The 124,581-nt window shown below is 34.3% G+C and overlaps 5 protein-coding genes and 1 non-coding gene across 6 annotated transcripts; 4 read left to right on the top strand and 2 right to left on the bottom strand.

Moving 5' to 3' along the window:
* Positions 1-22,351: 22,351 nt before the first annotated feature.
* Positions 22,352-42,652, bottom strand: LOC102809396 (glucose-6-phosphate exchanger SLC37A2-like). Its single transcript, XM_085496787.1, has 13 exons — positions 42,444-42,652; positions 38,829-38,944; positions 35,221-35,313; positions 32,292-32,372; positions 31,341-31,409; positions 30,007-30,132; positions 28,904-28,963; positions 26,585-26,654; positions 26,135-26,198; positions 24,897-24,987; positions 24,707-24,801; positions 23,842-24,071; positions 22,352-23,172 (listed from the first exon to the last, which is right to left on the bottom strand). The coding sequence occupies exons 2-13, from the start codon at positions 38,934-38,936 to the stop codon at positions 22,982-22,984; spliced, it is 1,278 nt and encodes a 425-aa protein (XP_085352913.1). The 5' UTR covers positions 38,937-38,944; positions 42,444-42,652; the 3' UTR covers positions 22,352-22,981.
* A 1,825-nt stretch (positions 42,653-44,477) lies between these two features.
* LOC100372700 (ankyrin repeat and SOCS box protein 11-like) lies at positions 44,478-59,822 on the top strand. The gene is made up of 5 exons (XM_002741566.4): positions 44,478-44,773; positions 57,013-57,248; positions 57,842-58,035; positions 58,871-58,999; positions 59,501-59,822. Exons 2-5 carry the CDS (start codon positions 57,077-57,079, stop codon positions 59,717-59,719), a joined length of 714 nt encoding a protein of 237 aa, XP_002741612.1. The 5' UTR covers positions 44,478-44,773; positions 57,013-57,076; the 3' UTR covers positions 59,720-59,822.
* A 2,876-nt stretch (positions 59,823-62,698) lies between these two features.
* LOC100372852 (pseudouridylate synthase 7 homolog) lies at positions 62,699-92,905 on the bottom strand. Its single transcript, XM_078005862.2, has 18 exons — positions 92,819-92,905; positions 91,205-91,646; positions 90,455-90,545; positions 88,479-88,580; positions 87,387-87,522; positions 86,175-86,295; positions 85,155-85,232; positions 74,164-74,229; positions 73,864-73,926; positions 73,001-73,126; positions 71,135-71,196; positions 69,540-69,703; positions 68,674-68,806; positions 68,044-68,145; positions 67,369-67,438; positions 67,206-67,265; positions 64,860-64,957; positions 62,699-64,472 (listed from the first exon to the last, which is right to left on the bottom strand). Exons 1-18 carry the CDS (start codon positions 92,838-92,840, stop codon positions 64,345-64,347), a joined length of 2,064 nt encoding a protein of 687 aa, XP_077861988.1. The 5' UTR covers positions 92,841-92,905; the 3' UTR covers positions 62,699-64,344.
* Positions 75,748-81,127, top strand: LOC144343146 (uncharacterized). The gene is made up of 2 exons (XM_085496617.1): positions 75,748-75,761; positions 77,060-81,127. The coding sequence occupies exons 1-2, from the start codon at positions 75,748-75,750 to the stop codon at positions 79,944-79,946; spliced, it is 2,901 nt and encodes a 966-aa protein (XP_085352743.1). The 3' UTR covers positions 79,947-81,127.
* Positions 92,906-93,272: 367 nt separating the features above from the next.
* TRNAL-CAA (transfer RNA leucine (anticodon CAA)) lies at positions 93,273-93,397 on the top strand. The gene is made up of 2 exons: positions 93,273-93,310; positions 93,352-93,397. It is a non-coding gene; the product is annotated as a tRNA-Leu (tRNA).
* A 1,337-nt stretch (positions 93,398-94,734) lies between these two features.
* Positions 94,735-124,232, top strand: LOC100373002 (SRSF protein kinase 3-like). Its single transcript, XM_002741568.4, has 15 exons — positions 94,735-94,813; positions 94,900-94,987; positions 99,510-99,649; positions 108,102-108,210; positions 110,931-111,018; positions 111,888-111,975; positions 112,904-113,010; positions 113,436-113,598; positions 114,137-114,931; positions 116,791-117,162; positions 117,974-118,047; positions 120,883-120,990; positions 122,234-122,303; positions 122,475-122,567; positions 122,714-124,232. The coding sequence occupies exons 1-15, from the start codon at positions 94,741-94,743 to the stop codon at positions 122,905-122,907; spliced, it is 2,562 nt and encodes an 853-aa protein (XP_002741614.2). The 5' UTR covers positions 94,735-94,740; the 3' UTR covers positions 122,908-124,232.
* Positions 124,233-124,581: the final 349 nt, after the last annotated feature.

Below are 124,581 nucleotides of genomic sequence, written 5' to 3'. Positions count from 1 at the left end.
CAATACCACAGCCATATTATGTGTAATAATTGGTCAATACCACAGTCATATTATGTGTAATATTAGTCAATACCACAGCCATATTATGTGTAATAATTGGTCAATACCACAGTCATATTATGTGTAATATTAGTCAATACCACAGTCATATTATGTGTAATAATACGTCTATAACACTGTCAAATAATGTGTAATTATTGGTGTATATCACAGTCATATTATGTGTAATAATTGATCAACACCACAGTCATATCATGTGTAATGATTGGTTAATACGTGTTGACGTCGGAGTAAATTGTCATTGTCATGGGTCATAGACAAATTTAAAAGATTTTTAATAAACTATCCTCAATTTGGTGTTCTCACTTCTTTGACACTTCTTCAGAGCTATGAAGAAAATGATACCACGGAAAGTTATATCACCCGGACGAGGATATACTATGAAATATCTAAAACACCAGTCGTCATGTAGCGCGCATTTGAATTTCGTGCACACGGTATATTATATAAAATCAATTAAGTCGCCCTCAAGAGACCATAAAATTCAACTTGTTACAGGATATTCATAATTTAATCACATTCAACAATTTGCATTTGCATTTGCTTATTTCAGTAAATTTCACTGACTATTGGTAATAGAACTAAAACAGCTTTTAAGGAACCAGTTTGAAATCTGATAAAAAAAATATGTTACATTCACTTTTCCCCGTGTAAACCCCAGGTAATTGCGATTCATATTTCAAAATCTAATTCATCATACGAAACTTATCTTCTAAACATCCCTCCTCTATCCGGAATCGATATTTGTTATCATTATGTGATGCTAATGTCAAAATTGCAGTGGCTACTAAACAGTGTTCTTCCTTTGAACGTTTGGATGCCAGACTGTTGATAAGTGATGGCAGTACGCCCTTATTCACTAATTTAACCTAAAGATAATACAGAGGATTGTGTGAACCTTATTCGTACTCCAAAGATCACATATACCTTCTTGGGCATTACACTCCTAATAACAGCAATAATTTCAAAAATAAAACCCAAAACTTTTAATGGGTGCTATATGCTAGTTTATCTCAATGCTTGGGTTTACATAAGCCGTAAGGGCCCAAACTGTGATAAAGAATTCATCTCAAAATATTACGTTATTATCATTTTCTACGAAACAAATGGGTGGAGTATCTCCTTGTTGGTATCATTTGCTACGAGGTAGATCAATCCATCAATCCATCCATCCATCCATCCACGAGTGGAATATCTCTTTACCTTGTTGGTATCATTTTCTACAAGGTAGATCAATCCATCCATCCATCCACGAGTGGAATATCTCCTTACCTTGTTATGATCGTTTGCTACGAGGTAGATCAACCCATCCACGAGTGGAATATCTCCTTACCTTGTATCTCTTCACTTTTCAGCATTAATTGGACTGGAATTTTCAGTTCCTGTCAATTGATTTGATGCGCATTCAGGTCGTTTGAGCTGGGATGAAAGTTCTTTTATAATTTTATAATTTCCGATTTCCCGACACATTCTCAGAGGCACTCAGCTGCGTACCAAAGTATCAACTTAGCGTGTTCAAAACTGTTCCCTGCAAGGATATGAGTAAAGTGATTTTTGTTTCTGGTAAATGTGACGCATTCAGTACCAGGTGGTTATTACGCAACATTTTAAAAAATAATTGCGGATAATATAGTTTAATTAGATAGTTAGTCATTTTGATGGCAGCCTCTTGGTCCTGTTCTTCTATTTCCCTCTTCATATCCTCTAAAATGTCGCCGGCCTTGTGGTCGGTACTACTACTTCCTGTTTATTGGTGACCCGTTTAGCTCATGACTGGTTGATTAATGTATGACGTAGTTTGAGCGACAAGTCTCAGCAGGAACTTCACCGGGCAATTTCCACGTAATGCCACATTAGGGCGTTTACATGCTATAACAGTCCCTCAGGCCTCGACATTCTAAATTATGGCTAAAATTTTTGTTTTGATGGGTGGAAGATGTGTTTATTGTTTGTTGAGTCATTGTTTAGACACCCTGCAGCTTGAAGTGATATGGTCCAAATCAAAATTTGATATGTCGTTGTCTTCTAAAAACATAGCATCAAAATGATTTCTGTTTATTTATTTACTGAAAATTAGCCACTGAATATGATGTCGGGAATAAATGGTATTCTGAATTATTCTAATTATTGCTGGCAATATTCCAATATGAATTGGGAACAAACTGTGACACCAACACTCGTCGTTATATTGTTATGCTTCTATAATAAAATTTATAGATTGTAAAATATTAAGATGAAAAAATATCCAACAAATTAATTTGTATATGGTAATTTATTTTAAACAATTCAGTGAAAATATTATAAAATAAAATAAATTAAATAGAAATATTATGTGTATTTTTGTATGTGGAAACTTGGCTGGCCCACTCAAAAATATAAAGATGTGGGGTCTGCAGTTCTTTGTTTTTTTTTGTTTTTTATTTGTGAAAAAGGTGATATTTTAAAGACTGCAAACAATAAAACATTCACAGTGCAAGGCTCGTTCACCAACATGTCTCTTCTCTTGCTTTAGTGTGAAAGTACATGGTTCAGTGACTCTTATTTGTTTAAATATTAGAATTTCTTTTATTTGGGAAGGTTTTCAATAAAAATAGAACAGATATATATATATATATATATATATATATATATATATATATATATATATATATATATATATATAATTCTTTTAAAAGATTCTTTTCATTAGTAAATACGCCCTCACGCAACAATAATTAGAATGAGTGGTGGTAAACTGTTTGATCTATTGGAATGAGTATAGAAACCATTAATGCTGTAGGGTGTAATTGTCCGTTCTATATTTCGCTTGAACATATCACACAATGAGCGAAAAGCTTAACATTTGCAGGGTTAAAATTTTGTTTTCTAATTGATAGACCTTGAAGCTTAAATAACTAACATCTGGTTCTTATCAGCAGTTAAATGTAGACTATTTGAAGTATTGATGTTATGTGTGCTATGGATTGTTGGAGAAGACACAGAAGAAAAAGAAAGAGAGCAATGAAGAGGACAGTGGAAGGCACCTACATTAGCAGAAAAAGAAAACGCTGCTTTAATTCCCCAAGTAGTACACCTCGTAGATTAAAAAATATCAAAAGATTTCAAAGAACATAAAATGAAAAAGAGTGCTAAGGTTAGTATTCCTTTTAAATATATTATTATATTTGTTAAATATAGGGACAATAGTATGAACATTTTAAATTATAAATATTCCTCTATTATATTCAACAGAAAACAACTTTTGTCAAGAAAGCTCTGATGGCAATTCAAAAACATGACTATGAGTCAACAGTAAATATTCTTTTTTGTAGTAGTGTTAGAGCCAGGAGACAAGTGCTGAATAGTGTATGCAACAGGGTAAACTCATTTATGACAAGCATAAGGATGTTTCAATGAGATGGCAGTTTCCGAAAGACTAAACTTAGGAATAAACTACAAATAGGAAAAAATGTTTGTTTTAAATATTTTTTTTAAATTTTAGATAGAAACGGAAGTAGGAAATTATGTGAAAAATAGTAAAGCCAAACTTCTGACAAAAGAAACGTGTGAAACTTTTCAGTGGGACTTTGTAATTGGTGAGATAAATGCAAATCTACTTGTGTGAAGTGTGATTATACGTTCAGCTTTAACAACACAGAGAAATTATGACATAGTAGTGTCAGTTATTCTATACACTTCAGTAAATATACTACCGGTATATTACGTATGCCATTTTTGTAATAGTGGTATACTTATTATAAGTTATTTTTATTCTTTTCAGCCAAGAAGATGGTACATGCGGAAAATTAACCCCTGCATATGGTACATTGATGTATAGGATACTTCATTTAAAAAGAAGAAAAATTAAATATCATACAAGGATTCAATTCCATTTAGATGTACAAAAGTGGCTATAGCCAGAATGGGAGAATGAATGATTCTATTGTATTGGAATTGTTGTAGCTGATGCAAATATAGTTATTCGTCCGTATGTCCGTGGTCATATTTCAGAACCATCTGGATATATGCACATGTCGTTTACTGATTCAATCCAAGATGGCTGACTCGCAGCCATTTAGTTTTTTGAAAATATAATATCCTATGCATGCATGTCTGAAAATTCGTTTCGCGATTGGATCGAAGATGGCCGACTGGCAGTCATCTTGTTTATTTGGAATTATTGTATCGTGAACATGGTTTATCATTTTTATTCAAATTTGTTATATATATTGTACATTTAGCTTACCTGTTTGTGTCACAATCAAATCAAAGATTGCCGACTGGCATCCATATGTTCTTCTAATTTTCAAGAACAAGTTGTCGATGCTGTTGGCACGTAGTGGGTTTTAAGCTATTAACACACAGTGCAAAGTTGTTCAAAGTGATTGCAAAGTTGTATTTGTATATATGATCTAAGTTGTTCGCATATAGAAACGCGCAGTTGTACAGTCGCCAAATTTAATAAAAGCCAGTTGAAAGCAGCTTATAGATGTTCACATGAGCTGACTGTAAATTGTTAGAAAACAGCGTGCAAAGTGGGAAAAAGCGAAGGAAATTTTGGCGGAGTTGCTTGTATATTTAACCTAAGTCATTGCCATGACAACCCCGCAGTTAAATTTCGAAAACATTACATAAATGTATCGAGAATGCATCATATATAAGCAGATTATCACAACAGCCAGCCGCAAAATCGACAGAAAACTGCTTACAAAGTTGTGAAAAGCGATTGCAAAGTTCGTAGTTTCATTCGGGATTGTTATCTGTGATATCATATTAACAAGTCCCATAGTTAAAAGTTCGAAAATTTGAATAAATATTTCGTAAATTGCTGTTAAATTACCGTAGTGATACTCCTTGTATGTAGAGGTCATAGGTCTATTCTAGAAGGTACTTGTGCAAGCGATATCGATTTTAAAACATCCAAAAACATGAAAAATGCCGCTAATTTGGCTTAATTTCAAACAATCCTGCAGCTGTGTGGTTAGGTGACCGACAAATGTTTTAAGTAAAGCACAATCAGGCGTGGTTAGTACTTGCATGGGAGTAAACGTGCTGTTGAATTACCCTGAGTAAACGTGCTGTTGAATTTGTTTTTGTTTAGTTTCATCACACCCATGGAAAAGATATAAGGCAACGTTCCTGCATTCTTTCTTACTGTGATGTCAATCATTTATAGTGCAAAATCGTGAAATTTTTGTAACTTTTTTAATTAATGGAAAATTTTCAAATTCCTTCTAATTTTCAAGAACAAGTTGTCGATACTGTCGGCACGTAGTGGGTTTTAAGCTGTTAACACACCGTGCAAAGTTGTTCAAAGTGATTGAAAAGTTGTGCAAAGTTATTGCAAAGCTGGTAGATGTATTTGTATATATGATCTAAGTTGTTCGCATGTAGAAACGCGCAGTTGCGAAGTCGCTAAATTCAATAAAAGCCAGTTGAAAGCAGCCTATAGATGTTCACATGAACCGACTGTAAATTGTTAGAAAACAGCGTGCAAAGTTGGAAAAGGCGAAGAAAATGTTGGCGGAGTTGCTTGTGTATTTAACCTAGGTCATTGCCATGACAACCCCGCAGTTAAATTTCGAAAACATTACATAAATGTATCGAGAATGCATCATATATAAGCAGATTATCACAACAGCCAACCGCAAAATCGACAGCAAACTGCTTACAAAGTTGTGAAAAACGATTGCAAAGTTGGTAGTTTCATTCGGGATTGTTACCTGTGATATTGTATTAACAAGTTCCATATAGTTAAAAGTTCGAAAATGTGAATACATATTTCGTAAATTGCTGTTGAATTACCGTAGTGTTACTCCAGCATGTAGAGGTCACAGGTCAGTTCTAGAAGGTACTTGTGCAAGCGATATCGATTTTAAAACATCCAAAAACATGAAATAACGGCCAACTCCGTTTAAATTCAAATAATCCATGCAGCTGTGTGGTTAGGTGACCGACAAATGTTTAAAGTAAAGCACGATCGGGCGTAGTTAGTACTTGCATGGGAGACTCCCTGAGTAAACCTGCTGTTGAGTTTTTTTGTTTCATCACACCCATGGAAAAGATATAAGGCAAAGTTTTCAAATTTCTTCTAATTTTCAAGAACAAGTTGTCGATGCTGTCGTCACGTAGTGGGTTTTAAACCGTTAACACATCGTGCAAAGTTGTTCAAAGTGATTGCAAAGTTGAGCAAAGTTATTGCAAAGCTGGTAGATGTATTTGTATATATGATCTAAGTTGTTCGCATGTAGAAACGCGTAGTTGCGAAGTCGCTAAATTTAATAAAAGCCAGTTGAAAGCAGCCTATAGATGTTCACATGAGCGGACTGTAAATTGTTAGAAAACAGCGTGCAAAGTTGGGAAAAGCGAAGGAAATGTTGGCGGAGTTGCTTGTGTAAGTAATTGTCATGACAACCCCGCAGTTAAATTTTGAAAACATTACAAAAATGTATCGAGAATGCATCATATATAAGCAGATTATCACAACAACCAACCGCAAAATCGACAACAAACGGTTACAAAGTTGTGAGAAGCGATGCAAAGTTAGTAGTTTCATTCGGGATTGTTACCTGTGATATTATAACAAGTCCCATAGTTAGAAGTTCGAAAATTTGAATACATATTCCGTAAATTGCTGTTAAATTACCGTAGTGTTACTACAAGTATGTAGAGGTCATAGGTTAATTCTAGAAGATACTTGTGCAAGCGATATCGTTTTTAAAACATGCAAAAACATGAAATAGCCGCCAACTCGGCTTAATTTCAAATAAACTATGCAGTTGTGTAGTTAGGTGACCGACAATTGTTTAAAGTAAAGCACAATCGGGCGTAGTTAGTACTTGCATGGGAGACTCCCTGAGTAAACCTGCTGTTGAAGTTTTTTGTTTCATCACACCGATGGAAAAGATATAAGGCAAAGTTTTCAAATTTCTTCTAATTTTCAAGAGCAAGTTGTCGATGCTGTCGTCACGTAGTGGGTTTTAAACCGTTAACACTCCGTGCAAAGTTGTTCAAAGTGATTGCAAAGTTGTGGAAAGTTATTGCAAAACTGGTAGATGTATTTGTATATATGATCTAAGTTGTTCGCATGTAGAAACGCGTAGTTGCGAAGTCGCTAAATTTAATAAAAGCCAGTTGAAAGCAGCCTATAGATGTTCACATGAGCGGACTGTAAATTGTTAGAAAACAGCGTGCAAAGTTGGGAAAAGCGAAGGAAATGTTGGCGGAGTTGCTTGTGTAAGTAATTGTCATGACAACCCCGCAGTTAAATTTCGAAAACATTACATAAATGTGTCAAGAATGCATCATATATAAGCAGATTATAAAAAAGCCAATCGGAAAATCGACAAAAAACTGCTTACAAAGTTGTCAAAAGCGATTGCAAAGTTGTTAGTTTCATTCGGGATTGCTACCTGCTATATTATATTAACAAGCCCTATAGTTAAGAGTTGGAAAATGTGAATAAATATTTCGTAAATTGTTGTTAAAATATGGTATTTCTTGCGGCACGAAGTAAGGCCAGAAATAGATGTTAGAGGGCGCATTTGGCATACCGCATTGGCTTGTGGTAGTGTATTGTGTGACTTGGTCAGTCTAGACGTTGCCAAGTCACAGCCAGCAGCTCGTCAAGTGTGTATTTTTTTTAATTATTTTCTAGCATTTCAAGAGCTCTTGGATAGCATGCATTATTATTTCGTTTAGAATATATTAGGGTGAAACCCGCCACCCTCCCTCAGACGCATTCAGCATGTGGCGGGTGTAGATTTCCAGGCTTATTTTTCCCTTCATCACGTGGGTTTTTTAGCTTTGGTTTTTTCTACACTGCTTTTTGCGCCGGCTACAGGGCACTTGGTGTAGTTATTTACACATTGTATTATTGTATTGTAAATAATGATTATTAATAAATGGCGATTCGCTCGTGGCAGCGTGACAACACTCTGAATATTCGGCTGTGCCTACCTTTTTGTTAACCACTGTTGTAAAAACAAAACACCGTAGTGTTACTCCAAGTATGGAGAGGTCATAGGTCAATTCTAGAAGGTACTTATGCAAGTTATATCGATTTTAAAACATCGAAAAACATGAAACAGCCGCCAATTCGGCTTAATTTTAAATATTCCATGCAGATGTGTGGTTAGGTGACCGAATAATGTTTAAAGTAAAGCACAATCGGGCGTGGTTAATACTTGAATGGGAGACTTCCTGAGAAAACGTGCTGTTGAATTTTTTGTTTGTTTTATCACACCCATGGAAAAGATATAAGGCAACGTTCCTGCATTCTTTCTTACTGTAATTTCAATCATTTATAGTGGAAAATCATGTAATTTTTGTAACTTGTTTAATTAATCGAAAGTTTTTAAATTCCTTCTAATTTTCAAGAACAAGTTGTCAATGCTGTCGGCACGTGCAAAGTTGGAAAAAAGCTAAGAAAATGTTGGTGGAGCTGCTTGTATTTTTAACCTAAGTCATTGTCATGACAACCTCGCAGTTAAATTTCGAAAACATTAAGTAAATGTATCGAGAATTCCTCATATATAAGCAAATTATTACAACAGCCAACCGAAAAATCGACAGAAACATGGAAAAGATATAAGGCAACGTTCCTGCATTCTTTCTTACTGTGATGTCAATCATCACCGTGGAAAGTTGTTCAAAGTGATTGCAAAGTTGTGCAAAGTTATTGCAAAGTTAATAGATGTATTTGTATATATGATCTAAGTTGTTGGCATATAGAAACGCGCAGTTGTGAAGTCGACAAATTTAATAAAAGCCAGTTGAAAGCAGCCTTTAGATATTCACATGAGCTGACTGTAAAATGTTAGAAAACAGGGCGCAAAGTTGGAAAAATCGAAAGAAATTTTGGCGGAGTTGCTTGTATATTTAACCCAAGTCATTGTCATGACAACCGCGCATTGAAATTTCGAAAACTTTAAAGAAATGTATCGAGAATGCCTCATATATAAGCAGATTGATACAACAGCCAACCGAAAAATCGACAACTAACTAATTACAAAGTTGTGAAAAGCGATTGCAAAGTTATTGCAAAGTTGGTAGATGTATTTGTATATATGATCTAACTTGTTCGCATATAGAAACGCGCAGTTGTAAAGTTGACAAATTTAATAAAAGCCAGTTTAAAGCAGCTTATAAATGTTCACATGAGCTGACTGTAAATTGTTAGAAAACAACGTGCAAAGTTGGAATAAGCGAAGGAAATGTCGGCGGAGTTGCTTGTATATTGAACCTAAGACATTGTCATGACAACCGTGCAGTTAAATTTCTGGATAACCGATCATTACGTTAACGGTATACGGCGTATTCTTGTGTTCTTCCACGTGTCCTTACTAGGTTTAGATTGACAACTGTTACACATGTCACAACAGTTGAACAATGACAAGATGGAAATTTTACATGACGACTTATGTGATTAGGCTGTAACATTTAACGCATTTTAGCTGCCGCGTATCTTGTTTATTCCAGATACCTAAATCATAACACCAGTGCATTGCCTTGCCCATGTCTGCGAAATTACGTTTTCTTATTTATTTAACTTACATTATTACAAAAATAAACACAATTGATTACAGCTTGCCGACCCTCTAAGCTCATATAAAGTCTGCCCCTGGACACAATGAGGTTTCACCCATTTCTCAGAGAATAAACATTTCAAAAACAAGAGCGTTGTAAAGCTTCCCGTTTTCTTGTCGGTGGTCAAATACAAATTGAATGTGGTATCGAAGCCAAGACGTTCGGAGAAGGCAGTGATCACCGCACGAACAGAGACTGAAGCAGTTATGAGAGTGTCTCTGATTTTTCCTTTGAAATGCTCTCAAAAATTCTCTTCGCTCTTGGTCATCAAACTTAGAAAAACTTCCCGCTGTCTCGGCAAATGACGGGACTTTGAATCCCGACAACAATGTCGCTGGCTCGCTAATAACGATCAAATTACCTACAATAAGAAAGAAGGTGCACGTATACAAGACAACTCGGTTATTACGAAACGAATAGTCGTACAAGAAACTTCAAGTTTATACGATCCGCTTGGATATTTAACGCCCGTTGTCGTGAAAGCGAAATTGTTCATACAAAAACTGTGGAAAAACAACATTGACTGGGATGACCCATTAAGCGACGATATGCATTGGCAATGGAAAGATATATCAACTGTCTTAAGCGCCGTAACCAAGACAACAATAAAACGCATACTTTGATATGGAAATGCTAGAATTGTGTGATCCGTTGATATCAAAACTTCATCTGGACGTAAAAACCGCCCGCTGACAAAACTGTACCCATCAAATGTGTGTGCAAAGCCCGACAATGTGTCCACCGAAGACACCCAAGAATCACCCGCTGCTAAACGCGTACCAGATCCTAAAATTATTAATCACCGAGCCTCTACTAGAACTGCAGCCGCTATCGCTCGACTACGAATCCAGGACATTAATTGACATGAGAATTGTGAACTGAACTGACTGAACTTAACATTACTCTAATTCGTTTATGATGTTTGTGTGATCTATGTCTCAATGTATTTTTAACTGCAAGCTTGAATCTATATTTATCGATATTAATTTCAGTAGTTTTTTGTCTTCGAATTTTATTATGTGCGTTTATGATCGATATCAATTTATTGTTTAGTTTTTTCCTGATTTATATTTCTCGGCCCGGAGAAATGTCGAAAAGGATTCAATCATGTACAAGGCCATATCCATTATAACCAGTCATGTACAAGGCCAATATTTAATTTGAGTATATAAGTAGGAGACGAAACGTCTCTACTTTAGTTCGTTCAATAAAGTCATATGTTGCAGTTTCATACGCGGTTTCATTATTCCATTCCTGAACTTGAACCTACTCTTTTTAACAATTCACACAGTGTTTGCTTTAAAAAACACACAGTTGCGTTATTGGATAGCAAAGTTTGGATAGACAAGCATTGATAATGCATAGACCCCGTTCAGTATTAGCTGTAGTCGATGTAAATGTTCAATACAAGTGGCATGTAGAAATGAAAGATCAACACAGATTATAGATTGTATTACTGTCAGTATAGTACCTACGTGGAAATTTTGAACTGAATTGGACTATATCTTAGAGACGAAAGAGCATGAAAGAAAAACGCAGCCAGTCGGGTTGTTGTTCAAGTATCTCCAAAAGAAATATGGCTTGCGCCGTAACCTAATATGTAAGGTCATCATACAACATTTGAACTGAATCACGCCCTGTTCAGCTACAAGAAACAGTTCCGGACATGTTACAGAATGGGATTTTACGTTTTTTTGACAAAATGGCCATCATTTTGGCAAATTTGATCAAATCTCAAGACAAAACATGTTGTTGTGTTACCTTGCAGTATACTAGCTATGTACAAAGTATTAACTTTGAACTGAATCAGGCCATATCTTTCAGAGGAATCAGCACAAAAAGGAAAAAACAAAATGACAGTGAGTCTGCTATTTTGATTGAGACTTAGAAAAAAATATGACGTGCACCTGTAACCCAATATGCATGATCACCATACAAAGTTGGATTGAAATCGCCCTGTTCATCTGCAAGAAACAGTTCCGGACATGTTACACAATGATATGCTACGTTTTTTGACTAAACAGCCACCATTTCGATAAATTTGATCAAATCTCAAGACAAAATATGTTGTTGTGTTACCTTGCAGTATACTACCTATGTACAAACTTTCAGGTGAATCAAATCAGGCCATATCTTTCAGAGGAATCGGCACAAAAAAGGAAAAAAACAAAATGGCCGCCAGTCGGCCATTTTGGTCCAAATTTTGAAAAATTATGACAAGCACGTGTAACCCAATTTACATGATCATCATACAAAGTTTGATTGAAATCGCCCTATTCAGCCCAGAGAAACAGTTCCGGACACTTTACAGACTGTGATTTTAGGATATTAAACAAAATGGCCATTTCGACAAATTTGATCAAATCTCAAAACAAAACATAGTGTTGTGTTATCTTTAAGTATAGTACCTATGTAAAAACTTTTAACTGAATCAGGCCATATCTTATTGTGGAATCAGCACAAAAACGAAAAAAACAAAATGGCTGCCAGTCGGCCATCTTGGACCGAATCTCGAAAAAAAGGTGACGTGCACCTATAACCTAATATGAATGATCACCATACAAAGTTTGATTGAAATCACCTTGTTCAGCTCAGAGAAACAGTTCCGATCACGTTATAGACTATGATTTTAGGATATTCAACAAATTTCATCAAATCTCAAAACAAAACATGGTGTTGTGTTATTTTGAACTGAATCAGGCCATATATTATGGAGGAATTGGCACAAAAACTAAAAAAAAAAAAAATGGCCGCCAGACGGCCATATCGGACCGAAACTCGTAAAAAAAAGTTACGTGCACTTATAACCCAATATGCATGATCACCATACAAAGTTTGATTGAAATCACCCTGTTCAGCTCCGAGAAACACTTCCGGACACGTTCAAATATCAGAATTTAGCATGTTTGAGAAACAAAATGGCTTTGTCCGAATGGGGACTACAAAAACGTCATTCATTACGTACCGGTACTTCGGAGTCTGCCATTGTCGCGAAGACGTACAACCACGTGACCCGTATCTCCAGCAATGGCGGCGGATAAAAACTATGTTTACAAACAAACTCTTTTCAGTGCTGTCATGTTGCCATGATTGAACATATCGGCATTTTGAATGCATGATGCTTAGAGAGAATGGGTAAACTGATCATGTGTGGTTAATTCTATTAAAGAGTGAACAAATGTCAATTCTCGTCCATATTGCATCTTTAAACAGGCTGATAATATAGATAATTATATTATAGCATTATCAATACCAGTGGATTTTATGACGTCATTGCAGCAGATTATTCGCGATAATGTATTACATTATTGAGCATCAAGGCCCTGTCCCATGAATATGAATACAATGTTGTTTTCGAAAACGAATGAAGAAGAAACTATTGAAAAAGGAGAAAAATTGGTAGATAACAAGTATTTAATACGAAAATCGGCATCAAATAAAACGGTCCATAACCAATAACAACAGATTTCAATATCGAAATCAGACAATACTGTGAGGGCATCGTCGTCTGCTCTGTACGCTAACGCGCGTTCGGTCGAAGCGTTCCATCTAGTACGCGCGCTTCTAGATTCCGCGACTAATGGCGCTGTCCTGGTGGCCTCCTGATCAGTTCGCCAGTGTTGTTGAAGTGAGGGTAACCGAGGATGATTTATCCAAGCAAATGCGATAAACGAAATAGGGGTACAATGTATGTCTACGAGTACAGAGAGATGAATTTGTTCTGTTTTTGTAGTGAGTAGTACTACAAAATTTGCGAAACGAGATCGACGAAAGACCGACGTGACTTGTATTTCCTCGGCGTCGACTCCCGGTAAATGTAACAGTCCGGGCACAGTTTGCATAAATAAATGAAAGTATCCGTATTCTCAGGTGTGTATCTGTTTATTTATACAGTGAGAATAAAATCACTGTTGGTTCTCCTTCTAGGATAGCTAACACCCACTAGATTTCCGGTCATGTTCGTAAGTTTCGTTTGGCTTCAAAAAATCCGTCAAATCCCCGCCCTCCCGTGGAATTTAAAATAACTATTACACAGACAGGACAGTTGCCAATAATATCTACCTTGATTGTTTGAAAACACTAGTGGGATGGGGAAACGATGCAACTACGTACATGTACCCCGGGTACGCACGACTGTGGTACGCACCCCTACGCACAGTCGGCCCAGCTGGACCACAGCGGCGATCTAGCGTAGTGTAGTGCAAGGCCGCGGTGGACACCGATACGGCGTACCAGTCACGGTGTGCCGTTCGCTCGGGCGATCACTGCAATGCTACTCCACACCACACATTCACTCGAAATGTAAATGAGTTCAATACAATAATATTTGATGGATTAAAACTAGTTTCTTTCTTAGTTTGCCATATGAGATTGTGGAAACAATTTCCAGAAAGACATTTTAAATTATTCACATTCACGGGCCAGTGACTGTGAAACTATTCCGTTCACTGTAGATTTTTCTCCAAATTTTCCGCTTTTTAGAGGCAGCAAATCCACTGGTAATGACAACGCTACAAAATAATAACAATAATGAACTCCCCGACAACCCTCATTATTGTTTAAATAAAAGCAGTAAATTAATCCCCACATATTGTGTTATATCAGTGTGTATGTTGAATGGATCCTAGGTTTCTGGCACAAATGTATATTCGTTTCTTAATAACAAAACATATAAGTAATATTTATCTCGAGATTCGACATGTTATTATATATTATAATATTACATTAAAGGGCGGTAGTTCCCGCGCGTGCGAGAACTTGGCAGAACAACTATGTCACATCAGAACCTGGTGGAAGAAAATCTTATCAATAGTGATGATGACATTGTCAGTGAGAATGAAAGTGATCTGAGCTATCTTCTAGTAGTAGTAATGATGGTGATGACGATGTTACAGATGAGGATGAAAATACCACTAGGAGCAGACGCTCACTTTTTGAATGTGACAGAAATGAAGATTATGAGCCTATAAATATAGTGACTGTTGACAAATGTTAGCTATGTTAATAATACTATCCTACAAAATAATCAATAACCTTAGCAGTGGCAAATTTTAATTCCATTTTGTCTTTTCTATACAGCTACTGGATATAGCTTATGTTGGAACAATGTCCAGAAACTCAGTTTGACTCGCTATCACACATCAGTGAAGCAAAATCAATTTCTCATGTTGGCCATGTGCTTCGCCACCCAAAACAGAATACAGTCTAGGGACTTTGAAGAGGACAAAAGAAAATCAGCGTCAAATATTCCTCTGAGTTGCTTCCTATCATCAAAAGAAGACTGGAATAGACTGAAACAAAGAATGGAAATTATCTCAAAAGTAAAACACATACTAAGAAGAAAAGCAAGAAAAGTTGTTAGTTTATCACAGATTACATGTTCTGAATTTGTCACACCTTGCACTTTAAGTATGTTTTAAAAAATGAAACGATTTGTGGAAATTCAAGATTTAATACCAGATGTTTACAATGTCCTTGTAGGTTAACTTAGGAGTGGTACATGAAAACCCAGGCAGTGGAAAAGATGTTGTTGCCAACATGAAACATCTAAAGAAATACGTTCCAACTCGGCCCAATGTGATACTATGTAATGGGGATCAGTCCTCTGTTGAAAGGATGATAGAAGCCAGGATATCAATGGCAGCTAGTGAAAATCCGGTTAATAGGTTTGCTTGGCTTGAACCCACACCACCACAATTTCACAGGCGTGGCATAGTATTGCACGTAATGTGCTTATATAGTGTCATTTTATTTATAAATATATCAGTATTTATGTATATGTGAGTAGACTGTTTTCTTTTGAATAGAATTAAAACTCGAAAATGGTGTGCGAAATGGTGCCTCTCGATTGTTATTGTGATGTCGTCAGCATTTTTATTCTGAAAGAAAAATCAACAAATTAGACCTTATGAACTGTTATGTGTGATGCATCATTATTTCAAACACTATAATGGTTATTCTGTAAATCAATATGTCAGAGTTCTGATTTGGGTTCTTGAATATTAAATTCATTTTTATCATACAATGCCTTTGAGGTAAAGAAAGAAAAACATGACGTGTAATTTTATTCACATTTGAACTCACTATTTTATTTTATTTGTTGTTGAGATACAATGATAGAAACCTGTACATTTCCAAAGATGCCGTAACATTATTCTTCTTTTGTAATTATTTTTTAGGACATTATGGATACTATGTACTCACCAAAAGTGCTGGCAGTCGTGGTACACTATACAACATACGTACCATTTTCAAGCACAAGAATGTAAAGACAAAAGTCATGGATAATTTGAATGAAGTAACTAATCTGATTAATTTTACTACTGAAGGTTTTGTGATACTTCTCGAACTTACATTACTGCAATTGGAAGTCATTGACAGCATTCCAGTAGACTTTAAATTCCAGGTGTGAATGGTTGGTTGTCACCAAGATTGGCACATGATTTGAAATGGAACAGGACTGCAAACCAGGTGGAACAGGTACAATATTCCACTAGATCTGGTGAACGAATTTCTTAATAATGAATTCAAAGGGGAGTGTGTTTACTTAAGTTGTCAAATGAAACATGACATACACATACACATGGCACAAAATAAATATATTTAGAAGATATTGTTCATATGACAAAACGTTATACCCGGTAATTGGATGAGTTGATAATGTTCAATATTATGAGATGTGTTTTTGCCTTGCCATATCACAACCATGATAGTTTATATAGTTGTTGCCATGGCAATTGCAATATTACAGGTTACAAATTTCATAGAAGTACTTACCAAATATCAAAGCAATTGAGCTGGTAGTTTTCAAGAAAAAGTCAAAATTTAAATTTTAAAGGACGATGGACAGACGGATGGCAACAAACAATCACTTGTATGAATAGCTGCATCTCCAATAACAGCAGAGCTAAAAATTGTATATTCAACTTTTTTTCTGAGAAGTATTAGCCTGATGACTTTAATACACATAAATTTGTTTTGGCGAACATGTGACCTAATATTTGGTCTTGGTATGAAAATATGAAAAAGTTGTATGTGTACAGGAGTCAAAAATATTAATCCTATTTAAATCAGTTTGCTGCTTCTTGACTGCAGTCAAGACAAATTATGAAAACATTGTACATGAAAGTGGGTTATTCAGGACCAATGATTGCTACAGTATAATTCAGTGTGTGTGTACAGGAACATATTCCAATATACTATGTACATCCTGTAGAAATCATTTTGCACACATTCATAATGAAATCATATAGTATATTTTTTTAAATGAAAAACAACTTATATTTTCACAGATAATTTGAAACATAGTCATGGCCAGTATACAGACACCCAGGTTGCTCGAGCTAGTCAACTTGTTGGGAGCCTAGGAAGAAAATGAACCAAGCTTATTTTGCAAAAGTTGTGGATATCCATATCTGCAAGGTCACTGCTACCATAGAATCTTATAAAGATGATGTAAAAAAGTTTATAAAAACTTATAAGAATGATAGACTGTTTGAGATAGTTCAGGGTAGAAAATTTACTGACTTTGCAAACTTTGAACATAAAATTGCAGTCAGAGAACCTTGTAAACTTAAAGAAACATTAAAGAGATATTCTGTCAATTTAGATGATGAAATCAGATGTCTGCCAACAAAATAATGATTTTGCATGCAGTTTATTTGGTGAGTACATGTAATAATAAAATATATTGCCAAAAATTTAATTTCATACTTGTATAGTTAATAGAGGTGAGAATATATCAATATTATTGTTACGAGCAAAAAATTCAAACAAAATTTTAATAGAGATAATATGGTACCTGTTTCATCACAATGAATCGCATACAGTAATTGTTATATTAGTAGCACATGGAAATATATGTTACATTTTATAGATCAGCCTACTCACAATGCTGTATTCGCTCTAATAGAAGTGCATATCCAATATAAATGTACATTACACTAAACATGTTATTCTATGGAGAAGGTTTGTGAGATTGCAGGTATATTTGCCTAAGTGGTAAGAACATCCAGTACTCTGGAAATGAAATGTGTGAAAAAGGTTCAGGCAAGATATCAAATACTAAAGTGACAATAGCTGTGATTTTGAACAATTTTTTGATAAAATATAACCTCCTAAAGGTGGCCAAATCTTACTGAAATATTATTTAGACACAATTGTGCTTTAAAAAATGTGATGCGAAAACTAAGGGTCAAATAGTCGCCATTTTTTGAAATCTGTCACATGATTGAGGTCATAAAAAATGTTGACACATGACATACATAAATATAAAATCAACAGTGAGAGACCGCCAGAAAGAAGACAACGTATTTGACATTTCGCCAAGGGTCTCCGGTAAGTTATCTTGTACCGTAATCCCCAAGGATCGCTCGACAAAACTGCATTTCAATAGACGCCGCCCTCTGGAGACAAGGATAAAACCCTGTTGCCATCTGTTGCCACTTGCAAGTGATGTACAACGTTGATATAGCATATATGCTAAACTTTCAGTATTCACATTTCAGCAATGGCCTTTACAAATTGGCACTGATGACATAGGAAATGTTTTATTGAAAATAAAAATTGGGGAAAAAAGATCAATAGTTGCAGCTATTGTCACTTTAATAATTCATTTTTTCAGCAAAACAGAATATTTATATTTTTAACTTGTGAGAGTGATGTTTCACATATTTGCAATTTGGTAATGCTACTTTAAGGGGTTGTATAAGTGTACACCTCTCATTGTTTGCAAAAAAGAGATCTAAAGCTTGTTTTGACATGGACACAATTGTCTGCACACACAGCAACGTGCAGTAATGACAGGTACATAAGTCACATGACATATTACAATGTGGTTTATCACAAATGTCTTGCAGATAATGTTGGTCCATTTCATGTATACTTAAAACATGCAAAATTTCAAATCTCAGACAATTCATATTTCTATTAATAAGTTAATAAGTTTTTCAGAAAATTGTCTTATCTTCTTCATATCTAAATGCATCTATGTTCGGCGTGCATAGCAGTATGCCTCGCCATGGCATCGTCCAACTTCCTGCCAGTATTGCAGCACATTGTTGCTTCCTCCCCAGTGTATTATGATCCCAATATCTGGTATATTAATCCCATTCCAGAAGCAACTGTTGCAACAACACATCTGATGCTGCTATCGGGCAGTGAAAACTCTGCCAACACCCTCTTTTGATCTTCAGCTTCGAAATACAGATACATGGTACATGTCAACCATTCTATTTTTTACACTTTTTTTCTTCTCTATGTATGCATGTTCACCCAGTTTAACCATCTTTTACCAGCCTGGGTGTTACTTCTGTAATTTGTTATATATTTGTTTTAAAAATATTTGTTTTATTTATTTCTGTGTTCATTTCATATTCATTGTATTTAAAAGGGCATTTGAAGGCTGTTGATTTTCTGATTATGCCAAATTTCTTTTAATTTGGTTCTCCTTGACACATCAATACTGATTTGAAAACTATGAATTTAGTTTCTTCGACATGAATATATGTCAGCATCATTGTAATGATGTGTATCAAGTTCCAATACTAAGCTAAACAACATAATACCATAGACGTGTGGAATTATACAACTTGTGTAATCCATACCATCATTTTAAATGCAATATGGATAAACAACATGTACATTTTAAATATTGCTGTTTTGTATAGACATAACAGTGCTGATTTTCCAATATGCATGTGCATCTATGCTTTTGGTACCTACGATAACAATCAATACAATTAGTGTTTTCGATTTCTCAACTAATACTTTTGAGTGTCCTGCAAATGGAATATTTTTTAGCTACCGATAAATCATAATCTGATTTGGTCTACAGTACAGTGTATCCAACAATAATATTTAAGAAAGTGTTTGTTTTCGTCCATAATGCATCTTTAATAGATGGATTGAAATTAAATTTCTATTCATTGCTGAATGCCTGTGGCAGGGCTACTTGCCTAGATTCAGAATTGAAGTGCATTCATAAACACATCCTTCCCCAACCCCAGGGTTAAATGACATCCATATACTATTTGTGTCGATGACTGGAAAATAGTCTGCGGCAATATTAAAGAACAAAACACAATTTCCTTAAAGAATCCCATGCCTACTTCACTTTTCATATTTAAGTATAGGTTTGGCCTATACAATAATATACATAACAATTCAATATTTGTTAGTCAGGTACTTCATTATTTTACCGTTATAAAATGCATGCAATAAATTATTTAGGGACTTGATAATAGTATTACCTGTCAGGATGTTTAGCAACTACAAAAACATCACTATCATCAAGATGCAGCACTTTGAAAAAAAAATCTTGATACTTTCTGTTATTGTTGCTGACAATATCAAAATACTCGCACTTGTTAAGTGTCTTCGAAAATCACCAACTTGTTTATAAATAGGCCTAAATGTTTCACCCCTATCGTGAGAAATAAAATAAACATGGCATTTCATTAAATTGTATTATTGCGAGGAGTATTTCATGGACTTATTCATTCTAGAATCGATACCAATTTTTCACGAAAAAAAAAACAAAACCAAAAAAAACATAACTTTGTTTTAACTTTTAAAAAAATGTTGTTACCATGTACTTATGACATGAGCCTCATCCAGTGCTACAAGGCATACACCTTTATGGTACACATCTGAATCTAACATAAATGACCACTCATCTATCTCAAACATGAATTTTGGTGACATAAACACCACGTTGTATATACCATATCGTCCTCAAAATAATTGGTGAAATAGTTTCGGGACCCATCGACAGTAGAAAGGTAGAAACTTGAGGCGAAAATAATAAAAAAAACGGCTGTTTACGGTCCGACGTGATTTTAGGTCGGTAAAATAGGGTAACTCGCATAAGATGGAACTGTAGCTCCCTGGTTCGCGTTAACACCGCGACGAACGAAATAACCGATAGCAAAACCAAGCGAGCTACAGAACTGCAGCTTGATGGAATGTTGTTGAGTTCACATGTGTGGGTATGGCACCTCAAGTTTCTTCTTACTGGAAAAGATAATTTTGTAGTTGTGGTTAGAATAAAATTCAAACACAAGTTAACACTTGCACGACTTTTGGCCACGATTTGTCGTGGCAAGTTGTGGCATTTTTGGGCACGAACTGGGAGGCTCCCGCACTGTTCACGACTAGTTCACAAATGCATACCCATCAGTGTCCACCCGTGAACTGCTCGTGCCATGCGCAAACTGTTCGTGAAGTGCGTAAACTAGTCGTGAACTGCTCGTGCCGTCAATGCGTGAATTACACGTGACCGTGTCCGTGGGAAGGCACCAATTCGTGAACATGTCTTGAACTCGACGTGAGCTGTTCGTGAGCTATTCGAGGCAGTTCGTGACAGTCGTGGCATGGCGCGCACTGCTACGCATCGTCCCGACGAGTTCACGAACAGTTTGCGCATAGTTCACGCCCCGGTCGCTACATTTTGTCGTGGCCAAAATTTTGAACATTTCACTGGTACGGCGGTAGATACGTGGCAATTATATAACTTTATTCAGAAGATGATGTCGGATACAAGGCACCTCGTTAGTTAGCGAAATCATTCAAATATAACTTGGTAAAACGGGATTCCATATGCCAAAATCCATTGTGAAGGACCTACAGTTGCTTAGTAAAAGAGGCCATTCACGATGTGTAATCAAGGATTAAAATTTGCATAAACTCGGGAGTTGTAAATCTATAACGTAAATACCAAATGAACTGTTGATAAGGAGTCATGAGCAAGGGTTCTGTGCTAAGAGTTGGAGGGAAGGGGATAGGAAAGAAAAGATTTTTTTGCCATAGTTACTCCAACTCCATGTGATAGCAGTAGTTGAAATGTGTATGTATCTATATTCTCCTATGCCATTGTCAGCGCATCCTATGTGTACAGGAGCCTAAAACGAATATTGGTCTATTTTGTTTAAATTATTAGCAAAAAGGTCTATGGATGGATCTGCCTATAGATTGCATAGATTGTTTGCAAGGTTTGTTTGTGCTGTGAAAGCGCTGAGGAGTGTTTGTGCAAATATTGAACCTCTGAAGTATTCAGAGTGCAAGATCTGGTGCTCTCTGTTAGCAAGGGAGGTTACTATGTCCGTATTACCATAGAACAGCGTCATTCATGACCTGAATGTCACGAAGGCGTACAGTTATCTCTGAACAGCAGTCATATAGTCCCTCCTACCTAATAAGTATAAAATGACAGTTACTGCATGTCAACTTGTACAGAATAATTGAGACACCCTTGGTTATTTTTTGAGAAACTAACCAACAACCCTGGCAGTGCACTGGGAGCTAGCTGGGAAAAACTGTTGAATATGTCCAGTTTCATGGCCAAGAAGACCAGCCACTGAAGTTGCATCAGATGGTGGTTTTCCAGATTGTCATATACCCACTAATCTAATAGATTTAAAGTACAGGCTTTAATGTATGTCAAATATGTGCAATGCAACCACCAATTAAGTATTTTTGTCAAAATCATTGAATCTAATGCGAACATGAATAAATTGATATTGTGATTTTACTAGGGATATTAAGTAAACTTTTCAAGTATAAAATAATCCAAAAAATGAAGATTTCCCATTGCATTACATGTATACACTTTCGAAGTGTTTTCTATATAAATGGTATTTCTAAACTCAGAGCTTCAGACAATGATGTGATTTGAAAATGTAGATTGCTTCTGCTAGAGAAAACATTCATGATATGCAACCCGAACTTTGTTGAAAGAGTCTAGTTTATTAACAAACAAACTGTTATGAATGTCAAGTCCTGTGGAATAGCCTTGTTGCCCTAAACTACATAGCATGACACTGTAATAAGGTTCACCATAGTTGTAAGGTGGGCAATTAACAACAACTTGCAGATAAAATGAACCACAGATTGCAGAAATTCTACCTGTAGAGCAGCCTGAAACTAAGATGTGTGAGTACTGTGTCCCATGTCATGAATTAACCTCCTGCAATTTAATGACTATACACTGCTAACTTGAACTGGAATATGATCTGCTTCCTTCAATTTGGGCTGTAGAGCTTCCTTGCACACAAGATTGGACATTAATAATTATATTAGGTATCAGTGACATGGTACTTGGTGGGTGTTCAACATCTTGTACAGCAACTTCCTCATCCAAGAACTCTTGCATGGTTATGATGTAGCAATTGAACTGCCAGGATGTTATGTGATGCCCGGTAAGAAATTAGCCAAACTCTGTTCCACGGATCAATGTTAAGACATGCACAAATGCATATACATATTAATCATAAAGTTTAATTGTATCCACCATTCAATATAATTAAATATATATATATATATATATATATATTTTAATATTTATTTATAATATAATTTATATTAATAAATCATCCCTTGATTCAATTTTTAAATTTGATTGTTTTTTAACTAAAGATGCCCTGAACATTGATAGGGCACCAATGAGAGAGGTTAAAATCATGAAGTAAAAGACCACCATCCAATTATAATACTGGACAATAACACCAATGATTGGTCCTTGAAGTATAGTACCAATGGTTCCAAAACCTACGAAACATGAATGATAAAAAGGATAACTAGGTTAATATTCAGGTCAAATGCACAGATTCTAGTATTTGATCCATTAGAAGTCCATTTCCAAAAGAAAAATGTTTGGATGAGATTCTAAGTTCAACAACTTACAGATTTATTGTAATAAATTGTTAATGCGTTTTCCAAGAAAGTATATTTATTGTCAAGCAAATATAGTTAATGTTCACTCAAAGTACAAAAGTGCTATCATCTATTACATAGACTTAATTAAGCATGATAGCATCTTATGCCTACAAATGTAATGTAAAATGAAAATATACTGCATTTCTTCTTGATATTTGTCAATCCATGATTTGTAGTATTCGTTAGCCGTTATACTGATGCATGACAAACTCTTACAGAAATACTACATCCCAAAAAATAATTACATTAACTTTTGTGTCTATTTTGGAAACTCAAATGAACTGATGACCAAATTTCAGCAAAAACAACAACCATCTTATTTGTAAACCATTATTACTTACTGCTGCCAAGTTTAAAGGATGTCAGACAAATGGGCAGAAAGATGGACTCATAACACAAGTCCCGTCTTCAAGCCGCATCTGAAAGGGAGCATCCAAGACTAAAACAACGTGACCTTGATTCAATATAAATATAATTACAACTTTGAAACAAATTTCCTACCATTTATAAAGCCTGACAATGATGATTGTATATTTCGTCCCATTGCTATTTCCAGTGGTAAAGTACCAGACAAGATAGCATCCGGTCCACAGTTACACATACCACATAACAACAGGCATGTGACTTGAAACATCCAGCCATAGTCACTTGTCAATAAAAATAATATAAATCCAATTGCACTTAGAATAATAGCTACCATAACACCCAATATAGTTTTACCAGCAAACCACCTGAGATGATAACAAAAAGTATTACAACAATTGTTCTTATGCAATAGTACCATCGTTATCCTAGTTAGGTCTTACAAATACAGGATATAATGCTATTTTTATAAATGTTATCTTTTATACAAATAATGTTATTCAGACAATAGGACTATTATAAATGTTATCTGTCATACAAATAATGTTATTCACACAATAGAATAGACTATTGTTGTAAATGTTGTTCGTCATACAAATGTTATTCACACAATAGGACTATTATATATGTTATCTGTCATACAAATAATGTTATTCACACAATAAGACTTATAAATGCTATCTGTCATTCAAATGTTATTCACACCATAGAATAGGACTATTGTTATAAATGTTGTTCGTCATACAAATAATGTTATTCACACAATAGAATAGGTCTATTGTTATAAATGTTGTTCGCCATACAAATAATGTTATTCACACAATAGAATAGGACTATTGTTATAAATGTTGTTCGTCATACAAATAATGTTATTCACACAATAGAATAGGTCTATTGTTATAAATGTTATCTGTCGTACACATTATGTATATTATTCAAAACATTTATTCAGGACTATTGTTATACAGGACAGGTGACAAAAAAAGTTGTGTTGTGTTTTTACCTGTCTACAGTGTATCCTAAAACAATACTACCAGCTACACCACCAATTTCAAATGTTGTGGACAACATTCCAGCTTCAGATTTTCCATATCCAAGCTTTGAAACAAAACACAAAAAAATAAGCAAACAACAAAAAATAAATAAGTAATGTTCACAATCGATACAGATTTGAGTTAATACAACATACTCACAAATTGGTGAAGGTACATTGGTAACCACATGTACATACAATATCGGACAATCTTAACACAAAACATAGTTATTGAAATCTCTGCCAACATTCTGCAAGAAACGACAATAAGTAGTGTGTGAGTGTATGACAATGAATGACATTTTACTTAGGCGTAATGATTGCCTATGCCAAGTCTACTAGATTTTTACTGTAAGATTGTTAATAAGTATTCAGCTATGAAACAAATCTCGATCTTTGCATCCAGAAATGTTTAAATATTGTATGTTTCATTCCTTTCCAAATGACACAAAACTGGTAATAGTATAACATTTGTCAAAATTACAAGATTTTACTGATAGATACAAAATTAACAACTACAAATTCAAAGCTTTCAGTTACTGAGGATTGTTAATGGCCCTGTTTAATATGCACAAGTACATCGGATCTGAGTACATACATGCAGTTCATAATACAAAAAGGAAACAGGAAGTTGATTAGTGGTCTGGTTCCAATTGGTATGCAAGTGATTTTCGAATTTAATTTGCTGTTGGAATGTTTATTTTGTAACACATATTTCTTGCATATTTCCACCAAATATTTATTAAGAAAGCAAAAATATTGTTACAGTCAAACATGTATTAGCAAACACCCCTATATAAAGACCATCTGCCTATAGTGACCACTATTGGGCAGTCCCAAGGTATAATGTACAAGCAGCCTGTCTTATGTGACCACCTTTTTTGCAGATTTTCATTGGCTTAGAGCCAAAAAAAATAATTAGCATAATGTCAAATTTATGAACTGGTGATCCATACAAAATAATCCAACTTTCCTACAAGGCCAATTGTCTATAATAACCATTTTAATGATGTCCTCTGGGTGGTCACTATAAACAGGATTGATTCTATAACCAATTCAATGTTATGTTAAGTAGTGAAAACATGTAAATCCCCATGGCAAAACTTGGAATTAAATTTTGTTTTCCAGAGACTAAATATTTTCCACGATTTTCTATTGTTAGTTTTGCAAGTCTTTTCATAATTTTAGACTAGAAAATTCTAATTAATATTCTGTTTTTAGTGTTGTATGGTTATCCAATATCATCCATTTAACGTCAAGGTGGTCACACCACGTTGTGTTAGATATGGGACCCACGCATGGGATTATAAATGTGCACTGCTTGATGACCGAGATGATTTTAGTGGTGTAACTAAATAGCTTAATTAATAGATTTATAATCACTTTAGTTGTACTCACGGAACTTTCCATATTTGCCAAAATGTTAATTGTTGTTGTGTAGAAGTGGATTCTGAAATATTTACTGAAAAAGAAAAAGTTACCAACGAAAATCAACAGAAAACTCTGGCTACAGTGTTGATCTCACAAGCAGAGGTAAGGAAGGGGGTCTTTTCCTCAAGAATATCTTGTTATTAACATTGAGTTCTAGCTTCAGCATTTTGTGTATAGTATTGTAGAAAGTCATACAATTTGAGTAATCTAATCATATTTGTGCACACAAAGCAAAAGAATATCGTTTCAAATATCGTGAGAATGTCAACCTTTCTCAAATTGTAAATCAACGCAACAACAGAACTTTTAAAAATAACCCTCACCATTTAATGTCAATGTCTACACTACTACATACATTATAATGATTTTAATATCACAGTTATGCAGTCAGTGACCTTTTGTTACACCAATCATTACCTGTATCTACTTCGATGTGTGATTTATTTGGTTTCTTGAGCAACAAAGACACTAAGATCCCAAGAAATATCTGTAATGCAAAAAAATAATCCTGTCCAAATCCTGTCATTAATTGTACACTTAACACAGTAATAGCTGTATGAAACCTTGCTATTATATTCACAGTATACTTCAGTTCTGCAATGATTTTGAATACAAATTTACTTCCATCATCTTTGATTAATTCAACTCTTGATGCTAAAATGCATAACTGTAATTCTCTTTTATATGGCTTGCTCACTGCACAACACAATCTTTCACAAAAGAATTGCAATGTCCTCTCTATTAAACCTACACTGGCTTCCTATTACTTATAGATTAATTTAAAATTCTGTTATTCACATGCTCATAATAAAGGGCTTCATCCTACAAAGAAATTCTAAGAAATCTGTATTTCTAGCAACAAACACTTAATTGCTATATGTACATCCAGATTTACATCTTAGGAAGATCACTCATATGAACAACCAACTTATACTCTTTAGAATAAACTATCAAACGTCCAGGTCTCAATGTGAACATCTTTAATTTGAGGTGGTCATTGTACCATGCATGCATGAGATATGGGTCTCATATGAACAAAGATGGCGACTTTGACTGTTGCGTAGACAAACGAGTACAAATTGAGACATTTCTAAGCTTTAATTCTTTAATTTAATTCTTTAGGGGATTGGAAGATATCGAAGGAGTCACTGGCAGTAATTAGTGCAAGTCGCACCCAGGTCAGGACTCGTACTCATGATTTCATTAGAAGAGTGCATTGGCTTGTGGGAAAATCAATGTTTATCAGCACAAATATTGCACATGCCCGGTACGACAAACACTACCCTTTAAATCCAGACTCAAAACTGTCTTTTTCAACATGCAATTTGTAAATTGTGAGCACCACTGATGGTTAGCTTCATGCTCATTTTGTTTTAATCATGAACTAGCCTACTAGTAGCTGCATTCACTGAAAGCATACAATAAACAAAACACATACATATGCACTCATGTCAAGTTCATGGATTACTCTGAGACTGTACATTTCAATTGCTGAGCAGTGAAAACCATTATTTTCGACTGATAAAAGGTTTTAAAGGTGATTCATTTCATTTTAATTAGTTTTCTCCATCCACAAATCATCATGTTTTTTGTTTAATTACTCTGCTTTGATAGCTCAAGTTACACCAAGTAAAAAATTAATAACATAGAAAAGATGCAGTGATGGCTCAGAGACAATAAGCAGTCTCACAATTTGAAAGAACATTTAATGAAAGAATTAAAGCATAGAAAAAACTCTGTTTGTTGAGAGCATTCAGAGGTACATGAATCAGTAATAGGGTGCATTTAAAATTGTTTCAAAACTTCAAATTCAAAGAAGCAAGGTGAATTATATACTTCTGCAATTTGACCCTAAGTTTATATGAATATTAAAGCAAAAGAATAAATTTCTGGAAGCAAGTTAATTTAAATCTGATAAATGTTTTTTGATATATCAAAAATCTGTCAATTTATGCAAATTTGGGTAATCAACGTACATATATTTCACCTCTAAACTTAATTCCATCATCTCAAAGAACCATTGAAATGGGAAGGTACTTGATATATCAGTGGAACAACTTAAAAATGCCTAAATTATGTAATTAGGATCATTTATGTAATAGAGTAATTAACATGCAGTTTCAAACATATACTAAAGCACCTATTTATCAAGTCTAATCAAATCTGATAAGTGGTTATTGATATATCTGTAGAGAAGGTAAACATAGACTGATTCCCAATCAGTATACAGTGCAAACATAGGTTTTACCTCTTTCACATTATGCAAATTCATGCAAATTAGATAAATATTATCTACAGATTGCAACCTAAAATAATCATATCTGTGGATTATCCCAGGGAATCTATGTACCAAATGTCATTGAAATTTATTGCTTGGTTCTTGGAAACAAGTGAAATTGGCTAATTAATATGCAAATGAGATAACTAATATCCGCATATTGCAACCAAAAACTAATAAGGTCTCCATATAATCGCAGAGCATCTATGTGCTAAACGTCATTAAAGTACGTTTGATGGTTCTTGAGAAATGAAAAAATGATTGAAAATAGCTAATTTATATGCAAATTAGGTAATTAAATATGCAGAGATAGCAACCATAAACTAAACAAGAGGTGACAACTATATAATAGTTTCACCTTTGCAGTATTATACTAAAAAAATAAAGGACTATGTCTGCCCTCCAAGATCAAAGCGACTGCATCATTAGAAAGTTCCATGTATAATAAAGAAGCTTACCACTATGAAAGAGGGTAAAAGAAATGTGCTTCTCCATCCATACATACTCTGTAAATAAACCTGCAACATAAAATATAGAGATTTTACTTATTTGAGTTATTTATATTTAATAATATCACATTTTCCATATTAGTTTATTGTGGTATATCATTACAATGCTTTATTATATCAATTATGAACTCCCTACAGGGCTATATTAGACAAAAATAAATTGTGTCATTCTGAGAATATTAAATAAATTGGTAAGGTATGTCAAATGAAAAAAAAATTCTTTCATCATAAAACCTCTGTGCTAGCTTGATGGTTAGTCAATACAACATTTTCTCAATTTATTTAAAATCCTTTTTGAGTGATTTCACATCACTTTTTCATGATTAGTCAAAACAAATTTAGGTTTTGCAATAAAATCTACAGAAAGGTTATTGGAATCACAAACATTTTTTAACTCGAACTAAAATAGATTTCAAGTGAGATAGTGTGAGAGCTCAGACATGCACAATTAATCAAGCATAATGAAGAACTTTCATGTATGTATAATGTAATACCACAATGTATGGTATATTGTACTTACTGCTAATGATGTGCCCATAACTCCACCAGCAAAGACACATGTGTCCCATGCACCAAGTATGGTATATTGTACTTACTGCTAATGATGTGCCCATAACTCCACCAGCAAAGACACATGTGTCCCATGCACCAAGTATGGTATATTGTACTTACTGCTAATGATGTGCCCATAACTCCACCAGCAAAGACACATGTGTCCCATGCACCAAGTATGGTATATTGTACTTACTGCTAATGATGTGCCCATAACTCCACCAGCAAAGACACATGTGTCCCATGCACTAAGTATGGTATATTGTACTTACTGCTAATGATGTGCCCATAACTCCACCAGCAAAGACACATGTGTCCCATGCACTAAGTATGGTATATTGTACTTACTGCTAATGATGTGCCCATAACTCCACCAGCAAAGACACATGTGTCCCATGCACTAAGTATGGTATATTGTACTTACTGCTAATGATGTGCCCATAACTCCACCAGCAAAGACACATGTGTCCCATGCACTAAGTATGGTATATTGTACTTACTGCTAATGATGTGCCCATAACTCCACCAGCAAAGACACATGTGCCCCATGTACCAAGAATGGTATTCAATTGTTGCCCACTAAACCACTCGCCCAATCCCTTGATACAGCTTGGCCAAATCTGGGACTGTAAGAATTAACAGAGAATTATCACAACAGTACTATCATGTAGATGTCAATTTCAGTACCACATTTGGATTAGCCAACAGACTGGATTGTGGTAAATGCAAATGCCAGGCTATGAGTTTTATATATTACTATATTATACTACAGTCATATCAAATGAATAACACATTTAATATCTCAAGTTAGTTGTTTTCTAAAATTATCAAGAGCTCCCAGTTCTTTTTTTACAGCTGCACATAGCATTTGAATACCAATGCAGCATATTAGTCATCAAATGTGCTAGTAAGCTAGCAATGTTTCTTTCATACAAGCATCCTGCACCTGCTTTTAAAAATTGGAATACCAATACATGACTTTTTCTATTACATGCAACGTGGAAGATACCATTATTGTAAGGTGTAAACTATGTACAGACTTTTGAAAATTGTTTATAACAAGCCATGCAAGGCACATTCCCTGTTAGTCATTAAATTTTAAGTAGTTTTGTTTATAGTAATATAGAAGCTGATGCTAAATGATCGTCAAGTCATCTTGTATCTGATCATCAAACGAGTACTTGTCCATATTGAGATATTGCTCTGGAACAGCAATAATTAAAACAAAATGGCTACCAGTTGGACATTTTGAATACATCTGTATATCTCTGTTGTATAATGATTGAACAAAATTTGAACATAATCAGTCAAAGCATGTCAGAGGCATGGCTCTAGAACTGCATTAAAATAAAATGGCCGCCAGTCAGCCATTTTGAATCAGATCTGAAAAACAAAATGATGTGCATCAAGGACCAGTCTAATGTGTGTACCAAGTTTGAATGAAATCCATCCATATATAGATGTACTCAACCTCATCAGAACTACTTGTCTGAAGCTTGGCTTGTCATTGCTAACTGAGTAGCAAATGTGCTTACTAACATGCTGCATTGGTGTTTCAATGTTACATGTGACAGTAGTAATCCCATAGGCAATATTTTGATAAACTGCAGACTCTACAGAGTACATATGTTTTATAGAACAGATAAATGTTAATCCAATAAGATACAATTATGGTATACTGCCCACCATACAGAAATGCACTTGTCCTATAGAAAAGATGTACAATATTATGGTACACTGTAAGCTCCACAGAAGAAAATTTTCATTCAATAGAACTGTTAATACAAATCCTATACATGTAAGGCAAGATTACAATTAAGGATAATTCACTCACCTGAGCTGCTCCATTGCAAAATAATAAAAAAGCAAACACAGGATAACTTGACCACATCCCAAAAGTGACCTAAAAATTAAAATGTCACACAAAAATCATCACAATATATACCATAAAACATGTTAATTTAATTTGGGTTCATCACGGAAATTAACAACCAAATTGTGATACAGAAATTGGCTCTATAAATGCTTATGGCGATGTGACAATTACTGTAATTTATTTTTGCTGTAGTTAATTTTCACTGAAAAGACTGTTTGAGTGTTCTGTATGGAATTTATTTTCACTGATTTTTGTTGAGATGAATATATTATACAAAAGGTATATACTTACAAAAGTTATATATACATAAAGAAAGGTATGTATGCTGGATTAAATTTTTCACTAAATCATCCCTTCAGCGAAAATAGCAGAAATAACAGTAACAGTGGTCCTGTTATGTTACATTTCATATGCAAAGGCAGCTAGAGGGTGTCACACTGCATTGTATTTTACATACTTTGTGTGTTGTTTAGGAACAATATCAAACATGATGTGTCTTGTCAATCACCTCCCTTAACCTTTTTACCACCATTACCAAACTCACAAAATAGTCCCATGTATAGTCTGCACTTTCCCTCATTAGATTGGGACAAAAATAACCAAATTTTTGGAGCAAAAACTGATAAATGACTCAAATTTTGTCAGTTGGCTCCAAAATTAGGGTTCATTTTCAGAAATATTGAAGAATATAAGAAAAAATGCAAACAAATTAGGGTGAGAAAGTCTGTTTAGACTGTTATGAAAAAGTTTAATTTTTAATTTAATTGAAAACTATTCCTTCTTATTTGTGTAAACCAATAAAGCTATCGGTATATATAAAGCAACCATTGTCCACAAAATATTGTATACAAACAACAAGCCAGCATTTCCCTACAATTACTCTAGAGATCAAATGAGATGTGTACTTACCATAGAAATACTTGATATTATTAAACAGCTCGATAAAACTTTCCTGGCACCAAACCTATCACCAAATGATCCTAAAAATAACTGTCAAACAAGTCATTGTAAATGAGATAGGCCTCACCAATTATTTAGTGTCTTTGTATGTCATAATAATGACTCACTAATTACTATGTGGCCTTGGATATAATAACTAAATTCAAGTGGGAAAAATGAGTATTTGAATGGTTATTATCTTTTGAAGGAAACTATAACAGTTCACACTAGCAGCAGTGGGTGTGGTGTACTCAATTTTTGGGAGAGAAATATGAACACATTCAACACATGTATATTGGATCCACTCGTTCACACACAAAAAATAAAATACAGCTCACCTACCTTATGTCATCATATCAAGCTTAAAATTGGCCAAGTCAAGTCCAAGAATGTACTTAAAAATTAACTCATTGCAAAAAAAGTCATATATAAAGATTGTATACCTTCATTTAAAATACAAAACTGGCTAACAATTATAATGCAAACTAGCACAAGTTTTCACCAAAACAATCAGATTACACATACTACCATGTTGTGCCCGGTATCAAGTCTATAAATTTCATCCACAAGTGCTAAAAATTGGCTCTATATCATGCAAATTAGGTCATTCATATGCACATGTGGAATATTGCACTCATATACCAAATCTCCTGGAAATATTTATGAAAACAGACAGTGGACTGATACACTGACACATTTTTGCTTAGATAATTTGGAGATAAACACAATAAAGACAAAACCGCATAAAAAACTCAGCTTGTTTTTCGCATGCACCATTCATCAAACTAATAACATTTTTTGTACTACAGCAGTGGTTTTAATTTATGACAGTCAACTTAATCAGCTGTCTATCAAAATTGAGGATAAAATGAGTTCTTTTATTTGTAAGAAATTTCATATCATGTAAATACATGTAATTTATTTTCTAGTCATCTGTATATTGCAGAGTCACAAAATTTTGTTGACTTGATTATACGACTTTGCAAGCTTTTTGTACTATCCTCATTGTGTACTGAATGTTAAAGACCATAAGCATACTGTAAATGCATTAATTATTTTTAATTTCATGTTAAATAACAATAGAACTCATTGTTTCTCAAAATAGTGAAATTTTTAAATGCCAGTGAAAATATATTGTTTCATGGTATCCATGTAGAATTCTGTTGTTTGTTATAAAGTGAGTGAAAAAAGTAGTTTCAGTGCATGATGAAGATCATATAACAGCTGAATGAAAACTTATATCTCTCAGGGAATTTCTCACTGCGGATATACATATTGTGCATGTGACAATGAATGATATCATATTCGTAGTAAGAAAACACATGTCAACATGCAAAGCACAAATTAGGAAGTATAAAAGTTCTCATTCATAATCATTGTGTCTCAATCATAAAATGAACAAAGTACATATATTATTTGTGTTCCACCTCAAAACTTCACACATGTGAGGATAATTTATCTCATCGTCCTGCGCAGAGTGAACAGTTTTATTGCTTCAACAATTTTGCATATGCAAAAAGCATATGATGTTACAGTACTTGTGTGACTAGCTTGAGTCACATGAGTTGCGCTCTCAGAGGTGCTCCAAACCCAACACACGCCTGACATAACGATGTAGTTTTTCACTTCCCCCGGCGATTTTTTTTGTCCATACCAATCAAATTGCAGGAATGTCGGATAGTGACGGCCATCAAAGAGTAACCATTCATGGCAGAGTTTATTTGTTTGTTGGCATAATGTGTGATAAGATGCTGGCAAATTTCCGCCCAATGTTTATCATCTTGTTGCAAATAGTCTGTGATTATTGCTGACAATGCAAACACAACTTTGTGTAACTATGACCACCAAAATGAATATTCATTGAAACTAATTACAAAAGGCTAGACATTTGCGAATTCGCAGTATTGATCTTGTCGACGAGACTTACACTATTCTGTCAGGTGTTAGTGAGGTCTGATGCTGTTCGGCCGGCGAAGGTGCAACTCACACATGTCAGGCTACTGAGTCATCTGACGAATGGATTGAGTCAGCCATCTTGATAAACCAAAGTGATGTGCATCAACATCCAGTTATGATTATTCCATTCAACAAGTTTGAATCAATCAACACCCAAGATCCGGTGGACATGTCAAAATTGCTCAAAGTATATACAATGCTAGTCGGCCATCTTGGGTTGAATTTACAAAATCGAAGGCATGCGTCCGAGGGATGTGCATCAACTACTTTTAATGGTCAATCCTTCCACCAAGTTTGAAGTAGAACAGCCTACACTTGCTTAGAAACTGGTTCAGGACATGTCAGAATACCTGATTTTAGTGTGTTTTCACAACAAAAATGACCACCAGTCGGCCATTCTTGACACAACCTTAAAATCATCGCACTTGCATACAGTATGTATCAAACTTGATGAGAGTCTGTCAAGGTGTGTCTGAGATATAGCTTTGGACAGATGCATACACAGAGAATAATCCAAATGGGGACTAAAAAACGTTAATAACGTTGGAAAGTGCTTAATTGATCTCTAAGAAAATAACTCCACACGTTGATTGTGTTTTGGATATACCAGTGTGACCAATGTAATGTACAAAGCTGACATTACAAAATGTTTTGATGATAATTTACCTTGATCGATTTTCTACCTTCACAAAATGTTGTCTGTTTAATTATTCATTGTTCCAAAAAATGAATGCCAATACAATATTTGCTTTATAGAAGTGTATTTCTAATAGAAGTACATGTAATCCTAACAGTTGAATGTATTGTTTACTGGAACATTAAAATATGACTTCTTATATGCACATAGACAAACCTCTGTTATTTATTTAAGCAAACTAAAAAAAAACTTAATAAACAAAGTTCTCAGAAGTTTCATAAAATTAAAAATGTTCAAGCATTATACCTGTATAGCTGCATACGGTAAGAGTAATGACGTATCCAACCATCCTAACTGAGTCTTGCTTAAACCGAGTTCTGATTCCAAGTCTGCCTTAATCTGAAACACAAAGATTATTATAGTGATAGTCAAGATGAACATATCATCAGTAAAAATAGGTGAAATTTTGTCATACACTGGACAGAATGTAACTAATTATCAGTCAAGTTATTACAAAATTAACAAATTAATTAAGCCAAATATCATAATAATAATAACTTCAATGACATTAATATTCATTTTTTGAATTGAACTAAGTCAAATGTCATATGCAACAGATTGCAACGTTCAAGTTAGGTTTTGTTTTTTTTTCCCCATGTCAAACTCATCAATATAACATTATGGAGAGCATGTGTGGGAGTAGTGTATGAGAGGAAGTTCCACTCTCCATCAGTTTGAAGGAGATATATACATTCTCAAAAATATAACCAATCAGTGAAGTGTGTTGTTGTTTTTTCAATCTCAGTAAGAAATGAACCAGATAGGTTGACTCTCAACACGATGTTTTCATTGGAGAAAATGTTTTTGCCAATGTGTTGAAATGAAAGTTCTTGCTCTGTTGGTGCAAATTCCAAAAATTCAAAACCTCCAAAACAATGACAATATTGAGCCTTAAACATTAGTTAACTGGTATTTACTGAAAATTTGTAAGGATATTAAATCTCAAACATCATGGAGATTGGATATAGTAGCTGATTACTATTGAATGGTAATGATTCAAAAATATTTTTAATATTGGCAGTGAAAATAAATATAAGGTCTCACTAGCCGAGATCTGGTTCGTATTATCCCCACATGTGTACACAGTATGCTTCATCGCACTACTATGGCAAAGTTGCTGACAGCTGGTGTTCCCAATTCAGCCATAACAACGCTAACAAGCGAGTCGGCAACAGCTGTTGTTTATTCACATCAGCATGACAGTCTACTTATATATATGAATGTAGTCATATCATAGGTAAAACAGGTTACCATAGGATTCCAGAAATGTCAATTGCTAAGCGAATTCATCACGACACAGATACAGTATCAGTACATGTCAGCCAACAAAATGTTTTTCAAGTACACCAAACTTACAGTGACCCAGTTAAACTGACCTAGGCTTCTAATACAGCAAATAACGCATACTGACTAACAGTTCTACTACTTGAACAAACCGGATATCTACAATATGTAAGAAATGTATTATACTCTAATACAAACTCCCATAAAATCATAAAAAACATGATGTTCTGAAAAGATTTGATAATTTTTTACTTTAAAAGAATATTTTAACACTCTCCATTTTTTAACTCAATTTAGTACTTGTATAATGCTGACTAGATGTTCAGTGGTTATTCAATAGATTGGAATGTTTTTTATTTTGTTATTCATCAGTGCAATGTAAGCCTTCCCATTGCTCATTCCTGTGTAGATGTGCTTACCATATTTCGTCTATTAGTAGTGCAATGTAAGCCTTCCCATTGCTCATTCCTGTGTGGATGTGCTTGCCATAGTTTCTCTATTAGTAGTGCATGTAAGCCTTCCCATTGCTCATTCCTGTGTGAATGTGCTTACCATAGTTTCTCTATTAGTAGTGCATGTAAGCTTTCCCATTGCTCATTTCTGTGTAGATGTGCTTGCCATATTTCCTCTATTAGTAGTGCAATGTAAGCCTTCCCATTGCTCATTCCTGTGTAGATGTGCTTACCATATTTCCTCTATTAGTAGTGCAATGTAAGCCTTCCCATTGCTCATTCCTGTGTAGATGAGCTTACCATAGTTTCTCTATTAGTAGTGCAATGTAAGCCTTCCCATTGCTCATTCCTGTGTGGATGTGCTTACCATAGTTTCTCTATTAGTAGTGCATGTAAGCCTTCCCATTGCTCATTCCTGTGTACATGTGCTTACCATATTTACTCTATTAGTAGTGCAATGTAAGCCTTTCCATTGCTCATTCTTTGTAGATGTGCTTACCATAGTTTCTCTATTAGTAGTGCATGTAAGCCTTCCCATTGCTCATTCCTGTGTAGATGTGCTTACCATAGTTTCTCTATTAGTAGTGCAATGTAAGCCTTCCCATTGCTCATTCCTGTGTAGATGTGTATACCATAGTTTCTCTATTAGTAGTGCAATGTAAGCCTTCCCATTGCTCATTCCTGTGTGGATGTGCTTACTATAGTTTCTCTATTAGTAGTGCAATGTAAGCCTTCCCATTGCTCATTCCTGTGTAGATGTGCTTACCATAGTTTCTCTATTAGTAGTGCAATGTAAGCCTTCCCATTGCTCATTCCTGTGTAGATGTGCTTACCATAATTACTCTATTAGTAGTGCATGTAAGCCTTCCCATTGCTCATTCCTGTGTAGATGTGCTTACCATAGTTTCTCTATTAGTAGTGCAATGTAAGCCTTCCCATTGCTCATTTCTGTGTAGATGTGCTTACCATATTTCCTCTATTAGTAGTGCATGTAAGCCTTTCCATTGCTCATTCCTGTGTAGATGTGCTTACCATAGTTTCTCTATTAGTAGTGCATGTAAGCCTTCCCATTGCTCATTCCTGTGTAGATGTGCTTACCATAGTTTCTCTATTAGTAGTGCATGTAAGCCATCCCATTGCTCATTCCTGTGTAGATGTGCTTACCATATTTACTCTATTAGTAGTGCAATGTAAGCCTTCCCATTGCTCATTCCTGTGTAGATGTGCTTACCATATTTACTCTATTAGTAGTGCATGTAAGCCTTCCCATTGCTCATTCCTGTGTAGATGTGCTTACCATATTTACTCTATTAGTAGTGTTTGTTACGAGTTTGACAGAGGAAACATTTTAAAATAAGTAATATTTTAATGATTCAGTAGACAATACACGTAATTGTTGGTTTACATGCGCTTCTATTGGAAATGTGCTTCTAATAGGACAAATACGATAATGGTGATTTAGTGTAAAGCATTTTATTTTCACTGCTAGGTACTTTGGCGATTTAATGATTACTCAGTACATTGTTTAAGAGTGCAAAATTTCACAAAGTTACTGTGACTTCTTGCATTTAGAACCCCTTATGATAATTCAACCCAAGAAACTCAAGGTTCTGCTCCCATGCTGCTTCTGAGCGGCATTACTCTAGCTCTGATTTTCAGGAAGACAAGACAAGCTCAATGAAGCTGTCACAAAATTGGGCACAACCAATCTGAAAGAAATTCAATGTAGGTTTAGATTGCTTATTTTTTATTTAATTTTTTTTACATATTTTTTTTATTGTTATTATTGTTTATTTATTACTACCGGTATTATTTTGGTTTTACTTGATATTCTTTATGTATCGCCTTAATGGATTTCCATATGCATTTAGTCAGGTGTAGTTAAAGGGACTGAGATAGGATGTATAAAAAAACTTAATAACGACAGGTAAAACAATAAAATATCCATAAATAAACAATAAAAAAATATAAAAATTAAAAAAAATATTGGAGCCTACACCTACATCAGATTTTAATCAGATTGGGGCAAAACCGAAGTATCGGTACCCCCAGTGCTACAAAATTTCGCAAAATATAGTAATATACGGTAGCATGGTTTATCACATTTGTATTACTCACCACTCCCAGAGGTTTCCTTAATAAATATGAAGATGCATATGCTAGCCATGTTACTAAAAATATGATATGTCTCCATTTGACTCTCAATGCAGTCATTTCTTCACACATTACTCCAGCTCTAAAATAGACATGATAATAAATGACAAATTAGTGTGACAGCTGACATAGCTCTGTTATTTGTAATGCATTGACTGAAAGCAATCTGCTCTATAAAAGATTGCACTGAAATTATTGTTACAAATGAATCCCCCTAAGGTACTATTACATCAAAGGTCAGAACAATCAGGTATGGTATTTTCAAGAAAAGGTCAAAAACGACATTTTTTTTACCAAAGATTGCAAAATGAATAAATAACAAGTAATTGCATTTATACATAATTCTTGTGAGTTCTCAAAATAAAACATTTTGAAAACAATAAAATAAGGTGCATGTAGGTACTATAATGTTCAATGTACATATTAATTTTGAACGAAATCTGTCCATGCACAAACAAGATCCAAATCCAGAAATGCTTGATTTTGATGAATTTTTAAAATTATAACAAATGTTATTCTATTATATTGAATTGGATCAGTGGATGAATAAATATGCATTTGTGAAACATGATGTATGATATATATCTGATGTTAGAACATGGTCAGTCAGGCCCAGAGATATAGTTCTGAAACAGCATTCATTAAACCAGTACAGTCCCTCTATCCCCGGTCTGGAAACGCTTCGCAGTCTACTGTGAAATGATTAATTATTCACTGGGTTTTAATTTTGCTTATTTCGTTGACTGGAAAATGCGCTAACTTAAAACCCAGTGAATATGTAAAATTTAGCATAGAACACATTCTCTAAATGATAGAACCGTGAATTTAAAACCTACTGAATATGCCTGAAATGGTAAATCAGCAAAATTTAAACCCAGTGAAAATTAGTCATTTTACAGTATTGTCCCAGGGCTGGTTCCGGGTAAATAAACCATTCACACCTTGGACAATGAGCCACAAAACTGAGCGTACACTAACTTTAGCACTGTGATCACAAACTTCAAACAGAACAGAACATATTACTGTGATTTGTCAAAATACGAACATCTGAGCCAAAAAACTAACCACATCACCAAAAAGTTAATGTACAAATCTATATTGAAAAAAAATATTATGGTTAAACAAAGTTTTCATACTATAAAATGAGCTAACACGCTGACTCGCGTCGGGTAAGTTAGTAAATCAAAAACAAAATGGCGCTCGTAAATAAATGCATACATGTGACACAATATATTATGTGTAAAGTTTGAAAATGTCTGGGAATGTTAGAAATATACCTCCAGAACTGCATTCATTGAAACAAAATGGTTGCAATTTTGAATCTGTCCTGAGAAACAAATTGTCTAATGTTTGTATTGAACATAATTCACAGAAATGTTTGATTTTACTGAATTATTAACACAGAAATGGCTGCCATTCAGCCATCTTGAATTGAATTGTTAAATGAATAGCCATACAGATGCATCCCAAGATACAAGGTAAGGTTTGAATGTAATCGGTAATAAACAAAAGCCTGGAAAAACAACAGTGATTACTCTGCACAACTTGGCGCACTGACCGAACCCTTGTAGTAGAGTATATGGTTGCTACAGCTTCAGAAGCTTCAACTGACCTATATTGAGACGACCGTTCCATGTGCAACGTAAACGCACAGTTTGCCACCCCTAAATCCTGGGACACTGGGTATTCATACTATTTCTACACACTCTCACTTAACATTTACCAAGTTATCAAAGGGTGCATAAATAATGATTTTTCTCACCTTTCTAGGTTAGAATGAGTGTCAAGTGCAACTTTAACTAATAATTGTAATATACTAATACATGTATATACAAATGTGTCATGTTCAAATCGTTCAGGAATGTCAAATATATAACTAGGTAATGATTTAGACTAAATATATAAAGTGACAGCAATGTTATGTCTTGATTGTCCGGTTGTCCCGACTACCATAATTAGCATAGTACAACCACATATGAAACCTATAGTTTCCCATTGGGACAACCATGAAAATAAATCACAGATACAAAATAAGATAGTACTGTAAAATACTTTATTTTCGCTTAGAATTAATTTTCGCTATTTTAGCTGAAGGAATTATTCAGTGAAAATAAAATCCAGTGAATATACATTTCTTCCTATATTTCACATTCAACTCGTCATAAATCAGTGAAAAATAAATTCCATACAAAACACCCCAAAAAGTCTTTTTAGCAAAAAATTACTTCCAGCTAAAATAAAGTATTTTACAGTATATGTTTCTTGTTTCAGTTTTATTAAGTTTGAAGTGTTTTCATGAAAATGTCAATAAAAATGATCTCCTTCCGAAAAATAATAATGCCATATTGAGAATACAGGGATCTTGTGCAAATCTCAGTGGTTTTGTGAGAAATTGAATTTTGTGGGCATTATTTGCTGAATTTGTCCCCTTACTGTAAGACAACGGTTTCAACAACACCTGGAAAAGTGTTCTAGGTCCTTTGTGTAATTAGGTGTTCATATGCAAGGGATTTTTCCACAAAAAAACAACAAATTCGGTCAAATTTTATTTGTTTAATCCTATCCCAATGGATCTGTGAAAGTTTGTTTTTTTTTCCCAAATTTGTAGAAAACTGATAAATGCATTTTACAACTTGTCTATTTATTTAGTTTTATGGTGTATTCAAGATGGCAGCCCCATATAGTAAATATCGCATTTATTTTATTTTCACCTGTGCACCTGCTGACTGTGGATATAAGGGAAACAACTGTGATGTTAGTTTACAAGTTGGGTGACATTTCAGCGTAATTTCTACCTAAAAACAACAAGAAACCATGTTTCAAATAGTCTTTATGAGTAAACAAAATGACTGGCAATCATAGGTTTATGTCAAATAAAAGTGTCAATCTCATCCAGTTTATGTATTAAAGCATGGTGTTAATGATGTAAGTGATATGTTCTAAACTGTTTGTCCAGCCACTTAGTGGAGACTGTAGAAATAGAAACGACTTAGTCACAATGCAAAATACATATTTACGTGAAATTGAACATACACATTGTATAGCTTTTATAGTATGTGAAACACACAAACAACACTTAGTTGGCATGGAGTATTTATATGCGCAAAAGTCCTTACAAAACAGATAATAGACTAGGGTAAGATGTTAGCACACGGAATTAACATCTACAGTTGAAGTAATAACAGCTGTGTGACATGTAAACAAATGATGGGCGGGTCTACAAATTGCCTTTCCCATGACGCATTGGTGCTATCCGGTGGACTGCAGAGCCGCGCTTTTAAGTACAGTCTACGTGGTAACCCCAAGGAGTTTTTTATAAAAAATATCATAGTCCCTCTATCCCAGGGACTGTCGATATATAGTAGAATTTAGCTGAGAAAAAATTTCTTGAGCCAAAAGAATTTTAAATGACTGGAATAGTCTCAGAGAGTATGTTGTGAGTGCGTGAATTTATAAAGAGACTTGACAACCTTATGGGTGAATCATTATAGGGAAAAATAGCCGACTGATTCTATTTATCAGTATAAAATCAGTATCACTAAAATGCTGCCGTGTAAACAAGGTAAATATTTCACTTACTTTTCGAATCAAATCATTCCCAATGCCAGATCAACAAATCACTTAACATCGCTGTGGCGTCGGGGCTTTATGGCGCACTGTCGATATTAAACACGATTTATAAGATACTGATATTCGCGATACGGGGTGTAAGCTATCGATCAATTTCCGATATACCTATATTCACCTTCCACGATTAAATCTGGCGCGACCTTGGGAGTATGTGTCACGTGTTAACGTCTGACCTACTTAAAGTGCTTCCGGGTTCAGAGGTCGGAATCATCAAGCCCGTCGTATTTCATTGTTTGAATTACACACAGTATAGTTAGCTCGATAGTGCCCTAATTACACGAGTTAAACTCGCTGGTTTAGATAGAACTGAACTGAAACCTGGAACGTCGTTTCAAGTACCGCAGTATTGCTATCATGTCATAATGATGTATACAGTATATGTTTCTTGTTTCAGTTTTATTAAGTTTGAAGTGTTTTCATGAAAATGTCAATAAAAATGATCTCCTTCCGAAAAATAATAATGCCATATTGAGAATACAGGGATCTTGTGCAAATCTCAGTGGTTTTGTGAGAAATTGAATTTTGTGGGCATTATTTGCTGAATTTGTCCCCTTACTGTAAGACAACGGTTTCAACAACACCTGGAAAAGTGTTCTAGGTCCTTTGTGTAATTAGGTGTTCATATGCAAGGGATTTTTCCACAAAAAAACAACAAATTCGGTCAAATTTTATTTGTTTAATCCTATCCCAATGGATCTGTGAAAGTTTGTTTTTTTTTCCCAAATTTGTAGAAAACTGATAAATGCATTTTACAACTTGTCTATTTATTTAGTTTTATGGTGTATTCAAGATGGCAGCCCCATATAGTAAATATCGCATTTATTTTATTTTCACCTGTGCACCTGCTGACTGTGGATATAAGGGAAACAACTGTGATGTTAGTTTACAAGTTGGGTGACATTTCAGCGTAATTTCTACCTAAAAACAACAAGAAACCATGTTTCAAATAGTCTTTATGAGTAAACAAAATGACTGGCAATCATAGGTTTATGTCAAATAAAAGTGTCAATCTCATCCAGTTTATGTATTAAAGCATGGTGTTAATGATGTAAGTGATATGTTCTAAACTGTTTGTCCAGCCACTTAGTGGAGACTGTAGAAATAGAAACGACTTAGTCACAATGCAAAATACATATTTACGTGAAATTGAACATACACATTGTATAGCTTTTATAGTATGTGAAACACACAAACAACACTTAGTTGGCATGGAGTATTTATATGCGCAAAAGTCCTTACAAAACAGATAATAGACTAGGGTAAGATGTTAGCACACGGAATTAACATCTACAGTTGAAGTAATAACAGCTGTGTGACATGTAAACAAATGATGGGCGGGTCTACAAATTGCCTTTCCCATGACGCATTGGTGCTATCCGGTGGACTGCAGAGCCGCGCTTTTAAGTACAGTCTACGTGGTAACCCCAAGGAGTTTTTTATAAGAAATATCATAGTCCCTCTATCCCAGGGACTGTCGATATATAGTAGAATTTAGCTGAGAAAAAATTTCTTGAGCCAAAAGAATTTTAAATGACTGGAATAGTCTCAGAGAGTATGTTGTGAGTGCGTGAATTTATAAAGAGACTTGACAACCTTATGGGTGAATCATTATAGGGAAAAATAGCCGACTGATTCTATTTATCAGTATAAAATCAGTATCACTAAAATGCTGCCGTGTAAACAAGGTAAATATTTCACTTACTTTTCGAATCAAATCATTCCCAATGCCAGATCAACAAATCACTTAACATCGCTGTGGCGTCGGGGCTTTATGGCGCACTGTCGATATTAAACACGATTTATAAGATACTGATATTCGCGATACGGGGTGTAAGCTATCGATCAATTTCCGATATACCTATATTCACCTTCCACGATTAAATCTGGCGCGACCTTGGGAGTATGTGTCACGTGTTAACGTCTGACCTACTTAAAGTGCTTCCGGGTTCAGAGGTCGGAATCATCAAGCCCGTCGTATTTCATTGTTTGAATTACACACAGTATAGTTAGCTCGATAGTGCCCTAATTACACGAGTTAAACTCGCTGGTTTAGATAGAACTGAACTGAAACCTGGAACGTCGTTTCAAGTACCGCAGTATTGCTATCATGTCATAATGATGTATACGTATTAAGGTCGTCTCGACAAGCCCAGTCGGCTACGACTCAGCAAATATACTACTAGTACTAGAAGGATACTACTAGGATTTGGGACGACACACCGAGTCGCCGCCAAGCAGTGTAGTGTAGTGCAGTGCAGCATAGCCACGATAAATCCCTGGTAAGTTTATGATACCCTGTTATTCAAAAATTGCAATAGAAATATGATAATATTATTTCGTACGTTTTTTTATTGTTACGCGACAAACATATTCCTATTATCAAGAGATTAATAATTTTTGTTCGAACCATCTTGTGCCAGTCTTTAGCTAATCGCGATTGTCCAATTGTTATGGCAACGTGCTGATGATGAGATTAGTGACGTAACTCGGTAATCGTTATTCAACAAACTTGATGAGTTTCCGCGGCATTTATATGCTTTGCACATTGGTTACATCATAGGATGTGCACCACCCTGTCCAGTATTATGAGAAGACTCATCCGTCGATTTTCAGACACCGCAGTCACCAGGGAACCTTACATCAATGGATGAAATACGGTTGTCATAACATTGAATGATATCTTATTTGTCTTTATGATTAAAATTACAAGCTATGAATTCAAAAACATGAAATTGAAAGCAACTATTGGTATATTGTATGAATTTTGGCAGCATTAGTTCAACAATAGTAAAACCTAGCTAAGAGAAAATAGTCTGAATAATTCAAGTTAATTGCAAAATAATGTTGTTTTTTAATGATAGATCTGGCTAAAACTTGTGACAAATTGAAAAAATTACACATTGTGCTGAATAAATGATTCCTTTAGATAACTGATCAAAGAGCAAATAAAAATTGCGGTTTCCCCAACTTTGTCTATGGAATCAGTGATTTTTAAAATCACTTCATATTTTCCTCCCAACTTTTGATGTAACATGTTTCAAGTTTTTTTTGTAATTTTCTACAAATTTTAAATCAACTTATTTTCCCAAATTGCTGCAAGTTTTGATTATTGTATACCCTATACATGTTTTTGATATGCAGTCCCTCACCCCCTTGGCTATTTTCGCAGATTTTTCGTCGCCAGAACGATTCACGTCCCAAATGTTGGTTCTCTGGGCGTCTCTAATAAATACTCTATCTAACCGCTGGACTGAATTAGCTGAATTATGAAAGGTTCATAGAAAATTGGGCGAAAATCGGTCGTTTTTGGCCTCAACGTTTTTTTGCTCGGAAACGCAAGGGCGATAAGACTCGATTTTCAAGAACGCAGGTCGCTGGGATCGGACGGTTTCTATTGTTTCGAGTCTGTTGTGTGTCTAGAAACATAATAACTTTGTTTTTTGGTAAATATAGAACATACTCTGTTGCAATAAAGGATTTTGATATGCAAATCAAACAATTTTATTAGTTCCTTATTGTAACGTCTCCCATATAAATAGTCCTGTACTCCCCAGAATTTGACAATGGTACTAGCCCAGAATTGACTTTCTGTTCAGCGCGTCTTTGATTGTAGCAATGTTTATGCCACTGTACGAAAATACGCACACTCGCGAATTTGACAACATTCACTTGAGCGTTTTAGGATAGTGGGAATAGAAGCAAATAGATGGAAATGCCAGTTACGTCACTCATGAAGATTGATGATTCGATTGCTGGCCGGGATAGATGTATTTAGTGTTCATTTCTATGCATATTGTCTACACCTGCGATTCTCAATTTTGATGTGTAAAATCATATCGCTGCTGTGGACGGCGACGGCTGACAGATTGTTTTGATTCTGCGGCTCTCTTGGCATGGGCAACTGATTTTTAGGTTTCTGTTTTTTTTGATATTCTGACGTTCACTTGGTCGTATTTTGTATATACCACTCAGACACTGACAACAAGTAAGTAAACGGGCCGGAACATAGTCAACATGCCAGTTGGACTCTGAAGGCCCCGGAGAAACATTAATGAACGAAATTTACATTACAATTTCATGCTTCCGAACAATCTGATATTTATGCTGGATAACAAAGTATACAAGTACTGTCTACAATATACTGCATAATGGCAATAACGTACCTATCTAACCGCTGTTGATTTTTGTACAAAATTCCAAGAACACAAAACAAACAACTGACAACAATCGACAAAACAAAAACACTACACAGTCACTGTAGCCACACCAGTAAGAAAAAGATACTGTGGAACTCATTGCAAATGTAAATACAAAATAAATGTCAGTGAATACAATATTTAATAATTTGCAGCCTCCATGGACAAGTTCACAGCCTCTAATATTGCAAAACCGTTAGTTGTGAACTGAACTTTAAATCTCATCAGGATATCCGCATGAAGTTACACAGATAGAAAAAATAATGCAATATTAAGACAAGAAAATTATGCTTTTTTTTTTTGTCAAGGCTATATACTAAATTCCCTTATTTTGGGTGTATTTTTGTGAGTGTACATGTATCCATAAAATTATCAAAACTTAAAATGTAATCATAGTACAAATGTAAAGTAAACAAAATTATCGAGTGATTTTGGATTTTTTGGAAAAGTACTTGAAATGCTGTGACATGGTCTACTATTGGTGGTGGGAATTACCAAGCCAGTTTATAAAACAAGCCGGTAGGCTGGTTGGCATCCGCTCCGCTCAAAAAGTATCATGTTTTCGGCTGTTGCCATGGTAGGACATGAATAATAATAATAATAAGTATGCACTTATATAGCGCCATATATCCAAAATAAATGTTCATAGGCGCTTTACAAGACAAAAAATAAATAAAAATATTAAATCATGAATAAAACATTAATAGCAACAACAAAGAAAAACTACTGAGTTTCAAAAGTCTGTTTAAAAAGATGAGTTTTAAGTTTCTTCTTAAAAATGTCAATATTGTCAGATAGTTTGATATGTAGAGGTAGTTCATTCCATAAGGCAGGTGCAGCATGGCAGATGGCGCGTTGACCGTAAGATTTAGTATTAATTTTCGGAACGTTCAGGAGAAGATTATTAGTGGAGCGTAGACTGCGGGTAGGTTTGTAAGATGCAAACAGTTCACAAATGTATGATGGTAGGGTGTTGTGAATTGCACGAAAGGCGATTAACATGATCTTGAAATTAATGCGTTGTTGAACAGGAAGCCAGTGTAAGTTGTAAAGAACTTCAGTGATATGGTCAAATTTCTTGGTCCTTGTGATGAGGCGTGCCGCAGTATTTTGAACGAGTTGGAGCTTACGAATGTTCGTCTGGGCAATGCCGAAGAGGAGACTGTTTCCATGGTCAATCCTTGATGTAACAAATGAATGTACTAAATGTTTTGTGGTTACATTAGTTAGGTACTTCCTGATGGAACTAATATTGCGTATATGAAAGTATGATGATTTACAAATACTATTCACACGATTTTCCATGGTCATATGCTTGTCGAACTCAATGCCAAGATCACGAGCAGATGTTGTTGGCACAATGGTACAATCCTCAATCTATATAGATGGTAAATTTAACTTGGCCAGATTTGGTCGAGATCCAAAAAGTAACAGTTCCGTCTTGTCCGAGTTGAGTTTTAAGAAATTCGATGTTAACCAATTATGAATATCCTTGATCGCACTTTCCATATGTTGAATGTTGATGTTAATATCTTTGGTCTTGAAACATAAATATAGTTGTGTGTCGTCAGCATAGAGATGAAAGTTAATGTTGTGATGCTGGATTACGTCACCAAGTGGTGATGTGTATACAGTGAAAAGGATAGGACCCAGTACAGATCCTTGGGGCACGCCATACTTTAGCTTGTGTATTGATGATACTGATCCACGGATGCAAACCTTTTGTTGTCGATCTGAGAGATATGATTCAAACCAGGATAGCGCAGTATCTGCCACACCCATACCACTTGACATACGTTCTAGAAGAAGCGAATGGTCAACCGTATCGAAAGCGGCAGATAAGTCCAATAAAACAAGCATCACAATTTTCTGTTGATCAAGTGCCATGAGTATGTCATTTTGAACGCGTATTAGAGCTGTTTCTGTGCTGTGCGATTGTTTGTATGCTGATTGCATAGATTCAATAAGACTGTTGGAATGCAAGTGAGAGATCAATCTTTTAGAGACAACTTTCTCTGTGACTTTTGAGAGAAATGTAAGGTTTGAGACAGGGCGATAGTTCTTCAAGACATCAGGATCAAGATGTGACTTCTTGAGAAGAGGAGAAACAAGAGCTAGTTTAAAAAGGGCTGGAACGTGACTTGTAGAAAGCGATGAATTGACAATAGTAGTGATACTTGGCAGTAGTACATCCAAGGATTTCTTAACGAGAAAAGTTGGTATAGGATCAAGTCCACATGATTTATTAGGTGAATTATTTACAATATCTTTAACTTCATCTCTGGTGGCAGGCTGGAAAGTTTTTAGTGGGCTGATGATTGTTCTGCATTGTTCTTGTTGTCTATTGTCTGGCTGACTCTTTTGCAGGTCGGTCCATATTGCCTGGATCTTCTGAGCAAAAAATGTAGCAAACCTATTTGTAAGTTCTTGGGTTGAATCGTGTTTTGGTAGAGGTGATTCGTGTTTCCTGTGTAATAGAGTGTTAATTATGGTGAACATGGATTTCTGGTCGGATTGTTTATCTTCTAACAATGTAGAGTAGTATTCTGTCTTTTTGGAGTTGATTAATCGATGCAAAGATTTACATTGACTTAAATAGATATGTTTGTGCACCGTCAACTGTGTATTACGCCAGCGTCGCTCAGCCTTTCTTCTTTCCCTTTTCATAGATGCAACTTCTTCTGTAAACCATTTGGTATTTTGCCTGATTGTCACAGTTCTTCTTATTTCTGGTGCATGACGGTCCAACACATTTAACAGTGAAGAGTTGTATTGAGTAATAAGAGCAGATACAGTTGAAGCTGGTGATGTAATAACTGAAGTAGTACGGAGATTGTTGTAGAATTCTGTAATGTCGATGTCTTTGTATTTACGTGATGTAACACTTTTCTTTTCGGCACAAGGTTTAGTCAGGGGAAGTTTGAATATAACAGCATAATGATCAGATATGGCAGGGTCGCTAATAATGATGTCAGTGATGTCATTAGACGAACGAGTTATTAATAAGTCCAGGATATGACCTTTATGATGTGTTGGCATGGCGACATGTTGGATGAGTTTGGCAGTTTCAAGAATTGTGTTTAGTTGCGCGGAATGAATATCGTTCTTATTATCCATGTGAAAGTTGAAGTCCCCGGCAATCAAAAGTTTGCCGGCTGAGAGAGATTGGTACGACAATAGAGTGGTGAATTCATCAAAGAATTGACTAGCTTTAAATTTATTCTTCTGACTTGGTGGTGGACGGTAGATGATAATCAACTTCCAGTGGTCAGTATCGGAGCTTAGGTGCACTTGCATATATTCAAATGATTTAACAATAAGTTGTTGTTTTTCCTTGACAATTTTCAGGTTGGTTTTTGACAAAACAGCAACACCGCCGCTCATGCGTGATGTTCTTGGTATGTGATGTAATTTATAGCCCAAAGGTGTTATTTCAGCCATAGTATGATGGTCAGATTCATCTCCGCGAAGCCAGGTTTCAGTGAACATGATCATGTCCAAATCATGTTCATTAACAAAGTCAGTAATCTGTGTGGATTTATTTCTAAGTGACCGGGAATTCACAAGACAGCAATCAAGACTGTTAATAAACCGATAAGTCTGCTTCGGTTTTGCATGAACTGGAATTGTAGTCAGATTTTGGTAACATATTCTACTTGAACTTGGTGTCTGCAGGCAGGGTGTGATAATAACAGGAATGTGTCTCTTTGTACCTCCAGTGGTACCTCTCTTTGTTAATGAAGTCATGCATATATTATTTCTATTCAGTTCAAGCCAGGTGGTAGGACTCAGTCTTGCTAAAATGGGGTTGGTACTCACAGTCATTCTTATGCTAATTAAAGTCAGTCTGTTATATAATGGTAACATCATGATGAATAATAAAATGGCAGCTAACGTCGGTTTATAACTAAAACCGGGCGCTTATACAAGGTTCGCAAAAAAACGTTCAGTCCTTAGAAGTCACTTTATTTTATTGCTAGGACGTATTCTGCTGTTAAATTTATTATTTCCAACCGTTTTGCGATAGTATTTTCTAGATTGAAACATGGAGGCAAAAAGCTCCATGATTGAAGGCAGCATTTACAGTTCATTCATAGTTCAAAGTTGCGTTGAGATTACGTTGATAGAGTGTAACAATGTTGGCGCCGGTGATCTCTTAAAAATTTACCAGTGCGCAACATAGCCAAAATAAAAAAAACAAAAACATGATCATATAAACACTGCTATTTATAATAATATAAAGACTGGTAGGAGGTAATAAATTTGGGGCGAAAGTATTCAAAAATCAGTTTTTGGCTGTTGCTATGGCAGCGGTGAGCGAGAATTTGTTTTCAGATTTTACAACCTAACTAGAGTGAAGGTGTGACTTGCCCGCCAAGTTTGAACCAAACAGCCCAGCCAAAAAAATCACAGAAGAGTCAAATTTGTCGATAATGAAAACAGATATCAAAAATTCAAATAGTAACTTAGTGCCCACACTCAAGCTGAGTAGAATGAGCTATGTCTGAAGAGTTTTATCCTAAATTTGTAGAAGGAGATTCATTTAGCACGAAGCTATCCAGTTTTTTGGCTGTTACTATGGCAACGATAGGCCAATTTTTTTCTTCAGATTTTACCTAATAACTAGGGTGATGGTGTGACCTGCCCGTCAAGTTTGAGGGAAATAGGCCAAGCCAAAACAATCACAGAAGAATTAATACGTGAAAACACCGGAAACCACACACTCAGAAACACAAAATTGATTTTAAGGGCAATCCTAGCAGAACAGATCGCCAATAGTGAACAAAAATGTTCGTAAATATTACTGACCGCAAAAGAAGCTCATCGCGAAGTGTCTTGTAAAATTTGAAAAAAAAATGAGGAAAAAATTATACTAGTTTAATTTGAAAATGATGCCCTACTATGGCAACCATTTTGAATTAAAAATTGGTTCAAATACATAAAATTAAGTTTAAAATTTAAAATTTAAAAACTGGTTCAGGTGTTTCGATTTTTTTACTTTAGCTTGTCGCAGGGCTGTCACAGTTTAGCAATATTTCAGGAAAAGCCTTATCAAAAATGTGTTGGCTTGCCACATCCATCCACAATGTACTAACTGAAGCTGTACATGCACAGAGTGCAGCATTGCATTAAGGATTCTCATCACTAGTTTTTGAATAATGAACCTCAATCGCAAAGTCATAATTCTATGGAAACAAGTTAGCTGTTTTTTTGTTTACTTGATCAAATATGTAACTCAGGAAAATATTGATAATTTGTAATACTTTTTAAAATTTCCATATTTTTTAAGGTTTTCTCGCTTTGAGCTTGACACTACTATAAAGATCTGGAAGATCTTGTTATACTTTTGTCTTCCAACTGTTTTTGGTGATGCCTTCTTTTTTGTGTATAAGAAAAGTACAATCTCTAATGGAAAAATTTCCTTAACACTGATGAGTCCAATGATCAACACACATAAATTAAAATAATGACTGTAAGGTTGAATGTAAAATATAGAAGAAAAAGGTATATTTGCTGGATTTTATTATCACTGAATCATTCCTTCAGTAAAAATAGCCAAAATTAATTCTAAGCGAAAATAAAGTATTTTACAATAATAAAAACAAATTACAGCAAATTCAAGTGCTACAAAATGTACATACCTACAGCCAGTATAAAACAGCATATATGCAGAATATACACAACATTATACATGTAAATACATGAGGCAATGACACCTTAGTTTTAGAACAATACAACCAGACATTTTTTTCATTATTTTATCAACACATTTGATACCATGTATTAAATTGGTATTGCCAGGTCACATGTTTATTGAAAATAAGATAGATTTGTTAGTGTCACATATAATAAAGATGTATTCCCCAAGAAAAACGTATCTGAAAGACAAAAATGTCAAATGGCAGTAACTGACACTGGGTAATGTCTTGTGTTTCTGCGCAAAATGTCACAGAAATGCATGTTTTCCCTAGTTTTGATGCAGTGATGTTTCTATTTTAGTAATATTTCTGAGAAATTAATTTCTGTTTCAATTTCAATATTTCTGAGAAATTTATTTCTGTTTCAATTTCAATAGAATGCAATGTATGTATGGGTAGTTGTTTGCTGATTAGTTTCGTTCCTGGGCATACAATAAAATATGGCTTGTACCAATATATCAATTAAAAAAATGTTCCCACAGAGTTATCTGATTACATTTTTTAAACCATCATTATTGTGTGCATATTTTGCACATTTTAATGCATTAATTGCCTTGTTAATTAATTAATTAATTAACTTTAGATCAGATGTGCATAATTTCTCATTGGTTACTGGTCTTGATCAAAGGTTTATTTTTTAAAAGTTTAAAATGTCTTTTTACCGGTATTTGTAAAGGTGACAATAGTTGAAATTTTCATCAGAGGATGAATACAAATCCCGCTAAAATAGAACAATAATTATCCTTTCATTGTCAAATATCTTAGTAATATTCTATCTCTATGATATATTGCACAAGTTTGATTGTGTTTTGAATCTTTGTGAAAACAAAAAAATTCAAATATCACAGTGCTCTGTTTAGTGTAATTGTATCGTGCTGAAATTTGCACCATGTTTTCAACACAGCTGCCCGTTTGTATATTATATTGAATACAAACAACTGGTTGGCTTGTTTTTGTTTTTGGATTAAATGTCCATGCTGGTTATTTTCTCTGGAATGTAATTTTCAATAGTGGTGAAAGGTGGTGCACAGATTGTATATCCGCACATTGTTTTCTATGCCACACAATCCGAAAAGTACAGTGTGTTTAATTTGTTGCTGGGGACTGAAATTATTCAAATTTGGGATTCTACATATTTAGATGCACGTCACTATTTTTAGTCATCTTGACTGGCAAAAATTTTATTTTAAAATTGTCATGGTTATCGGCTATTAACACTTGTGAAACAAATTGAAAAAAGATATGTATATATGTAGTACTATATGAAAGAGATACATTTGTATCACATGAATCACACAATACAAGATTTATTTTGTAGCCCACAATATGTGATTTATTGAACAAGGAAAAAATGAAAATTACTCATGTACATGTACTTAACTCATCCAATAAAATTAATCAAATATTATAGGATCATGAATTTGATATTGTGTTTATCCAATATAGCGGTAGCTTCTAAAGGTTTAATTAAAACTAACACAGCAATCGTGACTTGTGATTACGTATTTAATAAAGTGTAGCGAGTTCTGGCTCATTTGCATAAAATGATCACTATTCATGAATATTGATTGCCATTAGCTTAATACTTTACTGTGATTAAGAAATATTGTTATTTTTGGAATCATCACTATATTAATTTAATAATTTCTGGGATGCATTTAAGTTTGGTAATATAATTACTAATTTTTGAGTCAATTCAAACTTTTCACAATCTATGAAAAATCAAGACTCTACATGGGTGAAACGCATTGATGTTCTCAGAGAAGGTGAGGTTGGGTGGACTTGACATTTCTCATATATTTGCGGCTTTATATCACGCAAAACACCTGAAACTACCGGGAATATTTGAAATAATATAATTTCTACAATGTCTGACACTGAGGATAGTCCTGTAGGGACAAATACTATACTTGCCATAGTGCTTATTAGTCACAATAAAGTTATAAATTTGAGTGTTTTTTTTTTCAGTATATTTCTTTTGTAGTGAAGCTTCCAGATATTAGCAGTATGCAGTCTAGACTTTTAGAATGTAGAAATACGTTTTTTTTTTTTTGCTTTGAATGCTGATAAATTTGCATCTATATGTGATTTAAGTTTGTTAGTATATTGTTGTAAAGGGTTTAGTTCTATCATGTTGATTTCATACTAGTCAAATTATTATGCCTAAGACTCTAGACACTGTACAGGTACTGTTTACAATGACTTGTATTTCCAGTGATTGTTTAAATATCATTATTTTAATATTCCGTTGTATTTCATCTCTGGTTTCATGTCTGTAGACACACTTGATTAGAACTACTGTACATTGAAAAAGCTGACGACAAACCAAGACAATCATTGGGTTATAACGATATCGTTATTAAAAACATGATATCTCTAGACAAATTTGTTTTCAATTATTTTTGGTAAATTAATCTCCAATTATCAGATGCCAATTTCCATCACCACTGATATGAACATACTTGATATTAATTTTTATTGTAATTGGAAACTTTTTTTAATTCTGAATTACTATTTCAGGAACCACCATTTCATTTTGTAATTGAAATCGGATCACCAGTCACAAAGCAGTTATTGCTTCACATACAACTACTATACAGCCAGGGTAGAGGAGATACTATCTATTATCATCAGACTTGTGAAAAATCTTGGATTACATGTAATAATAGAAATACACAAACGTCTGGCTTCTTTCAGTTGATTAATGAATGATTAGAGAAAGAGAGAAGAGAGAACAATAATAACATGTTTCAATGTTACGTCACCCTTTGATTGCTTCATCACTGCTGGCAATATATTAACGATTTGCCATATCCTATAGATAATGACGCAAAAAAGTCACGACCGTGGATAACGGCACAACTTTCTCCAATTTGCTTCTCCTTCAATTTATAGTTGGAGCCAAGTTTCCGGAAATGCTACTGGCGATGATCTTGTCAGACATTTTGGGAGGCGTAAAGTCAAATACTCCCACAATTTTTGTCTTTAGGTGGTATATGGGCAGCACTTCATGTGTCTTCAATTTTGGTTTAGTGATGAATATTCATATTAGAAATGTCATGTGATGATGATATGACGTCGATTCAAGCCTAGCATCCAATCACATTTGACACAGAATTATGTGCCGTATACGTATTTACAAAGCGATTCACCAGATCATTCTTAAATGCACTGGGAGGGGCACTCAGGTTGGTTAACCTTTTCACCACCAGTTTCTTTTTTTCATCAAAAATTCACAAAATAATCCTGTTTATAGTCTGTATTTTCCTTTAGAAGATGGGGACAAAAATAGCCAAATTTTTTTAGTAAAAACTGAAAATTGACTCAAATATTGTCTGTTGACTCCAAAATTTGGGTTCATTTCCAGAAATATGGACGACTTGGGTGAGAAAGTCAAGTGGTGAAAAGGTTAAAAACACAATTGTTTTGTACCCTGGGTGAGTGTGTCACCGATCATGATGGAAAAATGAAAGCCACTGCCTAAGATTAATTTACTTATATATAACTAATGGTTAGTACTAATGAGCTAGTAAATTACATTGCTATAACTTTCTGCAAAATAAATAAAAATAAGAATTCAGACTTGCATCTGATCATATATTTTCAACTTTTTGCAAAGGATTGAATGATTGTATTTTAAACTGTTTCATTAAATACAATAACAGCATCACTGAGCGTTGAGTGGAATTTTAGTGAAAGTGAATCATATTTAAATGGCCAACTAGTACCTTTAGAGAGAGTACTCAGTAACAAAACATGTCTAAAGCAGCACTGCTTTTAAATTTTTAGGGTCTATTAAAGTCTGTTTGAACCTTTAATACTGTTTTCTTCTTCTTCTTCGCCATTTCTGCAAGTGTTTTGTGGGACACATTTGAGTACCGCGTACAATAAATATGAGCAAAGAAAACCATCATGTAATTGTGGTTGCATAAGAACTGGAAACTTCACATATAGCACGTGGATAAAACCTTTTTTAAGTTCGAGAAAAGAAAACTGATATGAGTTGAAATTAAAAAGGAAGCGTCTATTTTGTCATTTTGTGAGGGTCCAGTGATCTGATTTGTTGTGAGGGTCCAGTGATCTGATTTGTTGTGAGGGTCCAGTGATCTGATTTGTTGTGAGGGTCCAGTGATCTGATTTGTTGTGAGGGTCCAGTGATCTGATTTGGTGTGAGGGTCCAGTGATCTGATTTGTTGTGAGGGTCCAGTGATCTGATTTGGTGTGAGGGTCCAGTGATCTGATTTGTTGTGAGGGTCCAGTGATCTGATTTGTTGTTATATGAACTGCATCTCTATACAATATACATATATATCTATACAATGTTTGTATATTATATATTGTAAGGTATATTCTACTGTGAGCCTTCAAACTTGAACTTGACAAAGCTGCTCTACAGCTTTAATTGTCATTGTTGTAGGGAAATTTTAGTATGAGACCTTAATGAAATCGTGATCTGATGTTAGTTGCATAGCCCTGCCCCTCCCCTGACAAGAACGATAGTTTTCATGACAAAAGGTACTATGACAAATTCCAAATATAGACACAAGCATGTCTAATACATTCTGGCTTTATGTATGAAAAACCAAAAATTAATTAACTGTGTTGTGTTTTTTTCCTCTCCAGAAATGTTTCTGTTGTGTCAACAAGTAGATGGTGCCGTGGTGATGTAAATGTAGAGTAGTGCATTATGGGTACTAGACACTCGGTATCCTGGTTTGACTGGAGAACTGCCAAGACGAGGCAGTCTAGTAACTACAAACATAAAAGTACACCAAATTACAACCATAACTGGACTGAGTTGCACTATGCCGCTAGTCAGGGCAACTTAGAAAAATTACAAGAACTGTTATCAATACAAGGTAAGTATAACAGTATCATAATTTTAATGTAAGAAAGTTAAATATAATATTTTTATTCAATATAAAAAGTTTGTAATAAATATTTGTAATAAAAATGTTTAAGAACATATTTAGCGAACTTCTTTGTGTGTGGTCTGGTAACATGCTGGGGGCAGCCATGTTTGTTTTTAGTATTATTAGAGGACGCTTACGTGTGTAATCGTTCCATATTTGGAACTTGCATTTCCTAATATGATAGAATGAAAATAACCAGTGCAATACTGCAAAATTACGGCACGGTGTAACTTATGGCCTTATGGTGACAGATGTATAATAATATTTTGTATTTGAACCAAGTCATATATTTCAGAGGAATATTACTAAATTGTTGCACAAAATGCATAAGAAGGTTATTTTGAAGATATCACAAAATAAGGGTAAACCCAGAAAGTTACAGGTAGACAGGTGGCTTGCTAAAAACCTGCCATAAAGTAGGCAACTCTGACCACTGCTACGCATCGGTTGATACTTCGGCTGTACTGTCTTCAACCATATACTGTGCATGTATTCTTGTAAAAACTTTGTAATATTCTTGTGTCGTATATTTGTGACAGGGAAACAAAACATAGATAGACAAGACTACTATGGAAAGACTCCATTATATTGGTCTGCTTATAAAGGACATAAAGACTGCATAGAAGAACTATTAAAGCATGGTGCTGATGTCAATAGTCAATGCAAACATGGTTCAACACCCTTACATGCGGTATCTGGGCTATATCCTGATTCCACATTATTACTTATAAAGGTTAGTTCAAGTATATTACTGTAAGGTCAGAAAAAAAGGTTTCTGGTCAATTTGTTTTTCACATGATAATTGATTAACACAAGCTTTTAATTTTGTATTCATTAAAGTTGTCATTGGAATTGTGCTTTTGTTAGAAATCAAAATTATGAAAAAACCTAAAAAAAATGTTTTAGCTGATGCATGTATTGGGGGAGGGACACTTATGGTATATTGCGCATCTCCAAACACTACATAAAAATGTAACATGGGCTCTACCACAAACGAATGTTCAAGTGATGCTTCTTTTTTGTCATATTTTTTCCCGAAGTACTTTTTTTTTGCAGTTATACAATATTTTGACACACCCACTTTAAAGGTATAATATGTTCCTTTCAAAGTGATTACACTTTCTGACTTCCATGTGTGAAGCGTACAAGTCTTTGCAGCTGTGTGTTTGTGTGTCTGTTCCAAAGATATCTGAAGTACCACTTATGATGTATGAATGAAACATTGTACGTAGGTTCTTTCAAATAACAGACCTGGTTATTTTAGGGTTTAAATCCATGCATACTAATGGTAATTTGCATAATTCAAGCAATTCTCTAATATCTCAATAACCACCTATCATATTTAAATTAAATTTGGCCCAAACTTCTGTTTTCAGTTAGTAATATAAACCTCAATACAGTGGATCACTTTTTGCTTCTCAAAAAGCAGATCTATATTAGCCAGCATGCTTCTCACTTAAAAAGCTATTCTTAAATTTCAATTCATTTCAAAAATCCCCTATTTTACTTTATATGTCTCCTATAGCCTCAGCACATAAGATTTTTTTAAACTTTCTTTTTCTTATCAGAAAGGTGCCGATATAGACATTGAAGATAACTGGGGAGTTACACCGATGTATCTTGCTGCTTGCAGTGGACAAATTGATTGTATTAGAATATTGGTGTTGTCAGGAGCTAATATGACATATAGAAATATGGTACGTCACTACGGCAACCAGGAATTGATTGGCTTAAATTTAACATTGTGGCCATTACCGATAATAAGATGGATTTACAAAATTTTGAAAACAAGACATTCGTATTCTGTGAACAAAGCAAATTCTACCTACATTGTGTGTCTGTTCCAAAGATATCTGAAGTACCACTTAGAAGTACAGTACATTTGTACTTGTTTATTTGATAACATCACTCTTTTTTTTCCTTTGAGTGCCATATTTGTTTTTTTCCTAAAAATTTGGGTGAAAATTTTTTGGACATTTTCTTTGTTAAATTGGAACAGAATAGACATAATTGGCCATTGGCATCAAATTATAATTATTTTTTTTGTGAAATATGACATTGTTGACTTTGGTGATTATAGCGATATCCACCCCTCAGGTTCTGAGGGCATTAATTATCCACAAACCTTTGCTTCATTAAGTTTATATAGTGCATACAACATGATGAATATAAATTTAATTCTGTGCCTTTAATTTCAGAAAACTGGAGCGATACCTAAACAGTTAGCTGAACACTACGAATTTTTACAGTGGTTGAAACTCCAGTCACAAAATGCACGGTCACTCAAAGAGCTGTGTCGTAAATGTATTCGTAAAACACTTGGATATCGACACATACATGAAGTGGGCACACTAGACATTCCAAGCTGTCTCCAACACTATCTACTACTAGAGGAAATCAATTGGAATATTAAATAGCTATTGATCAATATTTTCTACCCAATTTCATAGATCATATTTTCACGTAATTTTTTAATGTTATTCATAAATTATTTGGTTGATATAAATTCTATAATATCCATGGTAACGTGTGGTTAATGTGTCCGAGAAAGAAGCTGTATATTGTTGTGAACCTGTGTCTGTCTGTATGATTTTTTTGGATGCCAGATCTTTAAAATTTAATAGTTAAATATCCTTCATATATTTGAATGTGTCTCAAATCATTGGGAACATATTTTGCCCTTTTCAAAAAAAAACAATAAGTACCTTTTATTTTGTATACTGTAAAATACATTATTTCAGCTGGAATTAATTTTCGCTAAAAAGACTTTTTGGGCGTATTGTATGGAATTTATTTTCACTAATTTTTTACGAGTTGAATGTAAAATATAGGAAAAAGGGTATATTCGCTGGATTTTATTTTTGCTGCATCATTCCTTCAGTGAAAATTAATTCCAAGCAAAAATATATTTTTACTGTATTTTACAGTACTGTATTAAATTACTTGCCTAACTTGCATACAGTTGTACAGTTAGTGCAGTTTTTCATGATATTAATCACATCACATGTGTGTCATCACATCCCAATTATTACTACTCATTGCCAATCATTATTGTATCAAATTATTTGCATAATTAATTCCACTGATAGCTATGTGACTTCAGTCATGGTAAGCTCCATATGGATTGTTTCAGTTTATCGATATTAGCTCTGCTTTCATTTCCTGATTTTCACTCAGCTGTTTTGTGTCGTCTTTTACATTTTCAATTTCTTCTTGCAAGCCACATTGCTTTCATACTAGTTGTATCACCAAATGGCCACCAGGTAGCCATTGCTTTGATTGGTTAAAACATATCAACATGACATTTAGTTACTATATTGTCATTCAATAATGGTGGCCGCTATTTCAGCAAACTGTAGTTCACACCCAAAAGTTCTGATCTGAACAAAAAAAAAAATGCAGCAACTTGTTGAAAATACTTCAGAAAACAGGTATTAAAGATGTGGTTTCACAAGGCTGTAGGAATATACGAGTTCCCTTATGGCAAGCAATGTTAAAACATAATCTGGACTGTATTCCCAATGTGCACCTTACTGTTTAATTGTCTTTGGAAGCCAAGAAGCTGCAGAAGTGATTAGGGCGATGCGTTTGATGTGAAACAATAGAATTTCCACTATAATGCAAATGATGAACTTTTGTGCATCATATTCGTTTTGTGTAACTGCGCCACCAACGTCCAAATGTGTGATGTATTCGTTTTGCCAGCTGTTTTAAAATTGTGTGAACAAACTTTGCTACACTGTTAGTAATAAAACTATCATCTGCATTTACTAAAAAAAAATAGGCAATTCATTTTTAGATAGTGTTTTATCTTCCTTTGCAGATAATATAACAGCACCACCAGCGTTATCATTAGAAACATTTTCGTTTTTATTTCTCTTGTTCACAACTGCTAGATAGCACCGCCAACGATCAAATTATCAAGTGCTTTTGTTTTGTCATGAGACAGATTTGCAAAATACCACTAACTGTTGTATAAACTGTGTATATTTATTGCGGGATTTATTGTTATACTGCCATCACTATTTGTTCAAAAAACATTTCGTTTTTTTAACAATTATGCAAATTCGGCGACCAACACTCATTTTCAAATGTTTCTTGCGTCCAATAGTCCAAACATACCAGTTTACCACCACTGGTTTCATTGAAATACTAATCAACACAACATCGTGATGTTGTAGAAGTATAGCCATGCCTAGAACTACCTCTGGCTGTTTTGGGGCGACAGGTGTAATATTGGGTGCTGAAAAGGTCCCAATGAAGTGACGAGCACCTCCATATTCACAGAGCTGCAAGACCTGGATGTGATTTGAATAGATGGTAAGTAGATGTACCCATGATGTACCAAAGCGACAGCAGACGATATCCAAATGGTTGTTTGTATGGTTTTTGCTGGTACGTGTACTCGCAATTTTTGCTTTAAATGACATTTCTGGTTGGTTTGAGAGCGGCGTCAGAAGACAAGCTGGGGCTTCAGTGACCTCAATATTTGTTGGTTTAGAAGATTTATAGCAGAATCGGAAGTACGTTTATTACATGGTAAAATGTTGAAGCCTAGGGAGCCCAAGAACTTACGCAGTCGCCATAAGCGGGTGGGGTGTGGTGGGGTGGGGTTATCGGCTGGTATAAGAAATATGTGTAAGAAATATACAAGGGATGAAGGCTCCAGCGAGCCCAAATTATTAAAACTGGAAAAAACGGACGAAAAGAATGAAAGTCGTTTCTAATCGAAACTTGGTCAGACGAAAACAAACTATACTATACACCATTGCCTTGAACATCTGACAAGAACTTGTTGGTGCCCAACGTATATATTGCGTTATCGGAAAGTCTAGGATTTTACGGTCACAGTCACTGTTACCAAACATTTATTTATGCACAAGTTTTGTTTTTTCAAGTTAAAAAAAATAATAAATCCTGGGACACTGGCACATTTTGTGCGAAAAACAAGTATTCAGTATTTTTTGTTTTGGGCTTTACAGATTCTATTGAGGAAATGACTCCAAGAGTTTTATGATGAAAATTAATACATCAAATCCCAGAAATGAATAGAAACCTTTCGTTTTTCAGTTTAAATCATGACATTTTTAAAGATGAAGAGATCTGGTTTGTTTGCGTTTATAGAATACATTGGGGATCAAGGTCAGGGAAAGCAAGGTAGATGGCCATTTATGTACTACGACAGGGTGGAGGTGAGCAAAGATATTCCCATTATAAACACACTTCTTTGATTTTTCTAAATTATAATGGCAGCTTAATCCAACCAACCATTCCACAAGTACAGTGTACAATGGTATTTGAAAATGTTCCAATATTGAACAATAGAAATTAGCTTCTATGAAGTGTCACAGCTATACAACCACCAGAAAAATCATATATACAAGAATTGATAGAAGTTATTTGAATACGTTATTCTTTTATTTTTGTAATTCTGCATTAAAAGACAACACTCTTACAGGCTTAAAAAGTTAACCATAAGGGTTGGACCATTTGATTTTTGAGGGGAGGGGAGGTCAGAAACGAAAAAAACAAATTTGCAAAGTGAATGGTTCTTCAAAAACAAATTCCAAACACATAAAAAAAAAAAAAAAATTGCCTTTCACTGAGCTGACCTCCCCCCCTCAAAAATCAAATGGTCCAACCCTAAGTCACAGTAAGATTCAGACGTGTAACATACCAATATACAACTAGTCTTCACCAGTCATTCCTTTCTGACCCCAAACTTAACATTGCAAAGATCTATCTAGTATTGCTGCTGGAATTCATATTTGACTTTAACGACTAGATCTTAGTGTTACATGTAGCTGAGCTTCCACTAAAAATAGAATAATTAGAGCTGTGTGTGACTAATATTACATTATTTTTCTTGGACATTAGAAGCTTTTTTTAGCCACTTTGCAAAAATGGAAAAAAGTCATTATGAAAAGTTAAAAAAAATTTAGATTCATGTAGAAAATTGAAAAATGCTACTGAAAAACATACATTGATGTGTATGTTTCTGTGAATGATGGCATGCTTTTAAATTGATGGCCATTATTTCTCAGAGTATTTTATGGTTTGAAATTTAGTCAGCCATTGCTGTCGAGATTGACATAATTTGCATTAGTCTAATGTACATGCAAGTCACCACTGGTGAGCTTCCACAAAGTGACAGTCGTGGTTAGGATAGTTGAAGATTAGCAGCTCATTTAAATCCAATTGAGCTGACTCAAAGAGGCTAAGACATGACAACAAATGTGTTTGCTGGTGATTTGTAAATTTTAGCCACTATAACATCATCTAATTAGATTCTGTGAATATAAAAGTTTTTGCTCTCCTCCACAAATATTCGATGCACTCAGGCATAAATTACAGCTGAACTACATATTTTGCAAAGTTTTTCGTGATTTTAAATTTATACAAGAAAGTCATCACAGATGGATCATGATAGGCATCTTTTATACAAGCACTGGAATAGTGTTTCAGATATGACCTCATATAGACACATAATGGTAATCACTATATCCCAATCCAGCACTATGTGCCAGGGATAATAATACTGGCCCTTTTTAGTAGATACAAGTGTTAAAAGAACTAAGACAGCTGGAAAATGAAATTTAATATTTCAGCTATTTGCATGTTATTACCATCAATGCACATGTCATGACACAAATATGTCACATGACATTTCACAAGATACTTACTCATTTGATACAACAATGGAAATTTCATCTCAGTATGACATGGATTTTAAAAAAAAAATAGCTCATTGGCGTTTAACATATTTAGGTAGGATTAGACATTCATCATAAACCTGGTTTTACCTTGCGGATAATCCAAAGTGACCTGTGAGGGATGAATCGTTCTTATACATTGGTTGTAATATACAGGTTACACAGACAGTCAGTATCAGATACTACCTCTTCGGGAAACTCTGTAAACTTTTTTTTTTACATATAAATGTCTTGTATAAACTTCCGGTCCCTTACTGTGGGATTATCAAATGATCAAATCTCAGTTTTGTCAAAATCCCCACTGTGGAATCGAATCTCATATTCGCGAGTTACAATGCATTTAAAGATCTCTGAAATGCAACTGATGTATCACACTTTATTATTTCTCTTATTGCCATGGTAGCATAGGATGATGAAGGCAAAGAAAATTCCACTTTGACAGCTTTAAACTTGCCATCTGTAAAAAAAATAAAAAGATAAGTTTGTTTTAGAAAATAAAGATGATTACTGACCTAACACCAATACCAATTACACCAATGACACTGCCACTTTTACCAATGATCCTGGTCACTGCCACTATGCAGTAACACAATCTGACATTAATGTTCAAGCCGCTGACTACATCTGATCAGCAGCCAACCAGAGGTTTTGTTATAGATGTAGTTTAGAGGCGTGTACACCAGCAGCCATAAACTGGTGATCCTAAATTGAAAGAACCAGAGCCTTTCACCAGTGACACTGACCAATGAATCACTCAGTGTCAATGATGAGTAATTAATGATAAAATAAATAATTATATTAAATATACCAACAACTAAAAATATGGCATAGTGTCTGTACTTACTTGGTTTGGATCCTGGTTCTGACAGTGTGCTGTCTTCTAATTTATTTAAATCTGATAGTGCCAGTGGAATAGTCAGATCATCATAACGAATTATACTCCTTGGATTAAAAGAGAGTCTGATTAGTTTGATTGATTTTATGATATTTTTATGAACTGTGTGAAGACTAGAGGCAGTGAATTAACTATCCTTGTGATCACATAAGGTTAGTGTTGCTTTGAAAAACAATGTCATGTTATGTTTTGCCCTGTGGTGGCACTATATGCTGAACAACCCTTTTTAGCTAAATTATCAACAATCTCATTGTGGGAATATACTTTGTTATTTTGTTAAATTAGCTACATAGTGAATTAGATAGGGTGCATAATCCCTGCTAATTTGAATAGAAGTGCTAGTGTAAAATATCAGTTAAAAAAACTGAATGATTTTTTTATCCAAGAAATATTTTATAATTTGGGATTATTTTTTCATAATATGTATTCAGTATAACTTTATGAATATCTGTGCAAAACGATAGACAATTTTTCTGGAAGGCAAATTTGAATATACTTGAATCTCAGACCATTGGCAACACTATTGTTCAGAGGTGTCTATCGACCTATCGGCGTTCCACGGCGAACGTGCGTCTCGGTTACGTTTTGCCGAATGGAGAGTACACACAATGGGAATCCTTGGTCTTGCTTGCATTTCAGTCATTCAGTTCAAATCCGATCAGCCGGAAACTAGAGAGTTTTACGTTGAGTTGCCGAATAATATATTTTTTAGCCAGAATTGCATGACCATATTCTAGAAAAGTAACGATTATTTGAATGTATAGACTATCTTCATAGTAATTAAGAAAAAGGAACGACTTATTGTGACACAGCAAATTTTCTGATAGTTTTTGATTTTTCTAGGATAGTTCATGTCGCCATGTTTACAACAAAGCTGGTTTTATGTTATTATATTTTATCATTCATGTATTAAAAAGCCATTGAAAATATGATACATCAAGGCGAAAATTGTACCAGTCAACTAAATCTAGAAAAATTAATATAACAGTCTCAAAATAGTACTGATGCGATGTTTTGATTTTTTACAAGTGTGCAGCAACGTTGCATCGAGAGAATGCTTATTACTTATTTCCACTGCTATTTAGTTTTGACTGCAACTGAATTTTATATTCTATTGTTACCCAGACCTGTTTCATGAATGTAGACCCGCGAGAATCACTAACAAAGAAAATATAAAACTTTGGTCTGACCTTTCGCGTCACTTCCTGTTGTAACGCCATAGTTTCTTGCGTGTTATCGTGTCACCACAAGGACATTTTCTTATCTCCCCCAGTTGTTTTTAAAATTAAAACGTTATCGCAAAAGTAAACACGAGAAAAACATTAGATCAAAAGAAATAGCCGTGTTGCCAGTCTGTTTATTAATGGTCTGAGCTTGACTACATTTAAAACAATTGGTTACCAATAATTTTTAATTGTAGAAAATATAATTCTCAAAAACCACCTCATTATTTTGATAAACAAGCAACCTATCAGCTGAGATAGCTCCGCTGTTAGCAATGCACATTTCAATTAAAGAACAGAAGATATCATTAGAAAATGAATAATATGTATAGTATTAAAGCAATCGGACTTGCTGTTTTCAACAAGAATTTGAAAATATCACTTTTTACCAAAAATGACAAAAATATTCATCAAAATTACTGGTAGAGAATTGAAGATATCATCACGAAATGAACAAATCTGAGAACGGTTCACATGTAGTACCTATATATGTAATATCAAAGCAATTGGACTTGCGGTTTTCAACAAGAAGTTGAAAGTATCACTTTTTACCAAAAATGACAAAAATATTCATCAAAATTAGAGAATTGAAGATATCATCATGAAATGAACAAGTCTGAGAGAGGTCCACATGTAGTACCTATATATGTAATATCAAAGCAATTGGAATTGCGGTTTTTGACAAGAAGTTGAAAATATCACTTTTTACCAAAAATGACAAAAATATTCATCAAAATTACTGGTAGAGAATTGAAGATATCAAAATATTCACCAAAATTAGAGAATTGAAGATAAGATCATGAAATGAACAAATCCGAGAGAGGTCTACCCAAGGTACATATACACCAAGTATCAAAGCATTCAGGCTTGTAGTTTTCAAGAAGAAGTCAAAAAAGTAAAACATTGACATGGACGACTGACGCAGGACGACGACGGACAATCACTCATATGATAAGCTCTGCTCGACAAAGTCGACAGCAGAGCTAACAATTACTATAAGAATACTACAAAGTGTGAGAATAGTGTTCTAAGTAATTTGTGTTTTACAAAACACAAAATAAAGAATACTTACCAGTCTGAATCAGTGCTTTTAACAATAATCTTACGATAGTTACCAGTCAATGAATAATCTCTGAAAATAGAAACATGATAAGAAACATAATATTCGTCCCAAATTTAAAATGTTTACTGTTAATTTGCTATTTGCTAATGGTATTTCTTCTGATAGACTTTACCTGACTTTGTGTTTCAATCCATCTATATGAATATTATCTTTCATTAGCATTTCTTTATACCAGTCTGCAACTAATTAAAATTATGACACACTATATAAATATCATAACCAGGTAGTGGTAATACAATGTAATAACAGTATTACCTTCATTGTGTGGATAAGTACCGGTAATATCATAGCAAGGTAGTGGTAATACAATCTAATAGCAGTGTTACCTTCATTGTGTGGATAAGTAATATCATAGCCAGGTAGTCACTAGTGGTAATACAATCTAATAGCAGTGTTACCTTCATTGTGTGGATAAGTGATATCATAGCCAGGTAGTGGTAATACAATGTAATAACAGTGTTACCTTCATTGTGTGGATAAGTAATATCATAGCCAGGTAGTGGTAATACAATGTAATAACAGTGTTTCCTTCATTGTGTGGATAAGTAATATCATAGCCAGGTAGTGGTAATACAATGTAATAACGGTGTTACCTTCATTGTGTGGATAAGTAATATCATAGCCAGGTAGTGGTAATACAATGTAATAACGGTGTTACCTTCATTGTGTGGATAAGTGATATCATAGCCAGGTAGTGGTAATACAATGTAATAACAGTGTTACCTTCATTGTGTGGATAAGTAATATCATAACCAGGTAGTGAAATACAATGTAATAACAGTGTTACCTTCATTGTGTGGATAAGTAATATCATAGCCAGGTAGTGGTAATACTATGTCATATATACTATAGTCATTGATATTATCTTGGGTCAGTAGAGTAACATCTTCTGTGATCAAAACACAAATATCAATCATGGTAGTTTTATCAATGAAATCGCTAATGGAATTTAATGCACATATTACTAGCCATAGTCATAATAAATGCTGAAAACAGAAATCTGAGCTTACTTTCTTTTCATAACTGTGTTCAGGAGAGCCATTTTTAGCTTCCCTTATGACCATTTTTGAAAAGATGTCACTCTCTCTCTCTGTCATGAAAGGGAGGGCCAACCACAGTGCATAGATGCTTAAGATGTGTAGTCTATGCAGAATACTATAAAACTATTTATTTTCACTGGCAATTAATTTCACTAATTGTTTTGAGAAATTTCACAAACTTAGCAGAGAAAGAGAGTTATATAGTTATTTTACATGTTCACATCGATTCAATGTAGTAGATTTTACTTATCTATGAAAAAAGCAAAATTAAAATCCAGTAAATAATAAATGCATTTACTGTTTCTTCTATTGTATGTATGTATGAATACAAAAACAGATATGTTTTCATACAGCCACATCACTGTCATGATACTTACTGGAATTATTCTTTTGCACCAAATCCCCAATTATGGGCTTCATACCATAAGACTTTATACGTCTACTAAGAATGCAATTCCAAATGTAGCTTTGATAGCTATGTACATACATTAGTCTTGTACCTTTTGGTATCTGAAAAATAAACAATAAAAATAACACATGTCGACATCATGGTCAGTTATATTAGTGTTATGTTAACACATTGACAACCAATAAGTTAACATGTGTTTGTATGTGATATTAGTGTTATGTTAGCACATTGACAACCATTAAGTTAACATGTGTTTGTATGTGATATTAGTGTTATGTTAACACATTGACAACCATTAAGTTAACATGTGTTTGTATGTGATATTAGTGTTATGTTAGCACATTGACAACCAATAAGTTAACATGTGTTTGTATGTGATATTAGTGTTATGTTAGCACATTGACAACCAATAAGTTAACATGTGTTTGTATGTGATATTAGTGTTATGTTAGCACATTGACAACCATTAAGTTAACATGTGTTTATATGTGATATTAGTGTTATGTTAGCACATTGACAACCATTAAGTTAACATGTGTTTGTATGTGATATTAGTGTTATGTTAGCACATTGACAACCATTAAGTTAACATGTGTTTATATGTGATATTAGTGTTATGTTAGCACATTGACAACCATTAAGTTAACATGTGTTTGTATGTGATATTAGTGTTATGTTAGCACATTGACAACCATTAAGTTAACATGTGTTTGTATGTGATATTGGTGCTATGTTAACATGTGTTTGTATGTGATATTGGTGCTATGGCCAGTGTTGTGTTAACACATTGACAACCATTAAGTTGTGTTTGTATGTGATATTGGTGTTACTCACTGCATAGAGGACTTTCAGTGGATCTTTGTCACCATATTTATCAAGTGCTTTAAGTAATGAGTATTCTAAGTAGTATGATTTCACATTCTTTAGTTTCTCCAGAGTAGATTTAGCATCCTTCGTCTGCCACCAATGTTTTCGTACTTCACTCATATCTTCAGAATCTGTAAAATAACTCTGATCATCATTATAATTTCAACAAAGCAAAATTTCTAACACTTAAAAAACAATATTTTCTTGGAGAAAATGGGAGGGGGATTTCATGAAAATAATCATCTAATTTACATAATTAATATTCATGAGCAATGGAAAAATCATAACAAGTAGCACCAAACTGGTGGTCAGTTAAATTCTTTTGCAATAGACACAATTGTATAGCCTGTTTATTTCAATGTCATGTTTCAAAGTTTCATTGAGGAATATTCTATAATGAAATTACTGTTTTCATCTATGATTTCATCTATCCATAAAAGGGATGTTGTTGCTTTGATGGTGATCTACAGATGACCAACAATGCCCTCTCCATTTCCCCCTCTATTTATGACAATAATACAAATAATAATAATAACAAGTAGGTCTTAACGACACACAAAATATATATAAACAAAAATATACAAATGGAATAGGGGTTGAAAATAGTTGCAACTAATCAAGTCCAGCCCCTGTGCTGTAAATCACAGATTACAAGATAATAGAGAGTTTAAGATTTGCGTACGTAACGGGAACATAACGTGATGTTCTAATTTCGTTTGCGTTACATTCTCGGGTGTCAGAAAACGATACAAGCGCCCACAACGGGAACGTAACTGAAACAAGAACCATGTCAATCCGTCTCTCATTGGGCAACAATAACTACCTAATAAAATTTGTTATGTCATTTCACGTCCGGAATCAGAATTAGTAGTTAGTTCACAGACATTTGACAGAGCTCTCGCTATTTCCATCAACTCTGCTGAGGTCCCAGGCCTGTTTGCCGACGTCTTTCAGCAGAACAATGTTATGCGTTTTCAGTGGGTATAAATATCAGCTAAAATGCATCCAATATTTTTTACTTTATCATAAATATACAAAATCACTCTAATATAAACCGTTTTATCAATGTCAGTGAAAATTAATTAAAATTGACAGCGAGAAAAGCTCTCGGAAATCAACTACGAGTCAGTCGTCTTGATCACGTTCAAAACGACAGCCCTACGACCAGGCAACCGATGACGTCATTGGTTCACGCGGAGGTCATGCACAAAGCGGTGACGTATCCGTTCTCGTTCCGTTCTCGTATGCGCATCTTAATGTCTCTACTAACTAACTGGGCGTTATGTTCACTTTAATATAAATAGAAAATAAGAATATTAGTGAGACAGTCAAAACAACCTGGTAATGCAAGGAATGCAATTAAATAAAATATTTTATTTTTTATATATTTTTAAGTTGGAAATTATGTGTAACTAGCTTGTAGGTAATTTTTGTATTCCTTTTTACTGCATGGTCTACAAGATGCTGGCCATGCCAAATCTAACAACACGTTACACCAATATAATCTTTGAATCAAATATTTAATCATGAAAGTTGATGTTATTACTTATTAATTTACTTACCGCCTTGTCTTGGTTTCAATATCAGTTCAATGGCAAGGTTCCAATCACTATGCAACAAAGCTCTGAAAGAAAGACAATAAATACATCCATCTCTATTTCAATTAAATCTGGATATTACAATGCACAGTGTCCAAAACAGGTGACTGTGTCACTATGTATAGTGTATAATACAGGTGGGTGTGTCACTATGTATAGTGTATAATACAGGTGGGTGTGTCACTATATATAATGTTTAATACAGGTGGGTGTGTCACTATATATATTGTTTAATACAGGTGGGTGTGTCACTATATGTGGTGTTCAATACAAGTGGGTGTGTCACTATGTACAGTGTCCAAAACAGGTGACTGTGTCACTATCTATAGTGTTTAATACAGGTACATGCGTCACTATGTATAGTGTTTAATACAGGTGGATGTGTCACTATGTATAGTGTTTAATACAGGTGGGTGTGTCACTATGCACAGTGTGCAAAACAGGTGACTGTGTCACTATGTATAGTGTTTAATACAGGTGGATGTGTCACTATGTATAGTGTTTAATACAGGTGAATGTGTCACTATGTATAGTGTTCAAAACAGGTGACTGTGTCACTATGTATAGTGTTTAATACAGGTGGATGTGTCACTATGTATAGTGTTTAATACAGGTGACTGTGTCACTATGTATAGTGTTTAATACAGGTGGATGTGTCACTATGTATAGTGTTTAATACAGGTGGATGTGTCACTATGTATAGTGTTCAATACAGGTGACTGTCACTATGTATAGTGTTTAATACAGGTAGGTGTGTCACTATGTATAGCGTTTAATACAGGTGGATGTGTCACTATGTATAGTGTTTAATACAGGTGAATGTGTCACTATGCACAGTGTCCAAAACAGGTGACTGTGTCACTATGTATAGTGTTTAATACAGGTGGATGTGTCACTATGTATAGTGTTTAATACAGGTGACTGTGTCACTATGTATAGTGTTTAATACAGGTGGATGTGTCACTATGTATAGTGTTTAATACAGGTGGATGTGTCACTATGTATAGTGTTCAATACAGGTGACTGTCACTATGTATAGTGTTTAATACAGGTAGGTGTGTCACTATGTATAGCGTTTAATACAGGTGGATGTGTCACTATGTATAGTGTTTAATACAGGTGGGTGTGTCACTATGTACAGTGTACAAAACAGGTGACTGTGTCACTATGTATAGTGTTTAATACAGGTGGATGTGTCACTATGTATAGTGTTTAATACAGGTGACTGTGTCACTATGTATAGTGTTTAATACAGGTGGATGTGTCACTATGTATAGTGTTTAATACAGGTGACTGTGTCACTATGTACAGTGTCCAAAACAGGTGGATGTGTCACTATGTATAGTGTTCAATACAGGTGGGTGTGTCACTATGTGTAGTGTTTAATACAGGTGAGTGTGTCACTATGTGTAGTATTTAATACAGGTGGATGTGTCACTATGTATAGTGTTTAATACAGGTGGATGTGTCACTATGTATAGTGTTTAATACAGGTGGATGTGTCACTATGTATAGTGTTTAATACAGGTGGATGTGTCACTATGTGTAGTGTTTAATACAGGTGGGTGTGTCACTATGTATAGTGTTTAATACAGGTGGGTGTGTCACTATGTATAGTGTTTAATACAGGTGGGTGTGTCACTATGTGTAGTGTTCAATACAGGTGGGTGTGTCACTATGTACAGTGTTTAATACAGGTGGATGTGTCACTATGTATAGTGTTTAATACAGGTGGGTGTGTCACTATGTACAGTGTTCAATACAGGTGGATGTGTCACTATGTATAGTGTTCAATACAGATGGACATTCAATAATCATATGTGTACTTACTTTCCTACATAATGAGTTGGTATATTAGTAGAACCAAATCTTTGCATTCCAAAATAATTGACAAATCCATTATCTCTGAACAATGACAAGCAATTTTCAATGACATCATCTTCTCCTTGCACATTCCTGCATATTAAAAGTATGTGCATACATGTACACTCTTACTTCACAGGTGTGATAAAACAGCTCATTGCTTTCTAAGACCAATGAGGTAGGTTCATGGTAGAGAACTTTTCAAGAAACCAAGCGTTCAAAATAATAATATTAAAGGGTGGTAGTCGTTGCGCTGCACATGTGCGACATTTGTGTTGATAAACATTCATTTACCCACAATCCAATGCACTCTTCTAATGGAAATCACAAGTATGAGATTTGACCTGGGCGCGACATGCACTAATGACTGCCAATGAATCCTTTGATACCTCCATATTACCTAGAAAATACTAAATTAAAGTTTGGTAACGTCTCAGTTTGTACTCGTTGATCTGCGCAACAGTCAAAGTCACCATCTTTGTTTATATCAGACCCATATATTTCGCGCATGCATGGCATGACGACTATCGCCCTTTAACTAAATATATGAAATTAGAGGTTTCACTATGAAATGAACAAACTTATGAAATAAGTATCCCATGCACGAACATGGCACCCAAACCAACATAAATAAATAAACAAATTTATTTTCTTCAGTCATATTCATACATGACTGGGAAATATGAAGGGACTATGTCATTTTTGATATGATCCATATAGTTGCAGGTTATCTTCAACTTGAGATAGATATTGATTGGAAGACTACATAGTTTAATTTCACCCACAGCTGAGTAGCTATGTGGACCATAACTTATTATGTGTCAGCTTACCTCAATGTGATTACAAAATGATTTCCTGTCAAATCACCCAAGCCCAAACTATCTTTACAATATCTGGGAAAAAGAAATAATAAGTGACTTTGACATGTATACTTGACTGTGATAATAAATGGGTCAATATAAAAGGTGTTTATGTACCAAGGTTACTATGTTTGCTACACTCATATGACTCTTCTCGCAGTTACACACAGACATACACACAAACAGGGTAAACTCAAGTGCTTCCAGAGTGTGATATGAGCATAGTATGAGATATAGAACCTGTAACTACAAATGACTAATACAACTCACCGGAAATTACCAACCTTCATATTTCTTAGTAATTTATTGACTGGAAAAATTTGAGAAGGATGCATTCTGTAAAAGAAATATGTCACAGTGTTAGGAAACATCAAAGAAGTTGATGTAGATTTTTATTTGCAGTCATAGTGACATGGTGGAAGGGGTTAAACCCACTCTCTCCCACTCAATTTTCCTTGCAATATTGTTTTACTCCTAAGATCATTGCCAGTGATGTTTAATATGTTCTGAGTTTGTTACCTTTAACCATTGGAAGTAACAACACTTGTTTGTTTATCAAAAGACCCACCACATTTGGCTGGAGTGCTTAAATTTAAAATGAAATTGAACTGTAATTAAATAATTCACTCTTCAAAAATAGAATGCTCTTAGAATTCAATGATTTAGCCTTTGCATATTTGACATGATCTTTTTGCCCAAACTGACTTCATTTTAAATTCAAATTCATATATGTATATCTATTTGCATCTAAATCCACTTCTCTGATACATTAATTGCGCTAAATTCACATCTAACATTTCTATATGCTTATGAATCTTCTGCTCCCATGATGCATTGCACATAATTCAAATTTGCAGGTTTCTGCTATGACAATCTTTGCTACAGGATGTAGTGCACAGAATGTTATTCTAAGATAACTCTTATTACAACATCAGATCACATTCATATTCATTTATAATGCAAAATGTATATGAGCTAGCCACATCTATACACATTTTAGAAAATTTCATATCATTTTTAGTCCAGCACTTAATCAAAAAAACCTGAATAATTGTTCAAATTATGTTAAAACATGTCATTTTTAATGATAAATCCCTATCCATTTTTTGTGACTAGCTTTCAGCATTGGTAGTTTTCAAGAAAAAGTCAAAAACGGGATATTTTTTGCCAAAAAAAATTTCAACAAAAATAGAGAATTGAAAAAATTTCTGTTGTCACAAAATGAACAAATCTGACAGAGGTACCATTACACCCAAGTACCTACATACCAAGTATCAACCAATTGAGCTTGCAGTTTTCAAGAAAAAGTCAAAAAATAAATGTAGCATTTAATTAAATGTAATTTTGATGTATTTTCACGCATAATTGACATGTCACCAGCTCTCAGTTAATGTTGATACATAGGCATCTATGAAACAACAACAGCTGAAAACATCATTTTCAAAATAAGAAAATCATATCTTATGAAATGAGAAATGTCTTACACAACCAACACCAAAAATGGATAAAATGCAAGACTATCCATATATATATAACAAATAATTTTTGTAATTTTGACTCATTTAAGAGTTCACCAAAGAAAAAAAGGCAGTTGTTTCAAAAGGCTGCAAGGAGCACTGAATCAGCAACCAGGAATTGCTGGATCAGTGGGCAGAAACTCAAAAAAAAAAAAAAAAAAATTGTTCAATGCATTATGGGAAACATGGTATACTGTACAATATTTTTGCTTCTCAGGAAAAACATTTTGACTGTTTTTATAAAGTTTATTTTCACTAATGAGTGATATTTTTACTTAATTTTGTTTTCACTAATTCAAGCTTCAGTGAAAAATACCCAAACATATTCCAAGTGAAAATGAAGTCATTACAGTAAGTCATTTAAGCATTTTTTATAGTTTTTGGTAGCTAATTTGTATCATTTTTGGTGTATCAAATTCCCATGAACAAATATTCATCTACATTCACCAAGACAGCGACACAATAAAAATCAAGCCAAACGGTTCATCCATCCATCCAGACAGACAGACAGACTCTGAACAAAACATCATGCTTACGGCTCAGCAGACACATCCATTGAGTCAAAAAATACTATAAGTTAAAATACGTTGTTGCAATTACAAATCACAGACAAAATCACTAAAATACTAAAATGTACGCTATGACAATGAAATAGGAATTACTTAGCTAGGAGGGTGTTGCAATCTTAGCTCAGCATGCAGTCATGTTTATACATTGCTAATGATCTTGACATTGTGCCTGTACACATTAAACATTTAAATTGTTTATTTTTATTTGTGTTCTTAAAGTTTATGATGTTTTGCAGTATGATACCAGTAATGGAAGTGAAGGACTAATAACTACTTGTATCTTGTACAATCTAAACTGAACACATGCTTCCTCTTCCTGTTTATTGCGATGACAATATAATGTCCTCTCTAGGAACTTTGATTTCAACCAACTCCAGGGATAAAGGCAGTTCTATTTCAACCAGCTCCTGAGATAAGGGCAGCTAGTTCAGCTAATTCCAGGGATAAAGGCAGTCTTATTTCTACCAACTCCAGGGATAAAGGCAGCTAGTTCAGCCAATTCCAGGGATAGAGGCAGCTAGTTCAACCAACTCCAGGAATAAAGGCAGCTAGTTCAGCCAACTCCAGGAATAAAGGCAGCTAGTTCAGCCAACTCCAGGAATAAAGGCAGCTAGTTCAGCCAACTCCAGGAATAAAGACAGCTAGTTCAGCCAACTCCAGGAATAAAGACAGCTAGTTCAGCCAATTCCAGGGATAGAGGCAGCTAGTTCAACCAACTCCAGGAATAAAGGCAGCTAGTTCAGCCAACTCCAGGGATAAAGACAGCTAGTTCAGCCAACTCCAGGGATAAAGACAGTCTATCTTGCCCACTCTAGGGATCAAGGCCATCTATTTCAACCAACTACAAGAATCAAGTAAAAGCCAAAGTCAACTCCATGCATCAGGTATTATACAGACAGACTATATAATTATTAATCCAAACGATCCAACACAGTACACTTCACTTCATGCCTCGATGAATATAAAGCTACCAGGGTAGTGTACATGTATGTATAAAAAATGATACATTGATCCTACACCAACCACAGGGATCAGCCAACACTATAATAACAACTTATGCACAGATACATCTACCCCTAGATCAACCAATATAGTTTTAACCAATCCAGAATACAGCAACATAGCAACCAATCCAGAATACATCAACGTGGCAACCAATCCAGAATACATCAACGTGGCAACCAATCCAGAATACAGCAACGTAGTGAGCAACCACAGGTATACAGCAAACATAGCAACCAACATATCAGTCAGTGTGATGGTGCCAGATACCAACAAAAGGATAACAATTATGTACCAAACTGTCATATTATTGTCAACTTTATTCTCACCTAGTCTAGCTCAATCCTGTCCACAGTTATGCAAGTGTGGAAATACAACCAAGTATTTTTATCCATTACCACAATTAACTTACGACTCTGTCAGTTGTGTCAATGTAATTCCTTTACTCTCAACGGTTCCAACAGGCCTTCAAGTATCAACACAAATTCTAGAGTTAACATACAGCAACATTTCTAGAGTTACCAAGGAGGGATTTGACAACCTAGATGAATTATTGTTTTTAGATTTGTCCTACAATGAGATTAAATCTATAGAAGGGCATGCGCTTAGTAAATGTACTAAGTTACAAGGGTTAAATGTTGGAGGTAACAAACTCGAACACGTGGACAGTACCGCATTCCAGGGCCTCGTACAACTCAAAGATTTGATATTAACGCAGAACAAACTACAAACAATCCCGTTAGCCATTCAGAATCTTACGTCGCTAGTATCGCTACATTTGTACCGAAATGTCATAACGTCTATCGATGCAAACGCCTTCTATGGTCTTGACAAACTCAAATTCATCAATCTCCATGACAACCAAATTAGTTATATTGATGAAAATGCATTTGCAAATTTAGTTGACATCAATAATATTTATCTGACCGCCAACTATTTAGTTAGACTACCTGAGACAATCTTTCTACACAATAGAAAGCTTCAATACCTTGCACTGGGCGACAACAAGCTGATGAATATATCTGAGAAATCCTTTAGAGGGCTGACGAGTCTACAGCATCTAGACCTTCGGCAAAATATCATTCAATCGCTAGCGCCTGATTTGTTTAAAACAAATACGGCTTTGCACGAACTCCACTTAGAGGAGAATGATATAACCGACTTAAATGAAGATATCTTTAAGTACTTGCATGATTTACAGATTTTGGGATTAACGGATAACCCCCTTGGGTTGCTGAAACGGCGTTTATTTCAATCATGCGAGAATTTACAACAGCTACGTATCAGTCACGTATCGTCCATCGATAATCAAGTATTTCAAACGCTGGATAAACTACAAACATTAGTCATTAAGAACAGTATAATTAAGCACATAAATACAGAATTATTTAGAGGCTTAACGAACACAAAATACCTATCATTAAAATATAATCAGATTGAGATTGTCGCAAATAATGCATTCTGTGAAATGAAATCGCTGGATAAATTGTATTTATCCTTTAATAATATTTATTATTTACAAGAACACGTGTTTGCAAATCTCACAAATCTTGCGCAACTGTATTTGGATCACAATAAAATTGCTCACATTGATGATAATACATTTCATGGGTTGACTCAATTGAAATACCTCTCACTGGAATTTAATAAAATAACACATATAGGAGAACAATTAATACTTAATAATGGATTATTGGAAACCTTGATTATATCAAACAACAACATCAATATGATAGAAAAGAATGCCTTTGAGCGTCTCCAATCGCTGAAAAAAATAGATGCATCTTTCAACCCTTTTTATTGTGATTGCGAAATGCAGTGGTTCCGAGAATGGATTGATCAAAACGATTATAAATTCTCACAAACTTCAATTGCTAATACTCAATGTGAAAAACCTGAAAAATATCGTGGACGGCGCTTCACAAATGTGACAATATATGAATTACAATGTACATTTCCAGGTATTTCAACAACAGAGAATAACATCGTTGTCAGTCTAGGTGAGAATCTCACACTGCCTTGTTATTTGAATGATGATAGTATTGCTACCTTGAAATGGGTCCTGCCGGATAAGTTTCCAATCCACACAAATGAAATATATCCCGATATTAGAGTCGATGGACAAGCCACCTTGTATATAATTAACATAACCACAAGAGATATCGGTAATTATACATGTATATCCAATAATAATATAGGGAGTGAAAACCTGACAATCACAATTGAGACAATGCATACTACCACTAAAGAAACCACAACTATTTCAACAACACAATATTTAACCGAAGACGATTTTTCTGATAGTATAAGTACAACAACATCTGTATCCCCGATCGAAAGCTGTCAACCAAATCCATGTCAACACAACGGCACGTGTCGTAACAGCATCCCGAGATGTTCATGTACGCCATTATATGGGGGTCTCAATTGTGAAATCAACAAGCCTCCAATGCCTAATAATGTTCAAATAATAGACGTGACCGAGGTGTCCATTACATTATCTTGGAGTTTAGTTCGTGGTGATGACATATTGGGGTATTATATAATATATAAAAACAATAATGTTGAACAGTTAATTAGTCCATTAATTAAAGTGAATAATTTCACAATAAATTTACTGACAGCTGGTACACAGTATCAAATATGCGTAGTAAGTTTAAATGGTGCAGGTAAAAGTTACATCGATGATGAACAATGTATGGTAATCACCACAGAACCCAAACAAATTAAGAACCATGAGAAACACAGCAACACTATAATAACAATAACCATTGTGATAGTCATAACTGTTGTTGTTTTAACTACAATGGCTATTGTGTTTGTTTGTTTCAAGAGAAATAAAAAACATAAATTTTCGGTTTACAGCAAACATGATGACAAAATGGAGGGCACAGTAGTCTACGAATCCGATACAGGTGAATGTGCAATGGTACTCGAAAACATTACAAGTATTCCTACGTATTAGTGAGAAAATTGTGTTTATTTTTTGTTACATTTATGAACAATCCTTTCCATATTTCATTTTCCTTTATCAAAATTTGTAGTGAATGAAGGATTATGTCTAACATTAACCCTTATTCAGTGGAAATATATTCACATTTTGTAAATTTGTCACTAAATGTTATCATCATTTTAGACCACACAGACAATTACAGTTATTGCTTTTAGTTTTTGATCAAAAGATTTGTCAATTTTTATCAACATTTCAAGTGGGGAAGGAGCAGACTGTACAACATCATTTTGTAGATGATGCCAAAATTTGTGAAGGGTTAACAAAGAAATTATAGCAAACTGTAGCAGCAATCCTGCAGGAAATACTAAGGAATTCTAAGAGTTAATCCATGTAGTGTCGGATTTCTTTAATCTCATATAGCAAAGAGGATGTCCACATCCTTCTATTCATTTCTGGTATTTTTAGAATCTGTTAATTTTGTTTGTACGTACGAGTTAAAATAACAAAAGCTTCACACTATAAATATATATTAAATTTTTTGGATTAGGTAGGTTTAATTTTAAAACTATAGTATTCAGATGAATTGCTGCAAATTTATTATTATTCTGTTATCAAGTAATGAATTAATAAGCTTGTGTCAATTTTGCACACTATTCAGTGTGCAAAGTTGCTTTATTTGAAGTAACAAATAAAGCAGAGGGGTCGTCACTCAAAATATTCCTGTTTATAGTCTGCAATTTCCTTCCGAAATCGACACAAACATTTTTTTTAGTAAAAACTGAAAATTGACTCAAATTTTCTCTGCTGGCTCCAAATCTAGGGTTCATTTCCAGAAATAATGAAGAATATAATAAAAAAAAAAATTTACAAGAAATTTGGACGAGAAAGTTTGGTGGTGAAAAGTTTAATATTATCTCAATCTCTGTTTATGTCATCACTCGTCTAGTTATTTATAGCCCAATCTTTTGGTGGCTAGTTAGGTACTCAGTCTTAATCAAGTCACTGTACAAATGGTATTATTTTTATTACCAAAATAATGGAAGTTAAGTTAATTATTATTATTAGACAAATTTAGCAGTGTTTTTTGGCCAATATTAAATAAAATTTCGCATGTACTTAAATATGAATTTCAATAAACATTATATGTATCTATATTCATATTTACACGGAATAAAATGTCATTGTACTGTTGAGTTGCTATTTGTATTGTCTTGGGCAATGTTGCATCATGTCATATAGATATGTCCCTGTTTGGAAAATCAGCCGAAAATTCACATTTATACTGTTTATAAAACAAAAATGGTAGACAATCGTCAATTTGTTTTTCTACCTCGTTTTAGAATATATATATCAATTATTTCAGTTCTAAACATACAGTTACATTATTTTAGACAGTTTTTATTTGTGATTATGTTCAGCAATGGCAAGCCACACTTTGATATCCTTGCCAATACAAACTTCTTTTTAAACCAAACATGATATGACACATTCCCTGTCTGTTTTCACTGCAAGCTTTTTTAATCAGAACTGTGAAACGTTTGATTTGATTTGATTCTAGAATGGCAGAAATGGACATCTTCAGCCATTTTCAATTGGTTTGTGAAACAAATACATGTGGTTATGTGTGATACACGTGATCCCTTTTTTCGTCACAAATTCACAAAATAGTCTATTTATAGTCTGCACTTTCCTTTTGTTCAACGCATATACCAAATAGACACCATTTGGCAACCTTGAATTTCATCAGAAAACAAATGCACGAGAATATGTGTGAAACATTCTAGATATGGCTATCAAATGAGATCTGGCTCTAAAACGCTTGATTTTAATGATTTTTGACTCCCATGTGCGAAGCACAAAATGGGAGTCTTTGCAGTTAGTGTGTCTGTATGTGTGTGTGTATGTGTGTATGTGTGTATGTGTGTATGTGTGTGTGTGTGTATGTGTGTCCGACTGTTCCACTGCTATCTCAAGAACCATACATCGGTTTTTGATGAAACTTGGTGCATAGATGCTCTGGGCCAATGCGCAGATTTGATTAGGTTTTGGTAAAAATCCATGCTCGTTAATTACCTAATTTGCATGATAATTAGCTAATTTTTAGCTGTTCTATGACTGTTCCACTGATATCTAAAGAACCACTCATTGGATTTTGATGAAACTTGGTACATAGATGCTCTGAACATATGCGCAGATTTGATTAATTTTTGGTAAAAATCCGTGCATATTAATTACCTAATTTGCATGATAATTAGCTATTTTTTAGTGGTTCCATGACTGTTCCACTGATATCTAAACAACCACTCATTGGATTTTGATGAAACTTGGTACATAGATGCTCTGAACTAATGCTAGGTTTTGATTAGTTTTTGGTAATAATCCGTGGACACTAATTACCTAATTTGCATAATGATTAGTCAATTTTCGGTTTTTCCACTGATATCTCAAGTACTAATCATCACATTTCAATGAAACTTGGTACATAGATGTCATACGACACTGCACAGACCTGATAGTTTTTATGGTAATATCAGTACATATTAATTACCTAATTTGCATAATTAATTAATTTTCAGCATTTGATATAAGTAGTTAGCATTACATTTCAATGAAACTTGGTACTTACATACTCAAGGACTATGCAGAGATTGATTGTTTTCGATAAATATTTGTGCATATTAATCACCTAATTTGCATAATTAGTTAATTTTCAGCTTTTCCACGGGTATCTCAAGTACTAATCATCGCATTTCAATGAAACTTGGTACATAGATCCTTTAGGACTATGCAGAGACCTGATTAGTTTTAGGGTAAATAATTGTGCATATTAATTACCTAATTTGCATAATTAATTTTCAGCTTTTCTACTGATATCTAAAGTACTAATCATCACATTTCCATGAATCTAGAATTATGCAGACCCAATTAGTTTCCGGTAAATATTTGTGCATATTAATCACCTAATTTGCATAATTAACCAACTTTCACACTGATATCTCAGGTACTATACATCACATATCAATGAATGTACATGGATGCTGTAGGACAATAGACAGACCTGAATAATTGCGGGTTAAAATCTGTACATATTAATTACCTAATTTGCATAATTAACCAATTTTAAGCTTTCACACTGATATCTAAAGTACCGTAAAAACTCCAAAATTTCGACCGGTTTTAAATAATTGGTGTTAGATATGTGACGTGTTTTTAGAGTCAAAATTAAGGTACATTTTCGGACGGTCGAATTTTTCAGAATAGAAATCAGCAAATGAAAAAATGGGGATGATAGTGTGCTTCATTAGTTTTTAAAAAATGCAATGTCCGTCAATTGACGTAAACTTCCTCATGTTTCACGGTAAAAGCAAAGGTCGTGGCCGAGTTGTAACTCAAAATCTAAACAAAGTCATCAATCAGTGAGTATTATGACATGCAAAACAAAACATCAAGACGCGGAGAAGAGGTCAGCACAAAACTAATAGGTCAAAAGACAAAGCTGTCTCGCACTACCTAGAAAAACTTGCGAATGTTCGAAGTACAGGTACCCATTGGACAAAAGATACATGGAAGTTTAGCAAACGATCTCCCCGACCCAGTGCAATGTATCCGGTTAGAATCAAAGCTCACGTGTCCCTTATTTGAGGGACCAAATTCTGCCGTAAATTCGCCCTTGGATTAAAAAATAAAATGGGATTTAAGAAAATAAAATGGGACTTTTAAGGTGTATTTTGGCGTCATTTTTCGGACATTTCAATCAATCCTGCCGGCTAAAATAGAGTCTAAGTTTTACCGTAGTCATTGACGTTTGTCTATTCAAGAGTACACGTGTATGATTTTTATCGTGACTAGCCTAGCGTGAGCGGGTAAGCTTCCTTTCGAGAATGAGCTGTTATCACTGTGAACAATGTTAAATTATTCTTCAGATGACCAGTTTATTTTTTAAAAACAACTAATTTTTTTATTTAAAAAAAATCATGCCGTTTTCGCATCAAAATCCAAGCCAAAACATCGTACTACAACACCAATCTCTTCCGCATTGCGTTCAATAACATTAACATATTTAAATAAGCTATGGTAATTTGAACACGTTGGCATCATCCAGCTTTTTGATTGGTTAATTAGCGATTTGACCTATTTGACCTAAGAGAACATGGCGGATATCCTACAGCATCAAACGTTTATACGAGACCGGAATCATTCGCTTACGATGAAACTAAGTTGACTTTTATTTGTATTTCATAACCATTCAACAAATTTATTTTGTGTACATTATTATAATCACTACTGAGTACAGTAATAATCAACAATTCAGAAACGCAGCATGCCGAGATTTTTGTGTTCGTTTTTATTTCAAACTTCGTTTATTTAGAATATATTTTCGTTACCAATAAAATAAAAATCTCTCAGTCAATCAGAAACCCGGATTCATGCCTTCGAGGAAGGTCCCGTTTGAACGCTCACATCGTTTTTTTTTTTCGTTTGTGGGAAAACTAAAACTGGTCGCAATTTTCGAATAAGAATGAGTCGGCAATTTTTAGTGGAATCGAAAATTTGGAGGTAAATAAAACACCGAAACCCGGCAAATAAATAGGCGATCGAATTTTTAGAGGGGTCGAAATTTTGGAGTTTTCACGGTACTAATTATTCCATTTCAATGAAACTTAGTATAAAGATGCTCTAGGACAATGTACAAACCTAATTAGTTTGGGGTAAAAATCTGTTCATATTAATTCCCTAATAAGCATAATAATTCATAATTTTTTGGTTCTAATCACATTTCAATTAAACTTGGAGACATAGATTTTCTGTTACATTGCGCAGACCTCATTAGTTTTACACTCAAATCTGGTCATATTAATTTTCTGATTTGCATAATTAGTTTTCAGCTAAGTAATTTCGAATTATATTTAATGTGTCTCCAATACTCTCAGCACATGGGAGTTCTTTCTAAGCTTTCTTTGATTTAGTTTTGAAATGGATGCCATTCAGCCATCTTCAATTGGATCATGAAACAAATGAACATGCATATGTATGATGTATGTGTCATGTTTGAATGTAATTGGTTTAGGTATGTCCCCGAGTGCGGAAGGATGCATGAACACGTGCACACACAGAGGAACAATTTTGAGTCTCTTCTTTCAGACTTCTGTCAAGCAGGAACTAATAAAACATTTCAAAATTGTTAACAAAATTGTTTCAAAACTGTTAACAACACATTACCTGTAAGCTGTTAATTCCTGGACAGTAATAGCTCGTTTGTCCTTTGTTCCAGCAAAACTGAACAAATGTGATGGTTTCCTGGAAAAAAATTCACTTATTACAGTTAAGTCGTAAGCTTTTGACAAGTGCAAGTGGTGAAGTTAACAGTGGTGAAGATAAGTTTCAATTGGCAACAGAAAAACTAAATAACCACATTTTAATGGTAAAAAAAGCTGAAAATAATTCTAACATTCAAGTAATTATAAGAAGAATGGTAAAGAATATGATTACAAAAGCAAATACTATGAAAAAATGATTACCAAATTACCAAGGATTTATACAAGGGTAGGGTGAAAAATCTTGTTAAATTTGAGGTAATCACAAATCTTAAGATAAATTTACATTCCTATGAAAGTTTTAATCTCTGTATGTTTTCTCTGGTACCTCGAATATTTGCAAAATAGGTATTACCGTATGTGTGCTTTGATAAATAGATTGATAACTTTGGTATTTTTTCTGTTTACACAAACTTTTTCCAAGTGTCCACTGTGTTCTGTGACGCTATTGGTTAAAACAGCGTTTGGCATATTCTCGCTCAGATGCAGTGGCAACACAAGAAATTTTTTGAAAGATTGTTAGATAACAAATCAGGTGCCACTGTGCACCATGAATCAAAAAATTATTTACATCAAATTTTGCCATTCTTCAAATTGTAGATCAGGAGAAAAATTCTGTGACTTGAGACTTGCACCTAAAATACTGAAGACTCATTCAAAACAGAATCTACATATAAATGCTTGGTAATTTTTAGTTATTCGCAAAAATTTCTAATCCAGAAATCATGCTACTGTTTACACATATTGCTTGATACATCAATGGCTACTAAATATATTAGATAATACAGACTAGCCATCTCCAGAAGTAGATCTATGTTTAGGCTTACAAACGCCCCACCCCAGTTCAGCCACAGTATCTAACCAAATAGAACTTAATAAACATCCAATAAATGTAAATCCCCCTACCCCAAAGAAAAATGTTTACCTGAGTAATTTAGATATTAAATTAATAGCATCCATCGTGTCTTTATTTTCTTTATACAGTACAAAACAACAATAATTTGGACAATCTTTAGGCCATCCACCTCTGTTTTGGGACTTCCTTCCTACAAATGAAATTCCCAACATATCTATTTCCATAACAGTGTTAGATTTCAATAAATCCACAAAGCACAACAGAATAAATTATTCAGTGTTTTCAACATGAACACAAACAATTAAATGACAGATTTGACAGAAACCTTGAATTATTTTTGCAAGGACAATATTCTGAGGGCAATGAAATAATCACAACAGTTCGACATGGATAGAATTTTTACAACAATCTCAGCAGTATTGAGGCAGCAAATTTTCACAGATTCGCTGACAACTTTGGTTTTGAGTGGAACGCTTAAAATTATCAATCACTGATCTCTATAAACAAAAATGCTGTAAATAAGTTTATGAGATATTACAGAAACTGATGAGTCTCCAAAATTGTTGGTAGGCCATACAATTCAAAACCAAAGTTGTCAGTGAATTAGTGAGTAAGTTTGCTAACTTGTTGCCCCAATAATTCTGAGACTTGCTGTAACAGCATGTCAAAACATTTCCGTTGTCAGAACTGGCTCATTATATTCAGTGTTGAATGGCAGTACCAAATGTGCCTCTCTTTGATGTGCCACTGATGTACATAGACACACTGTGTAGCTTCATTTTACATAAAATGTTTCGCAATAAATTATACATGGAACAGCAGTGCGCCCTCTATGTGCAGTGTGCAGCAGGACCGTTTTATAGGAATCTTGAATCGACTTGGAATGTCAAAAAATCAAGTTGGGCCAGCTTGTCAACTGCTGGGGAGAAAGGTCTTCAAGAAAAAATATCAAAATTGTATGTGCCAGTAGATGAATGGAGGTGCAAACAAAATTGTTTTTCGTTTTCAAATTTCTCATATCTCTTTTGAGCCAATGTCATGCCATGAAACTTGTGTGCGTCAATGCCAAGTAATATTGACTTAAATGGCACACTCTCCAACCGTGTCATTCACTAAATTTCATCAATTTATCAATTAAACTCAAAACACAAAATTGAGTCCTTTATTGAAGCTACTGAATACCAGTACTTAGCTGGAAATTATCCAATTGGTGAATAGATATCACTGAGAATGACTGAATGAAAAACAGAACGTGTATAGAAAACATCAATAGGAATTTGCCTTTACTGTTATCTTTACATGTGACCTTAATAACTCGTTCACCGTCTACATCCGTAGTTTCACTGACCAAACCTGGATACACTTGTCTTATACTCTGGTGTATCTTTGTTCTCCTGTCTTTACTGTCTTCAGATAGCTGAGTAAAAAAAAACAACATTATAGTGGAGGATATGGTAAGATAGAAGTCAATATAGTGAATTAAAGGGGGCAGTATTTTGTTAGTGAGAAATATATGGCAAGATAGAGGACAATACAGTGAGATGAAGAGGGCAGTATATTGTTAGTGAGAAATATGGCAAGATAGAGGGCAATACCGTGAGATGAAGAGGGCAGTATTGTGTTAGTGAGAAATATGGCAAGGGTGCAATAAAGTGAGATAAAGAGGGCAGTACTGTGTTAGTGAGAAATATGGCAAGATAGAGGGCAATACAGTGAGATAAAGAGGGCAGTATTGTGTTAGTGAGAAATATGGCAAGATAGAGGGCAATACAGTGAGATAAAGAGGGCAGTATTGTGTTAGTGAGAAATATGGCAAGATAGAGGGCAATACAGTGAGATAAAGAGGGCAGTATTGTGTTAGTGAGAAATATGGCAAGATAGAGGGCAATAGGATGATATATAATATGAAAAGATGAAGGGCAATATTAGAATAAGAGGACAAAATATTGTGATAAAGAGGGCAATATGTTGAGAAAGTAGGCAAGATATAGTCATAACTGGTAATATGGCAGGATAGATGGAAATATGGCGAGATAAAAGGAAATGAGATATAGAGAGGCAACATGCATGGAGTGACAAGGCTATAGTGAGACAAGGAACAAAATACTGAGATAAAGGGGAAATATAGCATGTGAGAGAGCATTATGGCAAGATAGAAGGCAACATAATGACACACAGCACCAAATCAATTATCTTTAGAGCATTTTCTGTAAGCACAAGGGCCTATATGATCTGAAGAGTACATAGGGTCGTAGCACACAAAGACTGCATCGCATAAATTAGAATGCATTAAAACAGACAATCTCAATGTATATGCTCATACAATACATAACTGTCATTTGAGTTTGTGAATAGTTTAACAAACAAACTAACCTTTATTATGACATCTTTAGATTTGTCTTTTGATTCAAGTAACTCTTGTAACATTTGTTTGTCGGTATCTTGTAAGTAATCCTCATCTGGTTCATTTGAAACCTGCAACATAAATCAATCCTTTGAGTTGTGACAAGAATATGCAAATGTGTCTTATAATGAGTATGATGTTTGATCCATAGATTCAGGCACATGGCAGAAATACAAGGCTCTTCCATACGTCAAGTTCAAACTACATTCATCCATGCATGCCAAAGACTGGTCCTAAGAATGTCTAAAAAATACATTCTTACAATCTCAATGGCCACAATTAACAAACAAACATACTTTACAAGTCCTGCCAATAACACAAACAAATCACATGTATTTTGTATGATTTATGGAATATTACTTTTGTGACTTGTCTCCATTTTTCGAATAGTTTGCTTGCCTTCAATATTTTACAGTTTATAATTCAGTATATTTTATTAGCATTTAATTGCTAGGAAAGTACTCTGTCTTTTTTAAAAACAGTCCCTAGCTTTTTATACTAGTTTCTTTTTTCTCAACCAACAATGTTTGCTAGGAAAGTACGCTTTGCTTCAAACAGTCCTTGTTAAATAATTCTTTGTTCTTTGTTTTTCAAATGCATGATCCAAGTGGGAAGTACAACTTTCCCCTCACTATTTAAAAATGGGACATTGTTTTTTGTACAGCACTCGATTTCAACTAGATTAGCTGTGTGGACGAATGAGCTAAACAGGTGGTTTGTCGTTGAATGCAACTTTACTATGATACATATGTGAATCAGGTGTCATTTCTGCAGGTCATTGTTTTCTATGCACAATGTTTCATAACACACCAACAAAAAAACAATGGGGCTGCAAAAAAAACTAAAATTTCCAGTATTACTTGTTAAATTTCAGCAACTCGGACACTATTAAACAGTAATTAATCAATTAATTAATTAGGGTCTGGGTTCTAGTAAACATCTGAGGCCAGTAAAATCTCAACCCCAAACAAGCTGCTAATTATCATTGCGTAAATATAACTGCAAACACTGATCAGGGTGACTATGTGGCTATGGTATAACAATTTAAATATTTAATGATATTATAACTATATATGATGCATATCATTGAGGTCACATAGTTGTGTATAGTCATCCGAAGTATTAGTCATAACACTTGTCAATACCATCACCAGTTGCATGTCACTCTCTGTAAGTAATACTTTCGTTATGCATACTAATCAGGTCACATGACCATATATGGTAATCTTGTCCTATGCCTCTAATATAGCACTGAATGTGCATCCCTGACTGTAACAGGGCCTTAGATAATAAAGTTATGTATAATATTTAGGTCACATAAACCTATTTAATCCCAAAGTACCAATGTACCAAGTTTCATTGAAATTTGATGAGTGGTACTCTAAATATCTGAGGAACACCTATATATTGGTTAATTTATGCAAATTAGGTGACTCATTAGCACAAAATTTAACTCTAAACTAAACATGTATATGACTTATCCTAGAGCACCCATGTACCAAGTTTCATTTTTAATCTGATAAGTGATTGAGATATTGGTGGGAAATCTAAAAATTGGCTAATTAATATGCAAAATTAGGTAATCAATATGCACAGATTGAAAACAGAAACTAATCAGATGTGCACATTATACCAGACATCTATGTACAAATTTTCATTGAAATCTGTTAACTGCGAACTTGAGATATCAGTTGAAAAACACACATACAAACACACATACATACACACAGACATAGTAACTGCAAAGACTCCCATTGAGTGCTTTGCGCATGGGAGTCAATAAAGTCTAGTCTTGATTTCAGTTGACTTTTTGATGTGTAAAATGCAATTGTGTGTATGAATTTGAGACATTTGATGTTCTGATTCTGAAGGTGCGTCTGTGACGTAGAGAAAAAGAAGACGTGTGTTAGACGCAATGCAACAATCAATAATTGCACACAATTACCTGTACTGCAAAATCTGTTGGCTTACTTATATCATCAAGTTTCACTAAAACTCCATCTTTACTTCTCTCATAGACCAAAAAATCAGAATATCTGAAAAATATTAATATGTGGAAGTGGCAATGCTTTATACAGATCCCATCACCTGTATAATTCTTAAGGTTGTTTTTTGTATTAGTAGAAATTATGGAGGCCAAGAAAAATTCTACAGTGGCATTCTTGAGAAGAAATAAATTGACTGTATGGTTCAGTTGTTAAGAGATGATGCTCACAAGCAAAAGACATATAAAAAAAACACCCAATAATTTCGCGAGGAATCATAGTGGCTTTTTGTTGTTTAACCTTTTAACCACAAGTCGTTTCATCACAAAATAGTCCTGTTTATATTTTGCACTTTCCTTCAGAAGATTGAATTTAAAAGCCAAATTTTTTGAGTAAAAACTGAAAGTTGACTCAAATTTTGTCTGTTGGCTCGAAAATTAGGGTTCATTTCCGGAAATATTAAAGAATATACAAGAAACAAGTGCAGAAAAATTTGGCCGAGAAAGTCTGGTGGTGAAAATGTTAACAATCCTTACAAATGTGCATAACATGTAGTATCAATCAAACAATAAGAACGCTTTGTTATAGCTCAAGGTATTAGAATTAAAAATCATTTAAAATTGAATTGAATTGGTCCAGTTATTTGTTGTTTTTGCTGACAAACACAAATATAACAAAAAACATTTAAAACATGAGCCAGAAATAAATACCTCTGTTTCAGAATTCCCCTGAACCCTTGGTGTTGCATCAAATACGCAGAAATTCCAACATCTTTTTCAAGTAGTCCTGAAGCTTGAAAATTGTCTTCCTGTTTATCACTCTTCTCTGAGGTTACACTGGATCCTGTACAAACTTTCTTTGAATGAGTTCTGTCGGTTTGTTCTTCTAAACTAGGTGAACCATCTCCTGTACTATTGGGTTTCGTACAAACTTTTTCCGGACTAGTCAAATCAGACTGTTCTTTTAAACTTGTTGTATTGCACTGATCTCCGATAATAGATTCTGTACAAACTTTTTTTGGACTGGGTACATCTGGTTGTTCTTGTAAACTGGTCGTACCGCACTGGTCTTCTACACTGGATTCTGTGCAAATTCTTTTTGGACTTGTGGCCTCCAACTGTTCCTCTGCTAATCGTTTTATTGTTTCCATGGCTGTAAATACAATTCATTGTCAATGTCATAGTCCCTGTTTGTAATATAGACATAGATAGATACATGTCCTGATATGTGTGTCAAGTTTAAACTTGATTGATCCAAGCATGTATGAGGTATGGTTCTGTAGAACCACATTCTTTTAAACATGTTTTTTTTTAAGAATTATGGCTATAAATTGAAATTATATTAATTCATGCATGGAATCAAATGGCATGGAAAGAATTTTTCAAATAATTTGACAGATTTTTCAGAACTGTTTTATGAAATGTCTTCTTTGTTTCTTCATCATTTTAATATTATCTTACAATCCTCAAACCACCTTTCCTTATTTTCAGAAGAAAAACAAATCAGGATATGCTCTTCATCTTTAAAAATACCATAATATTTTAACATCTGTCTTCAGGACTTCATGTTTTTCCTTCAATTTGCAGACACATAAATATAGCATTCTTTGTATACAAAGAATTAATAATAATATTAATAACTTTATTACTCTAATAAAAACCTTCAGGTTTTTTTTTGTATGGTAAGGAACATAAATACAGAGAAATATAAAAACGTACAATACAAAAGAGATAAAAATAAAATGTTAGTAAAATATAAGAAAAAATAGATTAATTACTTTCTGTGGTTTTAAAAATTGTGCTCTTCAAATATTTTGCTAAGGCTATATTATTCTTCATAATCTTTTTAAATATGGAGTTCACATTCATTGTGTAAATATTTATTGCACACTCATCAAACAGTTCTTTTCTTTGTTCTATATAGCCAGTAAAAAATATCAGGAAATGTTTTTCATATCCTAATCCTTCAGTGTTACATTTTTTAATAATTTTATGGAATTATTTGCAAAATTTGGTTTCCAATTCATCAATAAACATGTTTTAATGCTACAATTATAAAATTCATAATTTATATTGGGGTCTTGTGAGTATTATATGACATAATATATATATGGGAAATATATGATACAACATTCAAGTTTCGAGTTTTTCAGTGCATTCAAATGCTGGCAAATATTTTAGCTTTCCATTTGATTGTTTGAATTTCCGTTTCTAATTTTTGGAACAGCGTAGATTCGAAAAAGATTTCGGGATATGAACTAAACACGTATCCTCCTCCGAACGATGTAGTATGGCACTATAGAAGTGCACCCACATATCCCATACCTTGATATTGTCTACATAGCATCTACACGTGAGAAACGGCAGAAGTCAACACGCTGTATATCATTCGTGTGGAATGGCATTGTTAGTGCTTACATTCGTTTAATGCGCCATAGAAATTATGGAACAGAATGAAAAATAGCATATATTACAAGGGTACGAAACCAAAATTTAACGTAAAATACTAGTATTATCCCACGTACATACTTTATATCATCTGAATAATTTCATTATTGGTATATTTTGTGACGAATTCACGATCTAGAAACAATGTGCTGTTTACATCGTCTCGTTGTATGAGACAGCCACACAACTCAGTTGTTTTATTCAACTGAAAATATATGAACTAATGGAATGAAACTTCTTGCTCTTATAACATAACTAGGAATTACTATAAGAGTCACGAATTTAATGTAAATATTTTAAATATTATTATAATCGCTGCCTAACTGTATATGTCAGGATGGCCGAGCGGTCTAAGGCGCCAGACTCAAGACTGAAATGTCTTCCGTTCATATGAATGGATTTGATGGGCGTTCTGGTCTCCATATGGAGGCGTGGGTTCGAATCCCACTTCTGACATGTTTTTTTTTCTTCTCTTGATATATTTCCAAAATGTGGTCTACCACTTTCCTATTGTTAATGGCGCAATATTTTCGGAATTTGTTTTTTCTTTCACGACTACAAAAATATTGTGAAACAGTATAACCAGTAGCTAGTCACCGTCTCTAGAGGGCGTACTGAACGAGCAGCTACCCGGAGCCTGTGGCTGGGAATAACAAGCTTGCTGCTAGCTAAGGGACCATCACAAAGACTAAAGACCGGCACAAAAAGAGCCGAAGTTATTTTGTTGCGATCATTTCAGCATTGCTTGGTTCTTATTCCCCGCACTGTAACCAATTTATATTTAACACAAGGTAGGTCTTTCAAATAAAATTTTCAGTTATTTTCAATTCGAAATTCTTCGAGTCGAGTTACGAAAACATCGAGTTACAAAAATGACCACGCCCACTTTTGCGAAACCACGCCCAAATTATAACTCGACGATTAACAGTTACTGCAAAGTACTTTATTTTCACTTGAAATTTATTTTTGCTATTTCCAATAAAAGGATGAATAAGAGAAAATAAAATCCAGTGAAAATATTTTTTTCCTATATTTTACATTCAACTCATCTAAAATCAGTGAAAATAAACTTCATACAAAACAATAAAAATGTCTTTTCAGTGAAAATTAATTCCACACTTGTCTAAAATCAGTGAAAATAAATTCCATACAAAACACCCAAAAAGTCGTTTCAACAAAAATTAATTCCAGCTAAAATAAAGTATTTTACAGTATTTAGTTAAATCACATTGAGACTAAAATCTTGATTTGGCTGTAACAAAGAATCAATTCTAGTGAATAAATTCGTTTCATATGGAGTATGAACCTTTGAGAGACTAGTAATCAAGTCCAGGAAACTTCTAATTTTTATTTATTCTACCGTGGTAATTATTGATAAAAAAAAAAAAAACACATTGCTAATTAGAGTCCGTGTTTGGGCGATTTATAGCTCAGCGTTAAACTTGTCCGGGTATTGAGTTTGCCTACATATATGTCATTTCTATACTTGCAACCCGAGACGCAACATCATATTTTCTGATTGCTCTTGCCACAGTCCCTCTATCAAAGGGTCTATAGAGGGACTGTGCTAGGGACTGTGCTCTTGCAAATAAACTTGAAGTTAAAAATAAATGATTACAGACACCATTACAAATATACACGCGTTAAATAAAGAACGTGTGATTAGTCAGTCCATGCTATTAAGTATGCAAGGTTATACATCGTCATGTAGCTGAATGGGCCCGGGCATGTTATTGGCGAAGTCCGTTAGAGACAGCGGAAATGACATTACCCACAATACATCTGACGCATAACTGGGCATGCGCATAAGCCATGAATTTAGAAAAGTGGTGGTAAAAGTTTTTAACATGAGCTCCAGAGGACAGAGAAAAGGTACGTAAAATGCAAATTATTTGCGTTTTTTGTGGATCTTTAAAGTCTGACGTATCCATATTTAACCTTTGTTGCGACCTTTTCAGTTTTGTCTATTCAGGCGAGAAAAAGGAGAACGAAACCACCGAAGAATCGCATCAAGCCGGATGATAGACGTTCCAGCAAGAAAGCAAGGTAAAGTCAACATTTTTCATTCAATCATTGTTATGAACGATTATCGTGTTGGCATAATACTATTTTTTTAAGTAATACTGCTGTGTCTGACTCGCGATTAAATAGTTCTTCACCCAGTGTACTAACATATTCTATATTGATTGTGTTATCGATGTTCGCCGCTACGCAAAGAGGTTCCTCTCAACACATAAAAATACGATATTGTTGTGACCCAGATTGACACGATTGACGTTGCATTACATTTGTATTGTTAATGGTTCAACACTGTAAATATGTGTCGATAAGGCAGTTTATAACAGATCGCTCGACGTTTTAGTTGACAGGGTTGTTTGGGGGATGATTTAAACATAATTTAATCGCATTTAATACATGGCGTTAGTCATTTACATGTATTGATTACCATATTACGGGTCATCCACAATGTCTGTACGTTAATGAGGTTAGAATAAAGACTGTTACATTCTGAAAGTATAAATTCATTGTTAAGGTGTAATATAAATGCACTTTTATTCTTGTGCCTTGACTGTGTTTCATGTTTTTCCACTGTGCTCTTGTAGCTTCACTATTTGGATGCTAATAAGCAGACAGCGTGTTGACATGACGCCACATAGCCCTGGAATGTTCTTTTTTGACAATCATTGGCTGTTCATGCAGTTAGTGTATTGAGTATGAAATGCAGCAATGTTAATTTTGTAATTAAAATGTTGATATTATTATGCAACCCTATTCTACATTTAATGCTTGAACTGTATGTATGGGTATGCCCTTATTGGGTGGTGTTGAACTTCCCTGGAAAAATTAATGGTTGTACCACCAGCACCTCCAGACAGTCGTCTTTTTTAAAACAACCAAATTTGTGGAAAAGAAATATACTTTTTCAAACAATTTTGCAAAAAATGGTAGAATTTTTTCAGACAATGACATGGGTTATGAATATTACATGAGCTGTTTTTTCTGTCAGAATTAATCATTTTTGATGGTAAACAATATTTTTTTAGCATTTTATTAAGCTTTATATTTATAATTTTAGTAATGAATGATTGAAATTGTAGACCATTTTTTCCAGACACTTCGGCTCAAAAAAGTACCTGATTCTAGACACCTTGGTAGCACATATGTTCACAACTTACCAATTGAAGTATGACTACTCACTCACTCACTCACTCACTCACTCACTGGATAATTGTTTCATTGGAAAATATGTTCATGACACCAAATATAAAACTTTTACCTCATCAACAGGACAATTAGGAAGATAAGAGGTATAATTAGTATTGTTGAAAATGACGAAAATAAAAGTTTGTCATAATATGAAGATGAGCAATTGAGAAAGTAATTAATGTGGCACTAGTTTTTGGGGAGCAAAGCTAGGAGCCAAGGAGAAATTGTAGTAGTATCAGACTCACCTTATTTCGACCACAGATCGGAGACTTTTTTTTTTTTAGAATTTTTGATAATTTCACAAATAGATTCACACATTTGAATCAGTTCGTTGAGGGCAGTTCTAGTTAAGATTTTGTATGCATCTTATTTTTGGGGAAAAAAGAAATTATGTAGATTTTTTTTTTTGGAGTAGTGCTTTCTAATTGAAAAAAAATTGTGTGACACAATTCAATGCATGTTAAATTTGAGATCGGTTACGGTTAAATTCATCATCATGTGTGAATTCGTTGTAGTGAATAAATTAACAAACAAGTAGTGGTATTTACCAGTAATAAATTTACTGTTTACAAGAGTTTGTTATTGTTACACCAATTTACTAATACATGTAATATCACATATGTAACCAATAAAAAGTTGAAGAGCATGTGAAATAGGATCAGACAACTTATGCAGCAGAGAGTGAGCTTATTTCTTTGATTGAGTCCCTGTAACATCCAATTTCGTTCAGTTCAGTATATGAATAGAATTATTTAATTAAAGTGTCATGTTTGATACAACCCTATATAACATATACAGCACATAGTACAGCGTTTGTTTGTCACTATGTTCATGTTTTTCAAATCTCATAAAAATTAATTATTAACAATTTTTTTATCTTCATTCATAATACTATTCAAACAATCAACAAAGACATACTTGTATAATAGTAGGGAACAAACATGTTCGAATTTTTAAAAGATCATTTTTGTCTGAATGTTATTTAATTTTGGGGTGTATCACTGCAGTTTTGTGTGATTGTTGTCATAACTATTATTAGTAAATCCATGCAATTGTAACATATGTTCGCAAATGAGTCATGCCTCTGAACAAGTGTTATCCCCCACCCCAAGTATTGTGTCATTTTGTGTTAAGCTTTTATGACATTTTTAGCAGGTCACCATACCACAGTAATTTCAAGTCCCTGGTCTTGTGCCTTGTTAGCAGCTTGGATGACTAGTTTAATTTTAGGAAAGATTTCCTTTTGTATCCCCTAACCCTAATCCTAACTTTAACCCTACCCCCTCAATTAAATTGTATATGCCCCCTCTAGATAACTAGGTGTCCTTAAGAAGGACATGTACATTTAAATTGGGGAAGGGTAGATTTAGGGTTTTGGGTGGATGTATAAATATTATCATCAAAATCAATTCTAACAGTACTTTTCAGCGTTAAGATTTGATTGTAGTTCAAATTTTATATTACTGAGTGCATGGGTTATTGGAGAAAAACATTTTTTGAATATAGTGGGAAAATATTATCACATTGGAAACTGACTTAATAATTAAATGTAAATTATTTGCAAATTAATATTCACATTGGAATCTCACTAAAATTGTATTCATAACAATATACAACTTTTTCAGCCCCCTGAGCAATATTTTGAGATTTGAAGAAGAAATGATGCAAAAAACAAAGACAAAATGCAATTTTCATTTTTTTTTTCATTTTTTGCATCCTAAAGAATACATATATTGAAAAGTAAAAAATAAATAGCAGTAATTAAATCTTGAAGATATTCCTGCCACCATTGAATATCTTGACCTCAAAGTTCAACCTTTATAAAATTTCTATTAGCTATCTCACTGAAATTGATATTTCATATGTTTTTGAATTCGTAACATATTCTCAGTAATGAGTGTTAGTATATGCAAGACGTACTGTCCCGTTTCTTGCATGTGCATTGTAACTATCAATTAAGTAGCTAATTGTTATAAACGTAGGGGCTGATTACAGATGCTTTCACCAGCAAGGATAGCTTGTACAGCGAACCAAGACTCTGTTATCCAATATTAGGTTCAACAGTGCAGAATCATTTAATATGCAAATTTACTGCTAATATCAAGTTACATTATGCATGTACAAAATATTGATTTTAACAATATATAAAACTATTCTGGAAGGTTATTAAAACAGGATTGTTTGAGCCATAATAAAAACCATTATGACTAGCTTAAAGATTTTTATATACTGTACTCGACCGCGTTAGCGCCCAGGGGCCTCAACTCAGAAAATCGTGATTTTTTAGGGGTGGTCGCTACCCGAGCACCCCCCTCGAAAAAGAGTGCAAATGAAAAATTTGATTCATCAAGTGACAGATTACGTCTTTGAGAGAAATCAAATTACGAAATTAGTTGAGTCGTCATTGATTTTCATAATGAAGAAACAGAAATGATCACAAAAAATATGCACATTTTATTACAATATTAATTACGTACCACCAGAATTTACGAAATTAAAAACATTTGAGTCTGTTGGAACACAGTCGAAGTCAAAATTGTCATATTATCTCCACTGACGAAGGTGTTGGATCGTATGCAAACTCTCGATAAAAATCACTTTCCGCCATGATGCATTTGCAGATTTCACCTGCAGCGGCGTCCTTTGACCTAATGGGTCAAGTTGGTTATTAACCAATCACAATGTCTTCCCAAAGACTTTCCGGTAACGCAATGTGGAAGTGAATTATCGATGTCGAAGTACGATCTGTTGGAATTGATTTCAGCGAATAAACGACATAGTTTTTCCAAAAAACTAGTAACTAGCCATTTTTGAGAGGTAAACTGTATATGGCATGAAACATTTTCCGCTTTTTACTTGTATTAACAGGTCATTGTCAAAGCGTAGTTTACGCACGGTTACTGTGTTCTACGCATTCACAACATGTTCACAGCAGTCGATATCCACGCTGTATCATCCAAAAACGATTACCAAGATTCGTTACGCAAGACCAAGTTTTAAATTAGTTGCATTTTGAAAGGGTGGCGCTTTGCCGGATGTGACCCAAATATAAAAATTGTGCAAAAGTGGGGGTGGGCGCTTGCCCTGGCATGGGCGTTAACGCGGGCGAGTACGGTATAATCAAGAATTTACAACAGAGATAATAAACAATGAGTGACTTGGATATTAAATCAGGAATAACTTAAACTACTGACTGAGTGACTCACTCACTCACTTACTGACAATTGTACATTATTTTTACACATGTGCAAGATTTTTTCAGCAATTCACCACTCTCAAATAAAATGTTGTAATAACAGTACATCACCAGTGTTATAAATATTCACTGATTGCACTATATGTTTGTTTTGTGTTTTTGTAGTTTTGAGCAGCATGGTGCCGTACCGCAGCACGTTACTCCTGACGACCAGGACAGAGATTATGACGAAGATGACGATGAAGAAGAAGAAGTCTTAGGCTCTGATGACGAGGAACAAGAGGATCCAAAAGATTATTGCAAAGGTAAATAATTGTTTAGTAATACGTTTATTTATTTATTGCCACATCTCTGAATTAGCAAAGTACAGCAGTAAGGACACACTAGAAATACAAAACAATAAAAAAGTAACTAACAGTAAAAGATAAAAAATTGCATACAAGTTACCAAATTACATTTACAAATTTTGGTTTTATTTTTTGTGCATTGTTTAAAAAAATTGTGGTTTTGCTAAGCGAACAAGAGGTCTTGCTGTCTCAGTCAAGTTTGTTTTTATAAATTTGGCCAATGCAATATTCATGACAATGTTTTTATTTTGGATTATCATTATAAATTTGTTCCCTTTTGTTGTCAAATTTGTGAAATCATTTATTTGCTTTCTGGCTTTCTCATATAATTTCTTTCTTTGATCATTATATAAAGGGCGTACAAAGTTGTTATAAAATGGTACTCGTCTTCTACTTCATTCTTTGAGCAAAGATTACAGATTCTTTTTTAGCTCCGCTGTCATCACAGATGACCCAGTGGAGCTGTTGGTATGGGGGTCTCTCCTGCGTCCCATGTCCTGCCTGTTGTTTTCCTTTAAATGACTTCTTTTCTTCAAAAGAACTTGACGAATTACATTCATATTTGTACTAAAGGTACTTAGGGTGATCCTCTGTCGGATTTGTAAAATTCATCTCAAAATATGCAAATTTGGATTTTTAGTGAATATTTTTGTCATTTTGGGTAAAAAATGTTATTTTCGACAACTAGTCCAAAACCGTAAGTCCAAATGCTTTCATATTTCCAGCAATGGTACTTGGGGTGGTCCTCTGTCAGATTTGTTAAATTGGTGTCAAAATATGCAAATTTGAATTTTTAGCGAACATTTTTCTCATTGTTGGTAAAAAATATTATTTTTGACAAAAAGTTCAAAACTGTAAGCCCTATTTACAGAGGGCTTTCAACTAAATATAAAACATAATACAACTTTAAAGTATACTTTGAATATGTAATAGCACAAGTGAGTTAAGTAACTGGTATTTTTGATGACAAATGCGATGATTATTCTGCTTATATCAGGTCCCTTAAATTGCACACATAATAATTCGACCGTCAGGTCGCTTGCTTTATTTGTAATTTTGGTTTAATACTACAGTGTCTGCTCATGTATAAATCATGTAAACTTTGATAGATGCTCTTCATTTTGTTTGGAAAAGTAAATAAAGTACTGGTATACCTGTAATTGCATTGCCGGGTCAGGATCAGGGGGTCAAGTAATTAATTATAAGCTAATTAACCTTTAAATTTGTTTCATTCCCAGTGTTCTTAAATACTGGTAATGTCATCATTTTGATGAATGTGCATTCTTTGTGTTCATGACAACCACAACATACTGGTGTCAGGTATTTCTCGATGTCTTCAGTGAGTGACATGTAATAGTACTGTGAATATAGGTTTCTCCAACTAATATAAAGAAGCATCTTAAATTCTGCTTCTATAGGTTGAAATGTAATAGCATGTACCGTTAAAGTCCTATTATTATAAACCGCGGTTTATATTACAATGTATCAATTTAAAAATTGGGATCAAAAGCTCAAGTTCGGGGTGCGGTTTCTATTACGTACATATTGCAATCACTAAATGGGCGTGGTCATTTTTTTTCCACAACACATGCACAAAACAAACAATACACCGTACAATCTCTTGAATAGGCGTCGGGGAAGAGTGAAAGGCCTTATTTTGGTTCTAAAATAGGCGTTACGAAATGTTGAAAAATTACAGTCAATCACAAAAAAATTCTACATGATACAAAAAATACTCAGTATTTTTAACGTAATATGCATTTATTTTTTTTAATTTTCTTGGTAACGAAAAGTATATTCTAACAGAAGTTTCAAATAAAAACACGAATGCACTGCTTAGTAGCAAATGATCACATAGCGGTAGCTCGATCCGGCCATGCTGCTGGTCACAAGTGAATAACTTACTTGTTTTCGAAGTGTTGATATTGGTGATTATTATTTAGTAGTGATTACAATAACGCACGAAAAATAAGTTCGTTGAATTGTTATAAAATGCAAGTAAAATTCAACTTAGTTTCCCCGTAAGCGAATGATTTCAGTCACATGTAAACAGCCGATACGATATCCGCCATGCTTTTGAATGCTCACGTGACGTATTATTGACCGGATAGGTCAAGTCGCTAATTAACCAATCAAAATGCTGGATGGTGCCCACGTGTCTAAATTACATAGCTCATTTAAATATGTTAATGACAGTTCAGCGACCTCACGGTGAACGCAACACGGAAGAGATTTACCGATAATGTAGTGCGATCTTTTGCCTTTGATTTCCATGGGAAAACGGCATGATTTTTTTTTAAATCAAGAAATTATGTGTTTTCGAAAGATAAATTATTCTTCAATGCTCAGTTTAACACTTTTAAGGTGATAAAAGCTCATTGTCTAAAACTTACGAAACACAGACGTATTCAGAAAGAGTATTGACAGAGGTCGCCGCCAGAACAAAAGCAGTTTCATTGCCTGTCTGACATCTTATCACCGCTGAACAATAAATAGGTGTGAATATTTTTAGGCATGTTGTCGAAACAAAGAATAGGATTAGGAACAATGCCGTTTTGGAACAGCTGGTTGAAACAATGAAGTCAGTCACGGTCTTGTTGAATTGGGGGTGCGGTTAGTAATAGGTACTTTTCAAGTTTTTAATTTTTGTTAAGAACTCTTTAACCCCGAAGCCGGAATTGGGGGTGCGGTTACTATTACGTATGCGGTTTATATTAGGACTTTAACGGTATGCTCAGATCACTGTGTTTAGGATGAATAATTAAGTACAGGGATTAATTAATGACATGCAAAGAAAAATTGATTGTATAGGGAATAATTTGTTGGCACATGAATAGTGATTTGATTTTTTTTCTACCTGAAAATCAGTACGCACAATAATACTAATAAACTACAAATAAAGACTTAACATGTGACTGCAGTGTAACAGCCTTATGGTATTGATTGCGTACATTGAACTACACATCAAGTAAGAAGCATTTTGGTTGTTTGTGTTTGTGATTATTTATTGGTAGTGACATAAAGTCTAAATTTGTGTACTGGAGCACATCGATACAGTTTTAAAGTTTTAAAGGTGAGAACTTTGCTATAATGCCCATTATTATTCTAGCAACAATTTCAATTTAACGTACAACTCTTCCTGCAGTGTGTTGAATGTGCACAAAAAAAAGCTAGTTTGATTTTTCAATTTAAGGTGGTGACATTCAGAAAGCAGCTTATATATGTAGTCACATCTGTCTCAAAGGTTATCCAAACTTAGCACCTGGTTAAATCAAATCCTAGTTATACAAGTACAAACATGTCTTTTGACTGACTTTCAGGGCAATCACTTTGTCTGCTGAAGACTGTGAATTTACATAACAGTCTACTTAAAGTTGTTCAAACACTGAGGCCCTAATTATGTCTATCCAATGTAGGCACCATAACCACGTTCTGGCTTTTAAATCTGGGGCTCACAAATATAAGTATACATGCAGGAATAAATCAATGAGAAGCAGCAAAACATGTGTCTGAAAGTACAAATAATCACAAAAAGTTGATATAATTGACAGGTATTCAGAAATATTGTTTTTACAAGGACATTTTTTTTTCATCTGTGAATGTCTAGAAGCAAATCTTTCAATCAGTCTTTCCTAACTTCAATAGTTGCTTAAATGAGAAAATTATTATTATGATATACTTTCATTGAAATGTTAACCCAATTGTTGTCACTTCAAATGCATCTAATTGTATTTAACCTGTCTGTGTGATGTATATGTGTGTTTGTTTGTTTGTTTGTTCCACCACCACATTTCAGTGGAGTAATCTGCAAAGCTGATTAATTTTGGGTTGACATCTTTGTCTAATAATTTACAACTGATAGGTAAAATCTGTATTTCTAAAAGGGCATCAAACTTCTTGGGCATTGCAGCAATTGTTATTGATGCCTCTGCGAAGTTCAATCTCTGGTTTTAACAAATTTGCATAACAATTAGCCAATTTATAGACTTGCATGCAACCATTTACATATATTAAATTTCAATACAATTTGGTAATGAGCCATAATTACTTTTTAGTTGAAATCTTTGAATATTCATTACTTAGTTTGCATAATAATTTTTTAACTGGCTGTTATTTACTTCTTAACTATATTTTCTTAGTATCAAAATATGTTTTCAAGTATCAAACTAATATCAGTCCAGGAAATAATAGTTATTGGAAATTTAGTCAAAGTTAGCACATATTGCCATAAGGTAGAAGCAGGGGAAAAACAAGTTAATAATGGATCAATGATTCTGACATTCTTTATAAGTTGCAAAACATGCTACTAATAACAATTACAGGTTGTATATATATTTAGCTGACAGCTTAGATATAGGTGAATTTGATGGTACATATGCTGTACCAATGTTTGTCTTCTTAACACTGTAAGCTAGATGACCACTGCCATTATTTTTTAGCTGTGACTGAATAACTACAGAAATCCTACCGATAATCTGTTGTTAAACATGTCTGTACTAGTAGTTGTTTGGTCGTAGCTGGACAACAAAGACAAATACAGATAAACTGAGATGTGATCGTCAAGCCTACAGCCTTAGATAAACATTGGTATAGCATATGCACAATTTTTTAATACGTATTAGCCTGTGTTGCGATTAATTTAACTTAAGCGATTAGTGTCATCGTAAAATTGTTAGCTAATTCGCTAATGATACAGCTGTGCCTTGGAACAAGCAATTTGATTATTGGGCATTAGCTAAGTCCTCAGGGAGAGCACACTTAGTTCAATGCATAATGTGGTAACAAAAATGTGGATACTGGAGTAGTGACTGCTTCGCAGTCCAGATGTTATTCGAAATTCATTGTAAAATGAAAAAAAAAAAAAAAACTGATATCAGAGCCCCTTTTGATGGTGTGACCTAAAATCAAATTGCGCTTTCTATTGTGCAGCTGTGTTGGCCAATCAGATGGCAATATTGCTGATTTGGTTCAGTATCCAACATTGCTTCGACATGGTCCCACTCTTTTGCCTCTGGGCTATTGTGACTCGATCACTTGGCGAAAGACTGTGTCTGTCAGTCATACCAAGGTGTGAAGATTAATGTTATTACAAGTAACACCTACCGTACACTCCAATGGAATGAGCCAACAACTGGTTGCCCAGTGTGTTGTTTACTTTCTACTTGTTTTCATTTTGGGTTTACAACCACGACGAGCATATGTCTGACTGACGTATCAATTTAAAAGGCTATGCAATGTGGTCTGTGAGCTCAAATCATCTGTGTAGTTGTTACATTATAGTTAGGAACAAAATTTCCTGATTTTAATCCCAGATTCCCAGAGCAAACAAGCTAAAGTGAACTTGGTGCATGGTTTATCTATAGCTATGTTCACACGGCAGCTTTTTATCGGAGCCGAACTACTGCTCCTCCCACGGATTAACAGGAGATTATCTACAATGCGTTCATACGGTCGGGAGCCGAACGAGAGCCGAGATCTGCCAGAGTTAGATTCAGTTCGATCAGAGCCGAGCGGAACAGTGCCCTTGAATAATTAGTGACTGAAAACGATTTTAGTGTCGTGCTTGTGTTTTTTTCTTTACATGGCATGATGCTGTTGAGCTAGGAGAAAAAGGAGCCTGACCATGGAAGTAGAAAAGACCATGGAACTATTATAGTTCCATGAAAAGACAATGACTGGTATTTTAAATTTGGTACTAGTATCTCGAATAAACAGGAAACACGGCAGCTAAAATACGTTTAATACAGCCTATTCGGTCAAGTTATTGTCATGCAAAATTACCATTTTGTAACTATTCAACTGTGGTGATATCTATTAAAACTCCTAGGAAGAATCACTGATTCTCTCTATCTATCATAGACGGACTATGGAAGAATCTAAACCTACCAGGAACACGTCACCGTACCGCGATCGCTTCTACGATTTTTATCTTTAGTGTCTTTAAAAAGTTTCCGTTCAGTCGTTCTTTCAAGTTTTTGTCGCATGATTTCGTACGCCATTTTTTGTTTCCCATTGAGCTGTCAATCTATCACAATGATTCATTACTATACACTAGGCCGCGTACCTCTTATTCAAGCGGGAAATTGCGTGAAATTATGAAAGATGTTGTCTCCGCCATAATTGAAATGAGAGGTTACTCGAAGAAGACGATTGAGGGCGTTATTTCGGCTCCGATAGTTGGGCCCCGATGCGTTTACACGTTCGGAGCCATGCTGGGACTCAACCCTATCGGAGTTCAACCCCGAGGGTTTAGTGGAGCCGAACTTGGCTCGAGCCGAACGCGTTCACACGGCCATTTTTGCTGGCTCAAGCCGGCTCGAGCCTTTGGGCTCCGATAAAATGCTGTCGTGTGAACGTAGCATATGTAATTGGGCAAGAGCGTTTGTCAACACAACTGTTGGATTTAGCTACTGTGGAATACTTTATTTTCGCTGGAATTAATTTTCGCTGAAAAGGCTTTTTGGGCGTTTTGCTTGGAATTTATTTTCACTGATTTTTGATGAGTTTAATGTGAAATGTAGGAAAAAAAGTACATTCGCTGGATTTTATTTTCACGGAATCACCCCTTCAGCGAAAATAGCGAAAATAAATTCCAAGCGAAAATAAAGTATTCTACAGTATTACTGTCATACTTGACTAGTACATATCAAGTGCTTGAAGAATGGTAACTGAAACAACTATGATTGGCTGGGGACACACAAAACAAAATTACTAGCCCGGAGTTTTGGCTGGTACAATCCGCCGCTGCCAAGATTCTCCAGTCTGTGTTCCTGTATATAATAATACTGTATTTATCTGTCCACCCCACCCCCCACCCCCAATGTTGATGCAATAAAGAAGTTGAGATCATATCCAGGCATACGCCCAGGGGATCTTTTCTGGGGATCTTTTCGAGGGCAGCGTGTTCGTCGCTGTTTACATTTATTTTTCAAGATTTTTCATCTCAATCATAACGGTCAGCAAGTCTACAAAAATGTATATTAAAGCTAAAATTGTAGCAACCTGTACCTGGGAGAGTGGTTGAAAGCACGTTGTTTTGGATTTAATTTTAAAATATTTGCTAGCAGCTTTCGAATCCATAACTGGGGCCAGCAATTTTGCAATGTCGTGCATGCCGAAGACTGCCAACTTTGTTGCCTTCTGTCATGGAAATTATTCTTTTGTCGTTGGAGAAAGAAATAAATCTTCCTATTTCAAGCCCACCGCGATATCCATAGTGAGACATTCCAACCACCAGAACTTGCTGAATGGTAACTTTCACCATGATTGATGAGCGCCTAGTCTGATAAGAAAGCGATGTTGACTTGACCTCCATGATGAAACACTAGTAGTGATGTCATTCTTAGCCAATTGGTAAAGCGGATGCTTAAAAGTCGAAGATCATGCGAGTCGTTTGTCGCGACCCCATTTTTCTTGTCTCTTTATTCAGATTAGACGTGAATTGTAAGTGCCCAGCTGACAGACAGCGAAATCCGTGGATTAAATGTGCCAAGTCCAAAGACAAACTTCAAGACGGAGCTGTAGGGATTTTGTTTGATCACGACAGTGACGCAGACTTGGACTTTGAGGGTTTTGACGTTTACAAAGATAGCAATGAACGTACAAATAGAGATCTGAGATGTTTTTGTCAAACAACTATGAACTTTCGTAATTTTACTGCGTAAATTATTATTGATCTTGTATGGCTGTTGATCCGGTATTTGTCAAAACCGGAAATAATTTTACGCTGTTTAACCCCTGACATTTTAATTCATTTTGAGTTCACGCGTATTGGGTGCGTTTGTCGGCAGGGAAATCTTAATTTAAATGAGTATTCACTGTTAATTTTTATTATTTCTGGTTTATTTGTCACATTATAAGCAATAAATGTTTTCTTGTTACACTTCTAATGCTGTATATTGTTCATTTATTTCTGTTGCATGTCTTCATTTGACAATCTATTCCCTGCCGCAGTTGGATCTGCGTGTTGTCAATTTTCGCGGATTTTTGTTTCGTTTTTTTATTGTTTTTTGCCGGGGGGATGTCCGGGCAAACGCCTACCCCTATTTTCCAGCAATTTTCCATGTTCAGGACCCTGGGCGCTTATTCGGATAAATACGGTAATTAGTACCGTTGAGAGCAGTATACCAGTAATGAGAAAAAGAATAAAAGAAAAATGCTTTAGATGCACAGACTGAACATCAAGTCTAAAAATTGCAATGAGAGCAAGTTTAGCTTTTATAACAGCATCTTCATAGTAGTATAGTTTCTAACATTGAAGAAACCGTTTGCTGAATGTAGACTATGTAATTTACATGTACAATAAGTTGTCCTTGTTTTCATATTAAATCTGCTTGACCTTTTGAAAGTGTAATACATGTTGTACATTTTAAATGCTAAAGATACGCATGTTTGTTTGTTTTTTGTTTAGGTGGCTATCATCCTGTGAAGATAGGAGACCTGTTCCATAACAGATACCATGTAGTGCGTAAACTTGGATGGGGACATTTTTCTACTGTCTGGTTGTCATGGGATTTAATGTGAGTAACTTCTACCACACAATCTTTGCATATGTATGTATTTTAATTGTTGGGCATTTTGTTTTGCCTTGTATACCTCACCTAACATTAAATGTTTATCACGTATTTATACTACTTCTACATGTAGTTACTTCTCTGTATTTTGTCCAAATACCCACGTCACTTGTAGTCATTGCACTTTTCACTTTAAAATGGGAAGAGAAACTAGGGTGGTGTATGACATAGGTCCCAGGTTTCTGATACTGCAGATTTTGCACTGTCTGCCAGTGTTGTCAGCAAGACTGGCTGCACTTTTCAGATCTGTGAAGTGTCTCCGAGGTTTTCTGTCTAGGTCACATGTTAAGCACCTTTCTCTTCATTCACACCTACTCTCAACTAAGCTCTTTGAGGTGTGTTGCTAGTCATCAAGTGATCTTAAACACTGAGAAAGTTGAATCTAGCTTCATTACCATACTTAAACGACTACTTTGTTAGTCCCCGTTCGGACGAAGTCCGAAAACGGGGACTTATGTTTTGTCCTCCGTGTGTCCGTGCGTCTGTGCGTGCGTCTGTCCGTCCGGACCTGTGTCTTAGAAATACCTGGACCAATCACAATCAAACTTCACACATACATCATACATGATATCATACATATGCACGTCAATTTGTTTCACGATCTGATTCAAGATGGCGGAATGGCGGCCATTTTGGGGCTAAAAATCATCAAAATCAAGCATTTCCCTTTTTGTTTACAGATGGATTTTGTTCAAACCTTGTATATACGTTGGAAATTATAGGACTTTGATAAACATCATTTTGTTTTACGATCTGATTCAAGATGGCAGCCATTTTTGTGCTAAAAAATCATAAAAATCAAGCATTTCTCGGCTGTTTACAGATGGATTTTGTTTAAACCTGATATATACATTAGACATTATGGGACCTTGATGCAAATAATTTTGTTTTTCAGATAACATTCAAAATGGCTGGCTATCGGCCATTATGTTTTAATGAATGGGCTTCTAGACCCATATTTCCAACTTGTTTTGACTGATTATGTTCAAATTTTAAATATTCATTATACATCATGTCATAGATAGACAGATATATTGGTTTGACGATCCTATTCAAAATGGCCAAATGGTTGTCATTTTTGTGCTAAAAAATCATCAAATATCAAGCATTTCTGGCATTTATGGATGGATTTTGTTCAAACTTGGTACATACATTCGACATTACAGGTTCCTGATGCACGTCATTTTATTTTTCAGATCAGATTCAAAATGGCTGTCCGATGGCCATTTTGTTTTAATGAATGGGTTTTCACACCCATATGTCTGACTTGTTTTGACTGATTATGTTCAAATTTTAAATATTCATTATACATCATGTCATAGATAGACAGATATATTGGTTTGACGATCCTATTCAAAATGGCCAAATGGTTGTCATTTTTGTGCTAAAAAATCATCAAATATCAAGCATTTCTGGCATTTATGGATGGATTTTGTTCAAACTTGGTACATACATTCGACATTACAGGTTCCTGATGCACGTCATTTTATTTTTCAGATCAGATTCAAAATGGCTGTCCGATGGCTATTTTGTTTTAATGAATGGGTTTTCACACCCATATGTCTGACTTGTTTTGACTGATTATGTTCAAATTTTTAATATTCATTATATATACATCATGTCACAGATATACGGATATATTGGTTTGACGATCCTTTTCAAAATGGCCTAATGGTGGCTATTTTTGTGTTAAAAAAATTGTTTTATTTTTTAGATCGGATTCTGTATGGCTGACTTGTGGCCATTTTGTTTTAATGAATGGGCTTCCAGAGCCATATCTTTGACATGCTTTGACTGACTATGTTCAAATTTCATATATTCATTATACATATATTCATAATGGCTGATTTTGTTTTAATTAATGCTGTTCTAGAGCAATATCTCTCAAGACTCATTTGACGATCAGATACAAATGTCAATCATTTAAATGACATGTTTATATTCCAGCTATATTACTATAAACAAAACTTTATATCTTAAATTTGATAACTAACGGGGACTGTGCCATGCATGGCTTGTTTTTCACTGTTCACCCTGGTTTAATTCTCTTCCAGTCGTATAAATTTGTTCTTTGACCTTAACCAAAATTTACATGTGGATCAATTCATCTCTTCTGACTTTAGTCCAATGCTGGCCTTGTGTCACACATATGCACTGACATTTGGGTTTATTTTCAAGACATATCTAATCTAAGTTAATGGTGATTGTGATTTAATTCACATCTACTGAACTCATTGTTATACTCAACAGTTCTACTTGAATCACAAAATAATAACTTGCTTCTTATGCAGGCCTCAAATGCCTGCTTTAATTCTGAACATCACACATGAAGTATTTTATATGATTTGATTCGTTATGGTCGACTGTCGGCCATGTTGCTTCTATTTGCATCTGTTCTGAGCAATTTGACTCTAGATTCACAAATCTCTACACTATTCACTACAGCATATTTGATTGACTTATTTAAATAGCTTTCATCTGCAATTGTTTTAATTTTCTTTCACACATAATCCAACCTTTACTTCAAGGTGTCTAGCTCATTAGAAACCATTTTGAAAAAGTATCAGTATGTACAAGTGTTTTTTTCATTTGGTTGAATAACTGATCATATGAAATAAATTCAGGATGAGACTAATTAACCAACTTATTTGCTATCTGCATTTCAGTGCCAAGCGCTATGTTGCGTTGAAAGTGGTTAAGAGTGCCCAACACTATACAGAAACAGCAGTTGATGAGATCAAGTTACTCCGCTGTGTAAGTAGCTCACTAGATTAATAATATTATTATGGACTTAGAAACCTACTGGGCAACCAGTTTCAAAAAGTCCAATAGTAATATTGGGTAGTTTTGGGAGGTCAAATGGATAATTAGTATCATGCAAATAAATAAATGTCACTTTGCTAAATTTGTGTAGGACACTACATTTGTAGCTTTGAAAGCAAGCAGCCTTGTATATTAAAGTTACACTCTCAAGGTTCCAGCAAATGAGTCTGTATCTATTACTTCACAATTTTATATTGGCGTAGCTGGAAAATATGCAGATATAATGATGTAATTAACTCAAAATAAAATGCTTAAGCACTTCCCAAAAATTTTCTTTTTTTCCACATTCTCGTATCTGAATACATAAAGCATGCAATCAACTAGAAAAACAACTGTAGCGATGGTTTAAGAGGGTAATACATTTGGAGTAAATCTGAGATGCAGTTTTTTATGTTTTTTCACGCATAAGAAAACATCGGTATTAGGGGTTAGTCTAGAGAGTTGATCTTGACTCCAACCTTCTCCACGACTGTGATTTTTGGCATAGGTATTCTCTGATAGATGCTAATGAAACCTGACAAAGATAGTTTGTCTACCACTTTGACTTTAGAAAATAAGACACAACTCTCCCATCATTAAATGCTTTGAGCTGGATTAGTTTCTCAAAAAATTCTATATATTATGACAGTAATGTAAATAATTATGAATTTGCTTGACATATATAACATTTGTTGGTTAATTTCCATAATGAATGTTTGTTATGCTGCCTTATTACACAATTACACGTGTTTTTTTTGATGAAGCGATAAGAGTTTCATTCATCTTATATAATATGTTCTTTATTTTTATTTGATCCTTAGGTGCGAGAATGTGATGAAAGTGATCCTTACAGAGAAAAGGTTGTCCAACTTCTTGATGATTTTAAAATTTCTGGTGTGAATGGTGTTCGTATCCTTTTAAGATGCTATAATAGTTCTGATGTATTACAAGCTTTGATGTGAAGTGACGCCGTTTACTTCAAAGTTTCTGAGAAAATTCTTAAATAAGATACGAGTGGTAATATTTAGTTATGTTATGTAATTATATAGCCGCTGTGAATACCTTGAAAAGTTTTTGCAGTATGTGAGATTGAAAGGCTGTCATTTGGTTCAAAGAAGGTTTCACAAACAAGTTGATATTTTATAATCTACAAAAAATATTTCCACATGATGAAAAGAAAAAAAAAATGTTGGTAACGAAAAGCAAAATCAGTTTCAAATAAAACCGTACAAACCATTGTTTATTGATCCACAGTTCGTCCTGTCAAGTTGTCACTCAAAAATAACTTGCTTGTGTTTGAGGTGTTAAAAAAATATATTCATTGGTTTGTTATGAAATACAATGCAAGAAATATTCAATTTAGATCCTGTGCAAGTATAAACCGTGAGGACAGCTCATTGTCAAAATGATGTTCACCCATTTACGCTATTCAGATTAAACATTGTAGTATTTACCCGGTAATAGTGTTGATGAGTCTGATTGGAACGTTACAAAAATGATTTCTAAATTACAATATTTACAGTACATCAAGTTTATCAAATGGTTCATACAAAACTGTTGTGTGTAATCATTCTATTATTTTTGAAAAAGTAGTATTTTTAACTCTTTCATAACCGTAAGCTTATCCTTCCAGCCCAATTTACTTTACATTAACTTGAAAGGATAAGGATAAACCAAAGTTTGAGATAGTGCTTTAAAATGGTCAGTATTAGCCGCTACTGCTGCCAACAGTCTGAAAATGAAAGGCTATTTGTTTGGTTTTAACATTTGAATTATAGTTGAATTGAATTTGAAGTTGAATTATATTTGTAGTATACTTCTTAACTAACAACTACAGATGTGTGTATGGTGTTTGAAGTGTTAGGAAATAATTTGTTGAAACCAATTATAAAAAGTAATTACATGGGTTTACCACATTTGACTGTAAAAAATATTATTAAACAGGTGAGCATCTCAGTGTTTATCTTTTGTATTATGATGTTACAAGGCTTTAATGAAGACTATTGATAATTAAAACATATTTTTGTTTAATATTCAACCTTTCCTCCTTTGACTCCCTTCTGAAACAAAAGTGCGAAAAAATTTAACAATTATTAAAACAACTGTGATTTTTGCACACAGTAATTGAAATCATCCCCTTCTAAACGAGATTACATTTGCTGTGTGCATGTTTAATTATTGAATCTTAACCTGGTGATATCATCTTTCTTTTTAATATCACTTACCCCGGTAATCTCAAGCCTTTTCATACGTTCTGGCCATAGATGCCCTGAAGTATAAAATGGTTCACGCACTTTTCTTCTTGTTATGTTACATTGTTACATTTGCCAGCTTGTCTTGTTGACTCCACATGTTTGTACATTTAACAGGTGTTACAGGGTTTAGACTATTTGCACAGCAAGTGTAAAATTATACATACTGATATCAAACCAGAAAATATTCTGATGTGTGTTGATGAAGAACATGTCCGTAAACTTGCTGCTGAAGCTAACTCCTGGATCCAGCATAATATAGCACCTCCTAATTCATCAGGTATGTATAAACTGCTAGCTTGTGTCATGTGCAACTCAACTACTGGCATTAGGACCGTTTTTTTGCGATAAACACGTAATTCCAATTAAGTTATCAACATATTCATGACTCATATTCAAGTACTTACCTGTTATTAGTTCCTGTTTCAGACAAAGTTACATCAATCTTTTTTGGGAGATTCAAACAAAAATGGATGACTTGTTTTTATTAATGTCTGCTGGTTCCAAACTGATACAAGTATGAACAAAAATACTGTTCTCACAGATAGTACAGTATTAAAGTTTTGATATTCTGTGATTCAATCAAATTTGATGAATTAACATTTTGTCTAAAATCTTTAAATTACAGTCTGAAAATGTGTCCGGAACTGTTAATCAGAGATAGACAGATCAAACTTTATATCATTTATTTTTGAGATTTTACCAAAAATGGCTGACTGGCAGTCATTTTGTTTCTATTCATGTCTGTGCTGATTCCTGACAGAAAATATGAATGGCTTAATAATAACATAATACATGTATTTGTTCTTTAATTACAGTCAGTACAGCTCCTATTGATAAAAAACCACAGGGGAAGATCTCCAAAAATAAAAAGAAGAAACTAAAAAAGAAGCAAAAGAGACAATTGGAGCTAATACAGAAACAAAAAGAGCAACTACAAGAAATTGATGAGAAATGCAGTTGTGGTTCACTGGAAAAGGGCCAAGGTGACTGTGATAGTGCATGTACTGGAGAGGATAGCCACCAGGGAGATGTTGGAGTCAACACCAAAGATAGTACTTCCCATCAGGAAATTGATGTACATAATAAAGATGGTGGTCCTGATCTGGAGAGTGGTGTCTGCACAGAGGATAATGGCCGCCATGATGATGAAGAAGTAAGTGGTGTAAATACTGAAGAGCACTGTCTCGCTGAGGGAGGTGTTATAGTCACTGAAGACCTAGTTGGAGACAGTGGTGTAAATATTGAAAATATTGGTCCCCAAGGTGTAAGTGATGTAAATATTGAAGATCAGGGTTGCCAAGGAGATAGTGGTGTAAATACTGAAGATCGTGGTTGCCAAGAAGATACGAAAACGAATACTGAAGAACCTGGTTTGGATAGTGCTATAAGTGGCAGTGATTGTCGTGTGGATAATGGTATATCTGATGGCGATGATCAGCTTAGAGAGAACACCATTAATGCTGATGATGATAGTCCCCATGGAGACAGTACTAATGCAGTAGATGGTGATAATATTGATGAACAGAGTGAAGTACTTGAAGAGAATGAGCAGCAACTTGAAGCACCCTTGTGTAATATGTTAGAACAACAACAAAATGAGAGAGTTCAAGGTAAAAAAAACCCTGTACCCATTATTAGTCCCAGTTCAAGCCAACTCCCAAAACAGGATCTTGTGTTTAGACCTTCAATATTAGTCCCTGTTTCAGACGTAGTTCGAAAACTAGGACTTGTAATTTCATATCTGTGAGTCCGTCTGCACCTGTGTCTCAGACATGCCCAGGTTGATTTCATTTAAACTTGACACATACATCACATCATACATAAGCACATATATTTTAGTGCTAAAAATTTATCAAAATCAAACATTTCTGCTATTCCAAAACTGAAGCTGGTTGTGCATGGACATATTTCATTCAAACCTGATATGCCCATGGAACATAATGGTCTTTTTCTGTTTGGGAAAAATGTGCCCGGCTGACAGCCATTTTCTTTTAACAAATGCAGTTCCTGTGTTAATATCTCTGACATGTTTTGACAGAACACATTCAAACCTTATGCATGCATCACACATCATACATAAGCACATGCATTTGTTTCACACACAAAATCAAGCATTTCTGCCATTCCAAAACTGGATCTTTGTCATATATGGATATATTTCTTTCAAACTTAGTATGTCCGTTAAACATAATGGGGGGCTTTTGATGCACGTCCATAAAAATGGCTGACTGGTGGCCATTTTGTTTGTAAAGAATGCCGTTTTTGGAGCCATATCGCTAACATGGCTGGACTGATCATGTTCAAAATTTACATGTGCATCATGTAACACATTTGACATGCATCTGTTTCAGAATATGATTCAAGATAGTTGATCGTCATTTTGTGCTAGAAATGTCATGGGCAGAATAAAGGAAGGAATCGCACAAATAAACTGGCTCCACTTTGTTTCATGTCTTGTCGCATAAGTGTAAATAATTATTTGTCACTGAAAACTGAACAGGGTCTTGTCATTAACAATGACTTGTATATTCCTTAAACTTGATAACTCACAGCGACTATGTAATTACATGTACTTGTCACAGTGTTGATTCCAAGTGTATCACAAAATAGCTACATTGACAAGCCAAGTCCTTGTTTTACTGTGGCGTAACATCTCTGAATACTATTTAGTTCTGTCATTGTAGTAATTCATCAATGAACGTTTTTTAAGAAATATCAAATTTAAAAAAAAAATTAAAGCATAGAAAGACTGATATGATTATTACATATTTAATATATTACATTTTCTTTCAAGGTCTGCACGATTTGTCGAAAAAATGAAATACTCTTCACATTGACTGGAAGGGGAAAAGCTCCAAGATCTATGTGTTTGTTTTGTATGCGTTTTGCACTCACATGTAACCTAACCATTCAGCAAAGTGCAAACTGGCCAGGCAATTAGCTGACTGACTAGGGGTATTCAAAGATTACCTACAACAATGCAAACATGATATCCAATCTCTGTCACATACATTAATTGTTCACTTATGTTCATATGAACTGCAAAAGCTGCTGTTCTTTGAGAATAAAAACTTGTGAATTGGCCACTGCATAAAAACTGTACATCCTGTTATACTTTGTTGTGATTGGTATGTAAAATAAAATAGAATCTTAATTGCTCCCATTTATAGAAAAGCATGACTTTGTTAATTATATTGGTTTAGCATGTAATGAATTGGCTCAGATGATTAGCTCAAACAATAAACATGGTACATGTTCATAGCATTCCTTCGTATAACCTGGTTTGTGCTTTTGTGTTACTAAAGATACCCAGTACGACATAGACCGTATGATAAAGGTGTAAATTTTTTGTTGAGATACACTTATGATAGAGCCAATATTTCAGAGTAAACAGTTTGTAATACTGTATGAATGTTTAGAATTGAATTTTTATACGACTATTAATTTTTTGATGATATTATTTCAACAGAAGTAGTCAACAACAACAGAGATGTTGGTGGTGATGATGTGGATGATGAAGAGGATAACGATAAGACTACGAGTAAAGATGAAAATGAAGTTCCGATGAAACTGAGAAATGGAGATTTAGAGAAAGATACAAACAATGTGGAAAATGAGAATGATGTGAATAAACAGAACAGGGAACTGAGTTTGAAAAATGAGGAGATTGAGCGTTATTATTGTATACGCGATGACTTAATAGCAAGCAGTAATTTAAATGAACAGAGTGATAAATTGAATACAGGTGATGTCACAGACCACAAAGTGTTACCTCCGCTTGTAGATGAAGATAAAGAAAACAATGGTGTGTTAGCGACTGATGAGATTAACGCTCCAGAAGGTATGTACGGTTAATTTGATTTTCATCTAGTTTTTGAATTTGACTGAAATTCCATCCTGATAAGTCACAGGAGTCTGTTTAGAAATATAAATTAGTAACTCATGAACAATAGATTTGTTTGTTCTTAAAATAAAAACAGTATAAATAAAATCATATGGGCACTAATTTTGTAGTGTCATTCGACCAAATATGGCTTCCTGGCAGCCATTTTTCCATAAATATTGTTTAATCTACTATTTCTCAGATATAACTATTGATTTTCAATTGAATTTATTAAATTAACAATACATTATATGTTTGGTTGCTTGTGAATGTTTATGGTGACCCTTTTGGTCATAAAAATCCCTAGACCCAAATTTATTTAACATTTCCGACCCTGCAGCGTCATAGTGCAATTCAAGTCAATTTGATTTATTATATCCAAAGCCATGGTTAATTGCAGTGAATCATTTTGATCAAAATTATTATTATTGTATGAAACAGTTAATCACCTTAACCTTTTCACCACCAGACTTTCTTGTCCAAATTTTTCTGCACTTTATTCTTAAATTCTTCCATATTTCTGGAAATGAACCCTAATTTTGGAACCAACTAACAAAATTTGAGTCCATTTTTAGTTTTTACTCAAGATATCTTCTGAAGTAAAGTACTATAAACCGAACTATTTTGTAAATTTGGTTATATAACCTCATGACTAATGAAAAGTGGTAACTGGTGATGAAAAGCTTAATCTCAGTGGTGTATGATTGCAAATATTAAAAATTATTGACAACGACATCATTCCATTAACAATGACTCTGTTGCCTTCCAGGTAAGAAATCTGATCCGTCTAGCCCACCACCTCTTGTAGTAAAAATTGCAGACCTTGGCAATGCATGCTGGGTGGTAAGTAGTTTCCTTCTTTAGTAGTAGTAGTCCAGAGTTTTAAATCCGGTTTGGTCCCCGAAGATGAGGGTGGCCAGATTCTTTCTTCTTGATAAACCTTGCCACGTGTTATCGTACAATTTGTACATATTATCTCATCATAACCACTAAATATAAACCCCTGTAACACTGACTATTAGACTGTCTGTACCTGTGTATCCTCCAATTCAGTATTCATTCCTATTTCATCCCGGTGTGTATCAACCGCATACACGGCATCACATTTAATGTGAAGTCCTTGGCCCCAGTAACCCTTCAAAGTTAGCAGAAAGATATTTGTTGTTTTGGGTGACGAAGAGGCAGCTGTTGTTATCCTAAGCAATCATGTGAATGTACACTTTTTTAGCTCCGCTGTCGACTTTGTCGAGCGGAGCTTATCATATGAGTGATTGTCCGTCGTCGTCATCGTCGTCCGTGTCAATGTTTTACTTTTTCGACTTCTTCTTGAAAACTACAAGCCTAAATGCTTTGATACTTGGTGTATATGTACCTTGGGTAGACCTCTCTTAGGTTTGTTCATTTCATGTTGATATCTTTAATTCTCTAATTTTGATGAATATTTTTGTCATTTTTGGTAAAAACTGATATTTTCGACTTCTTGTTAAAAACCGCAAGTGCAATTGCTTTGATACTACATCTATAGGTACTACATGTGGACCTCTCTCAGATTTGTTCATTTTGTAATGATATCTTTAATTCTCTAATTTTGGTGAATATTTTTGTCATTTTTGGTAAAAACTGATATTTTCGACTTCTTGTTAAAAACCGCAAGTGCAATTGCTTTGATATTACATATATAGGTACTACATGTGGACCTCTCTCAGATTTGTTCATTTTGTAATGATATCTTTAATTCTCTAATTTTGGTGAATATTTTTGTCATTTTTGGTAAAAACTGATATTTTCGACTTCTTGTTAAAAACCGCAAGTGCAATTGCTTTGATATTACATATATAGGTACTACATGTGGACCTCTCTCAGATTTGTTCATTTTGTAATGATATCTTTAATTCTCTAATTTTGGTGAATATTTTTGTCATTTTTGGTAAAAACTGATATTTTCGACTTCTTGTTAAAAACCGCAAGTGTAAATGCTTTGATATTACATATATAGGTACTACATGTGGACCTCTCTCAGATTTGTTCATTTTGTAATGATATCTTTAATTCTCTAATTTTGGTGAATATTTTTGTCATTTTTTGGTGAAAAGTGATATTTTCGACTTCTTGTTAAAAACTGCAAGTCCAATTGCTTTGATACTACATATATAGGTACTACATGTGGACCTCTCTCAGATTTGTTTATTTCGTGATGATATCTTCAATTCTCTAATTTTGGTGAATATTTTTGTCATTTTTGGTAAAAAGTGATATTTTTGACTTCTTGTTAAAAACCGCAAGTCCGATTGCTTTGATATTACATATATAGGTACTACATGTGAACCTCTCTCAGATTTGTTCATTTTGTGATGATATCTTCAATTCTCTAATTTTGGTGAATATTTTTGTCATTTTTGGTAAAAAGTGATATTTTCGACTTCTTGTTGAAAACTGTAAGTCCGATTGCTTTGATATTACATATATAGGTACTACATGTGGACCTCTCTCAGATTTGTTCGTTTTGTGATGATATCTTCAATTCTCTAATTAATTTATTTTGGTGAATATTTTTGTAATTTTTGGTAAAAAGTGATATTTTCGACTTCTTGTTAAAAACTGCAAGTCCGATTGCTTTGATACTATTCATATTGTTCATTTTCTAATGATGTCTTCAGTTCTTTAATTGAAATGTGCATTGCTAACAGCGGAGCTATCTCAGCCGATAGGCTGCTTGTTCAAAACTAGATATGGAGATTTCGTCTAGTGGCTCCATGATTTTGTGTTTATATTTTCCATGACACGACTTCCCAAATCTAATTGGCAAGAAGAAAATAGACATTGGCATAGTTGTATATTATTACGTATTAGGGTTATTTATCTCAAGAATAAAAAAACAACAACGTTATAGTGATTGATAATTCTATCTTAAGTTAAAGCGTGGTAGTGGTCGCGCCACGCATGCACGAGATATATGGAACTCATATAAACAAAGCTGGTGACTTTGACTGTTGTGCAGATCAACGAGTACAAACTGAGACGTTTCCAAGCTTTAATTAGGTCATTTTTAGGTGACGGTATCGAAGGTGTCGCCAGTGGTATTCAGTGCAAGTCGCACCCAGGTCAAACCTCATACTTGTTTGTGATTTCCATTTGAAGAGCACATTGGATTGTGGGAAAATCTATGTTTATCAACATGACTGCCGCGCTTTAATACTCACATGTTTACTGTAAAGGGGGTAATTATTCACTGGGTTTTAATTTAGCTTATTTTGCTGACTGGAAAATGTGCTAAATTAAAACCCAGTGAATATGTAAAATTTAGCATAGAACACATTATCTAAATGACGAAACGGTGAATTTAAAACCCACTGAATATGCCTGAAAAGGTAAATCAGTGAAATTTAAACCCAGTGAAAATTAAACCCAGTGAAAATTAGTCATTTTACAGTACTCCATTGTTGGCTGTAAAATATTATTTTAGCTGGAATTAATTTTAGCTGAAAAGACATTTCGGATGTTCTGTAGAAAATTTATTTTCACTGATTTTTGACGAGTTGTATGTAAAAGTATAGGAAAAAGGGTATATTGCTGATCTTATTTTCACTGAATCACTCCTTCAGTGAAAAAAGAGAAAATATAGTATTTTACCGTAAGTTACCAAATGATACATTCACATTATAATCTTGTTTTACACAGACACATCATTTTACAGAAGATATTCAGACAAGACAATATAGGGCATTGGAAGTGTTGTTAGGAGCTGGTTATAGTACCCCAGCTGATATATGGAGTACGGCATGTATGGTATGTTATCATCCAGTGTTCCCTAATCCAATATGATGCACCACTGACACATGGATTTGCTCAAATGCAATTAGTTGTGCTAATACACTGGCATGTCATTGACACAACAGAAACTCTTGTGTTGCTATAGTGATCTTATTATAGTTATGGAATTTGTGATTTGTGGTAAAAGGAAATTCACATTTTATAAACAAAGTAAGTGTGAAACGGAAGGAAATCAGTGGCCACAACATTTTATTTGTGACTTGAGTCGCCTATACAGTTACATACAATTTTATTTTTTTATTAAAGGCATTCGCCAGCAGTCAACAAACTGAATCAACTTGATTTTGGGCTTCCATTTTGACTCAAGATCCTTAAAATATCAGTCCTATTGGAGAGCACATGTTGTCATTATTGATCAAAGCAAATTATTCATGGTTTATAGCACATACTACTAAGTTTTTAGCTCCGCTGTCGACAAAGTCGACACAGCGGAGCTGTTCATATTACTGATTGTCCGTCAACTTTACAATTTCAACTTCTTCTTCAAAACTGCAATTTTTGGTGAATATTTTTGTTATTTTTGGTAAAAAGTGATATTTTCGACTTCTTGTTAAAAACCGCAAGTCCAATTGCTTTGATATTACATATGTAGGTACTACATGTGGACCTCTCTCAGATTTGTTCATTTTGTGATGATATCTTTAATTCTCTAATTTTGATGAATATTTTTGTCATTTTTGGTAAAAAGTCATTTTTTTGGACTACTCGTTAAAAACCACAAGTCCAATTGATTTGATATTACATATCTAGGTACTACATGTGGACCTCTCTCAGATTTGTTCATTTCATAATGATATCTTCAATTCTCTAATTTTGGTGAATATTTTTGTCATTTTTGATAAAAAGTGATATTTTCGACTTTTTGTTAAAAACCGCAAGTCCAATTGCTTTGATATTGATTTGTTCATTTTGTAATGATTATCTAATTTTAATGATTATTTTGGATAAAAAATTATATTTTTGAATTTTTGTTGAAAACAGCAAGTCTGATTGCTTTAATACTATACATATTGTTGATTTTCTGAGGATATCTTCAGTTCTTTAATTGAAATGTGCATTGATAACAGCGGAGCTATCTTAGCCAACAGGCTGCTAGTTAGTTTACATCTATTTATGATGCACTCAGTGATAGTATGTGTGTAGCTTTTCTCGTAGCAATGTACGATATTAAGACTGTCCTGTTCTCTTCCTTTTCCAGGCATTTGAACTCTGTACTGGTGATTACTTATTTGAACCTCATTCTGGTGATGATTATAGCAGAGATGAAGGCAAGTCATAAGTTGTTATACCTATGCTCAATACTGGTCTCATTGCTACTACTCTTATCTTCTGATGTACAGTAATATTGCCTCTTGCCACCCTTACTATATACAAATGGTGGTATTACCCTCATACTATCATGTCGTTAACTTCTGTTGGTTTTTATCTCTTTCTTCTAGACCACATAGCCCATGTTGTGGAATTATTAGGTCCTATACCAAGATATATTGCTTTGAGTGGAAAATATTCAAGAGAGTTCTTTAACAAAAGAGGTAACTTTGTTTCAAAGTAGTTCGTCTGAGAGTAACATTATAGTGTGTATGACATCGTTTTACCACAATTTACGTACCGTATTGATAAATAACAAAATGATGATTATCCCGTCTCGGTTTATGCATATATTAATGTTTCATTACAGGTGAATTGAGGCATATTCATAAATTGAAACCGTGGGATTTGTATCATGTTCTGGTAGAGAAGTATGAATGGCCTCATAGTGAAGCCGAAGCACTGACGTCTTTCTTGGTACCCATGTTGGAATTTGCACCAGAAAAAAGAGCTACTGCTGCTGAATGCTTATTGCATCCGTGGCTGTCAGAGGCACAAATATAGAGAACCCTAATCAACGTGATTCCTCGCTTAATATATTCAAAATGTGTAGACAACCGTTTGATAGTCGCTTAGGAGGCTGGATGTGAATCATAAAGCTGTTGATAAATAGTCAGGGATATACGTGTATATATGATACCCTCCAGCCTGCTGATTTCTATCCTGTTACCCACAGTCCTTTATTTACTGTGGATGCTTTACAAACGTCATGTAGTTGCATTTATTACGATCCATCAAAAGAAAAATTTGGAAGCTACAAAATATTGTCTTAACTTCAAGTAAAAAAAAATAATTCCGTTGATATACAGTTTTGAATATTATGATATATGCAATGTTCTATCTTGTCTGTTTGTGTATGTATTTATGTAAGTACATGTGTCTGTATGTGAGTGCGTGTATAGTAGGTCCATTTATATGCCTCCCATAGACTAGAGAGTAGTAACTGAATACAATTTTTATTCTCATGACAATGTAGTTGCACATTTATCTTATTTTCCAGTTGTGGATGAGCACAGATTTATAAATAATAAATTATATAATTTTTGCCAGTATTACCCGTAATTGAGAACAGGGCCTTGGATTCTTCCATTGTAGATTGATGTGGTCTTGTTGAAGGTTTTTTTTTTTTTTTTTCATTTTATTGATACAGAGCATGAATGTGATTTTAATTCTGGTATTTCTGTGTTGAAGCTTGAAGTAAAATGTAGTAATATCAGTCGTGGGTTGTAACTTTTGATGCTACTTTTAGAACTACTTTTAGTTTAAGGATCTTGGTGCTTATCATTGCATGTTTGTAATCTATTCATTCAAAGAGAGTCAGTACTAGGAGTATGTTTACCTCTATAATGTCACCTTAATGTTGTACAATACAGATTTTTTGATTGTTTATATTTTTCCATACCCTTTTATTGCTATATAATATAGAAGTTATTTATTTGTATCGTGACATCAAACCCCCTCCCTCCCAAGAGCTTGATATCGTGTTGTAATGAAACAACCAAAAATTGAATTTAGGAATGAAACTGGCCTAAAACATTAGTTGCACCTTAATTTGTTTTATTATGATGATATCATCTTGGCATGTATATAAGTGTTACTGTAAAACCAAAGATTTAACTCCCACGACTGTAGTTATCCCCTTTCAACCGCCTTTATAGTGAGTCATTTACAGTTGTTTCTATTAGTGTTCGATATAGATACATAGGTCGTATTATTAATACTAGACACAATTATCACGGATCAGTAAATGGAATTCTGATGTCATTTTGATTAAGATTTATTCCTTCTTGGCCCGCAATAAAGATTCACCTGCATTGGTTTGTATTGGATTATTGTTCTTCATTTGATGTTTGTGAGTTTATAATATTATCCATTTGTTCACTCGTCAAGGAAATACACTGTAAGGTCTTTGCCAAGAAATCTTTTTGTTAGTCCTCATTAAACTCTAAAACTTAACATCCCTGTGTTGTCATCACGGGGGCTTGTTCAATATCACAGCAATGTGTTGGAAGTTTGTTTATTATTGGTTTGAACAGTCTCTTCAGTGTCCAGAAAGTTTATAGCATGGGATAAATACTGTTTCTGTGCACAAGAGCTTTTGTGGTATACAAAGTCCGACCCCAAGATTAAAATGTCAAGGATTCATGATTATATACACACCATAAAAACTTGTGTGAG

The sequence above is a fragment of the Saccoglossus kowalevskii genome, chromosome 3 (assembly GCF_978046115.1).
Source record: "Saccoglossus kowalevskii chromosome 3, keSacKowa6.1, whole genome shotgun sequence".
Classification (NCBI taxonomy): Eukaryota; Metazoa; Hemichordata; class Enteropneusta; family Harrimaniidae; genus Saccoglossus; species Saccoglossus kowalevskii.
Note: the sequence above shows the minus strand (reverse complement) of the source record. Positions and strands in the feature narration are given on the sequence as shown.

Bases quoted from the DNA above. Each gene is read 5' to 3' on its own strand.
- LOC100372700 (XM_002741566.4), top strand. From the start codon at position 57,077: ATGGGTACTAGACACTCGGTATCCTGGTTTGACTGGAGAACTGCCAAG. The intron at 58,036-58,870 runs GTTAGTTCAAGT...TTTTCTTATCAG, and splicing joins CCACATTATTACTTATAAAG to AAAGGTGCCGATATAGACAT. The intron at 59,000-59,500 runs GTACGTCACTAC...CTTTAATTTCAG, and splicing joins ATATGACATATAGAAATATG to AAAACTGGAGCGATACCTAA.
- LOC100372852 (XM_078005862.2), bottom strand. From the start codon at position 92,840: ATGCTATGTAGACAATATCAAG. The intron at 64,958-67,205 runs GTAAGTATTCTT...TTTTAATCCAAG, and splicing joins AAAAGCACTGATTCAGACTG to GAGTATAATTCGTTATGATG. The intron at 64,473-64,859 runs GTAAGTACAGAC...TTTTTTTTACAG, and splicing joins AGAACCAGGATCCAAACCAA to ATGGCAAGTTTAAAGCTGTC.
- LOC100373002 (XM_002741568.4), top strand. From the start codon at position 94,741: ATGCGCATAAGCCATGAATTTAGAAAAGTGGTGGTAAAAGTTTTTAAC. The intron at 108,211-110,930 runs GTGAGTAACTTC...TCTGCATTTCAG, and splicing joins TGGTTGTCATGGGATTTAAT to TGCCAAGCGCTATGTTGCGT. The intron at 113,599-114,136 runs GTATGTATAAAC...CTTTAATTACAG, and splicing joins AGCACCTCCTAATTCATCAG to TCAGTACAGCTCCTATTGAT.
- LOC102809396 (XM_085496787.1), bottom strand. From the start codon at position 38,936: ATGTGTGAAGAAATGACTGCATTGAGAGTCAAATGGAGACATATCATA. The intron at 28,964-30,006 runs GTAAGTACAATA...TTTATGTTGCAG, and splicing joins TTATGGGCACATCATTAGCA to GTTTATTTACAGAGTATGTA. The intron at 23,173-23,841 runs GTAGGAAATTTG...CATGTTTCGTAG, and splicing joins ATTGTCAGGCTTTATAAATG to GTTTTGGAACCATTGGTACT.